Genomic DNA, 132,265 nt, shown 5'->3' on the forward strand with positions numbered 1-132,265 from the left:
GTCTAATACAAACTAACATATCAATCTTAATTTAATTTCAAATAGGTAAACATTATAATCTAATCTTATTCAAAAAAATATTATAACTGATATAATAGTGGGTCGAATCATCCTAAGAATCAGTCAATAGCATTTTGAGATATGAGAAAATGTGAAACATTGATGAAAGAAATAAAAAAAATTATCAATCAGAAAATAAGGAACTCAAAACGAGGATGTTTTCATGAGAATTCATCCAAAATAAAAATCATAGCTTCCCGTCCGCGGGAAACGGTTTCCTCACGTCGAAGGATACAACATTCCAAACTCGGCACGGCACGGAGTTCATATCAGACTAATACGTAACTCGTCAACCGACCCTATCAAACTAATATGTAACGCATCACAAATAGAAAATACTTTCTCCTAAAATAAATCTTGCTCCGAATATTTCATGCTTGTGGTAAAACCCTGGAATTGTATCGAATAGAATTGAAGGGAAGGGGAAGGGGGAAGGGGGAAGGGGGAAGGGGGGAGAGAAGAAGCCAACATAGGGGAGCGAGAGGATCTCTCGTCTCTCCTCCACTTTTCGCCAATTCTTGTCTCCTTCTTGCTATTTGAGGGCGGAGGAGGCGATGCACAGATCGGGCCCGGTGGTCATGGCGTGGAACGTGTTCAAGTTCTGCACGGCGCTTCGGGCTTTCGGCTCCCTCATGATCCTGCTCGTCCTTGGCATCGTCGGGGTCAGCTACTACGCCGTGGTCGTCGCTAATTACGGCCCTGCCCTCGGCGCCGGCGGGATCGATTCCCTCCTGGCCCTTGCTGTCTTGATCCTCTTCCATGTCCTGGTACTTGATTCGCCGCCTCGCTTCTTGCTTCTGACGCCCAAGTTTTCTTTTGGTTGGTGGAACTCTGATCCCCAATCCTCTGATTAGTGGTCAGGCGCCTTATTTTATGGATCTTCTTTCAAATCGAATCTCTCTATTGCTAGATTCGATTGCTCTGCTCTTAAATCAGCGTATCTAGCTGTCGAAATGTTATCTATGCACTGTTATTTTTCTTTTTCAAGATTGTCGTGAAATGCTTGCGATCTTCTTGGTTTTTTTAAATACGAAGTTCCTATGTGCTAAGATCAACTTTTAGCTTAAGGATCTGCTTTTAGGAAGTAAGAGAAATAAAGTTTTGTTAATCTGAAGGGTAAGTCAATCAACAATTTATGATTAAGAAAATTATGGAAAGAAGTCAAGAACAATAATACGCATGTATAATCTCTTGGGCCCAAGAAATTTGTAAAGCACATCTGCTGATTATACATATAGTAAGTACCTTAGAAATTTAATAATCTTCTACTGTTTCTTTTCCTTATGAGAAAATTGTACCTGCTCAGAACCAGTAAAAGAAAGCTGATGGGGGAGGCAGAGAAAATAGATAATTTTGATTTTTTCAGTTGTTGTTGCATTGTGTCCAACAGTCTATCTAATAAAAGTGGATGATTACACAGTTGGGTCTGCTTCTATGGAGCTATTTCTCCGTTGTCTTCACAGACCCTGGCAGTGTCCCACCAAATTGGAAGCCTACTATAGATGAGGAGATAGGAGAAAATGCTCCGTTAACCAACTTGGATTTCAGTAATCATATTCTAAATTTGCAACAAGGGCATCTTGCAGAAACAGGAAATCCAACGATAAGATACTGCAGGAAGTGCAACCAGTTGAAGCCACCACGCTGTCATCATTGTTCAGTTTGTAAGTCCATGCTTCTTGACTTATTTTTATTTAAACATGTATGCTGTGTGCTCTTGTGTCTGTATCTTTTATTGTATATTTAAATTCTTATCTTAGGTGGGAGATGTGTACTTAAGATGGATCATCATTGCGTGTGGGTAGTAAATTGTGTGGGGGCTCTAAATTATAAGTTCTTTCTTCTTTTTCTGGTAAGTGTCTAATCCAATTTTTTCTTGCTTTGTGATAACATGAACCTTCAATGTTTACTGAAAACTACTGCTGGATTTTATAGAGGTTACCTTTTCTTGTGATGCTTGATTACAATTTTTCACTTTTATTTTATTTGACCAAATTGAAATGTCCTAATGCAAATTAGATGATTCACATGCATGCACACATGCACACGTACACATGCCAAAAAAAAAAAGGAAGAAACAACAATACTATTGTGTATGTAATTGCTCACAAAGACTATGGCTTTCGTTGAAACATTACTTGATGGTGATACGTTTATGTTATTTAATAAACTTCCAAACAACTGTTACACTATATCAATTTTTTTATTATTCGATGACCTAGATTAATCTTTAATGCTCTGCAGTTGTTGGATTATGTCTTGCGATTGAGTAGTGACAAGGGAACATGAAGGCTTCTCATTTGCTCTCATAACTAATAATTGCAACATATCATAAGCAATAAAGAAATATAAGAGGGGACAAGCAATAGCCTTCTGTTGGATTATCCATAGCAAAGAATACAACATCATGCAATTGAAGAGAAAAATGAGAAGGTTCAAGAAAAAAGAGCAAAGAAGTACTGAACAGTGAGTTGTGGAACTTGTTTCATTTTATATTACATAAAAAAACCTATTTTTTCAATAAAAGGCACTATTTTGCTCAACTGGACTGTAATTGACACGACATACAGTTCCCATCACCCCAAAGAAAAGTTAACAAGCAATCTATTTGTAATCCCTCCAAATTAAACATACTTGAATTCTAGTTAAACCTCTTTGATTAGTGATTATGGGAACTACTTTATGGATGCCTACACTTTCCATCAGTGCTAGATGCCACACCGTATCTCCTGTTTCCAAGTTGACTGCTGTTCTAAGTTCTATGTTCTTTAAATAGTCCATTTTAAGTGACTAAATGCAATATCAATAGACTATTTTTTTTATATACTTCTAGCTCACAACATGTTGTGCTTCTAAGATAAAAATTTTGTTAAAACCTATAGTGCAGTTACGTTATAGGGGTTCCAAGTTTTAGAGTTCTGCCTATTTGGTGCCTTTAGTTGTGATTTATAAGTAACTGCATGAAATAACAACATACAATTTCCTACATGTTTGTAGTATGAAGCTTATTGTGTGTGCATTTTGTTGCTTGTTAAAACTTAAAACTTATATTATAAACAGTGGTTAGTTGTTGCATGTTGGGATTCTTGATTCAAAACTTTGTACTTGTGAGTGATGTATTGAAAATCATTAAGAAAGCTATCTACTTTTGTGGTTGCTGATCATGTCATTATATGTTCTATGGTCTTAGCCTACAAGCAGTGAATCTATAAATAGTGTTTATTAAAACAAAAAACTCATTGGATATATGTTTGATGTCTGACGAGCTTGTGACAATTAGAGGAATTTTTTTTGTAATAATAGAGAAAGGTAAAGAAAGAGAGGAAGGAAAAACGTATTTGTAGGATTTTGGTTGATGTGCCAAGTAAGTTGATTAATTCATGGTCAAGGCTTTTGGTAAACAACCTCTTTGCATTTGGTAAGCCTATGTTGAACCTTGATTTTGTTTTCTAAAACCCATTATAATGTGTCATATAAAAATTCCTTTATAGTTTTTTCATTAATTGCATCAATAAATAAATAGGTCAATTTTACAAATTGATTTGTAGAAATAGTTGCTTAAAATCTTATTCTTCCTTTAATATACAACAACAACAACTATATAACAATAATAAAGTCGTAAGTCCCAACTATTAAGGTCGTCTACATGGATCTTTTGTTGTCATTGAAATCTATAAAAAGTCATATTTGATTATGTTAAGAATTCTTAAAGCTTTATTTATAGTTTCTATTAAAGTCTTTTTAGGTCTTCCTCTATTTCTCTTCGTACCATTAATATTAATAATTTTATCTCTTTTGACTATCACATTTGGAGGGTTCCTCAACACATGCCCATACCATCTTAAACGTTTTTCTCTCATCTTATCCTTTATTAAAACGATACTTAGTTGTTCACGAATAAAAGTGTTTTTTTTCCTATCTTTCCTAGTAACTCCACACATCCATCTTAACAGTCTCATCTCGGCAATATAAACATTTTGTATATGTTTTTTTTTAATTGCCCAACATATAAATTTATAGAGTATTGTTAGTCTCACAACTGTCTTATAAAATTTTCTTTTTAATCTCAAACATATTCGATGATCACACAAGACACTGACATCTCGTGTTATATTAACTCTCCTATTTTTACACTATGAATAATATCTTCATCGATCTCTCCATCTTGTTGAATAATTGATCTAAAATACTTAAGACTTTTACTTAAAGGGATTTCTTGTCTATCTAATTTAACAATATTCAATTGTCTATTTCTAGAGTCATTAAAATTGTATTTATATATTCAGTTTTAATTCTACTTAATCTAAAAACTTTAGTTTCCAATGCTTGCCTCTATAGCTCAAGTTTATAATTAATTCCATTTAGGTCTCATTAACTAAAATAATATCATTAGTAAATAGCATACACTAGTAAGGTCTATTGTATAAATGACTAGTAAGTTTATCTATTATCAATGTGAAAAAGTAGGGACTTAATACGGATCGTTGGTGTAATCCTATGTTAATAGGAAACTCATTAGACAAACTCCCTATAGTTATAACACTAGTAGTTACATTATCATAAATATATTCAATAGCATCAATATAATTAGTAGATACATTTTTCTTTTCTAAAACCCACCATAATAAACCTTTAGGAACTCTATCATAGACTTTCTCTATACCAATAAAAACTATATGCAAATTTTTTTTTCCTATACTTTTGCATTAATTATCTTAATAAATAAATAGCTTCTATAGTTGATCTACCTTTCTAGTGAGAAAAAAGTCTATTTGACTAAAGTTGTGATCACTCTTATAAGTAATTAAATATTTATCTCTCTTCTTAAAGTGAGTAAATATAATTATAAAATCATACGAAGTTGCAAGATCCAAAATCATGCCACTATCTTCATTTCTCTCCTCATAATCGAAGCCCCCATGCACCCTTTTATATTCACCATATGTTTTCTCTATATGACTATTCAAATATCCTCCAATTATAAGTTTTTTGATTATAGGCATTCTTTAAATAATATTATCTAAGTTTTCTTGAAATTTTCTTTTTGTCTGATCATCCAATCCGAGTTGAGGAGTATAAGCAAAAATAACATTCAAAACATTTTATTCTTTCATAAATTTTAGAACTATAATTTTATCTTCAAATCTTTTACATCTATAACATTGTTCTTAAAATCCTTATCAACAACAATTCCTACACTATTTTTGTGTTTAACTTTTTTGGTATACCAAATTTAAATTTAGTATTATTAATCTCTCTAGATTTTTTTCCCTACCCACTTGGTCTCTTATAAGCAAATAATATTTATTTTTCTTTTGAATATGTTGTTTATCAATTCTAATTCCTTCCGTGAAAGTGTTCTTGTATTCCAAGTTACTAACCTAACTTTTTATTTTTGGACTAACTTCTTTACTCTCATTGGTCCAAGACAATTAGAGAACCCTTGCCTGCTTGGCATCACATCCGTGTGCTGATATGATGAGCCGCTTCCAAGCGACCTCTTAGCCCACCATTTGTATTTCGGGACACCTAGGTGGTGAAGGTGCCTCGCGTCACTTTCGGATGATGACCTAGCTCTATATTGAAATACATTAAAATCCATATTCATGAGATTTGACATAGTTTTATGTTGGTTGTTAGTGACCTAACGCAGCCCTCCACCTTTTTCATCCTAGCGTGGGACCGGCATTAGTGGTGTTATTCTTCCTTCAATATATTTCCCAAAATTTCGTAATATGAAATTCCTCTATAAGTATAACAGTTTTGAATCTCTCTCTTATTTCTATAAATTGGTCCTGGAAGGCTTTTCTTGCATTCATCATATATCTTTTTAATTTTCCAAGTTTTCTTAAATAAACAAGTCAATCAAATTACCCATTGATCTTTTAAACTCATTCAAATCTCGATAGGATGCCATCAAATCCTACATTCTTAGATAATTTCATCCTCTTAAAGCTTTTTTCATCTAATTTGCACTAATTTTAAAGCTATTATTTTCATACTTAACATTGTTTCTTTCTTTGTTTCTAATATTATAACCAACAGTGACTGGTCTTTTGTATAAATATTGTCCATCATCTACTAAGAAAAATTTACTGACCAGTGATGTCATTCAATGACTCAAAAGAGTGATAGATGGAAGTGGTGACTTTTTTGCAGTATTCTTCTATCGTATGAACACAGACAGTTAAAAAAGCATTGAGGGTACCGTTTCCCAGACATAGAATGTATCTTGAATAAATTTTATTTTCTTAGTACAATATTTTATATCAAGGGGATGAAAACATAATGTTTTCAGATAGTATGGTAGAGAGAATTATCAGTTACAAATAAAAAGGATAATTAATTATCAGGTGTGATTTGTGTGCCATTAAACTTGTCATGGTTGAGATATTTGTGAAAGATCGAAACACGCTTTTTTAAAGTATGCAATCTACTTTTCTGTATGATGGGTGGATCTTAAAAGATGTTCAACGGGAGGGTGGAAACATTTGTTTAGCTTCTCTTTTTTTCCCCTGCTACTTAGCTCACTTGAAGAAATATGCTTATTAGATTTCTACTTGTTGGTTGTAGAATTCTTTTGAAGCTTGAAATGATGGAATTTCCACTTATTCAGTTTTTTTATATCCAGTGTGATGATATCATTCCAATTAAAGTAATTTATTTAGAAGGTTTGATATAGTTTTACAGCCTGTTTTCTTCGCTTCATTGCAATTTTGGCCGATGATCTTGACACCATTCTTTTCTTGTGGATGTAGTTTTACACGTTTCTTGAGACAACTCTTGTCACTCTTTCTCTCTTTCCCCATTTTATTGCCTTCTTTAAAGATGTGGAGATTCCTGGAACACCTGGCACACTTGCAACTACTTTTCTCACATTCGGTATGCATATTCCTATTTTGTAATGCAGTAGCTTCTGTTTCTAAACAACTTTTTCTTTCTCTGTTGTTGTGAATGATAGTGATTTTTTTTGTTAATGTTCTAGTGTTGAATTTGGCTTTCGCATTAAGTGTGCTTGGATTTCTGATCATGCACGTATCTTTGGTGGCAAAGAATACCACAACTATTGAGGTAAGTATTGGCAGTAAAATACTGATGAATCCTGATAGTTACAAGGACAAACATATCCTTCTGTCTTCAGGCATACGAGAAGAAAACAACTCCAAGATGGAAGTATGATCTCGGCCGAAAGAAGAACTTTGAGCAGGTTAGTCATTATGCATCATCATCATTTTTTGTCCCTCCTATGTTCAATTACTTTGAAGGGTCAAAGACAACTCGATAGCAACATGATGGTACAGAGACTAGACCAGACATTTTGCAGAGTAATTGCTATATGAATGACGACAGACACCTAAAATAATAGGCGAGGTGTATACTTTTCTTATATACATTTATGATGACACTACGAGTTATTTGCTAGACTTAGCACAGCCTGTGAACTCAGTAGCTTGGATTAGGTATAAAAATGTGGGTTAAGCAAAAACAAGTTGGCATTAGAATGAGAAGAGATGGTAACACTTATTCTCTTGCAATCCTTGTAGTATGAATGCTATAGTTAAATTTTTTTTCGTGGATCAGGTGTTTGGAGCAGACAAGAGGTATTGGTTCATCCCTCTATATTCTGAAGAGGACCTGAGAAGAATGCCGGCTCTGCAAGGACTAGAATACCCCACAAAGCCAGATCTGGATGCACAGTAACTTTATACCGTGACAGGAAGAGTTGGTGGGTTCCTGCGTATTCCAAGGAGGATTCAGAAAGAATGCCAGCTCGCAAGGATTTGAAATGAATTCGCCACGCCAGATCTGGATGTACAGTAACAATAGAATGTCAATGTTTACGATGGACTTTTAAGCCTGAGGTTGTAGATCTGTAAATGTCGACCATTGGCATTGTGCTGTTGAGCAAGCATGTCTCTCGTAAGAATCGTTTCTCACTTCCGAGATTTAACACAGTGTGAAAGCAAGACAGGTTGGGTGAAAAAATTAAAACCATCAAGATAGTTTTTGAAATCTATTTTTGAAATCTGTATGGATGGCATTTGTCAATCTAAAATTTTATAATTTTATTGACATATTTTTAAATAAAGATTTAAATATTTTTATGAGTTTTTACAGATATTAATGGTAGTAAAAAAGATTTATGTAATCGACCTAAATTTTTTTTATTTTTTTGACCCTTTTACTGAGAAACATCACAGGTTTTTTCCTTTATTATTATTATTTTTGTCAGACAAGCCATCGGAATCTCATGCAAATCACTATTTAGGGTCCCCTTACTTGCCAAGAATATTATGCACATCATGTAGAACTAGATTTCCGAATCTTTTAGTCAGCCACGAATATTATAAGATTAAGTTTAAAAAGTGATTCTATTTTAATTACAAGCTGCGAAACTCGTGATTTTATTTCGGGGAAATTGCCTTTGCTTTAGCATATATAAGCCTTTCTTGTTGATGCTGAATCACAATGGAATAATCACCGGTACCAAAAACACATTCTTGACCAAAAGCGACATCTTCCATGAAGATTCAAGTAGGTTGAACCTATTTAATTTCACATTTTACTGAGCATCCAATGTTATCAACTGTAGTTAACAGCAATTCTGATGCATCACAGATTACAAGCTGCGTGTATTGTCTTTAGTAACTCATGTATGATCGTTATGAGACTCAGTTTCGGCTTCATCTGCATCCTCAAACCGCTGATCGTTGATTTGAAGCTGCAAGAAGACAAGAAAGAGAACAACCTGCAAGTTAGGATACCCAAGAAATAAGCATAGCATCATAAATATAGAAGAAAGTCTCATCCTTCACGTCCCTAGTTCTAAGCTGTAGACATATCTATGGTTGACATGTTTTGAATCATAAAATATTACGTGCCTACTGCTTGCAAGTGTTATACATATGAAAAAGCATGTTAGGTGGAAAACAATCAGTTTCTATTGGCAGTTCTAAAGAACAAATTAAGGAATTTATAGATGAGTTCAAATCCACCCGAATATCTTCAATCCACTTTGAAGGTTGATCTACAGGAGCACTTTGCCAAGGCTACAAGTGAACTAGGAAAATTATGATTTATGTCCTCGCCATATTTCACTCTGTGGAAGGGCTGTTTAACACACCATTCTTTACTATGGCAGCTCCGTAACACAGGAGAAAAGAAGACAAGGATTCCCTTTTTTTATGTAAAACAGAATCATGTTAAAAACATCGATTGGACTAGTATGTACCAACCAACATTTATTGATCATATATAGCTCAGTATTGGTACAATACTATTTCATTTATTATTATTTGATTTAATAATAACAGGTGACACATGGCATAGTTGCCGGCATACAGTGGCTACAGTACTAGCCATGGCTTGCCTAAGGCAATAACAGGACAAAAAACATTTTGTATCATGAAACCTTCCCTTGTCCTTTTCATTCCCTGCTGATGCTCACTACCTGTTCAAAGCAGATTCTAACGGCACGATCTATGCCACAAGTGGTGTCCAAATTATGGTCTGTGATCATCTCCAGAGGCCACTTAGAAAGAGGCCTTCCAAACTATCACAATTAGCCATGTACTGCTCTTCTCATTAAATAATGGTTGGCCTTGGATAGTGGAAGTAACTGGGTCTGAGAAAGCTTTGACTATTCAGACGCAAGTTGAATACGAGGTCGAAGGGATGCCATGGGGTAAAGGGTTGTGAGAACGTACATCATAATAAACTTTCCCTCTCAGACACACCTTGTCCACACGACCCCAACCCCAGTGAGAAGCATAGGGCGATACAGCACAAGAGCTAATCGCCCCTACTTCTTCTTCCCTTCCGCATCAAATTTTAAGCAAATCTAGTTCTTAAGTAAGCTCCTTAAAGGAATTTTCTTTATGTCTTATGATCTTATCTTCTTGGTCTAGAAAAATATACCACCTGTGTCAAATTTGGACATGTAAATTTTATATCTTAGCTGTGGTAGACAATATTACTTCCCCAGCCCACTGATTCTAGATCTTCAAAGTTGTTCACAAACCATGAAATACATGAACTTTCAAATGCTCATTGTGTTCATGTTCCTTCTGTCTATGCCAAATATTGACACCTATCAGATACTTCAGAACCCACATAAATATTGTCGAGATTTGGATTTGCTAATATATCATATAGAAGAAACTTTCTACAAAAGGCTCTTGGACATGTTGAGTAGCAATATGAATGAATTTTGGACCTTGAAATCGTAACAAATGTGATTCTCTTATATGTTGTTCATGCTTTTGGTCCTTTGGATGATAGTTGTTTATGAGAATGGATGTATGCTTCTTATGAGATGTACATAATGACAATAGATTGCAATATTGGATTAAATCCTACTTAATATAAAATAATAGCAGTTTCATAAATGTTATATTTACTAATTGCAGTGTTGAGACCATGTAGCCTTTTTCTAAGAACTGTCGTTCCATTATATCCATATCCGTTCATCTCTATAAGCTATGTTAAGATTATATGGCCATATGTAAGGAAATCTCATGCATTGTCTGAGCTAAGAAATATGCAGACAACTGACGCATTGAATGAGCTAAAACAAAAAAAATAATATTATATCATAGCATGGTGGACATACCTCATGCATTGCATGAGCTAAGTCATGATCTCCATAAGCATAACCAATGGGTTTGGCATGATTTTCTGAAAGCTGCCACTCTGAATCACTTCCTGTAATTGAAAAGAAAACTTGCTTCGGATTTTGTTACTTAATCAAACTATAGAATGAACATAAAGTGCAAAGTGTTCATATGGTATTTTGATTCAACTTACCATTATCAGCCGTTTCTTCATCGCCAAAAAACCAGCTATTTTCTTCCTCTCCTTCTGAAGAATTATCATTAAAGAAGAATGAATGTACATATGCGTACACATAGTGAAAAAGCAAATATTATGACGTTAGTACCTTGACAAGGCTCAGGGTTTAGTTCAGCACATTGACATAAAGCGTCAAAAAGAGTATCCACCATAAAGCTTAGTCAAGGATCCAACCAAAATAAATAAATAAATCACGAGTATAAAATGCAACAGCACATTAGCAGGCTAGCAGATGCTTCCAAGGGGCAAATAAGACAATCATCCTAAAAGATAAAATTTAACATAATAGGAACCCCGAAGAGTGTGTTTTCCATATACCATATCATGAGTGCCCACATGAAAACATTCAGCATATAGACATGACAATCTATAAAAACATATGTTTGACAAAAGAAAGTATGAAAAAGCAAACAAACAGCATAACTTTTAAAACTTGTATTCTTATCTTGAAGAAACAAATGTAGACATCAAGAAGCAAGGATACACTGCCCAGGACCAGATGGTACAAGTCTCATTTCAGTGACATTTGAAAGTTCTAAATTGTCATGACGCTCTGAATCTGAGCTTTCAGACACCTCACGGTCTTCGGTCTCGATCTGTATAAGAATTCAAAGCATTAGTGCTCAGCAGTAAAACAAGAACCACCACAACAGCCAGAAAAAGTTTAAATCCCAATGATGTAACTGACGAATGTACCATTTCTATATAGACTTTTACGAAGACGTTAAGAGAAATGGGGAACAACCAATAATAAAAGTGACACTTTTCCCGAAAGACACAAAGAAAACTCTTCCTTCAGGTCTCTATTCTATGTTCATGCGTAAGAAGGATTCTAGCTATCGAAAGTTGCTGCTTTTATATGCGACAGAAATAGCTCTGGTGAAAAACAAGCCTCCCGGTCAAAATTCCCAACCCTAACGAACCGGACTCAGCAGTAGGTCAAATACCAGAGCGTAGATGGAGGGCAACGGGAATGCCTCTGGATCCCTCGACACTGCGTGGAGGGAAACCGACAGGAAATCCACCGCATATCCTTTCACCTTGTCTACGTCGCTCAACCAAATCACCCTCCTACGAAACAAACAATCAAGAAGAAACTGTATGAAGGAGCGGAGGATGATTTGGGAAGGAGACGAGGAAGAGGGAGAAACTAGGGTGAAACCTGGTGGAGATATAGAGTGTTCCGGGGGATTCCAGAGGTCGGGAGCCGAGTGCGATGGCGACGCCCGGCTCGACGCGCAGCAGCTCCTCGCCGGATTCGGAGTCTAACCGGGGATGTCCGATCCCATCGCCAACGCGGTCATCGAAGTGTTGCAGACCTAAACCCATGACGGTGTCGTCCCGTTTTTTGTCACCCACTGCGAGCAGTATCACTGTCCCGCCGCTCTTCAAGCTTTTGGTTTCGCAAAGCCGCGAGTTTTGGGACCTCACCGCATCGACGGGCTAATTACATGTTAGGCTAATTATATATTCTTTTATATAATTAATTATCTTTAGACTCAAATGGTGAAATCAGTTTAATTCTTCAATCATACTATTTAAAAAATACTATAAGTTTATTCAAAAAATGATAATTGATTTTTTTATTTGTCTGTAAACTCCTAACGATACATATTTTAAGCTCCATTTGTTTTAATAAGCTAATTTCTAATGAGTTTTGAGTTTATTTACTTTAATTATAGTGTGTTTTATAATCCTATCAAAAAAATATTATAACTAACATGAAAGTCAATATCTTATTTTTTTTATATAAGATGGTTGTAATTAGGTTTTGAGTTTATTTGTCTTGGATATAATAATTTTAAATAAGCTAATGGTGTTTTGATGGAGGTACCAAAAATATTATAACTGATATGAAAGTCTTCCTATTTTATTATTATTATTCCCAATACGAATAGTTTTGAGTCAATTTGTATGGATTATAATATATATATATTTAAAAAAATTATAATATTTTGATGATCACCATAATCGATGATAGTGTTAAGTCTTTTACATGAGGGATTATGTTAGTTTATTGGACATTTGAACTAAAAAATTACACTATGTAACGTCGAGGATATTTGGAAGACCATGGAAAGGTGGGGCACCACTTCAAAAAAATTAAAAGAAATCACCCTTTTTACAGCAGCTTCAACTTTTCGAATCCATTTATCTTCCAAATATTGAAACAAATATTTGCATATGTATTGTCGACTTAATAAAATTTATATTTAGGCTAATTATTTCATTGCTTATATTAAAAAATATTAAATAACAATGTAAATGTGTGTAGATTTATCCAAAATAAAAAAGGAACATGAAAAGCCCAATTTGAATTATTTAAAGAAACATCGCAGTTACTTACGGTCATTTGGAACAAATTTATTGCCACCATTTTGAAGAAACAGAATAATATTCAAAATGATTATATTCGTCATTTATAGGAAAACATATTATCAAATATAAGGGTAAATAATACGTACATATATTTTTATTTTTGATACAGATGGATTTGGTATATGCTTTATTACAATTTATCCTAAAGAAACTGACAAATAACAACGGAATTATATATAAATTGTGAATAAATATTTTTTGCTCATATATCGCTTTTTTTTAATGGGATAAGTAAGGGCGATTTTGAAGCCCTCATCAGTCGGCGTAAAGAACCGATCGCAGTTTCGACCCCGGCGACGGGAAGAGCAAAGGGGAAAACGCCGTCGGAGATGTTTTCGGCGCTAAAGCCCCGCCGATGGGCTGCCTGTCTCTTCGTCTATCCTTCTCGCGCTTTCTCCGCTAGCAACAGCTTTTACGCCTCCTCGATGGCCGCCGCTGAAACGGCTGGCGCGGAGACGGGGCTTTATGGCTTCGATGTCCTCAAGACACCCAAAGGCTTCCGTAGGTTTGTCGACGAGGCCATCCAGAAGTAAGTCGAAGCCAAATGCTTAAGACGGAGACATTTCGTTCCCAGTCTGTCTCTAAACCGTCTATTTATGTCATCTTTAGATCTGGGGAGCTCGTTACGTATATCTCTCGGCTACCGCCGTCGATGGAGATCATCCGGGCCATGGACGAGATCTCTGATACTGTATGGTTCCATATAATTTCTTGTCCTTTTTGTTTCTGGTGGTAGTGAGAATTGTTAAAGAGTTCCGTCGATGCTTGTTTGTAGGTATGCTCGGTTATTGATTCTGCGGAGCTGTGCAGGAATACTCATCCTGACAGGTGATCGAGTAGTTAGGGCTGATTCTTACGTTACATATGGTTTTGATCTTATTTGTTTGTTTCTCAAGACAGTTTATTTCTTATGTGTTAATATTGACTTAATATTCTTGCAATTATGCATCTTTAGGGAATATGTGGAGGAAGCAAACAAGGCATCAATGAGGATAAATGAATATCTTCATGTGAGTTTTATCCTGTTGATGATCCCCTGTTTGGTTTAAATCACTGTGAAGGGTAATGTGGTTTATACTTTTAAAGCAACCTACAAAAGCAATTGTCATAATACATATGTTCTTTATTCTTCTATTTATTATGGAAGAGTTTAATGCTATATCACTGCATTTTTTAGCTCCCAATGGGCCAAAATCATACTCTTAAATCATGGTTATCCTAAAAGGATATGATTTATTTCCATAAAAGGACATTGTATCATTCTTGGCCCTACCGAGCAACAAACTTGTTAATGATTAAACAGAAATGCTATGTACCATGACTTGGTCCCAACTGAAGGCACAAGTTACGAATTTGGGTTGCACTTCCCACTACGCCACCATTAATGGGCTCTGGATGCCTGCTACTCTGGTTGGTCAAGACTTAAATTATGATTTGAGCTGCAACCTATTAGCATTGTTATTTTTAGACAACTTAGCCAACAGGAGTAGTGGTTCTTTTGGCCCATGCTAGCTTTTATGCTAAAATTTTTTTTGGTTTCACTTTGTTTTATTCACAACATATGGACTAAATTTGTTTGCTCCAAAAAAGCTCATGGTAGCTTGAAATGCTGTTCAAATGGTGAAGATGCTGTTTTTTGGTGTATTTAAGATCTTGGGACACTGAAATTTGGTGATCTGGCCACAGAGGGTAATGATTTGGACCTTGGGATTCTCCTTTGGATGACGCTTGGCATGCTAAACTCTATGAGGTATCATAAGTATTGGCAACACATACCAAGAAATGAGATGATTCTAGTGATGTTGGTGATGCTTGGATGGTTTTTGAATGCTCAGTGACTAGCAAGGCTGAGGCCTTGCTCAGTCGAACATTAGAGTCTGTCATGTCGATGACCCCGCTTGGCTGATATTAGCCATGAACAAGATTCCACAAAGACACATAAATCCACGAGACCCAAACATGGCCCTGAATTTGTCAGTTGGGTCCAGCTCTTGACCAACCTAGTTTAGGCTTAGTAGGGTTATGATTAGGTTTAATCCAACTCTCTTACAATGTTTCACCCATTAAGTTCACCTTGTCCTCAAGGTGTTGGACTGGGATCATGCTAGATGATGTCTACATCAAGCTTTTATGTCTTCTTTTCATCTTTTCATGAGAGAATGGTTTTTGATGTCAGAAAATAATTATGCTATGTTGGACTTCTTCATTCATACATCTTTAGCAATTAGGATTTGATCAACGTCTATGAGATCAGTATTCTTAATTTCAAATATGTTAGGAATGTGCTGCACAACAGTTTGTTTTTGATACCCTTGCTTATCATCAGTTGATGACATGTGACCAAATTTGATGCAATAGGGAGTACAAGGGCTCAGATTGAACTGGAAACTCCTCATAAACTTATTGACCTGTTGGGGAAGTTTCAACAACTAGTAGCTGCTGTTTTGTCGCAAATAAGACATATAGCTTTAATCCCAAAACTTTGCTTCATTTACTGCAAGCTGAAATTTTCATCTGACTGCTGAGACTTATCTTTTTCGATATGGAGTCTGTTAGAGCCTCTGAGAGAGACTTTAATACAAGAATGTGGCTGAGAAGGTGCTGGAGTTGTCAAGGATTCTGTTGCATTCACCAGTTTCTTTTTTTCAACAGATTTGACTTGTTATGGAGATGTTATGGTGATTGCCATGCATGACATGACCATGGTTGAGTGCATCTTTGGCCTGCTTGTCTTTACATGTATTGACTTGATTGTCAATGCTTTCGTACCTCCGTGGTTTTCTGTAATCTAGGATGTCCTGACCTTTTCCTGGATATAACTTTTTAAGTTGTCTCTGAAGCCATTCTGAAAATGTGTCAACTGACAACCAGAAGTTTGCAGAAGTAATTTCTTTTGCATTAAAAGCCATGAAGGAACTTATCATAATATAATCCAGAAACCCTAAAAGCCATTGATCTAGGCATATGTTCAAATATATTATTATTTTATGTCAAAGATTTCTTGTAACGACTTATTTTTTTTCAAGTAGCACTCATCTTTTTGTTCTATGTTAATCTTCACCTTTTACTTGTAGTTCCTAAACACAAATGGTAGTTTGTACACTGCAATAGTGAAAGCTGAGAGTGAGCGTGTCTTGCATACAGAAGAAGCTCAAAGAGCAGCACATGCTTTGCGTGTGGACTTTGAAAATGGTGGCATTCATCTTTCTGATGGTAATTAACTTTATGCTGGTGCTTTTTTCTTTATTATTATTATTTTATAATCTACAGTCATGTGTTTCATTTGTCGCAGATAAACTACAGAGAGTTAATCAATTGAATGTCGAGATCGCTAGACTGGGCAATAAGTACGTATCATCCACTACTAACTTATACTCTTGAACTTCAATCAATTTCCTATTGATACAAAGTATGTTTTTTGAAGCTTCTATAGTTGGTTTTTGGACTTCATGTGTCTTATGTATCAATCTCTCCTGTACAACTAAAACAAGATGCTCAATATGCAAAGAATCGAGTATCCATCTTGAAGTAGGTAATTGACAAGCCACAAAGTGCAAAAAGGAAGCAGATGTTCCTTAAGTGAACCCAAATGAGTGAGGACTAGCTGTCAAAATTCAAATTAGATATCTTGGTAAAATGAAATTTATCTTGTTGCCTGATAATCATACAGATATCCCTGCATCTAGGACCTTTATGCAAAGATATCTCAAATGATCGTTGGTAAGGGATCATTTGGTCGATCGGCCATTGGTGCGGCTCGTAGGCTCGCGAGGACTTGTTTGCTTTGGGCGATAGGCGTACCCGCACGGTTTTGTCCTTTCGGAGCATGTGAGCTCCAAAAGGCGCCTCTGAGGGTAAGGAAGACCTGGCGGACTTATGAGCCCTTGGTTCCCATACTCTTTAACCAATTGAGACTAAATGACCTTATCAGTGCTCCCACCCGTAGGGGAGCTAAGGGCTCATAGCCAAGGTACACGGCTCGGGAGCAAGTTCGGCCGAGGTGCAGGCCTCGGGCCCTCCTTCTAGTGCCAAAATGCTGGTGAACCTTTACGCCGTGGTCGAGGTGTTAGCACGGCTCGGTTCAGTCCCCGATGTACAAGGTCGCCCACGTGGGTGCTCGGGTAGTGAGGGCGAGCGTCATGTCGGGTCGGGTTCGAGCCTCGTCCTCCGAGCACGGTCTTCTCTCTTGGTGAGTGGCATGCTTTTTTGTCGTTGGGCTCCTGCACACAGGTCGAGGTCAGGAGGCGGATTTCTCGACTCGACCCCTCCGAAGCTAAAGTTAATAGTATGTATGAGAGAGTTGAGAGTTCGAAATGTCCCCCCTTCTTGATTAGGGAGGGTTAGCTTTTATACCTGTGAGGATGAGTTAGTCGTACGGGGTCAATTTATTGCGGCCAGCTCCTCAGGCGGTTGACTTAAGCTTCTGTACGAGCACCGACTGACCTGCACAGATCGGCGCCGCGCGGCGCCGCCCCGAGCTTTCCGGGGTGGCTATACTATGATGATGCCGTTCATACGGAGGGGGCGGCAAGTGGCTGCCCGCCACATGTGTGCTGTGCATCACATCGTACTTGAGGTTCCACGTCTACATCGTCGTGTCTGCTTGCTTAGATCCACGTGGGCGATGCCAAAATATGTCATATCAATTGTCATTGTAAAATGAACTATAATGAAAACTATGGTTCCAAATCAGTTGGTGGGATATAATGAGGGGTGAGATAGATAAAGACAGAGGTGGGATATAGTCCTAAATAAAAGAAGCCTGAACCAGCTAGATGGCCCAAAAAGGACTGGTCCTATGCCAGATCACCATCAGACCAGTTAATGCAATCTGGTACTGGGGGTATTTAGCAAGGTTCATAACTCTGGTCCTGTACCAGATAAGGCTTGGATTAGTACAGTATTGGTCCATACTGGTATACCAAGTGTTATATGTCTGTATGTATAGTCTTATAAGCGTACTGCTAGGTTTATCTTGATTTAGCACGTACTGCTTGGTTTACCTTGATTTTGCGGACTGCTCGGTTTATGTTGATTCTGTGCTGATTCTGTGCGTACTGCTTGGTTTATGTTGATTCCACACATACTGCTCAGTTTATGTTGATTCCGCATGTACTGCTCGGTTTATGTTGATTCTGCACGTACTGCTCGGTTTATGTTGATTCCATGCGTACTGCTCGGTTTATGTTGATCCCACACGTACTGCTCGGTTTATGTTGATTCCTTGTGTACTGCTCAGTTTATGTTGATTCCACACATACCGCTCGATTGATGTTGATTCTGCGTGTACCGCTCGGTTGATGTTGATTCTGTGTGTACTGCTCAGTTTATGTTGATTCTGTGCATACTGTTCAGTTTATGTTGATTCCACATGTACTGCTCGATTTATCTTGATTCCATGCGTACTACTCGCTTTATCTTCATTCCACGTTTACTGCTCGGTTTATGTTGATTACATATATCAACAAAATGTTGGACCAAAAAATATTGCCCTTGCAAACCTTGATATTAAAACTTTGCTTAAAACTAAAGAAGTTAAAATTTCTTTTTTTTGTAAATTTTGAGGCTTGAATTTATTTTTTTTTTCTTAAAGTAAAAGTTGCACCATGGTATGCTAAACTGACCAGTTCGTTTACCAATTGACTGCCAACTGATACATGGACCAGCCCTAACCACATGGTCCTGTCTCTATATGTAAATATAATATTTTTTTTTCTTTTAACTGGGGTTCAGCTCGCGATGTGATGCCTTGTAATGAGTCGTTAGGTGGTCTTCCGTTGCTGCCCACGCGGTCACTTCTTGCCACACGTGGCTTGCCACACGTGGTGTGCCACTGCTCGTGCGGCTGTCACTCCAATGCTCCTCCTCTTCTTCCTTTTTATTCTTCTTCGTCCACCACCCAGTGCGGTCATGTACTGGTATGGGCCCAATAGCCGAAGCAACAATCCTTGAGTCTCATTATAACTTGATGAATGGAAAAACATGTTTTTAGTGGCCAAAACTTAGGTGCTAGACTTGGTGTAAATGCTCAAATCAATCAATTAATTCTGATTGACTCTGTTAATGAGTGGAGTACGCAGGCAGCAGTTGGGGCCAACCATTGTCTGTTGCTGCATGTTGTCATTCCTCTTGTTGGAGAAGAAATAACAGAAATAATATTTTGAATTTTGATTTCTGTTTTTTTTTTTTTTTGGTTGGGGGGTCGGGGGGGGGGGGGGGGGGATGGGGGATGGGGGAGTAGGAGAAATAACGGAAGGAGTATTAGTGGCATTTAAAGGAATATTTTGCTTTAAATGCCACTAATGGATGCTGCCATCAGTTATTGACCCCTCTTTCACTATGATTTCTACTTCTTTGCTAATGTTGGGGCAGAAAAATGAAGGGGGACTGAGAGGGGAGTGGAAAATTGGAAGGTGAGAGTGCAAAGACTCTGGGAGGGGGAGGGGTTAAAGGGATAAGATATGTCAGCCCCATTATTTTATTATTGCAGTATTGATCTGGCATAACTTGGCCCTCCAAAACACATATCTTGTTAGTTGACTTGCCATTTAAGCAATGAGAGCTGGCCATAGAACAAGTTCTATGTAGTTATTGGAAAGAATTGGAAGAAAAGATGGCTGTAAGTTATGCATGAAAGGGTCAACAGTAATTTGTTTTTTTTATTGGCAAGTGACAGGCCTGTCCGGAATCATGTTTCTATTTGATGTGCTCTGCAACCAAATACAGTTTGTATAGTTGAAACACACGACCAAATGCTTAACAAAAGAAAATTGATTGTTTTGATTTTAATACTGCAGCCTCACATGGAATTAATTAATTTCCTAGAAAAGAATTTTGGGCTGATGACTTTTACTCCATGACGCCTTTTCTTTTTTTTTGTTTAAGTTGTTTAGATGAAACTTATCTTGAAAACCAAGGATCTTACATGGTGTCCTTAGTTTAATTGTATTATCATGTTTCAACTGTTCATAAGTTCTCATATTCTTTGTTGTGTTGATGGTGCCTAGCGTGTAAGTGATGCTCATGGGAAAGTTATATTTAGGCATTTCTGTTTTCCATTTTGTTTTTTTATGTATAAATTAGCAAATGTACTGCTTGTCACCGGGTACTAGCTTATTTTTTATGCTCTTATCAGGTTCAATGAGAATATTATGTTTGATCCAGGTTTTGTGGATATATTTCCAGCTTCACGCATACCAAAGAACATGCAATATCATTTTGATGCCATATATCGGCCAATCTCTACTGCATCAAATGAAATTTCTAAAGTAGGAGATACAAGAAGAGAAAAGGGTTATAAGATCCCTACAGATTCAAGTACTTTATCCTCAATTTTGAAATGGGTATCAGATGCTGAGGTATATTCCCATCTTGACTTGAAGCAATTGGATTGTAGTTTTTAACTTTTTATATTGTCATCTTTCCCCAAAAACCTACTGAGTAATATGGTTTCCTCTTTTTTGACAAGATCATAGAATCTTATGTTTATATGGTTTCCCAAAACCGTTACAATAGGTGTGGATAGAAGGGGATTGAATGACTATTATGAATATGGGGCGGAGGTCAGTAATGAAAAACAATAGGCAGAAATATGTAGAAGGGGAAGGACTGAAAAGATGAGGGTGAAAATAACAAAACAAAAACCCTGACCAGCTGCAGTGGTATGTTGTGTTCTGAAGCTGTTGCTATGGAACTTGTGTGCTGAAGTCCCTTGTGTTTGAGGGCCCAAACAGCCTTCGGCCAAACCCTTGCTCTTTTCATATGACTGTAGCCTACTTTTCTACTTCTTGCTCATGATTGCCTATTACCCTCATGCCAAAGGACACTGATGCCTAAAGCCTTATTGACAACTTTGCCACTACTTCTTGTCATAAGATGATGGAGACAAAGGGAAAAGGGAGATTTAAGGAAAAGGGAAGAGAAGGGAAAAAAATGGTTGGGGTTTGCAGATAAGTATACTTTATAGGTCCTCTAGCAGCATTCACATTTTTGTTATGCTATAGATAAACTTGAAAACTTTATGATATTGTGACTTCTTACCTCTTTGTGTAAATTTATTTAGTTCAAGGACTTCTTTGGTTAAAGTTTTTCTTTCTCGATTTTGTGAAAATTATCTCAAATGTTTTTTAGACACTAATATTCTTTGTAATATTTGGTTTTTTTTGTGGTTGCCACCCAAGAAAAATTTTATATTAGGCAAGTATTAAAAAATCCATTTTAGAAAATCACTTGTTAAGCCAGACAAGAAACACATTTTTTGAATCTTTGCAGGTCAGGAAGCAAGCATACATAAAGGGAAATTCTACTCCACGTGCAAATCTTATTGTTCTTGATAAGCTTATAGGTGCTCGTCATGAACTTGCACAGGTACTTTCATTATGAAGCTTCTAATTCTTTGTAACCAGTAACCATTTATATCAATTTGATTTTTAAATATTACCCACTTAAAAGCACAGACATGGGACACAAACAGACACAGACACGCCAGTTTTTAAAAAATTAGGACATCAACACAGTGAGGACATGTGCATATTTAACATATAATATTTGATTAACATGAGTTTTATTTTATTTATACTTAAATTTTACAAAACTTAATAATGTGAACATATAAATATTGTCATACATGTTCATCTAAATATAAGTATCCAAAATAAAGGTTGAGTACATCAAATAATATTTAAAAATCACTAGACTTACTCTACGCCATTATCATCTCCATCTGATGATTCATCAACATTATCGGTAAAACTAATTTTTTTCAGCTTTGGTTCATCAATTGGAATTTGATAAATTACATCATAGAATAATGAAGATTCATTAATTTTTTTCCTTCATCTCTATATATTTTTTCTTTCACCTTTTCAATCATACCGTTCCCATGTCATATACTTTGTGTCACAAAATCAAAGTCTATCATAAATAGGTCTAGTGAAATCAAGAATATAATCAATATTTCTCATATGTTAAATATGGTTGTGATTGATGGTAGAACTATGTTTCTGAAGGTAGTAGATTGCATAGGAGAAACAAAGAATAAATATTTTCTTTTAAATTTGATAAAAGAAGTTATCAATGAGGTTGGTCATTATAACACAGATTATTGAATCATAATTTTTAAATATTTTTTGGACTCCATGTGTTATTCATATTCTTTATCCAACATATTTGTGTAGCAAAGAATATTGAACAAAATCAGTTAACATGGATTATTGAGTTTGTTATGAGTCGTTCTATGAGATTGGTCATATTTAGTGAGTTTGTGTCATGGAAGTTACTCTTTGTAGTTGGTAAAGGGTTTACCTCAATAATTGTTATGTTTAAAATGTTTAAACTTATTAAAGGTGGGTTATTAGTAATCAGGGTTATTAGCGACCAATGGTCATGTTATGTACAAGATTTGTATAGTAAAAGGTGCTTGATGATATTTGGTAACACAATATTGATTGTATACTTGTTTTCACTGGACTTATTTATGATATGCTTAGGTTTTGTGACACGAATAAACCATGTGTTCATTTAGTATATGACATGTAGGACAATATGATTGAGAAAGTGAAGGAAAAAAAATTGTAGACATTAAGGAAAGAAATTAGACGATTCTTCATCTTTTTACGTTATTTATCAAATTCTTATTAATTGTTGGACGAAGAACAATACTTCACTTTATTGCTTGGCTCATTCTTTGAATCTCATGTATATATTAATTTTGATTTTTAGTTATATTTATTACATAATTAAGTATATTGATGATATTATTTATTTTTTTATTATAAATATTATAGTGATGAATGACCATAAGAGGATCCCATAAAGAGATCTAAAGGTCTCTCGAGAAAGACTAAAATAGATATTATTCAACCAAAGAAGAGAATATGTGTCACTGATGAATATGCTAACATCTCTAGTAGAGTTGGATACTGATTATGATTCTTTACACGATCATTACTTTATGAATCCTAAAAGTTGGCGGGTTACATTACTATATGATTATTATTTTGGATACTTACATTTGATGATTTTAATTGTTTCAACCTGTATGATGATATTTACTTATTCATATTGTTGAATTTATAAAATTGAAGTATAAATACTATAAAACTCGTGTTAATCAAATATTATATATAATTATATATATTAAAAAGATACACATGTCCTTGCTGTATCTATGTCCTAATTTTTCTAAAAATGGCATGTCACCGAGTTCGTGTCCATGCTTCTTATCTTTCCCCTTTGCAATAAGACCATTAGATCAATGTTGCTACTTGTTTTTCCCAAAAGAATTATGAATTATAATATGGAATACACTTTTACCTTTAGTTCATGAAAAAGCTGCAAATAATGGCATGTTCTTCAAGTCTATATATGACGGCCAAAATATGGTTGAGCAATTGACTTGTATTTCTCAGGAACATCCTATAGTCTTTATCAAAGGAGGTAGAGAGTGAAACATAGACCAATAAAGAAATTAGTATCTCGAGTTCCTAGATGAACAATACCTCTTATCCCTGCTAATATATTGAAATTCAAGAAAGCAACTTATTTAGTCTTCATTACATCTTGCATGTTTTTAGCTACCATCTAATAATGGTAGCTTATAGTTATTGCTAATAAATGAATAATTAGCTAGTCATTATTATCAAAAGGACAAAGATGTTCCAGAAATGTTTGTAAGATTAAAAACGTTTTGATTGAAATCATCATTTTTTTCTTTAATTAAACTCATTTACTAATTTTCTCTTTTATCTCTAATCCTTTATGTTCTTTCTTTTAAATTTGAAATGGTTCATGTAGATAATGGGATGCAAGTCTTATGCTGAGTTTGCAATTCGTCCAAACATGGCTGCATCACCTGATGTTGCCATGTCTTTCTTGCTTAACTTGAGCAAAAGTGTTAGATGTAAAGCTGATGAGGTACTAAAATGATACTTATCATCCTTTTGTTTCCTACATATAGTTGCAGACTCTCTTTCTGTGATTTTGTTTAATGTTACATGTTTATTTGCTGTATACTTGATCTTTTGTTGTTTAGGAGTTCAATATTATCCGAGAGTTCAAGAGGCAATATCTAAATCAAAGAGGTGCTGATTTAGAGCCATGGGATGAGACATTTTTTACGGGAATGATGAAATCTTCTGCATATGGCTTAGAATCATCAGTATGTTAAGTTCCATTGAGTACTAGCTTTTGCTAATTTATAATGATAACATTTACATGTTACTTTTTGCAGTAGCTTGTCGCATCATATACCTTTCATTTTACAAAGCATTAGCCATTTAACGAATATGTTTCTAGTCTTTTTGAACTGCAGAATGCCTTACTGACAATGTCCGATTTCGAACCATGATTTTACTTTCACTATAAGTTAGATACTGTCACATTTATGTGACTTTTTTCATGGATGCTTTGCCTTTTTGAGGCTTTGAACAATAAAATTCTGCACATTTGTATTTTTTTCAATAGTGTTCTGCTGTTGCTTTATCTGGAGCAGGTCCTTTCATCGTACTTCTCCTTATCTGGGTGCCTTGAGGGCTTAAAAGTACTAGTTCAGGCATTGTTTGGGGCAACATTTTATCAAGTTCCCATGTCTTCTGGTGAATCTTGGCATCCAGACGTAGTGAAGCTATCTCTTCATCATCGTCAGGAGGTATACTTGCATTAGATCATGACTGTTGCTCTATCTATGCTTGGTTGCATAACTTTTTGTGAAAAACAAATGACATGCCATCTCTAAAACCCACATAGTATATGTGCTGCATTTTTATTCTCTCATTTCTTCAATTATTACATATTCTACTCAATCTGATGTTTCAAATCAATGTTTTAGACCTAAACTAAATTTTTTGTGATAGGATCTTGTTTGAGCTACAGTTAATATGGTGATGTGGCATGATTATCATTCCAAGTCTGTATTAAGTATCATGGCTTGCATTAAGACCCACTCTGATGTGCAAACTGTGTTTGATACTTGAAGCTGTAGAGAGTCAAGAACCTATTGGCAAACTCATTAAAAGGTTGACTTTCTGAGGAACTTCTGTCCATTCTTTTCAAGCACTTTTATACCATTAGCAAAGGGCCTCACTATAGCATATTGGTCCATTTATTATCCTTTTCAAAGTGACACAAGACTTGCATTTTGTATTGAATAATGTGCATGCAGAAATTAATTGATACTTCTTTTAAGGCCGAGGATATGGAAAAAAGAATCCTACTTATTTTACAATGTAACAAGAGTGTTGCAAAATGAATAAAGACAAGAGTGAGCCTCGGTGACTGATCAGAGTCTTCTCATAAGTCTTATGACTTCTATTAAGGTTATTCACTGATTTTTGTTTGATTAGTGATGTTAAGTTCATTAGAGCTAAATGGTGGAAAAAAATCCATATAACCAACCCAAAATTTTTGTATGCTATGCTATGCTATGTTATTGTTGTGCTTAGATGAGGTTCTAAGCCAATCAATAAATTGTGTTGCAAATTGTCTAACTCTATGTTTCACCCGATTTAGATGATAAGGAGCACACATCCTTCCCAAATGTGAAACTACCTCTATACTTTGAACCCTAGCCATGGTTAGGCTTTTTGCTGTCCTCAAACCTTCCCTCTCCAACTTCAAAATTTTCCACTTCCTTTTGACTGATATCTTTTCCATTCAATTCTCTTTGTCTACTCTCATTCTGATGATTTGTATGACCACCATCCTTATCATCTTTTCCTACAGTCCTTTCTCTTCCTTTTTCAGATCCTTTCTTTTCTATGTCCAAGATTATTGCTTGATAATTTGACAGCAGCATAATTTGTCAGCTTTCGTGTCGACTTAGAACACATCCTTTAATGCTTAAAACATAATACAAAGGCAAGTCTCAATCTCTCTTAAATTTGATGTTTCAACCAAGGATTTTAATTTCGAATGATATCGCTTGTACCGGGCGGTACCGTCAATTGGGGTTGTTTCCGCCTTGTTACCGCCCGAAATCGATCGATAACAATTGATTTCGATCGTCACCGCTCGCTACCGGGCGGTATTAGCTCAAGAAGGGGGAGAAGAAAAGAGAGAACCTGGAGATCTGGTACGAAACTACGAACCTTGGTTTCAACTATGTTTCATCTTGTTATTGGAGCTATTGTTGTTGGTAGCATTGTCATTTGAGGCGAGTTTTATAGAATATGGTAAAGAGTAATATTTAAGCATGTCATTGAACTATCCTATCACTGCATGAATGTTCTAGTATGCTTCTTAACGAAGAATGGAGCTCGGGTAAATCCTATTAAGATATGTTGACATAATTATCAATCATGACATGGACTATATCAAGGTTTGCCAAACCGACCCGTACCGCCCGGTACGAGCGGTACGTACCGGTCCGATGGGATATCGGTACGCGGACCGCCCGTTACCGGGCGGAACGAATAATAATAATAAAATAATATATATATATATATATATATATATATATATATATATATATATTAATAATTTAAATAAAATCGAGGCGACGTCGCGTCGCCTCGGCGATGTCACCGAGGCGACACGACGTCTCCTTTCTCGGCGACGTCGCCGAGGCGACGCAGCGCCTTTCTCGGCGACGTCGCCGAGGCGACACGACGTCGCCTTTTTCGGCGACGTCGCCCCGTGTGGGGAAGGAAAAGGCGACGTCGCCGAGGCGATGCGACGTCGGCCAATAAAAAAAAATATATATATTATATATATATATACATATATCACTCGGTATACCGCTCGGTATACCGAGCGGTATACCGTTCCGTACCGTACCGAGAGATCATCGAAACTCCGGTACGGTACGAAATTTCAAACCTTGGACTATATATCCCTCTTCAATCTCATAAACTGTAATATCTATTAACCCTTTTATATTACCTTGCATCTAGTATTTAATTTGATGCATTACCGGACATGTGGTAGATGATCCTTCTGTTACAATGTACCATGAAATTGATGATGCTCATTTTATTGGGACCAGATCAGCTGTCATAGGCAAAGGTAACTTTGTAGAGATTTTGTTATTTTCTTGAGGACTTCGTTTATATGCAAATTTCCTTAATGATAGCTCCTCAGAATCTCACATGGCATAGAAAGATATATCTCACGGCCATGCTTCTAAAAGGTAGTTTTGTAGTAAGTGTCGAAGCTGTGTTAGGAGGGATGCATTAAAATTAAACCACTTTGCGGTTACTTGCTTATATCCCTTTTCTTCTTGTGCCTATAATAATCTTGGTCTAGATAGGATTGCCATGAGATTAATATCAACAAAATCAAGTTTTGACCTCTCCTGTTCAAAGAGCTAAAGAAGCCGCTAATGCCCCTATCCAGTTCATATGGGACTGAATATCTCACATTAGCACACTCCTTTCTATCTTATGAACACCGAATTCTGCACCATTGCCATTGGTCTGCCTCAGACTGTAGGACTTGCTGAATTGGGATGGACCAGCACCATTAGTGCTGCCACTACTGTTATCACTTCCACCATCTTGCTTGAACTAGGATATGCCAAATTGATATCTGTACCTCATGCTGTCCTTGTGAATGTGATAGTACTCCGACAGTGGATGAACCCCGGGAGCATGCTCAGGTCCTATGTCTACATTTATGGTCATAATGAAAGTTGTGCAGCCCACACCAGCTATATGGCTATGCAACATTACATATTTGTGTTGTGTATCAGTTGGCTGATGAGAATTTATCTAGATAAAGAAAGAGGAACATGTACATATTATTGTAACCCTGAATAATTACTGCCTGTGGTTACGTAAACAGAAGTAATACATAATGAGTCCCTTGATCTTCGATAATAGGAAACCTAAATCATTACAACCAGAACAAAGGTGTTCACTCATGTATATTTAATTTGTTACACAATCATTCTGTTCAACAGGTTCCTATGCAGGTTTAACAAAATTTCTTAAATTGAATCAAAATGCCAAATTAAGATCTCAGAGGTCTGTATAAAGAAGGGCCTTATTCAATCTAAATGCACTGCCATGAGCAAAATAAGAAGACGTGGAATGTTTAATATTCAGAATAATTATGTTTAAATTCTACAAGCCATAGATTATATGAAAAATGTCCCTTTTCATCATTGTGTTTTGGTCATTAAAATTTATCTCCACATCTTGTTATTTGTTACCTTGTTTCTCATTTTGCACGTGTCATGCTATTTCTTTTCTATTGTTTAAGTTTCAATAAGTCTGAAAAACACTAAAAAATGAAGCTTTATGTATCAGCTCTTCACTATGCTTGCTTTTAGTGGCACTATTCCTATTGTCTGTTATATTACATGGTAAAAAGTTAAATGCCTAATTTCACTTTCACATACATCACTATTCAAACAACCTGGCTATTGTCTCCTTTTTAGTTTTTTACTCATGAAATAGTTATGTTTATTTTGCATGTGTTTCATATATTGCTTCCATATGAAGAACTAAAGCATTTTTATATTGTACACAGGGTGATTTGGGCTTCCTGTATCTTGATCTTTATTCGAGAAAAGGCAAATATCCAGGCTGTGCTCATTTTGCAGTTAGAGGAGGGCGCCGGGCTTCTGAGACAGAATACCAGCTTCCTGTATGACCTGAATGTCTTTTTGCATCTTGGACAAACTTATATTAGTTTCACATTTGGCTAGTCTAGCTTTTATTGTAAGAAATCCTAGTGTTAGATCTCTTTCTCTAATGCTATTATCTTGATGAATTTTATGCATTGAACTTCCTTTCTCCAGTCTTAACTGATTTTTTCATTGTACTGGATAATGTATGTTTGCTTAGTAATGTCAGATGACTTGCTTCACTGAAATTCTCTCTGGTTATATCCTTTAATCATTCAGTGGTCTTATTTTTTTCTGTTCTCATTGATTTCACTATGTCTGGATATTATACTTAAATCATCCACAAGGTAGGTGCTCTATATATTGACATTTGACCATCGTTCATGAGAAAAAAGACCTAATTTAGTGCTAGTAATAATTTGCACTGGACCAACATATGTCTAAGAATTATATCTATTAGTATGCTAAATACAAATTGAATGCTTTTTGGGCTTTCCCGTCACACCTGATTTTTTTTAATATGTCTTTGTTAGGCTCAGTTTTTGGTACAGGAAAGCACCAGTAAGCTCATTGTGGAATTATTTAAAAGCTTCATACTGATCAATTGTTGATGTTTCAAGAATTTATTAACTAATATATTTTGTCTGTTAGTCAGCTATCCCGGAATCTTTAACTTTCAAATATTATTGTTACAGGTTGTTGCTTTAGTTTGCAATTTCGTTGGTTCACCTCTATCATCAACTTCAAGGCTCAACCATTTTGATGTTGAGACACTTTTTCATGAGTTTGGTCATGCTCTTCATTCTCTTCTTTCGAGAACGGTATTATATATTGGTTCAGTTTATACTTACCATTTATGTAGTTTCTTCATATGCATTAATCTATCTTGCTGTCTTCCTAGGATTATCAGCATTTCTCAGGTACCAGAGTAGTTCTTGATATAGCTGAAATACCTTCAAACCTTTTTGAGTAAGTACAAGTTAGTTCTGTTGTCATTTATGTTTTCTGCAATTTTTCACATTTAAAGGACTGATTCTGAAATAGTAATTTGCACATATAAATTATAGTCATCAATATTCAATTTCAGGCAACAAATCCAAGTAGACTTGAATATGTTACTACAGAGTGACTGATCTGTGCATTGTCTCAGCTTTTTTCAATTCTTCAAAGACACAGGATTCTACTTGTATACTCAATAAATATGAGAAGATTTAATTAATTTTGCTTTTTCTAATATGCTATGATAAACTACAATAGTTAAGATATGAGTTATAAATAATGTGTTGTAAATTTATTAGTCACTGTCTCGAAGCAATCATCATCTCAAAATCCTTAGTTTAAATTAATTGGTTTCAATTCAGTATTTTCTCTTTTTCTTTGCTTGAATATTTATTGGTTCTATGCCAATTCAGTATTTTATCTTTTTCTTTGCCTGAATATTTATTGGTTTTATGTAGTTAGCTGTTTAGGTTCACATCTAAGGAAGTATTCTTAAAGTTCTGAGTAACATAAGTTAGAACATTGTTTTCAAGGTCCTTGATCTATTCATTTGTTGCTTGATAGGACTTATCTTCTTTTTTTCCCAATAGGATAGCAACAAGAGAGAATAAAGGGGATGGAAAAAAGAGAATAGAGATAGTTAAGAATTATAGAGAAAATATATTAACAACTCAAATTATGATGCCTCTTGGGTTTACAATATATTTATTTAGAGAATGTCACCCTTATTCACTCTTATTTCTAAGCTATTTGGGAATAAATTAGAGTTTACATACAAGGAAAATTTATCTCTTATCCTTCACAAATCCCTCTTAAATAGGACACTAAAACCTTTTAAGATACTTGTCTAATTAGGAAAAATAGCTAGCCTTACCTATACTATAGTCATATTAATGTTTTTAGAAGCTAATTAAACTCTAAATTGGAGTCTAAAATTCTTCCAAGATTGCCTCAAGAACAATGATGAAAATGCGTCTAAATTTTCAATCCAAATAAGACTTGGGTATCTCTATGAAAGGAGGTCAGTCCTCTTAAAGAGTTGGTGTGGCTCGAATTGGATCTTGAGTCATGTTTGGTCTAGTCTCCAAGCTTGATCTAGATATGATTCAGTTCCATCCAATTAGAAAAGGTCATGCTAGCATCCACCTTGAATGGTGTCTGTTTACTATCAAATCAGAAACATAATTGGAAGGAGTGATGATAAGGTTTGTGGATATTATTAAAAGTGTCATTAGGAGGTGCTGCTTGGTCTGAGGATCCACTAATGAGCCCACTTAAGTGTTGTAGGGCCTAACGAGGATTGAGATAAACAATTTAGGCTCAGGTTTCTATTGAATACTCTTGATGATGTCTTGGTTTGGAAATAGTCTTATGCGCTAAGAAGTCGTATTTTGGGCACCTGGATTTTGTTTCAAAGCAAGTCTTCATCTCTCAAATCTATCTCGTCACTTTGGTGATAGTTCAGAACTCTAGGAAAGTAGTACTTTCTGGCATCCTACTTTCTTCACATGCCGGGATGGGAAGATGTCATAAAAATATAACAAATTATAAATATAAAATATATATTATAAAGATCCTAAAAAGTTGGTGTTAATGATGTTAGAAATTAATACTGAATCGGTGGAATAACAGGCAATGAATCTTGTATTGCTAGACGGTTGGCCACCCACTTGGCCTATTCCCCTCGTAAACAACCTCCACCAGGGCTGTTTCAATGGTTGATGGTGTTATCATGATGGACTTGGTGTACCTTCTGTTTTTAAGGATAAAGAGGTATAGTTGTCTGCTTTCTTTTGTTGGTTAAACCAACTGATATTTCAGGTACTATGCTTGGGATTACCGTGTTTTAAAGACATTTGCTAGACATGAAACAACTGGTGATGCAATACCAGAAAAGTTGGTGAAGGCAATGAATGATTCACGGAAAAGATTTTCTGCAACGGAGCTGCAGCGTCAGGTATTCACTTGTTTAACTTTTTTTTTTTCCTTTTTGTGTTTCTAGTATGCTTGCTACCAGGTTTGAAAAAAAAAAAAAGCAACCAAAAGCTTTTTTAAAAAACAAATACTAAGTTCTTATGTACCTTGTGTATGGTTTTTGTCATTCTGGTTTCTAGATGAGTACTAATTTTCTGCATCATCTTTCTATCTAGATATTTTATTCATTAATTGATCTAAAACTCTTTGGGGCACAAAACAATGATTCAATGGATACTGTATCGATGGTTGCTGACTTGAAACTACAGCACACCAGCTGGAACCATGTTGAGGGAACTCATTGGCACACCCGTTTTAGCCACCTTATAAATTATGGTGCTGGTAAGCATGTTGCATTATTTAATGTTTATATACAAGTGCAACTGCTGTCTAGATTTTTCATGCAGTAAACTATAGTTTGAATCTGTGGCCATAGGTTATTATAGCTACCTATATGCAAGGTGTTTTGCGGCAACAATATGGTGGGATACATGCCATGAGGACCCTTTGTCCCCCGACACTGGAACTGCCCTTAGAGAAAAATTCCTTAAGCATGGTGGAGCAAAAGATCCTGTAAACTTGTTGAAGGATTTCATTGGTGATGGCATTTTGAGTTGCAATGGTGGTAGCATCCCTGATGCAAGCAGCCTTTGTAGAGAAATGGATTTGTGAGATTTTCTACTCCATCAAGGCACCACGGATGGTGGCATAGGTATCTTGATATCTGCTTCTAATTCAACATTACAAGATTATAGCATTTTATGAGAGCTATGAACGAGCCTCTGCGGCCGCACCATATCTGCTAGTTTCAAATGCAGGCAGATACTAGTCTAAGTGTGTGGTGCTTGAGTAAACTGGTAGTTAGAACTTAATTTCGAGATTAATGGTCGAATCGGAACCAGCTTGCAACTGGGAAATCATTACTGCATGTGAAGTGGTATACAATGCTCAATGGCTAATTTCATCCTATATGAAGACTGAACCATATTTTTATTGTCAAAATAAACATGAGGTTTTTTAATATTTTGTACTTGGTTATATTTTGGTATGGTATGACTTTATTCCCAATTGGTGTTGAACTGTTTGTCCCTGATATTGTAGGAACATTTTTTCAGTATTATGGATTAGTAAATTTACAGTATTTCGTGCTCTTTTTCTAGACTGGACTTTCCAAGAGGGAAAGCAGATTGGATAAATCCTACTGGTACAAATCACCATGTCCTGTCGTGCTCTGAGCTACCTATAAATCGATAGTATCTAATTGGTAAAATAGATTTATGTAATCTGTAAAGATTTTTTGTATATATGTGAAGTTATTGGAGATGGTTCTTTTACATGGTAATTCGGGTGTTTTTGGCACATTTACGTCGTGCTCTGAGCTACACATAAATTGATAGTATCTAATTGGTCAAATAGATTCATGTAATATGTAAAGATTTTTTTGTATATATGTAAAGTTATTGGAGATGGTTCTTTTACATGTTTATTAGGGTGTTTTTGGCACATTTACAACCTAGTGAGACGTGCGGCACCCTACCAAGCACGTCGTAAGATATTTTATTTATTTAATCGTTGTATAAAAAAGACGATTCAACCAACTCACTTTATAATTAAACATGGTCGAAGATTTTTTTTGCATGACTATCTCACAAACACCCTACTGAACTCTTGAGTTAGCTCACTCAAGAATTTAAAATTATTATGCTTCATCACTTTTTCTTTATCATCAAAGTGGTGTTTTTTGTTGGAAATGCCTCAAGTGTATATTTTCCCTAATTGTTCTACACTGGATTTATGACAAGTTCATTGATGCTAAAAGGAAGGTCCAATATGTTGTAGGGAAATCGAGCCAAAATTTCTTGGGATTATCCACAGGACCCTAGTTTCAAGATTGCCAATGGGAACTCTTGCTTCTGGTCTATGAAATATTCAACACAACTGTAGTTGCAACATGTCTTTTTAATGATTTGGGATTTCATCCTCGTTCAATTAACCCTTTAATAGTTGTCTTGCGTTTGGAAGTCTTTACTAACTTAACTTAGCAGGTCGGCAAGAAATGGTGAAAACTATTGTATCTTTTTGACTCGCAGAGCTTGTGTGGCAAGAAACAACTCCCCAATCATGCCCCTCCCGAGGTTGTCCCTATCTCTGTTGTTGATTCCCAGTTAGTCTTGTTAGAAATCACTCAAAAAATATCTTCCCCTAACGTTTCCTCATAGAAGAAAACAAGCTTCCCCCCACGAGGGTTGGAAGTACACTCTGCAATAGAATTACCTCACTATAAGAGAGCAATTTTTTGAGATGGATCAATGCTTTGAAGATATGAGGTGATAAATCAAACAAGGGAAAGACAATGTCTAAATTCTCTGTGTGGCTCTCATTCCTACAAATTCCATTTAGACTTTCAACGAGAGCTTAACCGCGACTGAGCAAGTCATGACCTTCGTAGTGTACAAAATAATAGATGCACTCACTTGTCAATGTGTTGAGCTTTCTTGATAACGTTGCCATATACTACTAGCCCGAGAGTAATACATACACCTTCTTTCGAACTTAAATCAATTATTTAAACCATCATACCGAGAAGTTGGAGCTCAACTGTAAGTTGCAAAAGAGAACTATGACCTCTTCATGGAGGAAAATGAAACCCTTGACGAAGTGAATCACTAAAGGCATTGGGATGATATTGTAACCGCGCCCATGGGTCCTTGTCTACTTCTAGGCCTTCATCAACGATCTCCACCCTTCACATCGTTTTGGTCGGTTGTCAAAAATTTATGGACTATCTAGTCGACGAGTTGTTGCAAAAGGCCAAGTAGTATATTATCTAGTTGTAGGAAAGGAGAAGGCAGATGGGAAAACGCTAGTGAAGGATGAATGGCCTCAAAACTTTTCAAGAGAGTTTATACACTTGAAATTGTAAGTTTAGTGTTTCTATCGAGCAAGCATGAGGAAGATAATTATAAACCCTAAATGATTAAAAAAATAAAGTCAAAAATTTAAATCCTTAGGTTTTTGGGTATTGACGGTACTATCATTGTATAGAGCCTAGGAACCTAGGCTTTGACGGTACCATTACCTGCGTAGGTGGTACTACCACCTGATAGAGCTTGGGAACTTAGGCTCTAGCGGTATCACTATCTGCTTGGATGGTACTACCGTCGAGATTCTCGGAAATGCTTTCCGGCTCTCAAGCGATGCCACCGCCTGGGCTTGATGGTACAACCATCCAACCCAAACCCAGGTCACTTAATTGACCTTCCAATAGGCCCAATTTGACCCTAGTTCAGGCCTAATGGACTCCTAATCAAGTTGAAAAGATTATGATTCAAAACTAACTCAATTAGACTCTTAACGACTTCGATCAAGACTTAACAACTCTAATTACAATAATAAAACCTTCAACACATTGTCTGGTATATTATTTGTTCATCCGACACTTCGTCCGAACCTCCAGCACATCATCCTTTTCTTCAGCGTATTGCTTGATCTATTGGTATATTGACTTCCCACAATATCCGATCTTCTTGGTACAATACTCGATCTTTCCGATCCGATGTCCAATCTCTAACATAATGCTCTTCGACCCAACGTCTGATTCTCCTGCTTAAATGATTTGCTTTTCAATTGTTCAAGTATATGATCGAAGTTTCTCTTACATCACTTATCTCAAATGCTTATTGGTTCATAAACTCATCAATTGATTTTATCATCAAAATTCGGGATTCAACAGGTTGAGATGTTTAGCCTTAGTTTAATCATTAGGCCCATACGTATGCTTGATTTGGTTACAATTAAGTTAGTATTTGGGCTTAAAATAGGCCATTACGAGGCTAGGTTATTTAGTTAGTCTCTGAATTGTCTTGGGCCCTTATTGGGATTTGTAGCCCAGTATGAGCGATGGTACCACATGTAGGAAAATCTAGGGGTGACATCACATGCGCAGCAAAAGAACATAAAACAAAAATCTCAAATTTTTCAAAAGGTGTTTATCGTCATGTGAAGATTAATGCATAAAAAACTGCGAGATTGAAAACCACGTGTGAGATAGTTGTGTTATCTAGGGAGATCGTATATCCCTGAATCCCTATAGATCTATGGGAGAGGATGAAGGAGGTTAAGCATCATCCTCTCTAGCGGTGATCTACATGGTAGGGGTTACGAAAACACTCCTCAAATCGTTGTCTAAATCTCCATACCTACTATCTAAGGAGGAGAAGGGAAGAGGAGAATATGATATGACAACCAAGAAACCTAGCTTATGGTCATTTGGTTCTCTCCTATTTATAGAGGCCCCCTATCAATTTAACTCTAATGGATCATACCCTATTGGGTATTGGATCTCCATCCAACTACTCAAGCCTCTTAGATTAATAGATCTATATTTAATAGCTCATTGGCTATTATTGAATCTCTATGATCCAATAATTCAGTGGCTTATTGGATATCCAATAAGATAGGAGCTTCGACGGATATCTCATATCTGAACCTCTATTTGTCGCAACACCTACTATATACGTGTGATCCTCTAGGCCCAATATCAAGCTGGTCGTGAGTCATATATATCAAAACTCCTTATGACTCAGTAAATTATTATCTCCATAATAATTCACTCGACTTATCGACTACGGACGTACTATGTCACTATGTCGCAATCCCGAAACGATATAGGAGAATCTAATCCTTTGAATCTATTTATCCTCAATTACTGTGTACATATAGTCCATCATCCATATAATATCCCAGAGACCATATACTAGGCATATTGCTATCAAGCTCATACAGTTTCTCCTCGAGTCTCGCTTTAATTTGATTCTTTTGGAGAACTATTTCTCTCTCAATTCGAATGACTTTGGTCAAGGATTTTCTGAGCAAAAACACATGGGATATTCTTTTTATGATAGGATGATCCTCTATTGATACTCAATAGCCCTTGTAAGGTTGACTATCACTCCCGATAACTGATTGTACTATATCTGAAACTTTCAAACACATAAGTCTGGTATTAAAGAGTGAAGTGCTCATACATGACATCCTTAGTATCTCAAGTCTAAAGATCAGGTACACCAATGAGACGACGGAATCGTTGTCTGACAATGAGGTACCATTAACCATCCAGCATTCCATGAGCGGATCAATAAGTGAACTTATTCTTCAATGAGCACCTGCACTATAGCCATGGTGTCCCCATATAAGTAGTTATGAGACTAGCTGCCTCCATCATATAGATGAGTATACAACACATCAATCTATCCGGTTATCTCGATGTCCCTCTCGAGTAACCTATGACCATGATTATTTAGGGTCTGTGTTTAAAGGTGAATCGGTCTCATTATCGTGATCTCATCACGATCTAATTCTTATTTCATAGATACATGAAATCATAATATATTTATGCACTAAGCAATATAAAGTGAGAAAATACCATAATAATAATAAGCAAAAAAAATATGTCATATCACACGTGTTATCACTCACGTGATTAGCTTGTAGGGCACCTATGACTAGCACCACACATCCGTAGCTATGAAGCCCGAGCCATGTTGTTTCGACTATTTGGCAATACAACATGCATTCACATTTTTTGGTACTTTTTCTTGATTTACTCCATATTCGTGGGTGCTTGGGCCCTATTAGAAAATCTATGATAGCATCACATACATAGCAGACGAATAAAAAAATAAAATCATAGAATTTACTGTTAAAAAAGAAGGTTTCATCGCCGTGTGAAGATTGATGCGCAAAAACCCGCAAAATAAAAAAATTATGCATATAAGAAAGATATGTTAACTAAGGAGATTATATATCCTTGAAAACTTATAAATTTGTGGGGGAGGATGAATGAGATCAACTGTCCTCCTTTCTAGTGATGTTCCACACAACGAGAGATGCGGAAACGCTCGTCAAATTGCTACACAATTTTTCTTTCCACACGCACCACGTGAACAAGAAGGAGTCAGCCCTTCTTGTTGTCCACACACCCCAAATAGGGGTTGTTGGCTGAGGAGGAGAGGGAGAGAGGAGAATAAGAGGTGACAGCTAAAATGGATCTAACGTATAACACTTTGGTTTCCTCCTATTTATAGAGGTTCATTGTAAACTTAACCATAGTAGATCCTGCCCTATTGGGTATTGAATCTCCATCCAACTATCTAAGACTTTTGAATTAGTGGATCTCTACACAATAATCTCTTATTGGCTCTTATTAGATCTTATTCGTAAAATTCAATAATTTAGGGGCTTATTGAATATCCAATAAGATAGGGGCTCCAATGGATATCTCATATCCGAACCTCTACTCATCACAACACCTATCATATGTGTGTGACCCTTTAGGCCTAATATTGAGCTGCCCGTGAGTCATACCTATCAGAACTCCTAGCTCAGTGAATTGTTATCTCCATAATAATTCACTCGACTCATCGACTACGGACATATTAGGCCATTATGACGTAATCCTTATACGATACAAGATAATCCAAACCATTAGACCTGTTTGTTCTCAGTTACCATATATTTATAGTCTCTCATATATCTAATATCTTAGAGACCATATTCTGTGCATGGTGTTGTCAAGCTCATATGGTTTCTACTCGAGTCTCGCTCTAATCGGATTCTTCCGAAGTACTCTTTCTCTCTCAATCCGAATGACCTTGGCTAGGGATTTTGCTAGAGCAAGAACACATAGAATATTCCTCTCGTGACACCGAAAACAAATGATCCTTTATTGATACTCAATAGCCCTTGTAAAATTGATTGTCACTCCCGATGACCAACTATGCTAGATCTGGAACTTTCAGGCCTATAAGTCCGGTATGAAAGAGTGGAGTACTCATTCATGGCATCCTTGGTGTCTCAAGTCTAAGAACCAGATACATCATTGAAACGATGAAATTGTTATCTAATAAGGAGGTATTATCAACCATCTAGTATTCTATGAGCAAATTAATCAGTGAACTCATTCTCGAATGGGCACATACACTATATCCTAGTGTCTCCACATAAGCAGCTATTAGACTAGCCACTTCCATCATATAGATGGCTAACAATATATTACTCTGTTTGGTTATCTCGATGTCTCTCTCGAGTAACCTATGATTAAAATTATTTATGGTCTATGTTTAAAGATGAATCAGTCTCATTATCGTGATCTCATCACGATCTGATTCCTATTGCACAGATCCATTGATATTAGAATATATACAACATATATGATAAAGTGATAAAATATTAATAAATAATAATAAGTAAAAAGAATATATGTTGTATCACACGTGTCATCACTCACGTGATTAACTTATGGCTTACAAGGCACCTATGACTAGTAGACCTTTTATAAATACCTCATAATGTTGATGAACATAGTCAGTCAATTATTCACAAGAGTTCTTAAGAAATTTAGTTTGTGTGAAGTCACGTATAGTAAAGGTTTTTTCTTTATAAAGAAGATTATTTTAAATGTAAGGCTTATCTTAAGCCTTAAAACAAATGGTTATAAATAACCTATAAGTAACATATCAAATGGTGAAAGCTAATTACCCGACGAAAGTGAGATCGAGATAAGATATACTTAGGATGACCGAATCACTATTCGTACTTGTGCTTATTTGCTTGATTTAATTAGATTTTATTAAATTAGCTCTTTACTCGATCGAAATATTAAACTCGTTTAATATTTGTACAAGCACTAATTCAGCCCCTCTAAGTGTCATTACCAAATCTTAACAGTGACATGCTTAGCATCGACAAAGTTGTGGCCCAATATTATCTTAGCATCGATCCAAATCATCGCTTAATTTGTTAGAAACTAAAAACATATGTCATAGATCACTTATTGTAGAAGAAGTAGGTAAGTTATTAAGTGTTGACTTTATGTGCAGATTTTAATATCTTTAATGGCTAAGAATGTTGTACTTGTAAAAACAATAATGGCTCGAAAATCTCACGCATAGACTCAAAAGAGGTGGTCACACATCCTCTAAATCTACGTGGATGGGTGATATGATTCATTATCTAAGAGTCAGGTCTTTCCTAGTTGACTTGACAACAACTCGAAGGATCCGAAATCAACATTGGTACTCTCTCATCAATTGCCAACTGCACTACAGATCTTACACATCTGTATAACTCTACCACCTCGATATTGTTGACCATTGCATTCATTGGTCTCGGGCATTGCGGTAAGTTTGGCATTCAAAGCTTCTTTGGCTTCGGTGGGAACCCCTTCCTAAGGAATAATAATTAGAGCCTCCTCATTTCGAAGACAAAACGCCTTCCTGTCAGCTTCTTTGGCCCCTCTCACTCTCAATGCTCCTTCAACCTCCTCTATGGGCTCAAATACTTTGCCTCTTGCTGGAGCACCACCTTCTTACCAGTGGAGTTGATGACTCGTTAGGTGATCAAAGTTGTCGCATAGGATGACTTGACCACCCAACGAGCGCTAATCGCTTAGGTACTCGCGGACTGCTAGACTTGGGTGGTTGTGGAGCACTCAGAAGGTCGCTAGGTGGAACCCAACCTGGTGACTCTCCTTAGTGAACTCCATTGGTGCCTAGTACTTGGCAACCTCCTCTACTTTGCATCGGGGGTGAAGAGTTTCTTGTAGCCAAACCTGTCGAGTCAGCCTTTATTGTTGACTTAAAGCTTTATAGAGTCAGCCTTTAATTGTCATCGCTCCACCTCGAGTTGTTGCAATTTGAGAGCTTATTAGCATCAATCATTAACTTGCTTTGACTCCTCCAACTTGGCTTGAAGTCTGGTTATCTCTCCCGCATGGTAGTTCGTATCATCCAATTTATTGTGGATCTGTTCTCACTTTCTCAAAAGGACCAATTATCGTGGCCAAGGTGTCACGAGCTTGGTCGAGCACCATAGTCACAACGTGATGCCCCTGCAATATTAGAAAATAGAACACAAGTTAGAATCAACAGTGAAGTCCAATGTGATGAATCCAAGTGCTTGGAACCATAACATCACCATGTCCTTGTGGGTGTTACGAGAAGGGATTGCATGTCCCATGCATATAGCCCCTTCGCAAGTGACAGTGCATAACCCCTCGATTCCATTGGGAGCCCTTTTGTAGTCTTAAGCCATAAAGCATCTTTCGTCCATGATGTGAACAAATCCGATCATCACGAAGCATCCATCGAACATGATGCGGTTGAATTTGTATCATGCAGTATCCTCGATGTAGTTGAATCCAATCATAAAACATTCTCCAATTATGATTTAATCAAATTATGTTATGAAGCATGTTATAACTATGATGCAATCGAAGATGGTCATGAAGCATATTTCGACTATAACATGAGCAAGTGAATTATAAAGCATCCTTTGAGTTTGACGTGACTAAACCAATCATGAAACATCTTACGACTATGATGTAGTTAAATTTGATCACAAAGTATCCCCCAATCATGATATGATCGACTCCAACTATGAAATATTCTTTAAGTATAAAGCATTCTCCAACCATGTTTTAACTGTATTCGACTATAAAGTATTTTTTGAGCATGATGCAATCAGATCTCACCATGAAATATTCTTCAATTATGATATAGTTGAATCTAAATATAAAATATCCTCCGATTATAACACAATCAAGTTAACCATACACTATGACATGACTATCAAGTGACCAAGCTAATCATATACTATGACACAAGTAAATTGATCATGTAGCTCTCTATGACATAATCGAATTTAATTGTGAAATATTTCCCATTCATAAAATGATCGAATTTGAGTGTAAAACATCATCTTATTATGATGTGATTAAGTCTGACCATCAAGCATCTTTCAACCATCATGTAATCGAATCTAACAATGAAATATCTCATAATTTTTAATAAATTCAAAGCTAAAATAATAGTGCTTGTTATACTGATTATCCTTTAAAAAATAGATTGTGTCCCAATCCTTGCATATTCAAATATAATAAGGGCCGACGATGTTTCTAATATGTGGACAATTTGATGACACATCATTTAGTGTCTCTAATTCTGTTACACTAACATAGACTAGATACCACCCTTATTATAAGTCAGACAAATCCAATGAATGTCATGTGGGTCCTTATTGAAATTGTTATTGTTAAATTTTTTTAAAATTATTTTATAGTAAGAAAAATCTGTCGATGCGAATTGACTATGGTTTAATTTTCATCTCAAATAGATTACATAAAAAAAAGGAATATACTGCCTCCTCGCATGTCCGTTTCTACAAGTAATTCCTATTGCTTTATTTGCTACTTTACCTAATAAGGTTGTATTTTGCTTGCGTTATAATGCTTTGCACTTTACGTTTGAATGTACCTAATTAAGTTTGCTAAACCATATTTAATGGCTGTTTCTTTTACCAATTGATTTTAAGAGAATTGTACAATGATTTCGTTCATCACTTAAAATCATTCGAAATCATGCTAACTTTAGCATAAATCACATCATTATGTTATCAGATATATTCAAACGACTTATTGCACATTGTCTTATCGAATATTGTGTTCAAATGCCAACTTGCTTTCAGATGCTATTAACACAAAAAAATAAAGAAAAAAGAATTTCTTTTTCTTTTTCTTTGGAAATATCTCCTATTTTCATAATTCCCCAACAATGCACCCCCTTTTTTTTTACCTAATACCTAAAATACCATTCACTTGACAAACAATCAACTATCCATTTTTCTTTCTTTTATTATAAACTGATTTATAGGGTGAACCTGTCCCCAATACAGTGTTTTTTACATTATTTTATATTTTTTTAACAATACTAAGAAAACATTGTAACACAATACCAAATTTTTTACAAATTTTATAAAAATATTGTATTTATTATTTTTTATAGATTATATTTTTTTTTGTTATTATTCAAAATACTATATAAAAAAACCGTATCGATTTATCCTATGCATCGATCCATAGAAAAATTAGGAAAAAATAGATTAAGTTGCTAGGAGTATTCCATGTATTAGGAAAAAAATATGTTGTTAGTAAAATTTTAAAATAAGAGACACTTTTCAAGAAAAGTCAAAAAATAGGATTTTTTTTATAGAATTTGTCCAAACAACTAACTGTGTATCAATAGCAATGGGAAATAGCTTTTATTTTTGTTGTAGTTAACAATTAAATACAAATTACTCTAATTGTGAATCAATAATTCAATGAATATAATTAAATTTGAAAGATAATTTTATAAAAATTAGAAATTTTTTTTATTACATCATCAAATGATGTATATTAAATTTAAAAGATGATTAGTAAAAACATGTGTTATGAGATTTAATAGCGAGGTATATATAATAAGTGGTTTTACCAATTCAGAAGAAGAAGCTAACTCAGTTTAAATTTATTAACAGTCATTATTAAATAAATGTAATGCATAATAATTTATGATTATATTTAAATGAGAATTAGCGGTGATTGCTTGGTATAAAAGAAAACTCCATGAGCCCATTTGGTCTAATAATGTCCGCAAAAATTAACCGTACGCGGTCACATGGCGCCACGTTTTTCTTGCCTTTTTAAAAAGGGAAAAGAAAAACAAATTTTAATTTATTTTCTTTTTTTAAAAGTATTTTCGTATCCGAAATGACCGAAATACTTTATACTTCCACTCACTGCACCGCTTCGCGTCGTACCGCTTCACAAAACCCGCTTTCTCCATGGGAAGCTGATGTGGACATTGATTCCTCCAATCACAAGGCAGGTACGACGAAGAGTAGAAGTCGACGGCAGGAAGAGCATTCCGTGTCATTATTATTGACTAAAACAGACCAAAGCCATTTCGGCGACTGCTTTGATTACGGATTTGTTTCTTCACATCCACCCGCGGATCGATCGTTGAATAAATAGGAGACGGGTCGGAGGCGGATTTCGCATCGCTTCTCGTCCTCTCCCCTATTTTCTTCTTAAATCTTCGCGAACAACCTCCACCTCCCTCTTTCTTTTCTCGATTGCCTGTGATCTAGGGTTTCGTACGTCGCCCTTTTCGATACCTTGCTGCCGCTGGTCTTTGATTCGCCCTGACGTCTCCTTCGCGAACGTCTCGTCGGCTCCGACTGCGGTGGTCGTTTCTGTATTGTGGTATTCAACATGACGATTCCTAATTCGGAGGGTTTCTTTCCGTCGGATAGCTGCTTGCCTCGCGCTCCCGCGGAAGAGAAAGATATCATAATGGAACTGATCAGATCCTCCGAAGCCAGTATCAAGGAAGGCGATCTCTACTACCTTGTCTCGCATAGGTAACCAATCAAGTTCCTTTGCTTTCTTCTTCTCCTCCTCCTCTTGTGTTTGTAGGATCCCATTTTTAGCATTGATACGCTCGATGTTATTTGATTGAATTGGCCACGGCTGGCGGCATATGATGTCTTCTTTACCCGCCTGGCGAAGCAGGTTTATGGGTCTTTTGGTATAAGGGTGTACATTTTTATCTTGATTTTGCATCTTATAACTATGATCTTTGATTCACTTGTCAGATGAGTTGTGCTGGTGTTGTATTTTCCCGTACAGGTGCCGACTGCTTTATATAACATCCATAATTGCGAGATCATTTGGTGATTACTGAATGTAAATTTTATGATAGATTCTGAAAAAATATCAGAAAGTTGCCAATTGCATGTCAAAGGCTTGACAATTGATTATATGTGATCATGCATTATCATGGCACTTTTAGCTGGTGAAAAGATTTGCAAACATATCCAATGGTTTTATTTTGTCTGATGAAAACATAGGAGTAGGTACACGAGAAGAATAGTAGATACAGGGAATTAGGTATGTGGCATCTTCCCCTTTATGACTCGTTCTATTTTCATTAACGTAATAACAATCGGATGTAAGATGAAAAAAAAGGCAAAATTATATACATATTTATTTTCATTTCATTATATACTTATCCAAAAAAGTTTCTCTTTACTATGTGAGTGTTAATAAACTAAGGATGATCTTGAGTTTTATTAAGAAGTATATAAAACAATTAGGATCAAATACTTGCATCGATTGAATACAAACAAAAACAAGAATTTGTCCCATTGAAAATGTAGAAACTAATAGGTGGGTAGTGAGTGGCTGGGGTTTTTGAGAAACAAAGATATTAGAGTTTTTTCTTTTGTCATGCCATGTATCAGAATACAAGACCGCATCTTGTTAGTTGCAGAGAGATTCCATCTGACTAGTTGTCTTACAGAGGGGTGGGGGGCTGATGCATGAGGCTTCTGCCAATGCAATGCTTCAGAAGGGTCAATACAAGCAACCTTATTCTTGCCACCAAAGAGGCTATTTTCATATTCGAATCATGTATTAGTAACCTTATTGTGGTGCAAAGGCACCCTCCCAAAGAAATAATAGGCAGAGGCACAACAAGAAAGGGGATGGAAGGATTTTATTTGTTTGTGACACACACAAATTTCTATTGCGGAGAGCTTTGTGTCTCTTGTTGGGGCACAACTACTTCAATAGAAGTATTTGCCCTGGAGCTACTTTACTGCCATCATGAAGTCATATCTTATACCATTGATGCACTTCTTTGTTGGAAGAAATGTGAGGGGTAGCCTTTCTTCGATTTGTGAAAGAGAACTAGCACCTAAAGCTTCAATTTTCCAAAAGATAAATTAAGAGCTAGATTTTTCACTGGATGCTCGATTTCAACTTTCAGCTCTACATGCCTTGGAGACACCTTGGAACTATCATGGTTACTTGAACAGTAATAATCAAGGAAAAAAATTCCCAGGCTAATGTCAAAAAGATGGAACTTTCCAAAAGTTCCTTTGAGTTTCAGATTTGGTGCGATGGTGCATTAATGTGCTTGAAAAGGTTCATGGTGATAACAGTCATTATTAATGGGACTATAGTGTAGTGAATCTGTTGGCCATGTTGAATAGTTTGGGTTTATTTGGTATTATGTTTCTTAACAAGCATGTAAGATACTTGTAGCGATCTTGCTCCAAATTTTGCTTGATAAAAACGTACATCACTTTAGTAATTGTACTTGTTAGGTGATGTTTATGTAATTAATGCACCATGTATTTTTAAATGAGTCTTATACTTATTGCTTCTTATAAACTATTTTGATATCTTGCAATTGAATTGGATGTATCTTGTCATATATGTTTCTTTAAGATGAATGCTACTGTTAATTATGTTTCTTTTACATTCTTGTTTGAAGTTATGAGTCACTATAACAATTGTTTTTAAGGATGAACCAACATATGGGTTTTTTGCTTTTGCAGATGGTGGATGGAATGGCAAGAATATGTGGATTTAGACAAGTCTGATGACAATTCCAATGAGGGCATTTTTTGCATCCCTCGTAGGCCCGGAGAGATTGATAATTCTAATCTTTTATTGAATGAATCAGTTGTGGAAGGTAATGATTTGGATCTTAAAAGATCTTTGCAGGAAGGAGAAGACTACAGTTTGGTGCCGCAAGATGCTTGGAAGAAGCTTCTAGAATGGTATATTTGGTTGTTTCTTTTCATTTTCGTTGAATCTGTTTTGTCTACTGTCATCTGGGAAACTTTTATTTTCTTGGAAAACCATCATAAAAAATCATTTGATTGTGTAAGTTGATCCTTTTTAGATCCAGCATTGACGAGAGCCTTGTGCATTGGCCATGACATATTTCTTCTTAAATGTCCCTGAATAATTAAGCTTGTTGTTCATTACCAGAGTCTTTAAGTAAAAGATTAATATTATCTTCAAAGTATAGTCAGCAAGCCAAAGTTAGTGTAGTTTAGATGTTTATCTTTAGGTTATCATTAGATGTTTAAAATTGTTTGTTGGTGTTTGTTTTCGGAGTTTAAGGTTAACAACATATTAGTGTAGCTTGATAAATTCAAAGAGCATACACATATGTACATGGTAGGTGTTGGGAGACTTTGGTTGGATCAAGGAAAAGGTTACCACTTATCACATTGAGATGTACAAGTGGTTTATGAAGTTTTGGCCTTTTGGGTTAATCCAGTAGTCCTTAAATTGTCATATGAAGAGCTGGCTGTACTGGGAGGTCAAATGTGTTGCCACATTTCCACAAGGAAAAAGAACATGAGGTTCCTGCTATTGTGTGTTTCTGGAGAGGGTTAGATGTACATGCCTAAAACCCCATGTCAAAAGACTGTTTACATAATTTGTCTCGAAAATGCTCAATTCATCGCAATGGAGCAGTCATACTTTAGAGCCAAAGTCCCCTTGAATCTCAAAAAAATTTGATGATGAATGTCAGTTGATATTACCAACAGTTAACTGTGGCTTCAGCATGGCATATAAGTGTTCTTTGGAGGAAGCATTGCTGTGCACCATGGTAGTGGAGTTGTCTATGATATGCCTGAAATATTGATATACTTGGAGGCATGAATCTATCTTTTGTGGCCTCACGGCGTGGAACTGAGGCAGTCCACGACATATAATTTGTAGTACTAGGAGTCATGCTATAACCTGTCTAATGTCAATTCTACGATATTCATTGATTGCCGCCAGACTTTCTTATTTTACGAAGATCAACTATAACCTTCCATTTGGTAGTGTTTTGTTTCATGCTATAATGGTTATTGAATATACATTTTTTTCTGTTTAGTATTCTTCTTTGGTTTACTATTTGTAAATGGTGCTTGGACTTTATTTAACAGGTACCGAGGGGGACCAGAACTACCTAGAAAAGTAATTTCTGAGGGTTTTATTACCAAGAAGTTCAATGTAGAAGTTTATCCTCTTTGTTTGCAATTAGTTGATGGAAGAGACAAGTCCCAGAGAACTTTAAAGATTAGCAGAATGGTATTTCCTATTCCGGAGCAGTATCTCCTACTTTTTTTACTTTAGGTTAATCATTGCATTATTATGTTTTTTTATATCTTATTGTTAACTCACCGTGTTTGAGAACTTTTTTTCTTTGAATGTTGTCTTCTCTAAGATGTCTTTGTGGATGGGAAATTCTGCAATAAAGGTGCAAGTGTTTATGTTTGGATTACTGTAGAATATGTTTCTGAAGAGCTGTCTCCTTATTAGACTATTAGATGGCTGCTTTTATGATAATATTTTCATTTTACTTGTTCATATCTGCATAGATCTTTGTTAGACATTTAATTATGTAACTTGTGTACTCACTGTTTTTCTTGTTAGTTAATGTGCTAGTCCCTTGTTTACCTTTTCTATCAAATGATTTGCTTTTGCTACCGTTTGGCTGTTGATGTGATAACGCTGCTAATGGGATGTGATAATGCTGGTGTTGGCTAAAGGCAGATGTATAACTGTTTCATTACATGGAAAACCAAAAGCTCAGTCCTTCTCTATCTAGCAGAAACTAATAGCTAGGCTAACTTTATTGCAAGAAAACATATATATCCAAACAAGAGCTTTAAGAGCTTGCAAGCATCTCTATTTGTAGGAAGATGCGTGTTCTAAGCTTCGTATTTAATGGGGATTCTAAATTAAAATAAGTAGTTCATCAAATTTTATAAAATTAACTCTGATTTCTTTTAAAGACTTGCAATCATCAGCTTTGCTACAATGTTTTGGAAGGTTCCCAATGTTGCTATCGTCCATAAAGAGCTGAAAATCAGCCGACCTCCTGTATTGGTTAGGACTGTCCCTCTTTTGATAATGGTTCCCCAAAAACTCATCTTCAATTGATCTCTCCTATCTTGAATTGGGGACATGTTTATTAGCTGGTATTGTCTCTTGAAATTAGTCCTAGATGAATTAGCTAATTCACAGGTCTTTCTTTATGCTGTTTAAGCTATACTTTTGATGAATTGGTCTTGATAGCTTCCTTTGTGAAATGAGTGGCTAGCTTGCTCAAAGATCAAGTCACAATCGGGGTTGAATCCAGCTGTTTCATATTGGTCTTTGTTCTTTATGTTGATTAATATTTGCTTTCTAATTCTCTGAAACTTCAATTTCGGGGATACTAGCTAAATTTTATAGACATGACATGTGCATAAGAAAAGCTATTAACTTTATTATACTACAACATGAAAATTTTCTTTTACTATTCAAAAAAATTAATTCTTTTTTTCAAAATCTCTTTATGGACTTTTTAGTCTTTTTGCATAAATTTACTATTTTTTGTTGCCATGTTATTCATTGGTTAAATTTGATACACAAGTGATATTGTTTTTCCTTTTCTTAATGGTTATGGCAGTTTAATACTTGGAACGTATTCTTTCTGTTTAAAGACAAGATATTTAAAGGGGCTAAGGAAGAACATAATAGTTGTGTCCATGTGTCTTAATATCCAAACTGCCTAAGCTCAAGCCATCAACAATAGGCTAAATCATATATTCCTATCAATTTCCTTAGTAGTTCTGTACATGCAATCTTCATTATCAATGAAGATCCTGTCAGGGCACAATTTATATATCCTAAATTGGTTCTTTAGGTTTTCAATGTACCTGAACTTATACTGATAGCTGGTTGGATTAGTATGTACTGCCATACTGCAATTCACCAGGCGATACAAGCTGATACAGGTTTGGAAGTAGAAAGAAACAGGAAGCAGTTTAAAAGGATAGTTGAAAGAGAAACACCAACCTGTCGATTTGGAAGTAGAAAGAAACAGGAACCACTTGAAAAGAGTGGTCAGGAGAAATAGTAACCTGTAATTCTCATCTTCTTCGTCCTTCGCTGATGGTTGGAAACTTGCAGTCAAGCTACCCAGCCAAAGATGTTTGTGAACCCTAAGGAGATGGGGTGTTCTGGGGCAGGGTTGAGGTGGGTCAGCGGCCTGCTGGTTCTGGTCAGAGGGAATTAGAAGAATAAAAAGAGTGGTAGGAAAGCTTGAAGCCAACCTCTTTTGCGTGGTGCTGAAATATTTGTCAAAGTAGGAGTTAGTTAGAAATTAGAGTTCAAATTTGCAGAGAAACTTGTTGGAACAAGTCTCTTGTATGTTATACTTATGCTAGTATCTTTACTCTTATGAATTTCTTCATTTTGGATTATGGAAGGATTTTCTTATGGTTGAATGTAGCTTTTACAATATATGGAAGCAGCACTGAGGTAGATTCTTAATAGTATTTTTAAGTGGTGGTGATCATTATAAACTGTCACTAAGCTGTAAAATTGGCTGTTATACTCTAAAACATGGTTTTGCCGTACCGGTCCGATAGGCTTTTGGTACGCGGACCGCTTGTTACCGGTCCGTACTGTAGCAATGCTACAGTGCTCGGCACGCCTGAATATACCGCTCGGTACACCTGGGTGTACCGAGCGGTATACCGTACCGTACCGGTACCGAGCCCTGGTCGAAACTCTGGTACGGTACGGTATTGCGAACCTTGCTTTAAAACATGGTTATTATTGCTTTATTTATAATATAATGCATTTTATTTAGTCTCAGTCATACTTGACTTTTTGATTGTCCCTTTGCAATAAATGTTCTTATCTGTTTATTTTTAAACATTAAAATTTTCATTGTTGGCAATTTATACTTGGTTATTTATAATTTTATGTTATATGTAAAATCTTTTAAATTTACTGAAATGACAAAAAAATCATCTAAACCGAGGCTTTCTTGATTTGACTAAAACTTAAACTAAAGCAAACCAATTCTTGATTTGCAAAAGTTCTATAGGGGTTGATATGTAGAAGGTGATTTGTCAAGGAAAGAATTATAAATACCATTTGTTTTGATTGCAACAACAACAACAAAACCATAAGTCCCAATTATTTGGGGTCGGTTACATGAATCTTTTGTTGTCATTGAGATCTGTAAAAAATCATATGCTTGGTTAAGTCCCAAAAGTTCTATAGGGGTTGATATGTAGAAGGTGATTTGTCAAGGAAAGAATTATAAATACCATTTGTTTTGATTGCAACAACAACAACAAAACCATAAGTCCCAATTATTTGGGGTCGGTTACATGAATCTTTTGTTGTCATTGAGGTCTGTAAAAAATCATATGCTTGGTTAAGTTTAGAATACTTAGATATTTATTTATAATTTCTATTAAGATCTTTTTAGGTCCTTTTCTATATTTCTTCGGACAACTAACACACTTCCATGTCAGGTGCATAAAAAGTATAACGTATTATGCTATTCTACATATTAGAGCTATGTTATATACTTCCTTCGAATTGATTTTGGATAAAATACATATGCGTGTATCATATTTAGTGGTCTAGGCATGCCTCATGCTATAGGCTGTTTAGAAACTGTGCTAGATACCACGCCACTTTAGCTGCAGAACAAGAGGATAAGATATACTTATTTTTTTTTCCCTTTAATAAGAGAACATAAGTAGTGTAAATCTTGACGCAGAGGATTTGCGCCTCATTCTGTGTGCAGGCTGTACTTCCTATTGTAAGGCACAATCAGATGCCTGTATATAGACCTTTTTAGGCACCAAATGTCTGCATTTAGGCTTTTGTCCATATGTGTGCCTGTACAGTTCCTGGCATGAATTTTTCCAATTAAGTAAACTGTCTTCAGTTCATTGCTGTGGGTTGTTTTAGAAAGTCAGTGGAACTAGAACTTTATTTGGCCTCAATGGTAAGAATATAAATGACATTGTATTGGAGATAAACAACTCATAATCTTCTTTCTTATAGATTTATACTTTATTGGGACCACAAATATATTTTCAGGATGCTGACTTGCAATTGCTTATTATGTCAGGCATCAGTGCGTGAGCTTTACAACATGGTTTGCATGCTTTTTGAACTAGAGAAGGAGAAGGTATGCCCTCTGACTCTGGAATCACAAAATTTCTTCATCAATAATATCTATTTACTTATATCTCAAGTTTCTTTCTTTTCTCTTTCCTCATTTAAGGTTTCAATCTGGGATTATTACAACAAAACTAAGCATCAGTTTTTGAACAACTTTGATCAAACTCTTGAGGAAGCTCAGTTGCTTATGGACCAGGAGGTAAGGATGATGTATTTATTACTTTCTAGATCATGGCTAGCTAATGGATTTGTTCCATATATGGATGAGTATAGGTATCATTTTTTATATGCTTTATGCAGAATTTAATGGCAGGTAAAGATCCATGTAGTGCTGACTTCAAATAGTGAGGACATTATGGCACATGTTCTTAACCTTCAATCCTATATAACCTGTAAAATTGTGTTGTATGGACGTTTGATAGTGCATGCTAAATTGTCTATCTTTTAGTACTTTACAAAGTTCTGGTCTTTAGTTCACTATAATGTTCTGACTTCATATTTCATAAGCTAATTGTTTACAAATCAATAATATGATCATTTGTGAAATAATTATGGAAATCCTTATTCTATATTTCTTGAGGCAAACTCTGGTTTCTATGTTATTATTAATATGAAAAGAAGTTGCCACCTAAATTAATTTAAGAAAACTGAAATCAGCTGTAATTTTTATGCTTCCCATTGCTATTTTATTGACACTAAATTTAGACAGCACAGACATTTTTCTGCACCATCCAGTTGTCTTCAAATTTGAATCAGTTAGTCATTTTGTTAATTCCTATATTCACACAGGTTCTTTTGGAGGTCCAAGATGATAAGCTTTGGCCTTCCAATGTCAGTATGAGTTCAGCTGGAAATGAATTGGCTTTGGTTCCTTTAGAACCTTCAAGGTCTTCTGTGACAATTGCTGGAGGTCCTATGTTATCTAACAGTTATTCAACTGGATTTCGCTCCAATTTTCTAGAAGGGGGCAATTTTAGTTCTTCACAGAGGGACACAGAAGATAGGGATGATGTTTTGAATAATGGAATAAAGGTTGATGGTCAAGGACTGACAGGATTGCATAACCTGGGCAATACTTGTTTTATGAACAGTGCCTTACAGTGTTTAGTGCATACACCTCCCCTTGTTGATTATTTTCTTCAAGATTACAGTGAGGAGATAAACAAGGAAAATCCCTTGGGAATGCAAGTAGGTAACTTGTTGTTTAGCATATGATAATTTTTGTGTATTTTCCATTAAGGAGTTCTTAATGTTTATCAGAGGATATCAAATGGTTGCTGCCATATAGTTTTTAATTTCTGTTATGATCATACAGGGTGAACTTGCAATTGTTTTTGGAGAATTGCTAAGGAAGTTATGGTCATCAGGACGGACATCAGTAGCACCACGTGCATTTAAAGCAAAGCTTGCTCGGTTTGCTCCTCAGTTTAGTGGATATAATCAACATGATTCTCAGGTTGGTGCCACCATCTTCATGATCAATATACTATGTTCTTATATCAATTTTGAGTTTTTGCCTCAAATTTTGAATGTTTAGCTTCATTCACATTTGTTATCAAATTAAGTATTTCAAGAACAAATTTGAAATGGGACATGGAACTTGTATAGTGCCTCTGTTTCCTATTGGTTGCTGCATATGTAGTCTGAAATTTTATTCAGTGTCAAATTCAGCTTTTGGGTGTATAGATCATTTTCAACTGAAGAACATGATAATTGCGGTTATTTTGCTTGATAGACTGATTATTAGGTTACTCAACATTTGATAGTTTATTGTGATTATGGGTGGGTAGTTTGGATCAAGGAATATAATTTTGTCAGGACCAGAATGTAACATATTTACTGGTCCAGAAGAAGGATAGGATCAGACCACCTCTTTATGAGTGGTCTAGGGTTGGGGCAGCAGTTACTGCCCGGTAATCCTTGTGAACTAGGCTTACAGCTCGGCTTTGGCTACTAGGTGTAAACTAACCAGTAAGGCCACCACTCAGTTCATGGACCCAACTTTGGTCGCATTAAAAAGCACAAAACAACCATCTTTCTCACCTTTCCTATCTCTCTCTTTCTTGCAATTAGGTTTCAGAAACTTGTACCTTGCTTTCTGTAAATCATTAATTCAATGCAAATCACATATAGTTCTTAATCAAGGATTTTATGATTCTTAGCTTTTGTATGAATCATCAGCTTTGCATAGATAAGTGATTTATTTCAAATCTAAACTGACATTTTGCAAAAACCATATGCATGACAGTAGGCAAAAACTGTTGCTCAATTCTGGTCTACCAAGTTATTATGTTGATTGTTTTGTGAATTTTATTTAGAAACACCTGCTAGGCCTTTTTAGCATCATAGTGGTTCAACTTCCTCAGTCGCCTGGAAACCAATGATTTTGTTGTGCACAAATGTTGATATTGCCATTTGAACCTGTGAAATGAAATTATACTTTGTGAACATTTTGATGAAATATATAGCACTATGTGAATGTGTCTATTTTTCACTGTTTCACTTTTAGTTGCTTACTAGCAATGTTTATTTGCATTTGATCAGTGACACATAATAAGAAACTCTATTTCATGACCGAGTCCATAATACGAGAGACTTTATTTCAGTAACCTATTGTCGGAAATGGATCCGTGAATCTATAATTGCTTGTTGAAATGTCCTGTACATTTTTTATTTTTCTGATTGGAGACTGGAGACTATGACTGTTAACTGATTGTAATTCCTTTTTTTAGTTATTGTCTTAATATTATCACCAGAAGATATTATAGGTTCATTTTTTTATAATAATTATTTTCAAGGTTGATCGTACCATAGCATACCGCTCGGTACAGCGGAATGTACTGGTTTGACAGGGGACTGGTATGGGTGGTACATCGACATGCCTCCATGTACCATGTGTTGGTATTGCTCGTTTCAGTTCGGTACATATCATACCAATGGTTGGTCGGTACATTGGTACAGACCGGTAAGGTGAATCATGGTTATTTTGACATTACCATTTTGACTCAATCTTTTATCTGTAGGAACTTCTTGCCTTTCTATTGGATGGTCTGCATGAAGATTTAAACCGTGTAAGAAGCAAGCCTTACATAGAAGCAAAAGATGCAGATGGTCGTCCAGATGATGAATTTGCTGAGGAATGTTGGCAAAATCACAAGGCTCGAAATGACTCCATTATCGTTGATGTTTGCCAAGTGAGATATTTTAGTTTCAGTTTGTTCAAACCAAGTTTTCGTTAAAATTTGCATTGAGTATTGTCTTTAAATAAATTCAAATTCTCTAGTTAAACTATTCATAGATAACTTTTGAAGTTCTTTGTTGGCTATGGCATTTGGTCTAGTTGTTCTGCCTTCATACACAGTGGCTTTCATAATCAATTTTTGCCTTTCATCATCCTCATATAGACATTCCAAGTCCTATGCCTCAATTTTACAATTATAGCAGAAATCTTTTCTTCCAGCTTTTGAAATTTTATAATAGGCCTCTCCTTTATAGATATTATAGCAATAGTATGAATATGCTATGAGCTCTTGTTTGAAACTTCAAATGATTGTGAAAGGCATGGTTTTACAGTCAGTTTGTAGTTTGTACAAGTACTTTTCTCCTTGGGAATCTTAGTTTGGCATCATGAATTATTTGAAGATACAGCTGCAGCATGCTTGTTAATCCAGTTTCATTATTTTCCTTTTGAACTAATTGATGTTTGCTGATATCCTGTCCATCGACATTTACTCTCATGTTAACCATGAACACTATTAGAACTTGAGATTTCACAGTTAATATTTGGAAAAGACATTGACATTTATAGAAGCAACACTTGAATATAGAAGTTATTTCTGCTTATTAAGGGTCCATGATTTTCCATATTATGAATTTGCTGACAAATGTTGACAAAATGACATCTCGGACTGATTTTATTATTGTGGATGTATGCAAGCTTGGTACCTAAATATTTAAGGATTTTGTTTAAGAAATATGTTGGTTTTTATTCTAAAATTTGAATGACAGTTTAACTGCTCTCTAACAGTGAAGTTATTCTGCTTCACGTGTTATATAATCTGATGTGATCATGTAGCTTGAACCTTTTGTTGGGCAGCTATAAAGACAATTCTGTAGCTATTGTTTCTAAAAGTTGCTGAACAATCTGTGTCCAATCAATTTGTACTTCATGGTATTTGTGATGTACAAATGACCTGACAAAATTTTCCTTTTTTTCATTTGAGCTAATATTCTGATTGTGATTTAATTTTCACTGTCAAAGTAATTTATAGCCTCTTTCTTGTCGATGTTTTTGGTCATTATTGATATAACATGTTCTTTCTTTGTACTGGTAAAATTTATCCTGATAATAGATATAGTTAGTGTTTTATTCTTAAATGCTAAATTAGTGTCATTGTCGATGGTGGATTCAGGGCCAATATAAGTCAACATTGGTATGTCCTGTCTGCAGCAAAGTTTCTGTGACATTTGATCCTTTTATGTACTTGTCGCTGCCACTTCCTTCAACTGCCACCCGGACGATCACTGTGACTGTGTTTAGTGGTGATGGCAGCTCTCTTCCCATGCCTTTCACTGTGACAGTGCCAAAAAATGGTTGTTGCAAAGATCTAATTCAAGCACTGAGTACTGCTTCATGCCTAAAGCACACTGAGGCCTTGGTACTGGCAGAGGTAAGATGCTGTCCTTGGTTATTTTTCTCTATTTATTTTAAGTGTCGGATATAATCAACATTATTATGCATATCTTGCCAATTTCCAGGTTTATGGCAACCGTATATACCGCTACCTAGAGAATTCTTTTGAATCATTATCTAACATAAAAGATGAAGAGCATATTGTGGCTTACAGACTTCCTATACACCATGAGAAATTATTGAGACTAGAGATATTGCATAGGAGAGCAGAAGGGTAAGATTTTGTACTCCCTCATGTGCATGTATCTGCATATGTTATCTTACATCGTGCCCCTGCTTGCTTACTATTACTTTTCATGGTTTTGGTAATCTAAGGTGCTGCACTTTTATTTATAACTAATGAAATAGAATCATTATCTGAATTATTTGTCACTGAAAAGTTAAAAAATATGAATATTGATGATGCTGAGCCATATATTGAATAATTTGTATTCTTGTTGATTTCCGTGGTTACTGGTTAGTGCTATGTAATAATGATTTGGCTTTATTATTTGATTAAAATTTTACATCATTTTTTAATTAAACTTTACATCATGATAAAATGTCATTTTATGCTTGAAATTTCTTAACAAAAAAAAAGGGCACTATCTTACCTGATTATTTTACTTCCCAAAAGTGAAGAGTTTGTTGGAATTTTTTTAAAGTAACTTGAAATACTCAATCCAGCACGTTCTTTCTCCAGATTTTTATCAGAACCACGATATAGTGCCCATCTGAAGCTTCTTGGAACGCCACTAGTTACAACCTTGTCAGTGGATTCCAGAACTGGAGCAGATATCCATGCTGCTGTTCTTTCTGTGCTTGCTCCATTGCTGCGAGCAAATGCACTTACATGGTCACATGGGGACAAGAGTAGCAGAGACAGTGGCTCTGGGCCAAGCCTGGATTCTATTGTACTCTCGGATAATGGTATTCAGTGCTCAGAAGAGACTTTGTCAACATCAGACATGGAATTAGAAGAGGTCCATAACAGTATTCCTGACATTCAGCTTGCCTTGGCAGATGGGAAGGTCATCAGTAGAAGTACGGTTGATGTTGATTATACTGTTCCTGTATCTCGTCTAAAGGTGGTGATGAACTGGTCAGACAGAGAGCATGAAATTTATGACTTCAGTTTCCTTGAGGATCTTCCTGAAGTGTTCAAGTCTGGTTTCATGTCAAAGAAAACTCGGCAGGAGGCAATCACTTTATATTCATGCTTGGAAGCATTTATAAAAGAAGAACCTCTAGGGCCTGATGATATGTGGTTGGTTCTCTTTCTGCATTAGGATTTTTAAGTTATTTGATGTTTTCTGGATAATTATAATATTTTTCCCTTTTTTGTGTTAGGTACTGCCCTAGGTGCAAGGAACACAGGCAGGCAACTAAGAAGCTTGACTTATGGAGGTTGCCAGATATTTTGGTTGTTCACTTGAAACGATTTTCTTACAGCCGATTTATGAAAAACAAACTTGACACATTTGTGAACTTCCCTGTGCATAACCTTGATTTAAGCAAATATGTTGGGCACAGGGAAAGTGCTTCAAGTTCTCTTGTTTATGAACTCTATGCAATAAGCAACCACTATGGTGGCTTAGGTGGGGGTCACTACTCTGCTTTTGCAAAGGTAAGGTCCTTTCCCATTTTTCTTTCATTAGCATGATTGAATTCTGAGTTAGCTTCAGAGTAACGCATCATAATTAGTTGCATCTTTTTTTCTTAAGACATAGATGCTGAAAATAATAATCTCAATTCAAACTTTATCTGCTAAAATTGTGAATGCTGCCTATAGTTACTTTTTAATCAGGGTTCATCTTTTAACAGCTACTTGAAGAAGACAGCTGGTTTCATTTCGATGATAGTCATGTTTCCCCTGTAAACGAAAATGAAATCAAGAAATCAGCAGCCTATGTCCTGTTCTATCAGCGAGTTGGAGTTGAGTCCAAGATGGATGTCAGGGAAACAGGGATCAGCCCAGATTCCTCAAATTTTTAAGAGCAAATCTGAATTGGCAAGCAATTTGATTTTTGTTTCATGATTCTTTTAACCTTAAATAGTGGAAGGATAGCTGGGTTGCAGCTTTTAACTGATCATGCTGTTGGTTGACATGGCCGTAGAAGTTTGGTGGTGATCATTGATTCAAAATTGTTTGATCTGCCACTGAATACCCACCCACAAGCATAATCCAAGACTGGACTCACAGTGCAATTGATAGTTCAAGGAAGCTAAGGTCATTTATTACATTGTTTTAGAAATTATTGAGGTATGAAGCTGTTGAGTGTTGTATGAGTTAATTTTTCATCTTTTAGATTAGAGTTGGAAGTGAAGTTCACCATAATGTTTATTATTTGTTACTATTAGATTTGATAGATTATCCCGGAAGCAGTTGCCACTACATTTGGCAGATGAGGATTGGAATGTCCTTGAGCTTCTCAATGATCCATTCAAAGCTACCAATCTGGCCCTGGTGATATTCTCTTATTTTTGTAGAGAGATGTTTGAAGCTGTAATGCAAATGTTTTCTTTTGCAAACTGCACTTTCTGCAGTAAAATTGTAATGACAGGTTGAAAAAGTGGTTCAGTGTCTCATTTTTTCTTCATTTTCAGTTCAAAATCAAGGATCTTATGGCCTTTGCTTAATTATGCATTGGAAATAGCTTTTCGTTGCCAATGGTAGGATCATAATGTGACTTGGAATGCAAAGAATGAAGAGGTCTCTAATTCACTTGTGGTGCTGCTCAATTGGATGTAATTCACGTATGGTTCTACCAGTTTTGGATTAGCAGGGTGTGTACCGTTGGAACAACTTTGGTGGCTTTTTATTGTGCCTTGTCCCAAGGATTCGTCCCAGATTTTTATTTTTAGTGTGCAGAAATGGATGATGGTTTGTTTGAATGTGTTTTTTCAAACTATTAGTAACTAAAATGGGATTCCATCTGAGGATTTTGCAATGATATGTGAAATATTCATCAGCAATGTTAGCTCCTTTAAATGCGTAATGGTTGCTCTTTTGTTAGCAAGATGGGTTTTGATATTCAATTGTTAGCACCTTAAAATGCCTAATGGTTGTTCTTTTGTTACTCAAAGTGAGGAACATGCGTTGGTCGATATTGCAACAGGCTAATGTTAGTTTCAGTCATTATTCTTTTGTTGTTCTTTTGTTATTAAAATGGCTAATGTTCTGAACATCAACTTCGCAGTCCATTCGACAAAGGAAGATTACGATATTTAAAGTATAATAAACTTTAATGTAGTGAAACTTATACTAAATTAATGAAGTTCAATTTTATCAGTGCTGAGTCAAAACAGGGTGTTAAGATGAATGGATAAATTATTCTAAGCATTTAAACTCAATTGAATGAGGTATCCGTACAGCAAACTCAGGATGGTTGAAGTAGAGAGGACCCTAAGAATAATAATAATAAATTTGTTAGTTAATTGTAACATTAACCGTGCCTTATGGGTTAAAATGTTGTACTTTTAAGAAACGTTATATATAATAAACAATGAATACGAATAGTAAAATATTTCGAAATTTTCAAGAAACAGGAGGTATAAAATGAACTAAATTTCATAACTGTATATGTATGTGAACATGATTATCTAAATAAACCTCACATTTTAGATTTATCTCTTATATGACCTCCTTTATTTTTGAAAACATAGGTAGCATCACAGATCAGAAGCAATGTGGGTTGAATTAATGTGCAATAATGCTTTCAATCAACTGAAGAAGAGCGTGTTTGCATGGAGAAAAAGTTTTCTATTTTAGAAACACTGAAGTGCGTTGGTGTTGGAAATGGTCGTCGATCCATGTCACCGAGTCAATCTGATCTAGCTGACTTGCTAAAGGTCAACGTGTGTTAAGGGTTTGGATGCTCTTCTATTTAATCGCTCAAAGCCTTGCTCCTCACAATAAATAAACATTACATATAAAACTAGTTTCAGGGCATACGCCAAACAAAAGCTGCTCGAGTTAAAGATGAGGTTTGATATGAGCTTTGAAAGAAAATTTTGGATATCCAATCATGCAGAAGAGACTATGTTGACTTAGCAATTCTATGTGTGTCAAGTTGTGATTGGTTCCAAAATATTGATCTCAAAGTGCAACTTCAAATAAAATTTAAATAGTTTAGTGCACAAGGAAATTAAAGTTTGATTCATGCTATTCATCTATATGACTATCCCAATGCTTTTGTAGCATGCACATTAAAAGATTCCATGCACTAATGTGGAGAGTAGGCGTCTTGCTTGGGGTGGAAGGAGGACAGTGGTCCGATCGAATTCAATAGTTTATTGTTGAAGCCGGTTTTAAGAGGGAACTTCGAAAGGACTGCAAGATTAGGGATATCTTCACCACCTCTTTGATGTCTATAGCTTCGGCATCCTCCTCCTAGAGCTCCTCACCGAGAAAACTCCCTTCTAGGACCTAGTGGAGGAGCATGGTGCCAACACCCCCCGATGGGTCCACTTTGGGAGGAGAAGTGGAACGACTCCAGCAAGGACCCCGAGGCAATCGGGAATGAGGAATCCTAGGAGAGGCTGACAACATTGCTGAATATCGCGTTGGCACACGTAGCGGTTGAGGCAGAGAAGCAACCGTCAATGTGGGAAGTGCCACAAATGATTAGAGAGGCACGGGCGAAGGTGATGGTCTTGTCTAATAGTAGCGACCACTCATTGGGGAGGTGGTCGAATATGTTGCAAAGCTTGTTAAGGGAGCATGGATCGGAGGGCGGCGGTCGCTCGACATTGACATCGACGTTGACACGAATGCAAAGGGAGAGGGGTCGAGGTTGGGATCCGCCCAACGGGTTAGTAGTAAGGCGGCCACCATTTTTGCCGTAGACACCTTAGTGGTCACCACCCTTTTTATCGACACTTACATATTTGTCGTTTAGCAACTGTATCATTGTTGACGCATATGCATAACGGCATGGGGTAAGCAGCGATGAGATCGATGACGCACTCCTCATGGAGGCGAGTGATATCACAGTGAGAGTGGACCTTATCGTCGTTAGAGATGGCCAGGTAACTACGTCGGCGTTGACACTAATGGCGCTGTCATCCGCCACCATCGATGCCACTGACGTTGTCGTCAACCATCGAATATTAAGAGTACCTTTTTATTTTTTTTTTTATTTTTTTTTTATTTTTGTTAATAAATTTGATATTGTTAAGATAAATGAACCTAAATATTTAATCTTCTGGATGCTAATATAATATTTTAAATTATAAGGATCGAGACGTTAAAAGACAACTAGCCCTTGGATTTCTAATACCTAATGGATGCTTTCCTCCGTCGTTAAACCGGTAAATCTCCCAAACCCTATTATTTTGGAAAATGGATTTTCTTTTTGCAGTACTAGAGGACAAACTTGTGATTTTACTCGATTCCGCCCACGAAGGAAACCCTGCGTGACCCCACGAAGCGGTAGCCGTTCGCCCACCCCGTCCATCGCGGTTGCTACCTGAAGCCATTCCGAAGCCGCTTCCGCCGCCTTCATGGAAGGAGCCGCACCAGCCAAGGAGGGCTCAGAGAGTGTGGGAGCCCTCGAATCCGAGGGCGCCACCCGGCCGAGACCGGAGGATCTGGTAGCCAGAGCAATAGCCCCGGTTAAGGCCGAGTACCTCCGTCCTCCGCCTTCTAGGTCGGTTGCCGTCGATTCTGGAGTCGAGGATGGCTCCAACGAGAAGAAGAGAAGTTCCACCAACGTTGTCGTCAAGGAGAAGAAATCTCGGCGGCAGCTCAAGAGAGAACGGAAGCAGGTTGGTGTTTTTCTTTTTGGTGGTTTTGTTTGTTAGATCGGAAACTCGTTACGAGCTTATGGTGTATAATTTTTCTTTATTTTGTTATCACTTTTTTATGTTTAGTTGATGTATAAAGCTCGTTAACTGATCATGTATCTCTGTATACCATGTAGCAAACTATTTTTGTAAATGAAATTGAAAATGGATAATACTGTTAATTAGTTATGTAAAAATGCTCTTCCATGAATATAGATCTTCAACATGGCTTGAACTTTAGAGTAAGAATCATCTGCAAATTGTGCCCTAGTGTTTTATTAGTTATTAAGAGGAACATTACAAAGTTTTGGTGCATAGGCATAAATCCTATGTTTTTGTTTTTCAGGTTTCAATATCAAATGGTAATTATGACTTGGGTCTTGAAAACAGTTTTTCAAATGTGACATTGGCCATTATTGGTCATCTTAGTTTCCTCTGGTATTAGACTCTGTCGGTGGCCATTGAGAGTCCATCTTGTTATACTTAGTTTTCTTTCTATGAATATTTTTTGGTCAATTTCTTCTTTGTAATTTATATTTGCGGTCACAGTAATGAGCAACTGATGCTTTTGAAGTTACATGTATTCTGTTTTTGCTTCTTTTTTTGTATGAAAACCTAAGGTGGCCTTAGCAAGCTTATGCTAAGTTTTTACTATTCTATAGAATGCTGTCAAACTTGTTTCCTGCTCTTTTTGGTTATCTATATTTGAGTTTCAGTTAAGATTAAATATACACTACATCAATAGTTCACAATTTCTTATCCAGAAAACTCCAATTTATGTTTTATTACGGTGAATCTTTTGATCATTTTATGAGTTTTTGCAGATGATTATAAAATAGTTACAGAATCATCTTCATAATTTCACACATTTTATTCATGCAAATACTTGTAGGATTTATTTTATTCTTGTATTGTATGAATTTAGGTATAAGGTGCTAATAGCCTGGTACAACATGAGTGGGATACACCATTACACCAATTCTTGAAAAATAGAATGTAACACGATATGAATATGGCAGTAACATATATGACAACTATATATAATACAATCCTTGTAGTGTTAGCATATGTTGTTGCAAATCATGATAAATAATAACATGTAATAGACTAGATTCTCAAACCTACTCGAACAAAAAAAAGCCTCAATAACATAATACTTCGAGAATTTGAAGGAGATTTCAAACGAACATCATTGATCTAGTGCTTAATAAGAAAATCAAACAATATGATTGTATGTCCATCTTTTCTATAAACAATATGTCAACATTCAAAGTGAACAATTTTCTCCCGTGAAGTATGCCTGAAGTCTCCTAAAATCATGATTCGAAGGTTTGATATCACACCTCGTATCTATCATTGGTTGGATTGATATGGGTCAAGTACGCATCAACACTCCCAATGCATGGTACATCAGCGTATTATTGGTGGACGACAAGGGGGAGGAGAAGGACAAGAAGAGGAGGAGGAGATGAAGAGGAATATTCGGTGAGTGGGCTGCCAGTGGCGGATGATGCCAGGCTTGAGAGGGAGCTCTTTAACTTAAAAAAATGAACCAGATTGGACCAGGCAGGTTGGGTCCATGGCACCGGTTGAAACATGTACTGGTAAATATCCCTTGGCACATACCGGTCTGGGTGAAATTTGAAATCATGCTTAAAATCGTCCGATTTTCTAATAATTATTTGAAGTATCATAATTGACATATCCAAAGTTCCAAACATTGATACAAGCAAATAATTCAAAATATCAATATTCTAACAGGTTACATTTAGTTATGAATTTTGCTCCATTTGATGGAGTACCCTGTAGATTTGTCGAATTTTTATTTGTTGTTGGGTATCTTTTTGGGCTTCATATGTTTTACTTTCGAGAATCTTTGGTGAAGTCATTATATATCTAAAATTATAGATTAGTCTCTTTCTCAATTCCCTCCTATTAAAACCTTAGTTATCCAATCTCTTGTTCTTTAATGTTCTTGAGTCTATGCTTTGCTTTAATTAACTTCAACTTTTGTATACACATATTATAAATTTTTTACCGTTACATTGTTCATTCCTAGTTCTGCATATGCGTTGTATCTGAAAATCTATATTTATTATGAAAAATGTTTAGGAGCAAAAGTCCACAAGAAATATCTGTCCAGAAGTAGCTAAAAGTGGCAATGCTGATGCATGCCCTTATCGTGGTAATTGCCGCTTCAACCATGACATGGATGCCTATTTGGCAGAGGTATACTACTCGATGTTTTTTCTACTATCATATTCATTTTTACCATATCTTCTACCACTACTATGTACATACTGTGTCAGCAATGGATGTAATGCTGTTGCATACAGAAACCACCTGACCTAGAAGGGACATGTCCGTTCGTCAGCGCTGAAGAGTTCTGTCCTTATGGAATAACTTGTAGATATGCCAGTACACACAGACAACAAACATCCTTAAAGTTGGAGGTACCTGCTACTAAGAGCTCTGAAGTCAACAGCCTAAACAAAGATTTGCAGAAGCTTTTGTGGAAGAACAAAGTTAGTTTTCCAAATGCAGATCTTCAGCTCAAACTCCTTGGCCTTGAGGTAGGTAATATCATGGGAAAAAGCACTTCATTTTTGCAACATCATCACCATTATGTATAAACAAATTGTAAGATAATATCTTGTCTTAAAGCTCTTTGTTTTTCCTTATTTTTGGTCAAATTCGTATTTTATTTTCTTTTATGTTTCTTAGAAAGTATTATTGTCGCACTGGTACTTGGCTACATCTGAGTTTTTGGTTCTATCTCTGAGATCAAAACTGTTATTTTCCAGTTTTACGTAACTTGGTGAACCAATGTTGATCTTTCATTTCCTTATGAAGTAATATTAACGGGTTTGTCCCATCTTGCTGAATTAGAAAGAATATTTTTGCAATTGAGAATTCTATTTCTTTTAGGTGTATATTTATAGGGTTTAAATTATGTTATATGACCAATTTGGATACTCTTCTGTAAGTTATTACTAACTTGAATTTCAAATAGCATTTTCTTAAATTAACGATTCACATTTTGAGTCCATTGAATAATCATGATGCACATCCTGTGTCCCTAGAAAAATTGAATGTAGTGCTTGCAGCAAAGACAAGCCAGTTGGGAGAAATTCTTACCTATTTTAATCTTTTCTTGCAAAAGGTCTAAAAAATGTTGTGACTGTCATGTCTGATAGGTTGCTAGAACCGGGAAGAGTATACTAAAAGTTTAACTGTATTATATCTTTAATGTTTGTCTATTTCTGCATCATGGAGCCACTGAAAATATATGCTCCAGGATTGCAGCATGGGAACATCTAAGCTATTTATTTTGGTTCTACTTCTAGTTCCTGTTATATTGATGTTGACTTTGAACCAGAAGCTACTGAGACTGAACCACAACTTCTAGTATATCAGAAACATGAATTCATATCCTAAGTTGTTTATTATGTCACAGTTATTTCTGATAGCAAAAGAGTATTCTGTTTTTTCCCTATACCTTTCATTATTCCACTTTGCAGCGTGGTAATGGTGCACGTGCAAACTCAGGAGCGGATCACATGAAAAATCACCCAGAAAATAATATTCACTTGGATGACAACAAAGAGATGCTTTGCAGCCTTGGAGCCCCCACAACATGTCTAGAGAATGACTGTTTGGATAATGGGTCTATCTCTGATGATTCAAGACCTTTGAAGAAGACAAAGAGTCAAGCTGATAAAATTGACAGCTCTCCTAAAACTAGTAATGATATGCTTGACAACTTATTTTCCATGATTTTGAGCTTTGAAATATCAACTCCTGAGTAATGTGCCTGGTTTAACTAATAACGAGAATTTGGTCGGACACATGCCTTGCAGAAAACTTTGAAGAAAGTCAAGATAGCTGTTTGCAGAATGGGCTTGAAGATGTTTCACCCGATAATTTATATTCCTCCAAAGATGATTTGAGTCTGAAACCACATGCAAGGGAAATAAAGCTCATTGATTTTAGAGGGAAGCTATACCTTGCTCCCCTGACTACTGTTGGAAATCTTCCCTTCAGAAGGATCTGCAAAGCCTTAGGTGCTGATATTACTTGTGGAGAAATGGCTATGTGCACAAATCTCTTGCAGGTGAGCCTTCTAAGACTTTAATTTTTATTAGATGCTTAATATGATCTAATCTTTGTTGATTTTTTCTTGCTCTTGGAGGTGTATAATGCTAAATCATATTTTGCAAACCCATCAAAACACAAGGTTGGAGATGCATAGGACTCCGTGCCATTTTAAGAACTAGGAAAGCTGATGAAGTTTATGTCACAATCATTTTGCATTTTTTAAGAATACATATGGAATTTTTTTACAGATGTGTAGTTAGAAGAAGTTGAAACAATTACTAGTAATCGTACAAGGCGAGATAAATGGACACTTAAAAGACTTTATCAGATACTATAAATAATGATAAAGACTTTATCATATATCCCTCTAATTTGACAAATTCAATTTTCTCCCTGCTGGTTTTGATATCCCTCTAATTTTCAATTGTATCTCTTTATTCTCCATACTTGTAGCTAATATGATAGAAATCTGTATATTCGTTTTTCAGTCCTAATCATGGAAAATTCCTGGATATCTTCAATGTATTGTTGTTTTTTCTTTTATTGTTGTCTTATAACAATATGCCCCTAAACTGATGTTTTCCCATATAGCTCTCACTTGATTATGAGATCTGTATCCCTGGTGAGCAAATTGGGAAGTAAGACAAACATATGCATGTTCACTACAAGTAACATGTATTTGCCATGTGATAGCTGAACCCTTCCATCTTACATCTCCTATATCTATCCATTTTTCTGGGAAGCATATTAGATAGCTGAAACATATTTTTACATAGTATAATAGCATCTCCTTCACCTGAAGACCATATGTCTGTTCGCAAGTGGTATGTATACGTCAACTAAATCTAGCTAACATTTAGAACGAGCATGCCTTGGTGTAACAAGTAACTGGAGCATATTTTTCCCACTAGGGGAGTAGATATAGAATATACTCTCTAGAAAATTAAGTTCTCTTGCAACTAAGATATCTTGTGGTACTAGGGGCAAGCTTCAGAATGGGCATTGCTAAGGCGGCACTCGTCGGAGGACATATTTGGAGTACAAATTTGTGGAGCTTATCCTGATACGGTAGCACGTACAGTTGAGCTCATAGATCGTGAATGTGAAGTTGATTTTATTGACATCAATATGGGGTGTCCAATTGATATTGTTGTAAACAAGCAAGCTGGATCTGCTCTGCTCACGAAACCATTGCGGATGAAGAACATTATTCAAGCAGCTTCTTCTACACTTTCTAAACCTTTGACGGTTAAGGTGCACAAGTATCCAATCCTGCTTTTATGATGTGTTCCATCTGAAGTATGAAAGTTTTTAATCCCAGAATAAATTAATAACATGGATTGGTTTTTACCTTATTTTTTGTCTGACAATGTCACAGGTGCGAACAGGTTATTTTGAAGGGAGAAATCGCATTGATTCTCTAGTTTCAGATATATCTAACTGGGGAGCCGGTGCACTGACCATACATGGTCGATCACGACAGCAACGCTATAGCAAGCTTGCTGATTGGGATTATATCTATGAATGTGCAAAAAAAGCCCCAGAAAGTTTGCAAGTTCTAGGAAATGGTGATATTTTCTCATATACTGATTGGATTAAACACACATTGGACTGTCCCAAGCTTTCTACGTGCATGATTGCTCGAGGGGCTCTAATCAAGGTTTCTCTTCTTGTGCTAACTTTTCATTAACAATTGACATCTATATCTTTCTATTGTGGTTTCCACGTTAATGCCACTAATTTGTAGACATTTGTCATCACAGCCTTGGATATTTACTGAGATTAAGGAACAAAGACATTGGGATATTAGTTCCGGGGAGCGATTCAATATCCTCAAAGATTTTGTTCGATCTGGCCTACAGCATTGGGGCTCCGATACTAAAGGTATGCTTCTTCATGCACTAAAAGAAACCAATCTCATATGCAACACTCAAGAGAGTAGGGTAATAAGAACTTATAACTTTTCAAATTAATTCATTCTTTATAAGTAAATATTCTGATATGCAATTTTGAGATAGATTTTTATTGATTATGTTTTTTATGAAAGAGTCATATTGAACATTACTTGCTGCAGACCACCGCTCAATTATAGAGGTACCAAGCTGGCAATGTTGATTATACCACAAAGACTGGGACATTCTATACATATATTATCGTGCTGTTTCTCAGTTTTGAGAGACTGTATGTATGTTCACATATCCTACAACCTTTGTTTTCAATAAATGACAAACATGAGTCGTGAGATAAACAGAAATAATATTGCTTATTCAGTTTTAGTCCTACTTAATCTAAAATCATTAGTTTCTAAGGATTGTCTCTATAGTTCAAGTTTATAATTAATTTCATTTAGGTTTTTATTAACTAAGACAACATCATCAACAAATAACATATACTAGGGAAGTATATCATGTAAGTGATTAGTAAGTTCATCCATTATCAAAGTAAAAAATTAATGACTTAATGTTGATCCTTGATATAATCCTATGCTAATATGAAACTCACTAGACACACTCTCTATAGTTTTAACACTAGTAACTACATTAGCATACATATCTTTAATAACATCAATATAATTAGTAGATACACATTTTGTTTGTAAAACCCACCATAATAAATCTCTAGGAACATTATCATAGGCTTTCTCTAAGTCAATAAAAATCATATGCAATTTCTTTTTGCTTATACTTTTCTATTAATTATCTTAATAAATAAATAGTTTTTATAGTTGCTCTACGTATAAAACCAAATTGATTTTCAGATACATTTGTTTTAAGCCTTATCCTCCTTTCGATAACTCTTTCCCAAAGTTTCATAGTATAGCTTATGATTTTAATTCCTTTATAATTTGAATGATTTTGTATATCACTCATATTCTTGTAAATTAATACTAAAAAAATATTTCACTATTCATCAAACATCTTTCTGAATCTTATGATTTTGTTAAATAAACTAGTTAACCAAGCCACTCACTCGTCCCTTCAACTTTTTTGGAACTCAATAGGGATCTCATCAGGTCCTACACTTTTAACTATTTTCATCTTCTTTAATGTATCTTTTACTTCACTAACTTGAATTTTATAAACAAAATCTATGATTATTAAATCTATCATTATTATTTATCGTTAAATTTAATATCTATGTGGAATATTTATTAAATAATTTATAAAAATAAAATTTTCATCTTTCCTTAATCTATTATCATTAATACGTATATTTTGATTTTCATCTTTAATGCATCTAATATTGTATAAATCCTTACACTTTCTTTCCCCAGCTTTAGCAATTTGATATATATCTTTTTCATAATCTTTTTGGGCTCTTTTTTAGATTCTTTGTATCTTTTAAATTTTCTCTTTTTATAATTTTGTTTATATTTAAAACATGATATTTTAGTAAAACTTGCTTTTAAAACAACTGTTGCATGCATCTTTAACTAAGGGGTAATAATGTCATTTTACATGTCTAGTTAAGCTTAAGTATAAAATGATTAACAAAAGTAAATGGCGGTGTTATAATTTACTCAAAAGCAAATGATGTGGTCCGAATGAATGGCAGCAATTAAATCGGAAAATGATCAGTAAATATGCTAGAAAAGAATCTCTTGTTTAGACCTCTTTTGTACATGGGTCTAGGCATTGCTTGCCTAGATTTTCTGGGGCATATTTGCGGCTCTAGCCTAAGCGCTCGGGTAATCATGTGTGACAACTTTGACTTTTCTGCATGACTATGTTGTTTGTAGATGGTTCGTTGCCAAATTGTTATCATTTTGAGTTTGTGGTTGGCTTCATGCTACTGTAAACATGGTGCATTAAGCTGAAGTAAAAGAAAGATTCACTTAAATATTTTGGTTTAGACATCCTTTAATTCTTCTTTAATAAATTTGGACACTTACATGCTAGTAAACATGTATATCCATGTGTTTACATTGTATTTGTTTGCTTCAAATGATTATATCATGTTCATATTTGATGCGCTCCAGGTGTGGAGACAACGAGGCATTTCCTGTTGGAATGGTTGAGTTATACATACCGCTATATTCCACTGGGCCTATTAGATGTAGTTCCACAGCGTTTAAATTGGAGACCACCCAGCTACTATGGCCGAGATGACCTTGAGACCCTAATGGCTTCTGATTCAGCTGCTGACTGGGTATGTTCCCATTCTAACTTTTTGCAGATTGTTTGCTGTTCATTCTTTACTTGGTTTTGTGGAAAGTGCAGATTCGGATATCTGAGATGTTGCTTGGAAAGGTTCCAGAACGCTTTACTTTTACACCTAAACACAAATCTAATGCTTATGACAGTGCAGAAAACGGCTAATACCTGAGGTTGGTTCACTCACTTTTGTTCTCTCCAATCCAGCATCCAGGACTCCTAACCTGAATAAGAAATATGGTTTTATTTATGTTTTTACTTTTTAGAAAGTGCTTTCTTTGGGCTGATACGAGGAAAGCTGTACTTGTGAAGCTGAGATGCACACACCGAGACAATAAAAAAAAAAAGGTTACTCATAGCTGGATCAAAGAATCCTGATGTTGATACAGTAAGGACTTACTGTTAAAATCCTTCAATTTTCTCCGTGTTGAGACTGATGTAGAATATTACTAATTTGCTTATAGAACAGTGACATAATTGAAGGAATTAAGTTTATCTAATTTGCTTATGGTTCGTGTCTTATCTTTTAAGGTACTGTCAGTAACATCAAACTGTATTTATATGAAAAAGAAGATAAGACAATGCATTTGTTTGGTTGTGCATACTTGATCTTGGTGTTAGTAACATCAAAGTGTTAAAAGTACTGCTCCCGAGTGATCTAGCCATAAACCATATCCTTGATCTTGGTGTTGGCGCTTGATATGATACTTTGTGGGTGGCATTCCAACAGCAAAAGTTGCCCGCTGCGGCTTATGCCTTGATGCTATTCTTCATCTCTTTTTAGATAACTTTTTCACGGCTCAAGTTTGGCATACCTTTCACAGTTCTTTAGGCATCTCTTTATATGTTTAAGCTTGGCAGCATCCAAATATGTTCTTCCAATCCTTGTTGGTTTTTTGTCGTAAAAGCATTGTTCCATAAGCTAGCTTGGATAATGACCTAAGCTGGAAAAATACATTGGTGTCAATGATATCATATATAATATTATATTTAGTTGGGTCTTTACATGTTGTATAATGAGATCATGTAGATGGTGTCAGATCAAACTTAATTTCTATGAAATGTTCTAAATCTGCACTGCATTTTATGAGATTAAGAAATGATTTAAGTGGTCTTTCGGGGCTAAGCCGCATGTTTTTAACTAGCAGTGCAGTGATATTGATTGTAGCATACGGAACTACGAAATCGGATGTGATTTCCTCGTTTCTGAACTCTGACTACCTTGATGTTTCCTTGGGGGAATTGTGTATAATCTTAAATATTTGTTAAACAAATCATCTATGAACTTAATTGGGAGAATTGTGTATATCAGTTTTTTTTTTTTATGATAATAGTATTTAATAAATTTTTAAGTATTTACATATTGTGTGTTTCTAAATTCAAACAAACAATAGATAATTATTGGTAGAAATTGTTATTCCGATTTCTTGTATTATTATTAATAAAAAGAACAGAGGAGATCAATATTGTGGGAGATATTAAGAATTGGCAAATGAATTATCCGTTGGGAAGCATAAACAAAACCTTTTTATTTATTTATGTATTAAACACCATTGGTTCCAAGATTTGCACATCAAGATGCAAACTTAATTAGCTCTTAAGCAAAACAGGATCCCCTACACACACACACTTGGATTCACCTCTCTGCAGCGGCTTAATCCACCCTCCACAGTGGCCTAAACCACTGAGCGTGGAAGGAAGATTGGTAAGAGACCATCACCAGCAGCACCAGCACCAGCAGCAACACCCCCCACGGCGAGCTCCCCGCCGGATGTATAGACTCCCGCCGCGCCCGCGGCAGCCGGAACACGAACCAGCTATCCCTCACCACGTAGCGGGCGATAACGATGAGCGCGGCCGGGAGGAGGAAGAGGAGGAACCTGAAGCTGGTCTCGGTGCGCCGCACCTGCGTCTTGTAGTCCCCGTACCACGACACGGACAGGAAAAGGATGACGATGGCGAATATGGCGATGAGTTGAGGGGGAGGGAGGGAGAGGGAGGCAAGTGTTTGCTCTCTCCATCCATGCTTCCATTGGGGTCCTCTCCTCTCCGCGAAGAACCACGCCATGGTCGTTGCTTAGCTTGCTTGTTGTCGATGGCTCTGCAGGATGTTAGCTCTCTCTTTGGGGGTACAACACATGAAATATAACGCATAAAGTTCGGCATCAGTAAAGCCGCAGCATCCATCCATGGAGGGAATCGATGCCAAGCTTTTGCTTGGCATCTTAACTTGGAAGTGGATGGTTGATTACAGCATGAAGGAAGGAACCTTAACTTTTGAGTCTGCCGTAGATATGCTTTTCGATTACTCACGTCTTAAGTCCCTAATAACATTAATGATGCGTTAAATTAGTTCCGATAACTAATACGATTCATTGTTATTTTATATTTTATCATAAAATTTGTTATATATATTATTTATATTTATATTTATTTTATGATGTATTGTATTTTAGGAATTTTGATATTTACACAATTTTATCATCAAATTTGTTGATTTGTGTTTCTACTTTGCTGAGCAGCATCTAATGAAGAAAGAACAATGGCCCAAGAAGGGGTTATCTGCCAGCACATCATACGATCTTTCTCATCTTCAAATGTCTTCACTCCTTTAGCAATCGATCTAAGTTTATCTGCTCTTGGGTCACATCCGGACGAAGTACAACTCTGGATAATCTATGACCTAAAAGCTCCCGAAGTCCATCAATTTCACTAAAGTTGATATACCATTATCTTGATCTTGGGCCTTTGCCCCTCAGCACAATCTGCCCTGTACATCACTTTCTTCATAATAACTCGAATTGATAGCATTATAGCATATTCTTTAGGAGTACCCACCATTACGTCCTCTTACCTCATGCTAACACCTTCTGACCACAACATCACATCCATAAGTTGATTTATCTTAATTCTTTCATCAAATGCTTCATCGAGTTAAGGTACATATGCCTTGAAGCTCTCTTCAACTTTGGTACTATATAGGTTGAGTCTGTTCCATTATAATGAGGAACCCATGGAACGACGTGATGCTGCTCTAACCATTACAAGAGTTCATATCCTTGACTTATGTCCAATGGAAGATTCACACCTCTACTCTATATTTCATCTTCTATGTTGACTCTCTTCATGCAACTTAAGTACTTTATTAAGTTCTACCCAAGTTACTCTGCTCGTTGGTTTGCATTGAGTTGATAATGACTTTCGCGCCTACCATTCCATAGGTAAACTCTTTGTTGAGTCCAATCTCCACATCGACCCTAAGTGTGCCTTCATTTGGTGTCGTCTTACGTCGCTCTCCAACTTAATCTTGAAATTCATTATCAACGCATTATCTCATGCGAGATCATGCAATGACTCATCGTTGCTCACTCGATTTGTTGAGCTTTATAGAGTTATTATATTGAGGTACCCTTCCTCAACATGTGTGGTCCGTTACACATGATTCTCCCTTTGGAGAATTAGGATTATCCCTCTTGGATATCTGACTCATAGGAACAATTTGTCTCTAGAAGTTTTGGAGACTATCATCCCCTTGAACGTATTTATCTTTATGTAATAAATTTTACTATCATATTTAGGTCAATTATGCATGATTTACATACATTTTTCACCTATATGTCTCGTTTACAATGACCTATACCGATAAATAAGAATCATGATAATGCTAGTTTTAAAAATATAATTAAAAGTTTACGTATTTACTGCAATTTAATAACCACATTTTTAAGAAGTGAAATAGCTTTTGATGTTATTTACAAGATGACACTTATCATAATTAAAATACTTGTAGTATTTCATGTATTATTTAGCTTGATAACCACATAATTATTTTCTATATACCAGTAGGGATAAATAACTTCCCCTTGTAGTGGACGTCCATACCAAGTTCTCAGTTAAGAGGAATCCTTTCATGCCATCATGTGACTGTCTTCTCAGATTTGCATGTTTTCTAATCTCACTTCCTCTGCATGAATGTTTTCTTTGTTAAAGCTCAGGAAAGATAAATAGCAATGCAATTGATTTCAGTGGCCCGACATGTACACGTTATGCCATCTTCCCCGAGTAATCTCCTGTTGGAAGATAGTCTAATATATTGGTAGCTCAGCAGACAAACTCCGGCCATATGCATTATATATCTTGGGACCCAATTCAACATATTGCAAGGCATCTTTGGTGAGTCATAAATGCATTATATTCCTGTCTCTCTCTCTCTCTCTCTCTCTCTCGTCCTTCCTCCTTTGGAATTTCTTAACTGAGATCATATGATTGGGAGGACATCTTTGGATGCCGGTGGTTATGCATTAATTAGGAGGGAAACGCATGTGAGAATGTTTTTCTGTATAAGAAGTGCATGATCGATTATAACAAGTGATGTATCTGTTCTTAGTGCCCTCAAATTAAGCATGTCAGTTGGTAAACATGTTTTATGTACCGTAAGGGACAAGTTTCAGAAATCATGAGTCTCGTATGGAAAATGACTGCCATGAACAGTATCACATTGAGCTGAGAAGATGTTGTTTGGTTCTACCAGTGGTGGAACAGTTGGGTATTGGAGATGATGAGTGACGGGGACAGTTGGGTTGTAACACATCATAGATCAACATGGAACGGAGGACATGTTTTATGCAGTGGAGATGGAGAAATGTTGGATCTTTCTTTAGATCCACGATGCATGTATATATATATATATATATACTACCGCTGGTGAAAGGGCTCACAATCTTTGCACGATACATTCATATTATATGCATAAAATGGATATAATATGAATGACAAACTCAACTCAGCTGTCCCCAATTTATTCACGTAATCTCTCACATGCACTTCTTCGATTGACTTTATTTTCATCAGCAAACACATGTGAGTGTTGTCGTCTTCACGTGATACCACGTTAATGTTTGAAGCTAAGGGCTTCATGAGACTTCCATCTCATAAGCATATGACCCCTTTAAGCTTTCTCAAGTTGGCAACCTGCATATATTAATTAATATGAAGCCGCAAGATGTGGTAATAGACTGATGTATTTTAAGAACCAAGAAGTCAAACTAGCCATTTTGTTATGGTCTATTTGCATGAACTATGGGATCATATAATCCTGTCATCCCGTGATGTATGTTAATGGTTAATCCCAATTAGTCAGCCAATAGGGAGGTGGTTGATTTTTTCTGTGATTAAATGATAATGCAGGCAGCCACATCTTTTCTCTCTCTTCCCAAAAAATATTTTGTGTGCATACTTAAAAGAACTCATTTTCACCATATTATGAACATATACTACAGCATAATTGATTAAACTACTCTTATGTAGTAGAACAATATTAAATATTGACTATAAGCCTTTGCTTCAACATGAATTCTTTTTTGTCTCTGTTGAGACATTTGAAGCTTCATAAAAGTTATTTAATATAAGAAAAGTATTTTTTAATGAAAAATGAGTTCTCTTTTCGGAAAATTATTTGTTTGTGGGTATAGTTCAGTGAATGTTTCAAGTCCCTTGTGATCATTGATGTATTTCTAAACTCATCATGGATACATACTTATTGAAATTTATATTATTACCAAAATATAAAATGAAATTACGGCCTGAAATGGTCTTTTTCTTCTTTTTTTTAATTCATATTAACTCTAGAAATATTGCTTTATATCATAATTTAATATTAATTCTAGAAATAACTGAGTCTCGTTTTGGTCATCTTATTGAGGTGTGTCATAGTCAAAGTCTGATAGGCCTCCAAAAGAGCATAGTGAAAGTATCTCTTTATTGGGAATTTTTTTCGATGGAAAATGGTAGCAAATTAATTGTAGATTTTTAATGAAGTAGCTAACATATGACAAATCAATATACTCGATAAATCAAACAAGAGAATATTAAATCATTACTTCATGAATACTCAGAGCAAAGACTAGAGAGAAATTTGCTTAATCTTTTATGATTTCCACTCACACCATCAAATGGTGAAATTATAATTCAAATAAGATCTGTGATCAACATCACGATAAAAATATCTACTCGATCTGACGAAGATGTTAAAGCAAATAATAATAATATTAGGTGCGACTTATTTTAGTAACAATATCTTATCGAGATCATGCAAAAATAAAATGAAAATACATGTATGGAATCGAAACTAAATAATAAGATTTGTATTGCGATATGAGCATGACCGAAGAAGTTTTTTAACATAAAAATTTGATGTACAAATTTTAGAGTATTTAGAAAATACAACAAGTGATGACCATAATGGAGAACATGAGTTTTTCTTCTTTTTTTTCATATTATTATTTTTGTAAAGATTAATTTATGACATATGTTGAAATATAAATTTAATTTTGAGAAATCTCACGTATGAACAACCAAAGAATAAACCAAAAAATCTAGCATGATAATAATAAACACCAAGAATAACTCTCCCTCGAGTTAACCAGAAATCCTCTTATATGACTCCTAAGAATAGTTTTCTTAACCCTCTTTTGAGATCTACTAAGAAAAACCCTAAGAGCACACTAAGAAACAGATTGCTCACATGATGCCATTAATTATTACTGCAATGTGACAGTAATTAATCTTTATAGTAACAAAATTAGTAAGTACTACAGACTCAGATCAATATGAATGCCTGAGTTCGGCGTCGTGTCTATGTCGGCTGTGTCGGCCGTATGGTCAAACTATGTGGTCCTCATGCACCAACTCGATCCGTTGGATTTACTACAACCTACGTGAATCTTACATACGTCCACGTAAAAATAATACCACGTCTCGCCTTCCGTTCTCTGTTCTTTCTGACACTGTTATTATTATTACAATGCATCTGAGTACTTCCACTAGCTTGAGGTAGGATAGGGAATGCGCTGATGGAACTTAAGTTGCTTCTCTCTCGATCGATCGACCTTTTAAAGACCGCCCGAGTTGCTTAGTCTTCCGAAGTCTGTCTTCTTTCTTGATCGCCTTCACGAAATGGATCGAGAGGAGACGCTAAGCTTATTCCCGCCTGACTCTTATTCCGACCTCGACAGCAGCTTCACTAGCTCAACGACGTCTGCCTCCACTTTCAGCGCCCGCAGCAGCCTCAGCTTGGCGTCCTTCTCGTCCTCTACTTCCTCCTCTTCTTCGTTTGCTCCGAAGCCCCTCCCCCACAACTGCTCCGATCCCCACTGGTCTGCCCTCCGCGCTGCAGCGAACCTCTCTCCTGATGGCCTCCTGCACCTCCACCACCTCCGGCTCCTCCGCCCTCTCGGCTCCGGCCATCTCGCCCGCGTCTTCCACTGCCGGCTCCACGGCTTCGATGATGATCACTCGTCCTCCGAGTTCGCCCTGAAGGTGATCGACCTCGATGCTCTCTCCCGCTCCTCCGGCAACTACTCCAAGCCCGATGACGACGAGTATGAGGAGGAAAGCGGCGACGGCCGCGGCAGGGGGAAGATGTGGCACGTGCGGGCCGAGGCTCGAGCGCTGGCGGAGATGGACCACCCGTTCTTGCCGACTTTGTACGCCCGGCTCGACGCCTCACACTATGCGTGCTTCCTCATCGACTACTGCCCTGGTGGTGACCTGCACTTGCTCCTCCGTCGCTGCCGCGGGCACCGCCTACCGCCGGTGGCCGCCCGGTTCTACGCCGCTGAGGTCCTCCTCGCCCTCGAGTACCTCCACGCCCTCGGCTTCGTGTACCGCGACCTCAAGCCCGAGAACATCCTCCTCCGCACCGACGGCCACATCATGCTCTCCGACTTCGACCTCTCCTTCCGATCTCACGTCACGCCTGTCCTCCGCCGCCGCCGCCATCGCCGCCCTCGCCGCAGGAACCGCCTCTTCTGCTGCCTCCTTGGCTGCAGCGTATCCAGCGAGGACGAGGAGCACGAGTTTGTGGCCGAGCCATCGTCGGCCTTCTCGAGGGCGTGCGTCGGGACGCACGAGTACCTGGCCCCAGAGGTGGTCAACGGCCGCGGCCACGGCAACAGCGTCGACTGGTGGGCGTTCGGGGTGTTCCTCTACGAGCTCTTTTACGGTCGCACGCCCTTCAAGGGCGCCACCAAGGAGGCGACCCTGCGGAACATCCTGACTCGGGAGGTCAAGTTCCCGGAGACCAACGGCGGCAATGGGTCGGAAACCAAGGCGAGGGACCTGATCTCGCGGCTCCTGGTGAAGGACCCGGCGAGGCGGATGGGGTCGGCCCGGGGGGCGGCCGAGATCAAGCGGCACCCCTTCTTCGAGAGCGTTCAGTGGCAGCTGATTCGGTGCACGCGGCCACCAGTCGTGACAGGACCCGCCGGCAGCGCGCATGAGCGGGCGGCCAAAGTGAAGAGAGCGCAGTGGTGGAGTGGTTGGAGAAAGAGCGCCGGCAACAGTAGTAATTGTAGGAGCAATAACAATAAGACGAAAGGACTCAAACCGGGATTTGGGTTGGCTTTGTTGCGATCCAAGAAGGGGACGGCGGAGAGGAATGACAGCGGGAGATAGATGATGAGTTTGGTTTTGTTCTTGGAAGCCGTATGTACAAAGATGAGTTGAAGCAGCAGCAAACAATGGATGTCATCGTGTAACTTTGAATGTACAGAGTTGGCTTTTAGTACTACTACAGCTTTTACTTCGTATAAGCTAATCTGGTGCTAATTGTTAAGGAAGATTTGGATTTCATGCATGTCATGATAAGTACGTGCAGTCCAAGTAAAAAATCTTTCTTGTTATATCCTCCTTTGTGCCAAAATCAAGTAAGAGTTGAACTGTCTTTTTCTTTCCAACAAGAACTGTGAACGTAAACATGTTTCCTCCAACTATTTGATGTCCCAATCATGGCAGATTAAGATGACAGCTTCAAATGAAAGCAGCCTCGCATGAAGCCTCTGTACTCGTTAACTGTGACGTCGTCACAGAGTTACTTGCATTATTGTTGCGTTGATAAATATATTTTATAGTTTTAAATAAAAATATGTTTATTTGTAGGTAAATTTAGGGCACAAGTTATTTAGAGAGATTAGTTTAGTTGAAAGCAAATTCAAGTTTGAGAGTGGTTATGATCGAAGAAAAGACATTTTCGAAAATTAATGATTAGGCACTTTTGGTGAACTCACTGTGGAGGAGTGGCTTGATCCACTAGTCGATATCCGGAATCGTCGTGACTCGGGAACACATCCTTATGTTGGTCGGGTCGGATCTGAAGTCGGGTTGAGCTTGACGTTGGGCTGGACGTGCTTTTGCCGAGGGTTTAAGTTGACTCCAGAGTCATCGTGCCCCTGCACACAGGCTCGGGTCGAGGAGTTCCTGACTTTGACCCCTCGTAGATTAAATGAGTGGTCCGATGATTTGCCTCTCCAAAGTCCTCCTTGACCAAATGTTGTCCAAGGGCTTTTATATTGGTGCTCAAGGGTTGGTTGTATGCGACGATCAACTCCTTGAGCGATGAGTTTGTACCTGCATTCAACTACCGCTTCAATATGTGCGGAACAATGCCATGCGACGCCATCTCGAGTTTTCTGAAATGGGACTATCGAGAGGTTGCCTCCCTATATAGGCTTCAGCTCGACGAGGGAGGAAGACGGTTCTTGTGCTGAGTCTCAGGAGTATATCGGATGTGGCACCTGGTCTATGTCTCGAGGGCTTACGTTCATGCTGAAGGTGGATCATGACACGGAGGATCATGACACGATCGAGATCCGAAATACGTCTTATCAGGTACAATATATATGTTAAAATTTTGGTATGTTATACGCGGAGCCGATTTCCGCGTGACGTAAGCATCCGAATCCGAAGCTTACCGAAGAGACGAGAAATATGTCGAGACCGGTTGGGCCGCAAATTATTGCTCTCTACAGTACGAATCCGAAGCTTGCGGAAGAGTCTAGAAACATATAGAGACCGATTGGCACTGAATAACTAACTGCTCTCTACGATACCACGTTCTTCGGAGAGAGAGAGGAGAGAGAGGCGAAGATGATCGAGGTGGTGCTGAACGATCGGCTGGGGAAGAAGGTGCGAGTGAAGTGCAACGAGGACGACACGATCGGCGACCTGAAGAAGCTGGTGGCGGCGCAGACGGGCACCCGCGCCGACAAGATCCGCATCCAGAAGTGGTACACCGTCTATAAGGATCACATCACCCTTAAGGACTACGAGATCCATGACGGCATGGGCCTCGAGCTCTACTACAACTGAATCGAAAGGTTCCCTTTCCTTGTTGCTTCATTTTTAATTTGATCCTGCCATAGTTTTAGGTTTGGTTTTTAGAGGTTCCTGTTTTCTTGATAGATTACTTGATCTGAATTGAAGAACATCATGGTGGTTCATAGGTCTATATTGATTAATGATTAAACGCGGGATTTAGGGTTTCATTTTGGGCAAAAGTTCGATTGAAATTAAACGCGTGAAATTACTGTATCAATTTGGCATTTTTGCATTAATAAATTACAGGTTTTTGGGTAAGTCAGTGCATTGTAAGACGTCAATGAGCTTCGAATTGTTGAACTCGGTCAGCATCTTGCTAGAATCTTTCTTTGTTCCAAGTAGAATTTTGATCAAGTAATGGTGGAGAGGGAAAACAGTCGAGAGCAAGTCCTCGTGGAATATTTTACTTGTTTTGTGCTGAAAATTGTAGTGCTTATGCTAGTCAAACAGTACTAGATGTTTAAAATCAAAGGGAACTCATGGATAATCCTATCGATGGAATCATTCAAGAAGTTTCATGAAAAATTTATAGTCGGCGGGGATTTAAATGATTATATAAGAAGAAATCATGGAGAATATATAGGACGAGGAATATAATAGGGAGAAGAATTAATAGGGAATTGTTTATTATCTTAACCGTGAGGCCTAACTGATGGGAATTTGTTTCCCTTACATTGCCTTCTCTTTGAACCATGGCATTCTTCGTTTCTACCTTAATTGCTTCTTGGATGATTTGGGTCAATATACACAAGGCAAAAACCAAGCTATAATTCATGCATACATGTTCTTTAGGGTACTCCAGCTTTCTCTTTCCAAGTGTAAGCTACTATTGATCTTGATCCTATGGGCTGACAAATCTGCTGTAAGTGCAGGTTGGTTGATTGGCTGATCCACACATCAATAGCTGAATACAGTACGACTTGGTGAAATCACAATGTTTTCGGGTCGGTAACATCCATGATAATTGGCAGTTGTACATTATGGTGACTCTGGTGTGTTAATGATCAGCTTGGACATGCAAATGGTTCTTATTGTTGGAAAGAATAGAAGATAAAAAATAATTATTGAAAAAGCTTTATTGAAGATAAAAAATTTTAGTTTGAATATATTAATACATATTTTTTTTATTTATATAAATTATTATACAAATTAGGAGGAAGGATTTCCCTCAACAAAACAGAATAAAAATAGAAAATCTTATCTTGCAAGTTGCTGGTCGAAGATAAAGGAATAGAGGATTTTCCTTAACAGAATAAAAATATTTCTTCTAGGGTAATCTTATCTTCTATCACTTATAACTTATGAGGTAAAAAGATGATGAAGAAAACATGAAAGTCATTGTTCTGAAAATATAAATCTTGATGTCATTTAATATTTTTGTCAATAAGTTTATTGGGTAATAACATGCAAATCGTAGGATACTTTTGTGTACATGTATGCTTGAGGTAACATTTGTCACGGTATGATAGAAATTATAACTCTGATTTTTTCAATCATTCTTTCGATTTTTAAGTTGTTTAACTTCTTCTCACGCAAAATTTATTATTTGATTACATTTATAATATATTTGCATTATATAAACTTTTTTATAAGATTATATACATTCATTTTATTTAAGAAAGATAAAATTTTCATATAATAATTAGTAAATTTTTAGATATAATTTTATCAAACAACTCTTATGTCAATGTATATTATTTTTTATTTATTGTTTATTAAACACACAAATAATTTTACAACTAAAGACTCACTCATTTTTTTTTAATATATATTAAAATACAAATGTATTTCTAATTGCACTAGTACTATATTATATGCTATAGCTCTAATTTCAACTCTCTTTCTCTCTGTCGTATGCTTTGTGCCTTCATGTATTATAATAATGATGAAGGTCTTCACTAAATTAAAGTTTAGTTTCTCGTAACAAAAGAGAATTTATTTAATGAGTACAAAATTGTTTGCAACATATTTTTTTGAGCTTTTGAAATGGAAATGATTTATTGGTGTGTGTTCTTATTCTCTTTCCCTGCCTGCTTTCAATGGAAATGGTCTTTCTTTCCCTGTCATATTCCACATTCCTTAACCTTGCTTCTCCGATCTTGTTTGTGCAACAAATCTGTTTTAGGTAAAACATCACGACTTTGCCAAGATTGGACGTTTCGATTCCAATTCAGAACAGAGAAACTTGTTGTATATGTCAGGACCAAGAAGTTAGCATACAGGTAAGTAAAGAAGAAAGATGGAATACATGGAGAGGTAAGAGTGATGATACTCGAGCAAAAGGCGAGAAAAAGAAGAAAAGATGTATAGTCACCTGAATCCATTCTTCTCACAATTTGTTGGTCAATCTTTTCAGACATATATTAGTCTGTGATCAACGTGAATATTCTACAAACAAAGATGAGAAATGAAGGAGCAAATTCTACATGGCGGCCTAACAATCTCATTCATGACTCTGCATGCCTACCAAAAAGAATGTTCGTTCGTCCTTCAAGTCCACGCATGCTGTTCCTTTCATGCCTAAATCACCTGTACTATATACTTCCGAGATTTCTCAATCTTAAACCAATTCAATGTTTCAAAGACTCTACCCAACCAATATATATATATATATATATATATATATATATATATATATATATATATATATATATATATATATGAGATGTTGGAATGATCCAAATTGATCCGAAGCAGTTTGATCCAACACCGAGTGGGAGTCGAATAGTCGAGACAAAACCCTTGATCTGATACCTATAAAAGAAGATGAATATTGGATGTGCCCGACCTGATACAATGCCCCTAGTGAGCAATTTATGTGGCTCTTAGACAATTTAAAGAAGATTTAAGAAGAAATTTTTTAAAACTTCATACAGAGGTTTAATGTTATGAACATTAAACTCGAACATACTTGTCTGCAAGACTTCTCTTTTATAGCTGCAATCAGTGTTTTTTTGCGTGTGCAGAAGATGCTTGACACCGTAAGCTTTTCTTTTAGCAGTTGCTCTCAAAGTCTGAATTATTCCTTCAATATTTGCTAAGGACTTGTCCATTTCCTCTTCCAGACCCATTGCATGTTCATGTGTGTTAGCTGCTGCAAGAAAAATTGATTTAATTTATTGTATATCCCTTGTGTTGGAATAATACACCATCAAAAGATATATAAACATGAATAATTTACCATTTCCTTTCTTTTGTTGGTATTGTGCATTTCACTAATGTAGCCAACAAGGGGGGCCGCTGCTGGACCCAACAAGCTCAAGCTATTAGGTTATATGAAACCTTCTCCTATGTTTGAGCTGTGATCCTGACATTTTAACTCGGCATCTTTACAGCATATCAGATCTGTCATCCAGATTTCATACTCACAGCTGCGAGATCAACACCGACTCAATCATGAAGTATTATTAGCAAGGAAGAAAGGTGGTGGCCACATGACATGAATGCATACATACACATCCCCCCCCATGTCCTCGATCCAAGTATTAGTTGGTCGCAGCTTGCAGTAGTACCAAAGTGTAGGTTGGCACGTCACATGTCCTCTCCGTTCTGGTGGATTCCCATTTGCCCTGCCACAAGAATCTGAGTTGGATTTGGTCTTCTCTTACGAGGGTGGATCTACTTCTCACGGCAAAACAGGACCGTAACTTTTGTGTCTTTAATAGCCAACATCTATAGATCTGTGATGGTTAATTACTACAACCGACACACACAACACACATAAAGCAGCAAAGCAAAGCAGCTCTTTCTTCAACATAGACCACGAAGTACAGCTTCAAATCTTATTTGCTTGAATTATAACTACAGAAAAGAAAGAGTAAGAGTGAAGCAGTACAGATCACATTCCCACCATGGCTAGCAGAAGATTTCCGAGGGTTTCTCCTTGTCAAAGCGAACGCTTCTTACAGCACAAGCGCACAGCTTACAACCTCGTTTAATCCTCTCCCTCTCCCTCCAAGAAATTAAAACTAAAGAATAACAGCATGATAATAATAACGAAGCACTACACATCTTCAAACAGTAGTCTCTTTCTTATCATCATCATCACATATATATAGATATATACTTGTGGATGTAAGTAATCATGATAGCTCTTCTGGCTTCCCATCATCGAAGTTTTGTGCGTAGCCGACCGAGTCATACCTAAATCCCTGTGTGGTAGGGAGGGAGTTGGATCGCATGAGCTTCCTGATCTCCGAACGCACCCTGTGGAAGATGTGCCGCCAGCTCCCCTTGCTATGCCACCCGAGCATGGCCGTCTCCTCCTCGTTCATCTCGATGTCCTGAGCGAACACCGGCTTCCTCGACAGGATCCACCCCCACCACGAGCCCCACCACCTCCTCAGAGGCCCACCGGCGAACTCCCCGATGGACGGCATGGACTTGCACCGCCTGATGGCCCATTCGGTGGAGACCGAGGACAAGGGCTGGATCTTGACGGAGAAAGACGAGATCCGCTTCCTCAGGCCTATGAGGTGGGTGTCCTGCTGCTGCTGCTGCACTTGGAAGGTGGGGAGCTCGTCCTTGTAAGGCATGGTGGGGAAGAACCTTTTCTTCTGGACATTCTCGAACAAGGAGCCCATGGTTGCAGGAGAAGAGAGAAGAAGAAGAAGAAAAGGATTTGAGGTTGGCTTCTTCTCTTAGCTTTTGGTGGCACTTAAGGAAGGCTAAGGGTAGATAGAGAGAGAAAGAGAAGCCCAGCACTGTGGACAGGCTGGTTACATGGGAGAAGGGCGGGGGCCACGAAATGCTTTAGACTCTGCTGCTTTGCACCCCTCAAAACTAGAGAAGGTGGAATCATTTTGGCAATTTACCAAGCAATTATATTTTTTATTAAGTTAGACATCAGCATCTCACGTTGTTCATAATTTTTTGTCCCTGGTAAGAGAAGCAGTGTGTTGATGACTTTTGTAAACCTCTGAATGTGGGACCAGGAATTTGGTGTGGGTCCTTCGCTTAGTAAGGGTAGATCCAATCTCTCTTTCCGATTTGACACAATCATTAGTATTTGTGTGGCATTTTTCATACATGATGATGGTCTTTCTTATTCCGGATTTGCCAATTATTTCATTATTTTTCGAGAGTCGGATGTCTCGAAAAATAATCTTTTATATCATGATGATGATGATGATGATTAAGTATCGAACCCTCCTCAAAGATGAGACATCATTCAATAAATATTTACACCTAAAACATTTAAGATCTTTCTGATCTGTCTTGTTTTCAAAGTGTTTGTTGAATTTCTTAAGTACTATGTCTTTATTAAGGGCTTTATGTCGCTTACTTTCGAAACTAATCAATATTTTCTTTTAACACCTGAGTAAGATTGCACGTATATTGGCATCTCATCATTTAAGCAAATTCAATTACTTCAATACAAAATCAATGTTCTCAGTTATCACAGGGTAACTTTTGAAGGCGTTAACTATGTATGACAAACATGAATGAACGAAGGAAGCAGAGGTGCAACTCTATTATTTCACCCTCGTCAAAAGAAAATAGACATCCAGAGAAATGTACATTGCAAAATCTGGGAGCGAAAACACCCAGGAGAGGTGTCGGTGCTAATGTCCCAATCCTTCCACCACGTTTCCTTCTTGCTGCCGACGCTTCTTGTATTCATGGTCGGTAGGAGAGAGTTGCCCAAGGTTTAGGTGGTGAATCATGTCGCCTTTGGTGTGATGGAAGGTGACACACACCCCTCCGTTAGGTAGCAAGAATTATACAATCAGCGTGACTCAATCATCAAAATCTCATCCTTTTCTAGTGGAGAAGATGTATTCTGGAGCGAGCACCCATTTATGTTCTTTCTACATGTTCCCACATACAAAACCAGCAAGCTGTCTTCGCAACATGGATGAGGGTTTGAGATTTGAAGTCCAGTCACAAAGAGACAAGGTTTGTCTCGATCCTGGATCTCCAGGATGATGATACCTCAACACTCTTGTCATTGACAAGCTTGGAGATTCTTGGTGAATGAATACATTATATATATATATATATATATATATATATATATATATATATATATATATATATATATATATATATATATATATATTCCACCTAATCAATTTTGCATCATATCTTCAATAAAATGATAGGGAGCCGAGAGGATGGATGATAGTATCTGTAATCCTCCTCTCTGGTGTAAATAGCCAACTAAGCTAGAGGTTATCATGTTCCTCCTGATCACTATCCTAATTATGTTAATTATCAATTTACTTATACAGCAAAGTACAACAAGATTTAAATGGAAAATCCAGGCAATTATTTGGATTTATTCAGTTCTCCTAGAGTTCTGAAGAAAACAAAAATTTCCTTGATGATTGTTCTTATATGTGTATCTATAATGTGATGACAAGTTCTATAAAATTTAGCTTGGAAACCATCAGGCCTTGTCACATTTTTAATCACCCAGTTAAGCTCTATTACATGTAAAGAATAGTATTAGAAATTTCTGAGGTTTCTATATATCATAAATGTAACTTTCGATTTACATCTCCGAGCTTCATCTAATGGATTTGGACCTATGCTTAATAATAATTTCCTCAGCTGACAAGAAGTCATAATAACCTTCCTTTTGATGTTTTCTCTCATATGGAACTAATCCTGTGTTACATTTAATCTAGCATGGTCTTCTCCGCAATCATGACTAACACTATTAGTTACTCTATTGATATATATAGCAGCACCACTTGACATCAGCAAAAGACTTAATCGAAAGGCTTATGCCATTAACAAGATTCCTTACAGTCCAGAGCTACAAAGCCAACTAGTGATTTGATTAGAGTCCAGTTACACCAATACCTGTACAATTCAAAGAAATGTTTTATCTCATTGAGAACACAATTAGTCACCATAGCAGCATTGCCCGAGATCCATCTTAAAGACCACTCACTATATATGAAGTGGTATCTCATGCAGTGCTTCCGTATCCAACACAATGCATCACAACGCCCAAAGCGTTCCCTGATTAATGAAACAGCACAATGTTTTAAGGGGCTTACAATGGTGGCTGATCTATAAATGTAGAATAATTCAGTATCTTCTCTCTCTCTCTCTCTCTCTCTCTCTCTCTCCTCTGCACCTTATGTTGGAAGCGAACTCGGCTTTTAACCGTGTTATCTGATGAAAACTAGCGGGCGGGCATCATTGATTGGACGATGGAATAGTAGTACATTGATTGGAATGTGGGATGGATCTTAATATACCATTCCAAACAGTATATTACGGCCATTCGAATTGAGTATAGAGATTCCTGGTCTGGTCCCGTGGTGCTTGCACCAAAACACGGCCACCAAGATGGAAGCATGTTTGAAGGGAAGGGATAGAGCTTTACAGCTCATATTTTCTTAGGTGCATGCAGCTTGATCTGTTGCTTCTTTCTTTCTTTGGATTGGGTCCATCTGACAAGTCGTCTTACATGGATATCTGGCTATTTGGATTCCACAGGCATCAGAGCCAGCTGTAAGTCGACCTTATTGGTAGTACTAATAAGATCGAGGATGGCTCCATCCCCCTCCTGCTACAAGGGGCTTTAAGTGGCATCGGGTGATTCCATGGATTTGTGAATGCTTCAGGCGCACTGGTTGACATTGGAGTGTACGCCACATCTGATGCCACCAGCCGCTTCTTAAAGCCCTTCCAAACAAAAGATATAAGGTTTGGGTCAGACAACCTGCTGCTTTTGGCCTTTTATCTGTGCTTTCGAGGACGACTTAATTGACAGTGCCTACGATTCTCTATCCACCAATCTAGAAGACAACGTTACGGCGATTCAAGTGGTGTATTGAGTTGGCTGTTGCACTATTTCTTTTGCTTCGTTGGTGCAAAAGTAGAGAGCTGCTCTTGTCGCAACCTCCATTATTCGAATACACAAATTAAATATATGAACAAAAATAACTCACATTCTACTGAAATGAAATAATCTGATACAAATAGATATTATATTAAACCAAACAAGTATTAGATTAATACTATTATAATCTAATACAAATGGTACTAATCCCATAAGTACCTTGTCAGAAAAAGTACAAGACAAGGTTAGGTATTGATCAATCTAATCCCAAAAGTCGAATAATACTAGTTGAAACCTTTTTTAGGCTAATTTATTGAAAAAAACTCATATTGTTGTCCTTTTTGGGATATTATCCCATTTTTACTTGGGGCATCCTTATTTTTTTTATTTGTATGGAAATACCCTTAAGGCTCTTTGCCTCTTCATCCTCTTCCTCCCCCTCCACCTTGCGTCCTCAGTGTTCTCTCGTCCGTCCCCCTCTTCGCTCTCCCCTGCCTCAGCGTCCACCTGCTACTCCCTCTCATTTGCCTTCTCCTCCTCCTCCTCCCCTAAGCACACTAAGAGTGACTAATCAAACTTGATTCCATTAAATCACACTAAGAGTGGCTAATCAGATGCGACTGCCATATTTGATTCCATCAAATAAGTATACAGTGTATTCAATACTCTAAGCACTTCTTTTCCAGGAATCTCCCGAATGATGAGGGGCAGGAAACAAGCCACTGGAGGAGCCCAGTCATGAACATTTAACCACTCATCAACACAAATATTTTCATCACTAGCTAAAGTCAATATCTGAATTCTGAAGTAATAAATCAGATTATAGGACGAACACTTGCTACAAATTGATAGGTCAGGTCTTAAAACCCACAGTCGTTTCGTTTCAAGGTTTTGATGCTTTGTGTAGGCTAATATTCAGGTATGCACAAGTATTCTGGACTGAAGAAATCAGGTGAAACAAGAAGAAAGAGGAAGAGCCTGTTTTGGAGTTTGACTTTTCTTATGTTACAGGAAAAACTAACAAAACCTAGCTAAATGCACATAATAGTTTGTTCTACCTTTGTTTTTATTCAAAATTTTTATTCGTAATATAACACCTCAAAGAATTTACATCTACATACTGACCTTCTGTCACTCGAAATGAAGTTCGAGAAAATAGAGAAAGATGATTTTCATACCTCCCTCTCCTAAAATTTTACTGTGACTTCAAAAACTGAATTACCTTCGTCTTATAAATTCTTAATCATGAGTAATGTTAGTGTAATCGTGCTGTTGACCTCTGGAATATTATTGTGTATATCCATCTGCCTCAAGAATTTCACCACTAATCTATCCTGCAGAACTACCAAATGTTTTCCATAATCTTGACACCTAAAACAGATTCATTATTACCAGCCCATCCTGCACAACAATATTATGTATCATACCTCTGTTTACGATGTATCTAGGTGACTAGAATTTAAGTTAAAGGAACAGTCCTTTTGCTAACAAAAATAAAGTTCACATATCGATCCTCCCACAACCTATATTGGCAGGAGCCTAGTCACTATGTGACCCATTTTTTATCTTTGTTATTCAACTTTTCCTTCAACAATCCTCCCTAAGTATATAAGATTTCCACCATTTTTCTTTATTTTGTTCCCAACTGAATTTAGTCTCAAGCTAGAATGTAATGTCCAAATGTCTAGTTTCTTATTGTCGTGATATCAACAATTTGATATTATTTCCATCTTTAACAATATGCTTCAAGTAGTAAACCAAATCCTTACCTCCAAATACTAGCTTCTTTGCCCACTGAAGCGCTATTTGATGTAAACGATACAGGTCTAGTTATCAGGGAAGCCAGATGTTATGTATGCATCGTGACTTTTCTAATGGCACGATAAAACACATAACTAAACTCAAGCCTCTCCAGAATAAGAATAGACAAAATCCTAATCTGTGGCTGCAGAAAAATTCAACCGTCAGTTTCAGCTGAAACTAATGTGTTTTTCGGAAATTTTTCTGAATATTGTCACCCTTAATTTTATAGAAAATTGTAAAAGTTTTGCTGAAATCCGAAAGCCAACCTAAAACCATTGAAACCACAAGAAGTCTCTGAAATTTCTAATGACCTGGACAAATTGATAACAAAAGTTTAACAAGAAATCCTTCAGACGAAGTGGATGAAAGAAGCAACAATAAGTATTCTCAGAAACCACCTACAGCAAGTTTTTGTAGATAAATTATAGCTGCTACAGATGGAACCAAGTGCTTGCAAAGTAGCCAAACAAGCTTAACGGATGTAATTAACTACAAATCTATCAGAATGCTCCCCTAATAGCTAATTTGCAAAATCTAAAATACCCAAATCTGAGATAAATTTTGCCTATGTTCAGTGTTCGATAGATGATGAAAACCCATGAAGGCTTGTCTCTAATCTTTGGAGATAGCTCACAATTCCCAACACACAAAAGTAAAATGCACCCTACGAAGATCCATCAGTAAGCTGGCAGTACTTTCTTGCTTGATGCCTACATGGAGCCATCGACACTTGTACCGAAGAAGACAAATAATTTTGGTTATAGCAATGCTGGGATTTCCCAAGTCAAGAAATGCTTTAAACACAAACGATGTACATCTCTTAGCTCATCCCCAATTTCCAAATGCTACCCAAGCTTAACAACATATACAAAATGCCCAAATGATCGAATGCAATTCTCGCAAAAGACCAAGCGTACAACAAAATGCAAGAGCAGATAACCGGTTATCGAGCAAGCAAACTCACGGATTAATGGGCCTTGCTTCTCCGCTCCGGGCCAGCTTGCGGTTGCTTGTCGGTGGCTAATCTGTAGATCCAATAAACCTGAGAGGAACAAACACGTATGAAGGGCTGGAAAGGGGCAAATCGAAGAGGAGAGGGAGGAAGAGTGGCGGTTGATTACCAGGGCGAAGACATGGGCGGCGATGAGGAGGATGACGATGGCGGGGAGGAGAAAGTCGAGGATCCACGGCCGGGGGATCGGGTGCTGCTCGCCCGCCATCTAGGGGCAGTATTGTAGTGTCTGCCGCGACGGAAGAACCGAGGAGACCAAGAGAAACAGACGCCACTTCACTTTCCTCTCTTGTGCTGCTCCACAATATGTTTTTGGTTTTAGAAACAGAAGCCCGAAAACAAACTTGATTGACATTTTATCGGATATGATCAGAGTATATATATCTGATAAAATAAAGTTATATATATATATATATATATATATATATATATATATATATATATATAATAATAATAATAATAATAATTTAACTAAGTTAATTTGATTGTAACAGAAATGTTTTAATCCTAATTGACATGTTATCTGTAAAAAGATTTGTTGCGATATGTATACACTCAACCGAGTGGACTCAAACGTCATGAACTGATATATATATATATATATATATATATATATATATATATATATATATATATATATATATATATATATATATATATATATATATATATATATATATATATATATATATATATATATATATATATACATATTTTTAAAATTAATAAAACGTCTCATTAATAGTATTTATACTCAGAAAATATATTAATCAAGTTGAAAGCTCAATATCTAATATATTTACTTACCAAGGGTTAAGAATTTAAAACCTCATTCGATACATTTTTATACTTAAAATATTAATATATTAATAATATATCAGCACTATTAATCAAATCTTAATGATCGAGTTAAGTTGGTTAGCTTTAAAGATGTTTGTATATCATCATAAGATCTTGAGTTTGAATTTTATTTTTATTATTTATCTTTTGTTCAAAAAAAATTATCTTTATTATTTATGAAATGTTATACATCTCATTTCAAATTTTTTAAATTTAAAATAATGATATTTTAGTATATATTAATTAAGAATATGAAATCTCATCCGATAAATCGTTTTAGAAGTTTTTTTTTGTGTGAAAAACAAAAGATTTACAAAAGTTCCATTACTGATTTAAAATCTAAAAGTAAATAAAAGGCTGGTGAAGGGTTGACGATCAGTAGATCTACAGAGCCCTTAAGCATTCTGCGTTGGTTGCCCGACCTATGATTTAGGACGTGAGCATTAAATATCAATAGATGGTCTATTAATGGCTAATCATCAAGTCAATTGACCCTACACACCTTTAAATAGCCATTAATTTTCGGCACATTTTCTTGTGTGATGTACTTTTTACCATTAAAAGGACCCAAAATGTACAAAGATTTCAGGCAAACATTCCCAATATCATAATTCTAAATATCATCATCCAAATACCTATCTTACGTCTTGAATATTTCAATATAGTTTTATCCTTTCGAAGCTTATAAACTTGGATAAAGATGATCCGATAAATTCATAAGCTCTTGGTTTCATTCTCCTCAATCAACGTGGGACTAAATTTTTTTATCAAATTCACGTTAAAAGAAAAACTATGAGCCCTTGGCTCATCTTGGGGAGCATTGATAAAGACATTTAGTCTCACATTGATTGAGTAGGAGAATCAAGGGCTTATAAATCTGTCGGGTCACTCTTACCCTCAAATATATCTTTTGAGGCTCACGAGGTCAAAAAGGACAAAATCATACGAGTACACCCAAAACAAATAATTTCTCAAGAGCCTACGGGACTACGTTAATGACGATCAAATACCGACTTATTAGATTTGCGCTAGAAGGAGGGTTATGAGCTCTTAGCTCCCCTACGAAAGGAGTACTAATAAAGATATTTAGTTTCACATTCGTTGAGGAGTAGTAGAACCAAAGGGGTTTATAAGTCCATTGGATCACCGTTATCCTCAATGGTTTTTTTTTTGGACTCACAAGCCTTGAAATGATAAAATCGTATGAGTACACTCAAAACGAATAATTTTTCGTGAGCCTACGAGATCAATCTAATGATGACCAAATATTAACTTATCAAATTAGTGCTAGAAGGAGAGCCAGAAGCTCTTGCCTCTCCTAGGGGGAATACTACGTCGGTTCACCTTTACTCCTAGAGATATCTTTCGGGGCTTATAAGGTAAAATCATACAAATATACTCATAACGAATAATTCCTTACGAGCCTACGAGATCATACCAATAACAACCAAATACTTGACTTATCAAAATTCATAAATCATACATCTCATGCCTAAAATCCTCAACAAATACATGAGTTAGAATTTAAATGCCTACCTGGGTTTTTAAAAGACCATGAATTCCAATAAGCATAATATAGGCTTTTCACTAAAGAAACCTAGCATAATAATTTAGATTGGCAAGTGAAGTTAAAAAATTTCAAACTCGTGCATCCATTGGCAACAAATTTTCAAACCGTATATGAAATTAAGAACTAAAATAAAGCTTCCAATCTTCGTTGGTTTTATGTCCATGATGACGTTTTAGTAATATGACTATAAATTTAATTCATTTCTTATGAAAATGATTGTATGTAAGTTATAAGACATAAGCTATCATAAAAATGTGTGCTCTCTATCTATAAAGAATAGAATCGTCAATTCGAAGACGTGAAGTGATAGAAAAGAGATATTATAATTGAGATATTGAGAATCATTTATTATTTTAGGTTGACCTATTTTTCTTGTAGGACCTCCGTGTCAATCATTCCTCCTCCTATATTGCCAAAAATATGGAACCAAACCAAAAATATTGGCTAGTGCTTATGAAACTTCATTTTTGATTGGAAGAGACAAAAACAAATCTCTGAACTTGTTATATGTTATCCAATGTTTAAACACTAGAAATAGAATTGATTACATCAAAACAAGGTTGTCGCAGATGCATGTATCTTTACGCTTCTATTTTATATTTATTGTAATGATAAATAACTATTATAATTATAGTAACATTATATAAATAGTAAGTAATCTTAATAATAATTAATTAATTTATTTATAGTGGATTAGGTATAGGATAATATTTTATAACATGAATAGAATATTCCCTCATAGATATAATAATAATATTATAATGCTTATGTGGCTGTCATATAGCGTATTTAATTCCTATAAATTTCAATATATCATATATTTCCTCCAAATATTTAAATTTTCATACACACCCTTCTATTAATATATATATATATATAATAATTAAATCTCGTTGTGAAGGTTATTATTTTTAACTTTATGATTATATACAAAAAAAACATTACCAGTCTCTGCGGAGGACATATATATTAAATTAATATTCATAGGGACAAACATGAAAAATGCATCATTCAGAGGAATAGAATTTGCAATTTTCTGGTCTAGACGCTTAATTTAGCTTACGACGAGGGTGTAAATGAGAAAGTACTCTGAAGGATCAACAACATCGGAACGGATTCGGTACAAGCGATCACGATCCGTCCTCGACAGCAGCTCACTCGCTCTCGCGCTCACTTTCCGTTGCTCGTTTTCGATCATGGCCTACGATGGTGTTCTCTTGGGGATGGGGAATCCCCTCCTCGACATATCCGCCGTTGTCGATGAGGAATTCCTCAACAAGTATGTCCAGTCCTTCACCGATCCCGTTTCTCTTTCCCTGTTCTTGGTTTTCTGATGTTTAGATCTCACTTTCTGGCCTGTTCTTCGTCGCCGGCGTGTGGATTCGTGTCCTTGTTTTTTTTTCTGGTTCAGTGATCTGTTTTAGGCTCCGGGTTTCTGCTTGAGCGCGTTGAGGTCTTAAAAGTTGGCTTTTCTCTGGAGAAACGGTGAAGCTTAGATCGTTTTACTTGGATCAGTGGTTGATGATGAGATCGGATTTGGTTTCTTCTTTAGATCTGAGCTTGTGGAAATGAAGCTTGGGTCGCGGGATCAGAACAACTGCTTATATTTATACTGCTGCTGTTCCATGCTGACAGATCCTGTTTCTTACCGATTTTGAAAGCATATGCTTATTGATTGAAGTTAGTCGTTGTCTGAGGTCACATCTTATAGATTCGAATTTTTGGATTGCATTGGATGACTTTGAAGTAATCTGAGCTGATTATTTCCTGCATTTATTTTAGATTATTGTGGATCTGTTTGTCGCTTCCATGTCCAATATGTAAAGCATGCGAAACTAATGATACTTTTTCGTAATGCACGAATCATGACTGGTTGAAGTGTTTCTTGGACTGTAGATACTTTATGTAATGTATGCTTCTCTTTGTGGGATTAATCAAGTGTTGGTACATTGCTGTAGAACCAGTTACATTCCTATATTTTATCGTTTGGTTATGCATCAAAGGAGCATACAAGAATAACTGATGATGCTTTCTGACGCACCTCATTGTTGTGGCATACAATTCATCTTTGCTGTTAACATGTTTCGGAATAGTTTTTGGTGTTACTTGTAATTTTTCTACATTGTAGAACTATATATATATATATATTAACAGTTCCTTGTGCAACTACAGTCCCCTGCTATGTCAAAGTCAGAAAACTAAAACACAAATGCGATAGAGATTGTACATGCAACAACAAACATTTCTAGGAGCAACTCAGTATGTTCTGAAATAAATTGGATCAAATATCAATCAAGAATATTAGATGCATTAACGATAATGCATATGGCTTTCTTAAGGCAAACTCTTGTTCAGGATTGGTCAAAAATAAATTATTTGGATAGTATCAAGTTAGGCTGGGTAAAATAAATCAGATAAAAGTTTAAATAATTTAATCCGGCATAAAATAACCCATTTATAGAGCCGAGTGAAAATTGTTTTAGCAACTAAAAAGAAAAGAGCATTAAAGGTAATTGGTTGGGTTAGGATAGATTATAAGACTGATATTTCAACCCCAATTCATAGGATTTTATTTCTTTGGAATTGTAACTCTTTACTTTATGACAGTTCTTCTTGAACTCAGCTTTTTGAAAGATTTTATTCTTATGGTGGTTTGTGTCCTTTACTTTCCCTTTCGCTTAAAAGCTGAACTTGGCTAATGTATTTCTTAAATGTCATATCAATAGATGATAAAGATCAGACTATCGCTTTGGTTGTACATATTGCTTCAGAAGTGTTACTTACCTTTTTGTGTTTGCCAGATATGATCTCAAGCCAAACAATGCAATTCTTGCGGAGGAAAAGCATTTGTCATTGTAAGTTTTGTCATTGCTGTCTGGTAAGTCATATTACCCTGTGCAGCACAAGACAATTTCTCCTGCCTTTATTTTTTGGGTGGCTTTTGGACTTGCAGTGACATCAGCACTCAATTGTTTGGTTTATGTTATAGATATTATTTTTTCATTTGCTTTCCAACTTTGATCTTTTTCTTGTCTGAAATATTTGATAGCCAATTTATTCCTTATTTTACCAGGTATGATGAATTAGCTGCAAAATACAATGTCGAATACATTGCTGGAGGTAGCATTTGGGTTGGAGTTGACTAAGTTAAGTTAATTCAGTTAACTATTAGTGTATAATCTGATTTTGTGCTATTTTGATTTGGTCAGGGGCCACACAGAATACAATAAGGGTTGCGCAGGTACTCTTTGCTTTGTTTTCAGAAATTATCTTCTATCAATAGGTTGAATAACAATGGTATTTAGCTAATCACAAATTGATTCTGTAGTGGATGCTTCAAATTCCCGGTGCAACTAGCTATATGGGTTGCATTGGAAAGGATAAATTTGGAGAGGAAATGAAGAAGAATGCAGCCGTTGCAGGCGTTAATGTAGGTCTACTTTTTATATCCTTTTTTGTATAGCATTCTCTTTACACTGACATGGTTAAATATCTTTATAAAACCTCAGTGGAATGTGTATAATTAACTCACTTGTAACACTGTTCCCTAAAAAGGTGGAATTTGTCATTTAATGAATCAACTTTTCCTCTTGGATGTTTGACCTAGTGGGTACACGAAGCACTACTTCTTATTCTGAGTAAAGCTAACATTTTTTTCTTATAATTCCATGCCATGGATTTAAGTTGTGGTGGCCCAGACCTGGAAGTACTGGTTGGCCGCTGGAAAAATTGATGCTGATGTTTTAACATCTGTCAACAACACTAAAGGGAACAAATAAAGGGGGAAAGAAGGAAAGTGATATTTTCTGAGAAATTGAGAAATTAACCTTCTCATGACTGGATCTGATTTGGTCTACCAATTCCTTAATTTTTTTCAAAGAAATAGAGAATTAGAGAAATAAATTTTTGCTAAGCTTTTCTATGGCCAATGGTTGCATTATCTTGTTGAGCTTGTTGGGAGGAATTAAAGCAATAGCATCCATGAGCAGGAATTAAACTATCGTGTATCCATTAAGTTTGATACAGTTTGTGTCAGTTGAAGTTGGTCCATTTTGTTTCACAGCTTAGTATTGTTTATTCGAGAAATTTCTTAAACAAGGAAGTATTACAGAAAAATGTGCATCCTAAGTTTTGTATGTTGATTAAAATGATACACGATAGTTGATGAGTCGAACTCGCCAACACTTTAAACAATCTTAAATGCTATTTTTCCCTTGATCAAACAGGCTCATTATTATGAGGATGAAACAGCCCTGACTGGTACATGTGCTGTATGTGTTGTTGGTGGTGAAAGGTAAGTTTGCTGACGATCATTCTTTCCTTATTTTTGTTTAATTTTCTTGCTGATAAATAATTACTTCCAAATGTTTGTTATCAAATTTTACTGTATAAATACATAATTTCTTTGTATCTTAAGTTTTGGATTCAAAAAGTTTATAATCATAAAAGCGATGGATATAGCAATTGTTCCTGTAGACGCAATCTGAAATATAGTTTTTTGAATAAACTGAAATATAATTGTATGAGATCATTCAAGTAAACCTAGAGAATAAAGGTATGGTCCTGCAGACAGGGATACCAGCCTGCATTAAGGTGAATAAAGTTGGTTAAGTTGTGAAATAATAAAATCTGAGTGTGGATATCCATAGTCAAGCAACTTTGGTTATTTTCATAGTTCATTTTTTCTTTTCCTTTGAATTTTAGTATAAGAGGCAAGGAATATTTGTTATTCATTTATGATATGATGCAAGTGAAAATGAATTTCATGATCACTTATCTTAGTGAAACATGGGATCATTAACCCATTTGTGGTTTTCTGACCACTTTGAGACATTTGTTCATCTAGACAGTTTTTATAATCATTCCTGCCATATTTTATTGTGGTTAGCATTTAATTTTCTTGCTGTAAGTCCTAGAATCCCGCATTTCTGTCACAAACAAAGTGGTCGCAGATATGTCAGCTTTCTTGCAAAAAAGTGTTGTTGTCTATAACCAGACCCTGTTATGTAAGATATGTACATCTACACATTGGACTTCTTTTGAAATAAAAGAAATAATATTTGCAGCTTCTTTTGTCAAGTTCCATAACTAAATCTTTTGTAGATTAGTATCATGAAAATAAGCTTTCTTGTTACCTAACTGCAATTGCTAAATCTTTCTGTTTCTATTCTCCTCATCTGAGGCTGTTCATTGTAAGATCATCTTGATTTAGCAGGATATCCATCTGTTTCATTGAATTTGATCCATTTATTTCATTTTGTTGTATTGATCATTTGCCATATTTTTCTTTCATTTATGAGCAGGTCCCTAGTTGCTAACTTATCTGCAGCAAACTGCTATAAAATTGATCATCTGAAGAGACCAGAAAACTGGCAATTAGGTAACATAATTACATTGTCCTTCTTTGGTTCAATTTTTTATTCCGAGCATAAGTTCTTAATAAAAATGTAATAAGGGTGACAAGCTTGTTGTTATTGAGAAATTAGGCCTTGATATTGATATTCCTAGTTGTAATGTGGCTAAAGTATTTGGTCACTTTCTATTTTGTTATATTAGAGGGTATACTACCTAAAAACAAACTTGGCATTTATCTGATACATGATGTTTTCAAGGATGTGGCATTCTTGTTGCATCTAAAAGAAGCTATATCAAGAAGATTTTTGGTAAATGGTGACCGTCATTGTTGCATCAATTGTCCAAGAAGAGGAGACATTCCTGTAGGTCCTTGTACAGTTTCACATTTATGGACAAGTTTTGTGACAAAATGTTGGGGAGCTTTCTGGTTTGCAATCTATATGTTATTATGTTTTGAAGTTTCCAAGGAAGATAATGCTGATGGACTTTTCAGTTGCACAGATAAGTAGACGAAGAAAACAAAGTAATACGGTTGTGCCGATGAAAAAAGTGAAGGAATATGGATAGAATATAAATCCAATAGAAAATTGATGTAGAACAAGGTAGAGAAATAGAGAGAGTAAAAGAGGAATAAGATTAGAGATTAAAGAGGAGATAGAGAGAGGAATGAGATTAGAGAGGAGAGAGAGACTAGAAGAGAGAAGATGTAATTTTTTTTCATTTAAATTTAAACTCATCCATTGACAAACTCCAATATTTATAGGGGTTTAGAATCTTAGTATAAACAATGAAGACAATGATTCCTAAGAGTAATCTCCTAGAGAAAGAATTAGGATGCATTTAAGAAATCCAAATTGCGACTTTTAAGATAAATAGTAAATGAGTGCACTTAATATAAAAGAAGTCCCTAGAAAAACCAAAAAGACATTTCAATTTGCAAAACAACTCTTAGAATTTCTAGGCCAACTAATTGATAACTTCTTAGTTATTTCTTTACCTAAAATAATTTTTTTTGAAATTCTTTGTAAAGCTAATGGTTCTCTATCATTCTTCCTCAGTGGAAAACAATGCAACCCCGGAGAGTGATCTGTAAGGTATTGGTTCAATAAATTTGGTGCACAATCATAAAGTTCCTCCAAAGTAATCCAAGACTCCAAGTGACATCAAAAGTTGAAGAATCATGCTACTTGACAAGAAAGTGTTGAGTAATGCTAGTAACAGACATAACAAGGTGGTCATTAAGAATGACCTCTACGTCATCCTTGTATTGTGAGAGAATTGGTGTTTTGGAATGATTGTCACCTGTAGAAACACAAATGGACAGACAAGGAGGCTCGAAAGTACCATAATATAGAGTTAAATCCTTCACATTGAAAACTGGACTAATATTTAAGTCTGAAGGCAAATCGAGCATATATGTATTAGATCCCGGTTTTTGGATAATGGGGAAAAGATGAATGGCTCGAACATGCAAATTTTTGAATGATTTTTTAGAGAATTTCTTAGGGTGAACACGAACTAAGATATAATCGCCAACTTGAAACTTTTGACTTTTATGATGTGCATTAGCAACAAGTTTGTAACTTTCATTACTTAGGGCAATTTTACATCGAATTTCAGCATACAAATCATGAATATGTTTAGCGAAGGAGTGGGCTAGTTATGAGGCATGATAGTCAAGTGAAAGGGGTGCAAGGTCAATGAGGGTACGAGGAATATAGCTGAGGGCAGTTTAAAATGGGCTTTTTTTGATGGAGCGGTCGATTGAGTTATTATATATAAATTCTGCAACAGGTAAAGTTAAGACCTAGTTTCTAGGTTTCTCCCCAACTAAACATCTAAGAAGATTTTTTAAGAAATGATCAACAACCTCAGTTTGACCTTCAGTCTGGGGTGAAAAGTTGAAAAGAATTTCATTGTTGTGCCAAATAGTTTCCACAAAGTTTTACAAAAGTAGCTAACAAATTTCACATCCCTATTGGACACCATGATTAAGGGAAAATCATGTAATATAACTACTTCTCGAAAGAACAATTTAGCAATGTGCGAGGCATCATTGGTCTTGTTACATAGGATAAAGTGGGTCATTTTTGAAAATCGATCAACAAGAATCAAAATAGAGTCATGACCACAGGCTATTTTGGAAAGTCCAAGGATAAAATCTAAACTCACATCTTGTCATGGTGAATGCAGAATAGGCAATGTGGTGTATAGGCTAGTATCGTGGTTGCGAGTTTTGGCAATTTGACAGGTGCAACACTACGACACCACTCGAGCAACATCTCACTTTAAGGAAGGCTAGTAAAATCTATCCTTGACCAATACAATGGTCTTATCTCGACCTTAATGACTTGCTAAACCATCGGAGTGCATTTCCTAAACGAGGAAGTCTCAAAGGGGGGATTGAATAATACACAATTTAGTAGATCGAAAAAGGTAACCATCCCTAAGAATGAAGTTTGTATGTTTATGATGGTTTCCATCTTGGACTTTTTGATATATGTGACTAAAGTTTAGACATTGGGTATACTCTTCTTTTAATTGCTTAAATCCTATGACATTGACACTCGTGATAGATAGGAGTATAGAAATTCTATTGAGAGCATCAACAGCTTTGTTTTGAGTGCTAAAACAATGCTATAGTTTTAGCTAAAGGGGAGAGAGAGAGTGATAAATAGAAAAAAAAAAAGAAGGAGAAAACATGGGGAGAAGCGATGAAAACCATGATCTAATGAAATATACGAATTTTCTTTTCAACAAAAAAATTAGTAAAGATTTTGAAAATTTACCCGACACTAAGAGTTATGTGGTCCACCAATTTTGTAGGGACAATCACCCCAAAGTCCAACTGCACACACTAGGGATTGACATTTGAGGTGCAAGGATCCATGAGTGATGTCACTGAAAAACTCTTTTTTTTAAGTCTAGATTTTGTTTTCATCCTAGTCAATTTTTTTCATTTAGCTTAATTGAAATGAATGTTTCTTTTAACTAGTTACCTTTTAAAAAAAGAAAACAAGAAGAACATGATATTGAAATATAGAACATTACACCCCAAATTTGTCACATATTAGAAATGGGAGGATGTTATGAACTTATAAGATTAGATAATTCTACTACTATTTGGGGTTAAGTATTTTGGGTACATGATTTTATTTTATCAAATAGTTTTGGGTTCATTAACTCTCTCCAGACCTTGCATTGGCAAGACCCTTGTACTGAGTACGTCCATTTTTTTTTTTATTTTGGGTACATTACTTTAGACTCATTATGTTTTGACTTTTGATTGTATTAATTGGTATCAAAGTAAATGTATTACTAGATATCATGAGAGCTTACATAGAAAAGAATTATCCGTGTGCGGGATTAGAAGTACATCACAATATAGAGCTACGACTCTGTTCGGCATTACACATGTTGCTGGTGCTATGTGCTAAGCCTTTGAGTTTTGATGAGCATGCCAAATGATGGGAAAATTTGTCAAGAGTGGGAGGATGTTATGCCGGTTTATATGGCTAAATGAATCTACTATCGTTAAGTTGGGTTTAAGCATTTTTCTCATCAAGTGATTTTAGACATCAAATTAACAATTAGTTTTTATATTGGTCTAGATTGTAACATTTATCAAATGTGTGGATCTTCTCTCATAACAAAGATCAATTTCATAATGCATTGTCTTTTTCAAAGATGTAAATATGGTTCTAAAATTTGATACTAGTAGTTGGTCAGACTAGTATTAGTACTAAGATACTGAGCAATATACTGACCTATTTTCCCAAATTACTGAAAAATAAAAATTATAAAATAACAGTATCTGACTCATTGAGCTGTATGTTCTATTGGTGGTTCTCGATTGGACTGGTGAACATCGGTTGGTACGTACTAATCCTATTGGCTCTTTAAAATAAAGACTATTCATAGATTACAGTAAAATTGGATATGGTTGAAAAACTGCCACATTTTTGTCACAGATTATTTTTTTTACTGATTTCTGAAATTCAAATTGAGAATGCTGAAGTTATCAAACTGGGTTTTCTTTGGTCTAACTATTAAGTTGTATGCAATTTGACAGTTGAAAAGGCAAAGTACATTTACATAGCTGGCTTTTTCCTAACGGTGTCTCCTGATTCCATCCAACTTGTAGCTGAGCATGCTGCTGCAAAGAATAAGGTATAACTGTATGAGTTCTTCTTGACTTAAACCTTTTACTTTTTCCACTTGTGGGATTTTGTTCCAATTCTATGTAACTTGCAGGTCTTTATGATGAACCTCTCTGCTCCTTTTATCTGTGAATTCTTCCGAGATGCCCAGGACAAAGCTCTACAGTGAGTGTTCTATTTTCTTCTCCTTTGTACTCTCAAAAGGTATTTCTAAACCACATTGTTCACTGATAATAATTTTCTATTTCATCCTTTTACAAAATAGTGGCTTTTATCAACCTACAAGTCTTTCTGTTTAATTGTGGTCATGACAGGAATGGCTAAAGGCAACTACCCGCTTTTCTATTTTATTTGGCCTCACTTTATTAATATTCAACTTACATGAAAAATATTCGCAATCTCAGTTATGTGGATTTTGTCTTTGGTAATGAAACCGAAGCGAGGACCTTTGCAAGAGTCCATGGATGGGAGGTAATTGTCTTCCCTCCCTATTGTATGTAACAGCTTGTTGTATTAGACTTTCTGACCGGTTATTATGATGCTTAGACAGGAAATGTTGAGGAGATTGCAGTAAAGATCTCAGCTCTGCCCAAGGCATCAAAGACACATAACAGAATTACTGTCATCACACAGGGTTGTGATCCAGTTGTTGTTGCTGCTGATGGAAAGGTGAGTCTGGTTAGGTTTTTCTGTATGACCTTTCCATGAACTTCAAATGACTAAAGGATTTATATGATGAAACACCATGTTTGCATCTCTCATATACTATCGAGTTACAAATAAGTTAACAAGCTTCAGAATAGGCTCTGTTTCTCATGATGACACTTTTGGTATTACTGTAGACATCTTGATACACTTTGTAACAGACTTCCATCTATTTTCTATTTTAACCCTTAAAAGATTCCAGAACTTCTTCCGGGACTTCCTTGTATCTTACTGAGACATGTCCGTTTCATTCACTGGTTCTTTCTTGCTTGTTGCAACTTCCATGAATTTTTTCTGATATAGTCATCCCTTGGTTTATTCTTTTGACTGCTAGGAACAGACATCATTTTTATCTCTCACTTTGATGTTGATTTTTCTTTCTCATATCTCCCCATTGAGGACATATTGTGTCATCTAATTTTGTCTTACTGGTGTTGCAAAAAATATCTTTACAAATTACTCGACATACATAATATGAAGGGAAATTTAATTATGCTTAGCCTTATGGTATTTTGCCTGCAATTTGTAGTTTGAATCACAAATTACTGATAGACTTTTTTGATCATTGCTTTATCTGAGCAAACTGATGTGTATCTTTTTCATGGAACCTTGGCATCAGGTGAGATTGTTCCCTGTTATCTTGTTACCAAAAGAAAAGCTTGTCGATACCAATGGCGCAGGTACTTCAAAGCTATTGTTGTTGTTAACTAATGACAAATTTCTAATCGGTGTCCAACTTGAAGAGCTTATGGCACAACACCATTGGGATATTATTTAGGATTTATTAGCATAAGTTGTGCGTTAGAATTCTCGGTTCTTCTGTATCATTCTACATTGGTCCATTATTGCCACTGTTCGACTTATTGGCCATGCACTTCTTAATGAAGGTGATGCATTTGTTGGAGGATTTCTGTCTCAACTGGTCCAAGAGAAGAGCATAGATGACTGTGTAAAAGCTGGGTGTTATGCGGCAAATGTCATAATCCAAAGGTCAGGCTGCACCTACCCAGAGAAGCCAGATTTCCGGTAAAAAGAAAACCACGATGTCACGGTGAGGATTTGCCAAGATCAGGCCATCTTATCCTTCATATTAATTAGCCATTTGCTGCTACGTTGTCTCTTCAATGTTTTGGGGCTTTTCCACTTGAGAAAGTATTACTTTCAACATCGCATGGTGTAGGTGGATTTCTCCAAATGTTCACTCGTGAATTGTTGCTGTGAGAACTAATTTGCCACAAAGGATGCTGCTCATGTTACTGGCGTTGGAAAACATCCATCGGGACCTCAACATGTTATTGGAGATCTAATTTGCCCGTGCACCTTATTGGCATTGCATAAGAGACTTCCTCATCTATCATCTTGGTTGCATGTTGTTTGAGTAATCTATTATGCTAAACATTCCAATTGAAATCTAAACTGTCGTATATAAGGGTTAGTATAGCTTACCTTTTGATGATATTATTGAATCGTAAAACTTTTGTAGATCTGCACAAAATGATTAGTTCTTTCTTATCTTTCTTACCTTTTACAGTATAATGATAGTATTGGAGATTGATGACATAAGAGTCTTTCCTAATAATTTTTCAACATTGGCAGGGCATTAATTTTCCAAGGATCTAATTAAATCTCTAATTTTTTTTAATCTTAAGTTATAGGGTAACGAAATCTAATACATGTATCGTCCTCATGATCCATTGCATCTAACTTCTCATTTCCTTAAAGGTTTTTCTGTAGGAGTGATTGTTTTAAAATAGGTAGATATAGTTGAGAAACCTTGTGGCAGTATCAGAACCGATGTTTCGATTTCCTAAAACCCGAAACTGGCAGTTCCAATTTCGATTCCGGCTCTGTTGACTTCTGGTCTAGTTCGAATCATTATCTTTTTTATTAAAATTTTATTTAAAAATATTAAAATATTAATAAATTTTATTTCTAAATTTTGAAAATAAAAATGGATGTATAATTACAATAATTGTAGTGATATAAAAAAATTAATATAAAAATGAGTAAAATTATAAAAAAAAAAATCCATTGCTTTCCCTATCGGATGTTTCGATCATCCCTTCACAACCTGCTGCAAGTCCCTCTCCCTCTTGGTTCCTTTTTCACATAGCCAAGTCCCGCCGTTCCATCATAATATTATTATAAGAGCCATAAGTGTCATCTTTCTTTATAAATTTATATCAATCTATCATACGTATTAAATTGATTCTCTAATCAAGATTAAATATCTCTCCGCCACCTTTCTTCGCCTTTCGTCTCACTCCCTTGGCTTCTGGAGCATGCTTGGGGACAATGAGCAACCCCACCGCACAATCTTTTCTTCCGCTGGTCTTTCCATCGCTTTCTAACAGGGAACGCATGCATGTAAGCACGTAAGGGTTGTTGCTGACTCTCCAGAGAAGATGACTGGTGCAACAGTATGACAATATATTAATTATTACGATGAGTATCAAATAGTTGGAAAGAGAAGCAGAGTTCAGCGATAGGTTCCTGTAAAGTATCGAATTAAAAGGAGTTAACATTCAGACTCTTTTTTTGTCTACTTCCGATGTCGAGCTAATCGGGTCTCACAGACATCGTACATAAAACCTCCTCTTCCTGCTCCCTATCAGGCGCTAAGATAGTACAGGATGCAGAAAGCCAGAGTTTCTCGTGAAGAAACAATGAGCACCATCCGAGAGTCCTCACACGTCTTATGCGAACAACTCTCTCATCATTCCCACCTCCAATCCGAGTGCTATTACGTCCACCACCTCTATACTATGGCTTCGTCGTCGACTGTCATCACCACCACCACCACTACCACCATCACCACGGCCCGCTCCTGCCGACTTCGACGCGGCCGTAGTAGGAGATGGATCATAAATAAACTCCTGGAGTTCGCCCTTCAGTGCGGGCTCGCCCTCCTTGGCCCCTTCTTCATAAAAAATGCAGCTCATGAGGACTCGGCTACATCACCACCGCCATGGACTGTGGCTGTGCTCGGCATCTCTATCCTCGTGACGCTCTGCGCCGGCATCGGTAGCGTCGCTCTACGAGGTTTGCGTGGACCGCCGTCGTTCCTCCCTGATTTCCTCCACTTCGTCACGTACTTCTCGGCCATGTCGGCGTTCGCTTCTTTTGTTTCCACGGCGCTGGGGGGGCGATGCTGGTGGATCTCCTACGCGTTCGCTTGTTTCCCTTTGGCTTGGGGCTTCCGCCACCTGCTCCTACGATGGCGGCTTCGCCGAAGAAGTTGATGTAAAGAAGCGATCGTTCCACTGAAAACTGGTAGGCCAGTGCAGAATCTCCTCGTCAACCACGTATTAATAGGTTGTACCACAAACGGACGGCTGTTGTTAGTTCGGGCTGACTGAACCAACCCTCCAAGTACTACAGGACCGCGTGGTTCCTTTCCATTTGCGCTTAATGTCATAAAACATATGTACAACCCTACAAATTTACATAGCTTTGTCTTATTGGAGCAATACTTTTTGCTATGGGGGGAGAGAGCGAGAGAGAGAGAGACTCGACTAGGGTTTCCCTTTCCGGTTTCTGTGGCCGCCGGTTATCCCTCGCCGGCGGCAACGCCATCCTCACGGGCCTCCCTTGGCGCTGTGTTGCTGCCTCGTCCCTCCCCTGCGGGCCCCACGGGGCATGGTCTCCCTCGCCATGAAGCTATTGGCATCCGGCCGATGGCGTTTCGTGCTGCTGGCCCTGTCGTTGGCGCTGGGGTGCTGCGCGGCTCGGCTTCAAGGCTGCTCCCGTCCCACTCGCTGCCGAGGCGTTCTGGGCCGGCGGACACTCGCTCCCTTTCTAGTCTCCCGCGATTGGTCTGCCTCGGTCACGTCTCCGTTGGACGCCCCCTCGCCTGTGTTGGCCGGCGTCCGTCCTGCTCCGTCGGTGGCCGCCGATCCATTGCTGTCGGTTCTGATCCGGCGGCGTCTCTGGCCTTCGGATCCTTTCCGCTGGCATCTCCTTCCGGATCGCAGGTGGTCACGGCCTCCTCCGCTCCTGGCGCTACATGATGCAAATTCGAGCCTCCGTGGGGATGCGATGCTGTCGTGTCGGCTTCGGCGCCGATCGGTCTCCCCTTCCGGCAGTGTCTCCTTTCCAGCGGGGTTGTCTTCTCCCGTGGGACCAGCATCGGGGGACCCACTGCCACCGACTTCCCCGATTGCTCTGGCTCTCGAGAGATTGCTTCCTTCTCCGGCGAGCTTCGGATCTTCGCTCACCGTCGGCTCCTTCCCCTCGGTGGCTTGTGCCGGTGTCGCTTCTCCGGCTGTGGATCCTGAACCGCCGGAGTACGATTGGAGATCGATGATGTGCTCATTTTGTAATCTCTTTGGATATGCTACCAAGAAGTATGTATGAGAGACACACTTGTAGAGAAATCCCGAAACAGCTACTTTGTCGGTTGTAGATACCAGGGTCTATCGTACCGAGCCGTACCGTCCGGTATGGGCGGTACATATCGGCCCGATATATTGTCGGTACGCGGATCGATTGTTACCGGTCCAAGTGCACTGTAGCAATGCTACAGTATTCGGCATACCTGAATGTACCGCTCGGTATACCGTACCGTATCGGTACCGAGCCCAGATCAAAATACCGGTACGATACGGTATTACGAACCTTGGTAGATGCACACTTTGTCGAAGGCGATTCTCTTACTACCTGTGTGTCGGTTTTCTTATAGTACTCATTTCTGTGCCAATTGTGTCAAAGGTTGGAAGGAATAGAAGCTGATCCATCATTTCTGTCCATGTTACTGTAACGAATATGTTCCTTCGGGATTTGACGTTTCTTCGTCCAGTTGGTACAGTTATTTCAGCTATAAACAAGGCATCATGACGACCGAGGTGTCAATACGATTTAACTCGTTCCGAGTACGTAAGATCATTAATATGGTCTTTGAGTCGGAGGGTGTTAACCCGAGATTTGATTGAGGGGGTGTAGGCCTCGTTCTCCCAAGTGGAGGTTGAAGATGAATCATTTAGCTCTCCAACTCTCCGTTAAGTGCTTGAACATAAATCATAATCGAAAGGGGGATTCCTGATTTAGATCCCTTCGGTGCTTATGTTAGGTTGGCTTTTTTAATAGCATGTGGACCTTTTAAGACCCACATTGCTCTTGTGGGAGGAAAGAGGGGGCATAATAATGTCGGTCTTTGTCATTCTCACCCACAACCTTCACACAAATGGGAGAGTTCAATAAAATCGCCATAGTTGCCCATTGCATAGGAGAAGAGGTGATAGATTTGATGAGGCTAAAGATGGAGGCTACTATAGGTCCAATGAGATAGAGGAAAGGGAAGACGATGGCAAAGGTAGCAAGCACTAGGGTAATGTAGGATGATGCGGGTCCGATAGGAGCTAAGGGTAAATTGATCATTTTAAAAAATATTTTATGAGAATTTCTTAAAGATAAAGAGCTTCTTCAAAAACTTATCATATTTTATTTGATTAATTTTTTTATCAAAATAATTTATGATTTATATAGTTTTATTTTTATCGATGGTATACTTAATTGTTCATGAATAATTTTTTTTATTCTTTTTCATAATTCTTTATATTCATCTCAATATTCTCATCGTAACAATATAATTTTCTTATAATCCAACACTAAAATTTTATAAATTATGATTAGTTTTATAATCCTCTTATACGTTGTTTCTTTTAGATTAAAAGGATGACCATCACCCGTTAAAATTGACTGCAGCATTTTCACTTTTATTCAAAATTTCATCCAACAATGACACTAATAATATATTCAAGATAACTTTCTAGAACTTCACGTGTATCTAACATACTTATATCTTTGGTTATTCTTAGTGCCATTAAAATTACATTACTCGAAGGAAATCATTACTTATGAGGTTATTTAAAAAAAAATAGTATTTTTTTTAATTACAATTTTATTATATTAAAATAATATATATGATGCTCATATGTGATTAAATTTAAAATCTATCACTCGTATAACAAAATATAATAATTAATCGAATATCTCAATAAAGACTTAACGATTGTATTTAAGAATTTATTTAAAAAATTACTATAGTAGATTAATCTATTATTCATCAACTTATGCAAGCAACTTGAAAAAAAATAATTACTTGTATACTTCTATTTTTAACAGTAATACGATTTCTTTTTTATTCCCCAAAATTTACAGTGTCTTTTTTACCAATAAAGAAAAAAAAATTAGAAATTAGAAATTTTATGTTTAATTTTTAATCAAATATAATTAAATAAATGTATTAATTAAACGAACTCTTTTCATTGACTTAATCTCGTTTGATTAGTTCCCAACGAAACCCTCCGAGCTTATCGCTTCGCTCGATTGCGACACGAAGCATTCCGCAGCGCCAATGGCGGACTCCGACCCTCCGCGACTCGACCGTCGTCACCTCCTCCTCCACCACCACCACCGCACCGCCGGTCACGTCCTCCGTCACTCGCTTTCCTCCCTCCTCTCCTCCGGCGTCCTCCCCTGCCTCCTACTCGCCTCCCTCCTCCTCTTCGCCTTCCACTCCACCCTCCTCGTCGCGACCCTCCGCCTCTCCGCCCTCGTCGATCGCGACCCCGCCCTCCTCTCCCTCCTCCGCCGCCTCTCCTCCTCTCCCTCGGCTGCCCCCGCCCCCGCCCCCGCGCCTCCCGCCCGCCCGCGCTCCGCTCCCTTCCTCCGCCTCACCCGCGCCGGTGACTTCTTCTCGGAGTCCGACCCCCCCGCATCACTTCGCCTCTCCCTCAACGCCTCCCGCCTCCTTTTCCTCGATCCCGCCGTAGGCTTGCTCCCGCGACCCCCCAAGTCCTCCAAGAGTAGTGTACCCTTGTTCCCTTCCGCCGTTTCCCCTTTCCTTTTCTCGTTCCCCGACGCCGACGACCGCGGCGGCGGCGGTCGAGATCGGGCCGTCGGTCAGCAGGATTTGGGTCGGGGTTTCGACATCGACCGTCGAGATGCCACTGCGATGCTCTACGTACTCGTCCTCCTCTCCTCCACCCACTCCCTCGCAATCCTGGGGTTTGTCATCGCGTATACCTCTGCTCTCGGCATTGTCTTCTTCTCGATTGCTGCCTTCCACGTCCAGAGGCCCGCCACCGTCGTCGAGACCATCTTTTCTGGCGCTCGGGCGGGGATCCGACGGCTCACGGGGTTCGTGTTCTTGCGGTGGGCGGCGAGGGACATGCTGATCCAGTTCCTCAGCTTCTGGTTCTTCGCCAATGTCGAGGATCAGGCCGAGCTGTTCAAGCTCTTCGTCAAGGTCAAGCTTATGCCTTTTACATTGTCGCCATTCAACCCATGGTCTGGGCTGCAAGACGAGGCGCTCTCGGGGTTTTTCTTCGTGTGGGCTCTAGTCGACACAGTGGGGTCGGTGATGGTTGTCCTCATGCCCTGGGTGGTGATAATGGACAACAATTTGAGGCGGGGTGTGCTGGATGAGGTGAAAGAGGGGTTTTATTTCATAACTCTGATGCCGGCACAGGCAATCTGGATCAAGTTCTTGGAGATGATGATCTGTGGGAACCTGGGGACGTCAGCAGCCATGATGGTTGGTGGGAGATTGTTTGCCGGTCTGTTCCATGCGGTGGCGGAGGTATACTTCATGGCAGTTTGGTTGATTTTCTACTTTGCAGCAAGGGGCAAGGATGGAGAAATGACGGGGCGGAGGTTTGGGCCAAGAGACTTGCAGCGTTGCATCGATGAGCTCAGTTGAGATGTACCGTTCGTGCTGGTTGTGAGGATCATTCTGCTGGTAGCCGCATACTCATGAATTCGGTGAGGTTGCGCCCTTTTACTTTCTTTGTTGTGATAGAACTTTTAATAGTCCTCATTTATACTTTCCATTGGTTAAGGGGTTTTGGATTCACATGTACAGTTTTGGATGAAGAGATTTGTTGTATAGGTTGTAGACATCAATTTGTAGATCTCCTGTCTACTGCTGCTTAATCAAGTAATTGATAACTCACACCAATATATTTTCCTGGATGTATGTTTTGCATGATCTTTGTTATGCTGGCTGGTTCTGATATCCAATGCTGAAATTTTAGGAGTTTACACTTTGAAAGTTGACACAAATATTTTTCGACTATGTTATAGTGTTAGTTTGATGATATGTTAGCATAAAATGTTGCTTGATGAAAACTGTGAATTTTGATGATTATATTGAAATTTATGGAAACCCATTAAGAAGGATAAGAGGATGATGGGCAATTGGTAACAGAAGTGCTTGATCATCTCTTTTTCAGTAAGAGTTTGTATATGTGATACAAAAGTTTCAAATTAAGTGGGCATCTTCTACTGAGAAGGAAATGCCAACAAAGTAGAGTACAGATAGGTTCTTAAATTTGAATCCTTACCATATATATCCTCTATACCAACTCTTAGAGCCAACAAAGTACAAACAATCCATAGTCACCAAAAACACCACGTCCTATCTGTTTGTTTCAGTTATGTGTTTGTATGATTTTGATGTGCCAGAACTACAAAAATGTTTCTCTTTTTGTGTTGAAGAAACATACTTTAATATCATTTGAAATAGACAGCATCTATGAGTTTATGTCTATTTAGTTATACTCTTTTTAGATGAATTCTTATGATTATAGTATTGATAAGCAAGGTAGGCAATACCGAATGATACCGCCCGATACGGGCGGTACATACCGGTACGCGGACCACCCGCAACTGGACGGAACGTTTAAAAGCGCCCCGTATCAGACGATACGGGGTAATATCGAGCGGTAACGATCGAAATTTCGATCGTTACCGCTCGGCACAACTCGGTAACGGTCGAAATCGACTATTACCGCACTGTAACAGTGCTACAGTGCTCCAACGGTTAAATTGACCGTTGGAGCCCTTTCTCATAGTATTTAAACCCTTCTTCTTCCCTATTTCACTTCATTAGATTTTCATGCTCTCTTAAACTATCTCAAACTATTTTTTCTCTCCTAAACTCTACAAAATAATTATTTGTGAATTCAATCGATGCTAATTTGGGAAGATTAAGAGGAAAAACTTTCTAATTAAAAGGTATGTATTCTCTTTCTTTAATTAAAAAGTAATTAAGATCTTTAATATTATGATTAGTGTGTTTCATGCATATTAAATATTAAAAAATATTTATGATGCTGCGATTAGTAATTTTAATAATGATTTAATCGAAATTTGTTTGATTTTATATCAATTTATTGTGTTTAATACATATTAGGGTGTTTGTCATATTTATAGTGTTGAAAGAGAAGTAATTAGTGAAAAATTAACTATGTTAATCATGTAATTAGTGTATCGAATGATGATTTTATCATAATTTGAATCATATTGGATCAAAATTATATATTTAATGTTTCTTTTATATGTTTGACATATATTTCAATCACTGAAATACGAACCTTGAACAAGACTTCCTCAAAGCCCGAAAAAGATATGTGATACTATTCTTACATAATTTACATTGATTTTGTTAAACTTATACTATTACTATATTTATTTCTAACTTAAAAACTTTATCTTAACTTTTTTTTATTTTTAGGTATTTTCGGAGGGTTTTACACCCTAAATTAGGTGTACCGCTCGGTACATGGTATCGTACTGTACCGAGCCAGCCTCGAAACATCGGTACGGTACGGTATTGCATACCTTGCTGATAAGTACTAGATACACAAAAAACACTAAATAAAGGAGGTTAAGGCTTTTGTTATATCATTATGGGTTAGGATATCATGCTTGTTTAACTAAAGGAAAAAATTGCTTTCCTTCTAACTTCAATGAACCTAATACACTTTGACGAGAATTGAGCCAATTTATTGGCTTAGAATCAAGTATTGGTTGGCTAGAGTTACGAGACTTACTAAGATTTCAGCTAGGTGCAAGCTTGTGGATGTGGTAGTTAAGTATGAATGAGGTTTCAGATATTGAGCCTATGGCTAAACAAAGGTTTGTTTTGAGACAATGTTCTTAGAGTCATAAACAGTTAAATACCTGGTTGTTAAGCCCATATTCCAAACTGTATATGTCGACAAATTTAACTAAAATAATTTTATATTCATCATTTTTTTATAAGCAACTTTATTGGTATTTCTTGGTTTAATCTATTTTAAAAAACTTTCTTAGCTTCAATTTAATATGGAGCTTATTTTGATCTTTCCATTAAACAGAAAATTAGTCAATAAATTCCTGGGATCCTTTTATGTCATTTAAATTGGATATTTTGCTTAGTTTCAGAATGGAATAAGTCTCAGGATTGTGCTGAGGTCTATAACAAAGGTTTAAAGTGACTGACAAAATATGGAGAATCTTGTCTTTCCTTATTGCTAGTGTTTTTAAGAAGTATATATTCTACCTTTCTTCATTCTACACCTCGTATTCTTTTATATCCACAGGTTACATCACCTGAGAATCAAGTTTAGTATTTCATTTTGAATGTTAGTGTTTCATTTTGAATACTAGTGCTTTTAAGAAGTATATATTCTTCCTTTTTCATTCTACACCTCGTATTCTTTTATATCCACAGGTTACACCACCTGAGAATCAAGTTTAGTATTTCATTTTGAATGTTAGAAAAATAAGTTGAATAGTTTGAAGGAACAATAGGATGAATAACGACTGTGTACAAATTAATGATTGCTAGGACTGGTGATGTTTATTGTGCAGATGCTTCTTGCTAATTTGACAAATTCAGCAAGTGCTGGAAATTTTGCTTATAGGACTAGTGACTAATTAACTCTTCTTCTATTTACCACAGTGACAGTTTCATCACCTTCAACCTCGGATGAGCCTTGTATGATCTTGTAGACATGCTTTTGAGGCCATATGTATAACTATTGCTCTAGGTAGATATACCTAGAGGTATCCTAAAGTTCGTAAGCCAAATTGTAATATGGAATTATCTCAAAATGTGTTAGGGTATGCATATGACGAATATGAGTACTCCTTGAAGCCATAGTCATAACACCTGTTTGAGCGATCCAATTTTGAGATTGTGAGTGAAAACAGCGATGGTATTTATGAAGAAATTGTCCTTGAGCTGTTCCGGTATTATAATTGTTACTTCTTTTTTTTTAGTTTTGGATAGATAAACATCTTTTATTCATAAGACTTTGAATGGTTTAAGTTTGCAAAGGAATAAAGATTTTGGGTTTTGGTTGATCATGATTTACTTCTGAAAATGAGAAAGAAGCGAGAAAATCTTCTTTTTAACTCTGATTCTCCCACTAATCATTGATTTTCTTCAGGTTATTTTGAAAGTAACTGCTTCAGATTCAACCACACTGATTGTTTATATTACTATAAAACAACTCAAACAAATTAGCCCTTTGAGTTTCCCTTATAGAAGTTACCATATTTGGGGTTTTGACTACCCTTAGTTCAATATAAGATTGTTTTTTTTCTTGTACTAATTAGGCATCATCAAGGATATCAAATGTAATGTGCCCTATTGTGGTGCTTCATTTTAAGGTTAGAACAGAGATTTATTAGAAACTCATAAAATGAATAATGCAAACAAAGTTTTGTATACAGAGTGAACCGTTGACTTAGATTAACCAGCTGAATATTCTGAGAGTTTTGATTGATTAACTTCAATTTTCTTCCTGCTGCCTAATCATTTTGCTTGTATAACACAGTAAAGGATAAAATCTTGAGACATTGACTGTCCCCTTTAAGGAACTCTCACAAATACATATGGTTTTACAGCACTTTTGATTTTTTTACTTTCTTGTGTCTTTATGTTAAACATCCAATTGTTTATGTTTGAAAAGAATCAGCCTTCGTTAATGAATTCTAATTGAAATATGACACTCTAATAACCCTTTCTTAACAAACAAGAGAAACTGCTCGATTTTATCACTAAAATGACGAATAAGAAGAATAATAGTCATATGGTCTTCAGATGTTACAATCATGACCATAGAAACATGAAATTTAACTTATTGATAAACATAAATAATGCTGCCAGCTGAAAGAGGACTAGGAAATGAGAGAGTATATGGTTGGAAGAATGGATTATGGACCTAATAGCAATAAAAAAAATTAATTTAATAGGAGCTGGCTAGTTCGATAGACAATAAAATTGTAAAACCTTGTTTACAAGGTTTTCTTGATGGAACAATTTATTGGAGCAGCAGCATGTTTTTCTTGTACCATTCAATGATTTTGCATTATTTGTTGCCCTTTTTTTTATTTAGTAGAACAATTTTGACCTTTTTATGCTTCAATCATGAATTTTAGATTGTAGATATAGCTTGCTAGTTTTCACCTGCTTGAAGAAGTTGATACATTTAGATTGTTCAGATAGATATTTGTTGGACCATCTCCAATTTTACGTTGGTTAACTGTTCACAGAGTGGGACAATGACCTACAACTTGTTCTTTCATCATTTCTTCGTTATATGTTGTAGCTGAATGGCCATAAAAATTTTATAACAAGTTGGACACATCCATGTGTTTTTATATACATAGTTGAAAATTTTGGTTACCAAATCCATACTAATCTCGGGTGGATGGTTTGTACGGTGTGTCTTAGTTTATAAATAACAATGGTTTTATGGTACGTATATCAAGAATAATGTTGTGCCTTAAAATGTAATAAAATTTCTAACTATCGAATCCAACATTAGGTTCTTAACTGATATGATAAAATTAGAAGTGGGCTTGTGTATGATTCCAGAGTTTCTCATGAATTTATTCTCTCATTTCATTTAAATACAACATCAAAAGAAAACTAACTTGTTTGATTTCTCAGAACTAATTTTCTTTTATCTCCTCAAAACTCTCTGTATCTTTTATTCATGTTGATTGCTTGAATACTTCTCAGATTCAATTCAAATATCTGTCTGTGCAATAATACCATAATGTAGTCACTGTATCTCAAGATGTGTTTCTGGATTTCTTCTTTTTTTTTAACAATCCTTGTATTAGCTGGTTTAACATAAATGCAATTGTGAATTATCAGGAGACTGTAATAGCTTTTGGTAACTCACTGAAATTTTAAGGACCAATTTATAAGGATTAAATTGTGGGTCCTAAGCTGCTGTCCATGTTGGCTTGTCCTAGTGTGTCTACAGTAAATGGCCTTGGCTAATTTCTGATGATTTCATCATTCATTCACTTAGACACCAGGTTTCTACTTTCTTATCATGTATCCCAGTGATAGCAACAAGTGTTGTGAGGACTTGAAACACAATCAGATATTTCGTCAACCAAAATTACTTGCATGTTAATTAGTTGCAGTAGCAGGGTATTTCTCTGTTGTTGTTTGTTATTTGTTGTTAAAAGTTGTACTGATTAAATTGTGCCCATGCATCCCATATTTTATACATTGGATCCAACAGTAGAATATGTGCATTCTTGTTATCGGTATGGCTAAGAGTACGATTTTATCGGTTAAATCGATATTTGTTGATTGGTATTCTGTCCATCTGTCTAAAGATTGATGCCAGATCATAATATAATTCGGTAGTGATTGTTGTTTATTTTCTGGCTTTTTAATGATATCGACTGGGATATTAGAGAAGTTATATCAGTAGTATTTGATGAAGAAGGTTGTTTAAACAAAATATAGTTGTTTGAGATGTTGAGGAACCAACCTTGGTTTGATATTAGGAGATGAATGGGTTCGACAAAGTATTCTGTAAAATTTTTTTTATCGAATTTGTATAGAGGTTGTGTCGGACAAGGATCCTGCTAAAGTTAATAACTTGGAAGAACAACAATGATTTAGGATTTGAAAGGTTCAAAGAGTTGTAGTTGCAGAAGCGTATCTGAGCCTTCATATAGAATGATATAGTGATCATAAGGATTAAGTGGGGGAGTTGATCCATGGAAGTGGTTTTGTCACATTGTTGAGTGTTACCTAAAACGTCGAGCATTGCGATTGACAAGATTATGTATGGTGACCGTATGGGTCATTCATTCTACCTGTCGTGCCGACAAGGCATATAAGTGGGTGGCTGTCTAGCTGGCTACCAATGATGCGGTGTTCGAATATCTATCATATCCATCAGTAAAAATCTCTCTCGAATGTGATGCTTTGATGCATGGCGTACTTCCAATATAAGCGTCATGAGTCAGTGTAAAGATGTCATTGTTTCAGCACAGATGTTGTGACAATTTATCAAGGATGGATTGGGTTTTAGATGGAGGATGTGATTGTTGATATGCCAAGGAAGAAGAATCGATGTTTTCTTACAAATTTGAGATGGTACTGCTTTATGGGGGAATTAGTGAAGAGGATTCTCGCACCCCCATAAGAAATTGCATCTAGGAAGTATGGGATATTGGAAATGGAGAGGCAATTGTAGTGAGTGTGATGGGGAATTAATTAATGAAAGATAAATCTATTTTCTAAGGAGGTAAAAAAGTGAAGTTTGATCAGTAAAATTATTTTCTTATAAATAGATCAAAATGGGTTAATCATTAATAATAGCCTTAGGATGTAAAGACACTTTTCCTCCATAAAATTAATTATAGATTAATATTCATAATTAGTTATTTTTAACATCTCGATCTTTTTATATTTTTAAATGTTACGTTAGGATCCCTATATTTTCGAAATAAAATTATTTAATTTTTTTTTCTTATACTATCAACTATGAAAATATCGTACAATGAGATAGAGTTAATACAATAAAATGGAGTCAATATGTACCAAGTGATAAACCCTATAATATTTTTAGAAATAGAGTCAACATGTACTAAGTGATAAACCCTATGATATTTTTACTCTTAGAATCAATATGATGAAAAATAAGATTAAATATTTTACTTTCATAAATAAAAATCAATAGGAATTAAAGTGATAAAAATAATTAATTGTATAAAATATAATCTATATGTCGCACGGAAAACCACTCATCCCTATCCCAAAGAGATGATAGGTTATCATAGCAATAAACATGAGCTCTTTCCAACTCTGAAACATTTTTATCTAATTTTTTTTTATTCTAACTATACCATGAGTTTTAGTCAGTATCGGATACCCGTCCCATTTAAGGTGGAGTATAATAGGAGTTTTCATCATTGGCCTCAGTACAACACGAAATCTCTATTAAATGGAGAAGGAAAAGGATCGTACTAACGGAAAATGGACGTCCGTCGAAGGTTTGCACGCTTCAATGTACAACTCCGGTGTAGGAATCCCATCTCTCTCGTTGTCCCGTACATGGTTCAAGCTTAAAGGTCGGCGTACGGTGCGAGCTACGCGCATAGACGAAGCAGCGGGCCTTCGGGCCTCTCCGTGGCAAGCGATGGATCTCGGCTTGCTCCCTCAACCGTACTCAACCCTCCACTTGTGATCCAAGGATGCCCTTTCTCATGTTAAATACGTATTAATGCCGAGGAGGAAGAATTTGTAATAATTATTTCTAATTAAATAAGACATATTAGCAGAAACAAATAGGAAAAGGAAGGCAGCTTTTCTTCTGCCAAGGTTTAGATCATCAATGTAATCGACCAAAAACTTCCGCAATAATTCATGAAGGGAAGAAATAAATCAAAGAATGAGTTTAAAAATCCCCAAATCCAAAACGAGAAAACAAATCTTCTGCGGTTAACAACAACAAATCGTCTAACAGAAAACAAAACGATCAAGATGATGGGCGGAGTGAGATCAAAGTTGAGACGAAGGGTCTGTTGGTGCTTACTGAGGACTTGCTCGGCGGAGAACCTTCTCGAGACGTCCCTGCAGAGCATCCGCCGCAGCAGGTCCTTGGCTGCCGGCGATACCGAGCGGAAAACCCTCGATGGGAACCTCAGGTTGGCCCTGGCCACCAACTCGAAGGTCTCCGCCGCCGTATCCCCGTAGAACGGCGGCGCTCCACCGGAAAGCATCATGTACATCACCACCCCAGCGCTCCATACGTCCACCTTCTCCCCGTACTCCCGCCCCATCACAACCTCCGGCGCCACGTACCACGGGGTCCCAACCAGCCCCCTCATCGGCGCCCGTCCCCCATCCGCCCCCAGGAAGCACTCCGCCGACCCGAAGTCGGCCAGCTTGAGCTGCCCCAGCGCGTCGAAGAGAACGTTGTCCGGCTTCACGTCCCGATGCGCCACCCCCCGCAGGTGACACGCCGCCACGGCCTCCGCCAGCGCTTGCACTACTGCCGCCGCCTCCGGCTCCGGGAACGGCGCTCCCCCGCGAGCGGCGATCCGGTCGTAGAGATCCGGGCCCTCGAGAAGCTCCACCACCAGGTGAACCCAGTCGTCGTCCTCGTACGCGTCGTGAATCTGCGCTGCGTGGGGGTTCCCTGAAGCGGCCAGGCGATGGACCTTCGCCTCCCGCGCCGCGCACTCGCGATCGACGGCGTCCGCCAGGACCCGCTTCTCGACCGACTTTACGGCGAACTCCTCCCCGGTCGCCTCCGATCGGCACCGCCTCACCACCCCGAACCGCCCCCGCCCGATCTCCACGCCGATCTGGTAGCCCCTCCTCACCAATGCCTCGCTCATGCCTCTCCAATCCGATCTCCACACTATAGAATCACGCCTTCTCTTCTACCTCCCGTCCGTCTCCTGCGACTCTTCAGTCCACCGTTGCTCGGTATACTTATAGTCTAAGACGAATCCGAATCGGAGAAGGAATATGCCCTGGCATTTGACCACGTGGACGGTCGATTCCATCGGATCCCTATAATCGGACGGACGACGGACGGCCAAAGAACCCTCCACTCTATTAACTTCGAGCCGATGTCACTCTCACCCACAATTACCAAACTATCCCAGGAGACAAAGCAACGGCTTAACTAATGGACATATATAATGTAGCGTGATTAGTTTGGTCTGTTAGGAAAATCCTCCGACGTGTCATGTCGTTTTGCGTATACTTTTGAACCATCAGTTCGTGAATCAGGACCGTCCGATTCGATTTTGAGTGAACTTGCACCGTCCGATCGGTAATTCACCAACAATTAGCGGAAATAACGTGAAATGACTTGCGCGTTCCAATAAGTTATCGTGGTCGCGGCCATGATAAGCCGTTGTAAATTTGACGGCGAGGGAGCACGTGGCCCCACGTGGTTGGAGGAATAGGACGGCGCGCTCGGAGAATCCGCGAGGAAGTTGGACCAGTTTAAAACGTGTCCTTTACTTTTCTGTCTTTTTTTTTTTATTCCTCTGTGTTCTTTGTTTTTATTTTTTTATAGGTCGACATCAAAGACCGAGCGAAAATTCTCTGCTTTGACTCTCTAGACGATCGATAGCATGTCTCTTTGATACCTTGGAGATTCTATGTAAGATGTCAATGCTAGAATTAAACCTCCAATTCGAATCGAACTCGTGTAAGAGTTGAAAGCTAACCAAGGGGGCAGTTAGAATTATGAACCATGAGAACAAGGGCAGATGCATCTTCTTCCACTGCCCAGATTGCATGCATGGGCAAAGTCATTTCACCGTATCTTGCTACAGCATCCGCCATTTGAGCGGCTGAATCAAGATTCAATCCCTCGACGAGCACCGCCGCCCACTTCCGATCTCGTCGTAGTCCCTCCCTACCGCTCCGATCCCATCTCCACAGTCGAGAATCACGCACTCTCTTCTCCCTCTTCAGCCACTCGAGTCCATCGGCTCTCGGCTTGCCTAAGAACTGCGAATCGGGGGCGGAACGATTCTACTTTGTCCGGTCCACTCGTAACCCCACGCGGGTTAAATGATCGGCTAAAAGGCTCGTGTGGGACCGGACCCACACCTTTAATGTCCGGTGCTCGACGAACCGGCACCGTCGGATCGGATCAATCACGATAATGAATGCACGGAAACAGACAGAGATGAGATGAAACCTATGGATATGTTTTCTATTTGTTCAAAAGATTACGTTTTATCACATCATAAAGGTCGTATCTTATCTACGAGTTTAAACTTTTAGATGAAATGACATTAATTAAGGTTTAAGAGGTTAAATATTTGATAATCCCAAGATTAATCACGGAGGTCAGCGCGTCGTGGGGGTGTCCTGCAGCTGCAAGGCGGTGGCGCAATGGCGGCCGTTGGTTTCCGAGATCTAATCGGATTCTATATACGAACTACGCCCATATCCGAAATCTAATCCGATATCCGATCCCCTCGGGCATACGTCTCCCCATATATACGTACTATCTACGCACATCAGAACCGACTCTCCTCCGCCGTGACTCCGGCAGACGCCGCGGAGGGGGGCGAACGCGCGAAAAATCATGGAGAGACGAGGCCCCATCAGTCAGTTTCCGGCCGGCTTCCACTTCGTGCCCACCGACGGTGAACTCATCGGCCACTATCTCCGGGCCAAACTCGACGGCGAGGACTTGCAGTACAAAGCATTCAATGACGTAAAACTCTACGACTACCATCCTGCAGACCTCGTGGGTACGTGCGTCGTATACACCCATGTATTTCTGGAGTTGTATTCGTATCTGTAGCGAGTATTGTTCTATTGCCAGAAAAATACGAAGATTATGGAGAAGGGAGGTGGTTCTTCTTCACGTCCAGAGAGCGCAAGTACCCCAATGGAATTCGTCCGAACCGTACCACCTGCGACGGCGATGGATACTGGAAAGCCACAGGCACCGAGAAAATCATCTACTATAATCGAAAGCCTGTTGGAATCCGAAGGTCCCTCGTCTTCTACACTGGGAAGGCTGGCAATGGCCAAAAGACTGATTGGATCATGCAGGAGTACACCACCAAGTCCACCTCTAACAAGCCGCATCGTAATTCCGACGGCTCTCACCAGCCGCATCGTAATTCCGACGGCTCTATGCAGGTATCGATAATTTTTAAGATTTGCTTTCGACTTGATTGATCCATGATAAATGGGTGCAATGATATTTGGTGATTTTGTAGTTGGATCCGTGGGTTTTATGCTCCATTCAAAAGAAGCGAGGAGCGGATAAGAGGAAGAGAAGTGATTTGGATAGTGGTGGACGCAGCAGAAGCAGCAGCCCTCCGCCTTCGAAGATTTCTAGAACAGGCGGAGGCGGAGGCGGCGGCGGCGGCAGCGTTCCCAACGAAGAAGGGCTGAGTTATATGTTGGCTTCGACCGGTTGTCAAGTTGGAGTTCATCAGGGTGGGTGGGATGATCCCCCGAGCATCTGCAACAATCAATTCGACCATGAAAACAACGCACCGCTGTATGCTTTGCCCTTGGGGATGCAAGACTATCGTCGGTCTGCAACGGCTCGTCAAATGCTTTCGGCGGACTTCTCATCAGAAGCGGCGAGCTCATCATTGCAATTCTATTCAGCCGAGGCCATGAACTCAGGTAAGCAAGTGTACCCAATGGAAGCGGCGAACTCATCACTGCGATTCTTTTCAGCCGAAGGCATGAACTCAGGACTGCAAGTCTGTGCATCAGAAGAGACCAACTCATCGCTGCGATCCTATTCAGCAAAAGCCATGAACTCACGAGAGCAACTCTATCCATCAGAAGCGACCAACTCATCGCTGCGATTCTATTCAGCAGAAGCCATCAACTCCGCACAGCAAGTCTATCCATCAGAAGCGACGAACTCATCGATGCAATTCTATTCAGCAGAAGCAATGAATTCTGCACAGCAAGTCCACCCGACGATGAGATCAGAACAGAAATTCTACGCACCGGCGATCTCGGCCCAACAGTTCTTCCTACCACCACCGCCGATGAACTCAGCGCAGCAAGTCTATCCGTCATTCCCGCCGATGAACTCGGCGGAGCAACTCTATTCGTCATTAATGCCGGTGAACTCAGCAGAGCAAGTCTACTATTCAGGAACGTCGATGAACTCGGCGGAGCAAGTCTATCCGTCATTAATGCCGGTGAACTCAGCAGAGCAAGTCTACTATTCGGGAACGTCGATGAACTCGGCGGAGCAAGTCTATCCGTCATTAATGCCGGTGAACTCAGCAGAGCAAGTCTACTATTCAGGAACGTCGATGAACTCGGCAGAGCAGGTCTATCCGTCATTAATGCCGGTGAACTCAGCAGAGCAAGTCTACTATTCAGGAACGTCGATGAACTCGGCAGAGCAGGTCTATCCGTCATTACCGGCGATGACCTCCGGAGAGCAAGTCTACTCGTCATTACCGGCGATGACCTCCGCAGAGCAAGTGTACCCTTCGGGAACGTCGATGAACTCGGCAGAGCAGGTCTATCCGTCATTACCGGCGATGACCTCCGGAGAGCAAGTCTACTCGTCATTACCGGCGATGACCTCCGCAGAGCAAGTGTACCCTTCGGGAACGCCGATGAACTCCGCAGAGCATGTGTACCAATCAGCAACGCTGACGAACTCGGCACAGCAGGTCCTACCATTGGTCCACACGTCAGTGAACGACAACCAACTATCGGTCCACTCGTCGGTGCAAAACAATCCATCAGAATCAGCGTACTCGCAGGTAGAGCAGAACCCGCCGAACTCGGCGTTGCAAGGCAACTCATCAGAACTCACAAATACAGACTCGCCGTTAGAACTACTTGACTTTTCAGATTTGCTTATCCAAGACGAAAACTTATTTGGCCGTCTACACTTGGAATTATGTGATGATCAACCACAGTTCCCTAATCTCTCTGAACAAGACGGAGGCTCGCTACAAGCACTTCCTGGTCATGGCGGCTCTGGTCTTCCTCCTCCTACCTCAGACATGCCTCCAAATAATGATAGTAAGTTTCAAACAGGTCATCGTCATCTCTCTAAACAAGACGGAGTCTCGCAACAAGCTCTTCCCGGTCATGTCGGCACTGGTCTTCCTCCTACCTCAGACATGCCTCCATATTATGATAGTAAGCTTCAAGCAGCTCGTCAACATCATGCACAGTATAATCCACAAATAAGAACACTGGTAAAGTTGATTTAGTTAGTCTTTAGCATGAGTTCGACTAGTGTAGATACAACATATACAGTGTAGCATCAGCATGTATGGTCATATACAATGTAGTATCATCATATCTCTACATTATATATTAAACAAAATTCATATTTTTACAGTGTGTCAATCAGCATCTACTAGTGTAGATCAGGTATTTTGTTTCATATACAGTGTAGTATTTTGTGCAAATAATACATCTTGGGATGAACAGTATCTGTTGTCACCTTGCAAATCTTTACTACCTTCAAATTTAGATGACAACTATTTATGATTGATTTTATCTGTTTTTAGTTATAGTGAGGATACAATGAAAAGAAATACCACTACCAACTCATCTATCTTTGTCGATTCTGCAGTAGCTATTTACAGTCCTACAAAAATCCAATCTCTCATCTCTTTACTTTGATTCAAGATAACAAGTTCCTGTTAAGAGAAACAATCATATCTTTTATATGTTGCATTTGGATCATGAGATTCTTAAAGAAGTTTACTATTGATAATCCTCATTTTAATATTAAAATATATAATTTTACTATTTAGTGTATTATTCTCTTCATCTTTTCATCTCAAACACATTAATATATTTTTTTTATCATCTAAAAAATTATATTTAATTATCAACGTTAGAAGCATCCGATTGTCTACGTATATATGTATATTTATGATCTACTTGTATCTTTTCACCCCCAAGAAAGCACGAAGTGGATTAAGGTAGCTTAAACTAAACAATTAGTCAAACAAGTCTAATTTGGTTGGCTCCATTTGTACACGTACACATCCTTCAAATCCTACTCTGGCAGTTCTTTGTTGGCTGCGATGATTGACGACTGGTAATTTGAGATGGGAATAGACAAGGTTGACATCAACGTCTTGAATCCATTCATCGTATGGACCATCATAATTCATATCGATAGCTATGTTTGGTGCATTCGTGTACTTCGTAGAACAAACGATATCACATTGAGCATCAAAGAGGAAATTGGAATATCACAACTTTTAATTAAAGGTTTTCCTTTACTTTTTCTTTTGTTTTGCTCATCTCAATGCTCTCTCTCTCTCTTTTTTTTGGTCTTTGTTTTCCATCAAACTTATCATACTAATGTGACGATGGATTAATGAAGTCGGTAGGATTACTTTTATGTTAAGATCAACTTATTTTAAATCAATTAAACATGTGAAATTTAGCACCCAAAAAAGTAGATAATGTAGATTATATATATATATATATATATATATATATATATATATATATATATATATATATATATATATATATATATATATATATATATATATATATTAGTTTGAATGAATATTATCATAATTAGTTTTTCATCAATCAATCAGTAGAACAAAGATGTTGAAATTTTAATAACATTAACATCCTTCAAAAAAATAATATATATTTCTATAAATTGGCAGTTTCTGTATTTTTTTCCCTTTTAATTTAAGTTTTTCATGAAAGTATTAAAGCGTGATTTAGTAGTTATCTTAAATTATATTATTTTCTATATATAAGTCACTAGAAATCATAGTTTCATAATTAAAAATGACTAATCTGAAATTTTGGAACTGTACTAATATCTAAAGTGATATAAACATATGGAGTGTTATATGTATTAAATTCTAAAGGAACAATTATGATGTTATAAAAATATATGTATAAAGGTGAAGTAAAAGGAAAAAAGATTCTTAGCACTACAAGATCTAATGGTTTTTTTTCTAGTGTTGGAAGATACATGGTCACAAAGTCAAGTGCACGAGCACGGATGACCAATCAACTAATAAAGCTAAATCAAGGTGATTAAAATTTTTTTAATTTTACCCCAATTTTTTATATATATTCTCATAAATATAATATAATAATCTATGTTAAACATGACGCATATCTCTCATCATCATCAGCTCATCATAAGTTACCATATGTTAGTGTTCATGTATCACCTCGTATTTTATCTATGGTTACATCTCTACTGATTCTTCTTCGTATATAAATTCTAAAAGGGATGAGAAAAAATAGAGAAATATTCCTAAAAAATATATATGAGATTTGTTTGGAAGTTTAGATTAATTCAATATATCTACAGTTTATTATCACATCATTAGGAATTTAATTTTTTTTTCTATAAGGAAGAAGTATCAAATCATGTTTTTTTTTTCTTAAAAAATATTATTATTATTATTATTCATCTGAAATATTCCACTGACAACATAGTGATCAATGAATGCTTCATTCAGGTGAAAAGAAAAGAAGAAAAATATATATGCAAAGAGATTTATGCTCGAATTAAAGTATAAATATAAGTATGATATCATATCATATATTCAAATAAATTGCATTGACAACAATGAATATATTTGATTCACCAACGTGAAGAACGGTGCAAGCGAGTGAGAGAATATAGTATGTTTCCGACAACAAAGATCCGACACATTGACTTGCTTATTTCGTGGGGAGATGTGCTCCCACCACTGTCGAGAAGAGCCAACGCAGTAGTCTTCACGCACCTCCCCTTCGTTCCAAAAGTCAGTCGACAGACGATGTGAACGCGTCTGCAGCCTCTCTGGCAAAGCGGACGAGAGCTTATCCATGTCGTCGTCATTCTGATGGCTTAATCCCCACGTGGCTCAACGCATCACGTCACGTTTGTGTTGACCGCAGCGTTTGACTGCATCGCCTTGGGTTTCTGCTGCTCGAGGGGGTCAGACAGTGGAATGGGTGTTTACTAATAGACACTTTAAGTTGCAGTTGCTAACAGTGACACCATTTATTATTTTTACGACTCTGATTAGGTTCAAATCATTCGGATGATTAGATATCTATTTTTTCAGTATATTATATATATATTTAAAATACTTTGGATGGTAATAAGATTTTTCTCTCAAAAATCGAGAGAAAAAGCTCTTCGAAAATATATAAGAGTTTCGGACTGATTTTGATTAACTGAAGAGATTATTATTCTTTATTATATATATATATATAATGAAAAATCAGGTGTTTTCCATAAGTGTAGATTAGGGTTACAAAATCATGTAATTAATTTTATGTCGTATTTTTTGGTTTATTTCTTAATTATTGATCTAAGAATTTCTTCTTTTTTGGTAGCCCTTTTCCCTGTATGTCCTCATCCTTTCATTCTTTGTTCACGTTTGTACCTTTTCAATCTTGTCGAAATCAAACCGGATGAGTCTTTTGCAATCATTTTGGATGAGTACGCACGCCACCCTAAAATCCCCAAAAGGTGGTCAGATATCACTGCTGTCTATCTCTGAGAAGAGACATTCTCCATCATCACTAACCAGTCAACAATATAAGGCTTCTTCACATTTCTCCATCCACTCATCCCATTCGATTACTTCAATTAAATTTCTGTGATTTTGTTATATATTTCTATTGAAGATATTTCTAACAAAAGATTTTAGAGATCCATTATGTAAATATTTGTATCTAAAATAGATAATTTTTTATGAGCTTATGTGCTTTCACAGAAAATAATAAAAAATAAAAAAACTGACTTATCAAGTTTATACATCATATCGCTTTCATAAGACGCATTAACTAAAAGAAAATTCAACAAGATGCACTAAAACAGCACCTCACTATCCGACTCGGTGACTTGATCTCATCCGGCTCACCTACACACCATTAATGAGTGTGGGTGGGATTGGGTCGAATTCCTAGACCAGCATAATAGCATGACAAGACATTGACTGCCTCGGCCAATATCAACAGTGTAGAGTAACAGAGACGACATTCTCAGCTGAACCAAGTCTTCGGGTGCGACTACTTCCAGGAAGGTGCAGAAGTGGCATTACTCTTTTCAAGTCGGCATTGTGATTCCACGTATAAATGCTCCTGCGAAGCCTTTGAAAGTGGGCGTGTGTGTGTGTGAGAAAGAAAGAGAGAGAGAGAGAGAGGATAGGAGAGGAGGAGAAACAGGAAAGGAAGAGTGAGAAGAGGTGAATCTACCCAGCATGGTGAGATCTCCTTGCTGTGAGAAGATGGGTCTCAAGAAGGGGCCATGGACAACGGAGGAAGACCAGATCTTGGTAGCTTACATCAAGAGGTACGGCCATGCCAATTGGCGAGCGCTGCCCAGACAAGCTGGTGAGCAAATGATTCTCCTCGAGATTTATCATTCTTGGCTTGCTTTTGAGGAAATGATCGAGTCCTGACCATGGCGGCTTCTCCGCGGCGATGCTTCTTCTCAGGGCTTTTGAGGTGCGGGAAGAGTTGCAGACTCCGGTGGATGAACTACCTGCGGCCGGACATCAAACGAGGAAACCTCACCAAGGAAGAGGAGGAGACCATCATCAGATTGCATGAGAGGCTTGGGAACAGGTACGACACCTCCATCTCCAAAAGCAAACACGAATTCTGATTCGGACGTGCGAGTCTCTGATACGGTAGTTTTCTTCTTGTCGACAGGTGGTCCGCCATTGCTGCCAGGCTACCAGGGAGAACAGACAATGAGATCAAGAACGTGTGGCACACCCACTTGAAGAAGCTCGCCGGCCCCAACATGGCTTCCAAGGAATCACAGAGGAAGACGCCAGATCGTTCCATGGTGAAGAAGAAGAAGAAGGTATCCCTGGACACGGTTCGCGATACTGCAAGGCTTGTGTCGGTGTCACCAGAACAGTCAGACAGCGACTTCTCGTCCTGTGCCACTGATTCATCAACGGCATCAGCAGAGATCGGTGACAGTACTGTGGGCGTCAAAGAGGAAAGCTGTCCCGCGGAAGACTTGCAAGAGATCGATGAGAGGTTTTGGCTGGAGACGCTGTCGGTGGACGACTCCGCAGCGTCCATGGACATCACGAGCCTAGAAATCCCTCCTCCTCCTCCTCCTCCTGCAGTCACTGACCACTTCAACTTGCTCACCTCATCCAACGGTGACGACATGGATTTTTGGATGGAGGTCTTCATGAGATCTGGAGATTTGCAGGAACTGTCACAGATCTAATACAAACATGGTCCTTTAAGAATTCTTTTATAGAATATTTTTGTGGCCTTGAGTCGATCCATTCAAGATACAAGTACCACACCATCAAGCTTCAATTGTGGAAGACAGAGAGAGGACAAAGCAAAGCTTGATCCTTCGGTTCCAAGGTGGATGACAGCTTACTCTAACCATGTCAAGCATGATTTGATCAAGTAAAAACAGATTATTCGTGACATTTTTAATTACCACTTGCTGACTCATGCGTTAGCTATGGTGATAGTTTATTGGTTTCACTAAAAAAAAAAAGCTTCGAAGACCAAGTCTTGCAGAAGATTACCACCGGGCTTTCATTGAAATCCTGTAACCTGGTCACGGATGTGTGATTTCAGCCACATTTAAATAAGCATAAACTAAATCCACTACCGGCAACTTTCTCTCTCTCTCTCTCTCTCTCTCTATATATATATATATATATATATATATATATATATTGGTTTGGATTCCGAATGTGCTGCAACCCGGGAGATAGTTTACAGACGTCGTCAACAAAATGTGACCAATTCATTGATATCTAATTATTATTTTGTCTGAGAGTGGCATTCCACCATATCTATCCATAATAGGATTGGAAATAACTTATTTGCCCTTCAACAAATTCAGATGATTTGCATGAAGAAATTAACCATCAAAATTCATCTTAAAATTTTAAACTAATCATTATTAATATTAGTTAGTTCTGATTTAAAAGTTATAATATTGTAATGTTCGTAACATCATAAAGAGTTTTAGAAAGTATTCATGCAACTTAGAATTGCAAATACTCGATGGAGACATATGGTCATATACACATACTCTCAGACTCACAAATACATATGAATTCAAAATAAATAAGAAAGTCACTTTTGAGGTGTATATATATATACATGCAATTTTGCCCCCTTTTTTATTCAAGATATATTCAGACAAATAAATCTTAACCTGGATTACTTTCCCCGTGACTTGCTACGGTGTACAAGACAATAAATCTTAACCTCAAATAGCAGCATTTTTACCGATTCCTACTCAAAACATCAGTCGCCTTCCATATCCGAGAAACGAACAATTTAAAAATAATCGACAACAACAGTAACATTTTCCCTTAATGTATTTATTTTCTTGCTCTTATATTTTGCTCTTCCAATATCAATCTCAGAAACCCCATCTTCTTCGGGAACTGAGCTTATTGACCTTAACTGGTACATGAACATCTATTCTCATGTAGAATCTAACGTATTAAAAAGTCCAAATGCTACAAGATATGAAGTTGAAATCCAAATCTACTCCCCAAATATGTAAAACAACATCTATTGTAGATATTTGGTAAGAGGCAGCCGACCTGGACTTCCCTAAATTGAATTTGTCACGGTGTCCTTTAATATACGGCCTCAATTTTCTCTCTCTAAAAATATTTGCAATTATCAACTTCAGCAGTTTTCATCTAACGAAACAAACAAAATAAATACATAACACTAGAACTATGATGACCTATCCAGAAAGCCAGCGTTTGAAGTTTACACTACCAAAGAACAAATTAAAAATGAATGAACAACTACATAAAAAAAAAATGAAATGTCTAAGTAATGCAAGACTACAGGTCATAGAAGATCTCAAAGTTGCCCTACATTATTTTTATATACCATAAGCATTTCATTAAAAAGAAACTACAATCATAAAGAAAAAATATTAAGTCAAGAAAAACCTAATGCATCTTTTAGTGAAACATGCAAGCAAAGCATCTCGTTGTTGCATACCTCAGAGTGCTCAAGTCCTGCTGGAAGCAGTATTAGATAACACATAAGACAAAACATGTATTCTTGCCTTGGGACAACAACAGGCCTATCATTGTCTACAACATCTACATTATTCGAAGCTGAATGTTACAGCAAAAACTGTGTCAAAACAGCCAACTGTCATGAAAGCAAAAGTAAATTTATTCAAAACCTCCAAGAGCGTTTTTCATGGGCGGCAACAGAGTCAACCCACAAGTAAATGTGAGGAAAATTTTAAGACAAGCATGAATATGCAAGAGCCTTCTCCTCAGACAATTCCTCAGCAGTTGCATCCAATTTCTTCCTTGAGAATTCATCAATAGAAAGTCCTGATATGATGGAACCAGATACATAATGGCCAATCATTTCTATTCTTTCATAGTATATTATTTTACAGCAAATTCTTCAAAATGACAAATAAAAGCTTTCTAGAGAAATATGTTATATACTTAATTAACTGGTTACGAAATTAAAATATGACTGGAATATAACATACCTAAAGAAACTTGAATCCAGGGACTAATAGCAATGAACTTAAATACTATACTACTAAACTACAGGTCACAACTTTTTATATCTTTTTTTTTTAAATTTTGCCTAGTATATTTAAATCATACTTGTTTTCATTTAAATAGTATACAACAAGCAATATCAAAAGTTTATGCCTTGAGAGGTGCACTACCTCTTTTTTTTCTTTTTCCTACCTGCCTTGGAAGTCACAGGACAATCTACCATCGTCAACCCACTTAAGTAGCCCTGCCAACTCACTCACTGCCGGATCGAAGTGATTGGCAAAAGTATTTGGTAGTCATTCCTTTCTATCCCTTCCGGTACATCTTTCTTCCAATTGAGTTATTCCAGATTACTTTTGAAGAGGCATAAACAATCCACGGTCCAACTCTTAGTCCCTCCCAGTTTTTTTTATCCATTCACTTCTTTTTGTGTGAATTCCATTTTGAATTTATGCTACAGTTATGGCCGGACTTCTACACCTCAAACTTTTGCCACCTTAACATAGTACTAGATCATTTTGCATCAACTCCAAAAATAATATGAAGAAAAATTCAAACATTTTTATGTTAAAAAATCCTAAAACTATTAACTTATATTACATGAGCAAC

General features: G+C 37.1%; 14 protein-coding genes and 1 long non-coding RNA gene across 17 annotated transcripts in view; 9 read left to right on the forward strand and 6 right to left on the reverse strand.

The window, feature by feature from the left end:
- Nucleotides 1–490: 490 nt before the first annotated feature.
- On the forward strand, nucleotides 491–8,075 carry LOC135662877 (probable protein S-acyltransferase 14). Its single transcript, XM_065176708.1, has 7 exons — nucleotides 491–827; nucleotides 1,481–1,724; nucleotides 1,821–1,912; nucleotides 6,819–6,942; nucleotides 7,046–7,131; nucleotides 7,202–7,267; nucleotides 7,642–8,075. The coding sequence occupies exons 1-7, from the start codon at nucleotides 615–617 to the stop codon at nucleotides 7,759–7,761; spliced, it is 945 nt and encodes a 314-aa protein (XP_065032780.1). The 5' UTR covers nucleotides 491–614; the 3' UTR covers nucleotides 7,762–8,075.
- Nucleotides 8,076–8,498: 423 nt separating this feature from the next.
- LOC103983049 (chloride conductance regulatory protein ICln-like) lies at nucleotides 8,499–12,328 on the reverse strand. Its single transcript, XM_009400188.3, has 7 exons — nucleotides 12,074–12,328; nucleotides 11,859–11,982; nucleotides 11,396–11,507; nucleotides 11,000–11,059; nucleotides 10,867–10,920; nucleotides 10,673–10,764; nucleotides 8,499–8,782 (listed from the first exon to the last, which is right to left on the reverse strand). Exons 1-7 carry the CDS (start codon nucleotides 12,238–12,240, stop codon nucleotides 8,711–8,713), a joined length of 681 nt encoding a protein of 226 aa, XP_009398463.2. The 5' UTR covers nucleotides 12,241–12,328; the 3' UTR covers nucleotides 8,499–8,710.
- A 1,193-nt stretch (nucleotides 12,329–13,521) lies between these two features.
- On the forward strand, nucleotides 13,522–32,896 carry LOC135662892 (mitochondrial intermediate peptidase, mitochondrial-like). Its single transcript, XM_065176712.1, has 17 exons — nucleotides 13,522–13,819; nucleotides 13,900–13,981; nucleotides 14,066–14,118; nucleotides 14,246–14,300; nucleotides 16,365–16,503; nucleotides 16,583–16,637; nucleotides 20,426–20,648; nucleotides 21,562–21,657; nucleotides 24,085–24,204; nucleotides 24,323–24,448; nucleotides 24,782–24,937; nucleotides 28,759–28,875; nucleotides 29,551–29,676; nucleotides 29,757–29,824; nucleotides 31,676–31,811; nucleotides 32,005–32,170; nucleotides 32,265–32,896. Exons 1-17 carry the CDS (start codon nucleotides 13,620–13,622, stop codon nucleotides 32,498–32,500), a joined length of 2,154 nt encoding a protein of 717 aa, XP_065032784.1. The 5' UTR covers nucleotides 13,522–13,619; the 3' UTR covers nucleotides 32,501–32,896.
- A 10,754-nt stretch (nucleotides 32,897–43,650) lies between these two features.
- On the forward strand, nucleotides 43,651–58,751 carry LOC135584931 (ubiquitin carboxyl-terminal hydrolase 9-like). The gene is made up of 13 exons (XM_065176718.1): nucleotides 43,651–44,065; nucleotides 46,049–46,273; nucleotides 47,444–47,588; nucleotides 51,427–51,486; nucleotides 51,583–51,678; nucleotides 52,269–52,667; nucleotides 52,795–52,935; nucleotides 54,503–54,673; nucleotides 55,892–56,149; nucleotides 56,238–56,386; nucleotides 56,855–57,418; nucleotides 57,502–57,778; nucleotides 57,976–58,751. The coding sequence occupies exons 1-13, from the start codon at nucleotides 43,917–43,919 to the stop codon at nucleotides 58,144–58,146; spliced, it is 2,805 nt and encodes a 934-aa protein (XP_065032790.1). The 5' UTR covers nucleotides 43,651–43,916; the 3' UTR covers nucleotides 58,147–58,751.
- Nucleotides 58,752–61,548: 2,797 nt separating this feature from the next.
- Nucleotides 61,549–70,698, forward strand: LOC103983045 (tRNA-dihydrouridine(47) synthase [NAD(P)(+)]-like). Its single transcript, XM_009400183.3, has 11 exons — nucleotides 61,549–61,920; nucleotides 64,051–64,167; nucleotides 64,275–64,511; nucleotides 65,460–65,682; nucleotides 65,799–66,052; nucleotides 67,018–67,290; nucleotides 67,415–67,696; nucleotides 67,800–67,920; nucleotides 70,016–70,185; nucleotides 70,257–70,363; nucleotides 70,457–70,698. The coding sequence occupies exons 1-10, from the start codon at nucleotides 61,657–61,659 to the stop codon at nucleotides 70,353–70,355; spliced, it is 2,040 nt and encodes a 679-aa protein (XP_009398458.2). The 5' UTR covers nucleotides 61,549–61,656; the 3' UTR covers nucleotides 70,356–70,363; nucleotides 70,457–70,698.
- A 996-nt stretch (nucleotides 70,699–71,694) lies between these two features.
- On the reverse strand, nucleotides 71,695–72,316 carry LOC135672581 (uncharacterized). The gene has a single exon (XM_065181075.1). It carries the CDS (start codon nucleotides 72,256–72,258, stop codon nucleotides 71,845–71,847), a length of 414 nt encoding a protein of 137 aa, XP_065037147.1. The 5' UTR covers nucleotides 72,259–72,316; the 3' UTR covers nucleotides 71,695–71,844.
- A 4,676-nt stretch (nucleotides 72,317–76,992) lies between these two features.
- LOC103983487 (serine/threonine-protein kinase WAG1-like) lies at nucleotides 76,993–78,891 on the forward strand. Its single transcript, XM_018824972.2, has one exon. It carries the CDS (start codon nucleotides 77,145–77,147, stop codon nucleotides 78,642–78,644), a length of 1,500 nt encoding a protein of 499 aa, XP_018680517.2. The 5' UTR covers nucleotides 76,993–77,144; the 3' UTR covers nucleotides 78,645–78,891.
- A 1,164-nt stretch (nucleotides 78,892–80,055) lies between these two features.
- Nucleotides 80,056–81,361, forward strand: LOC135662932 (ubiquitin-like protein 5). The gene is made up of 2 exons (XM_065176723.1): nucleotides 80,056–80,344; nucleotides 81,218–81,361. The coding sequence occupies exon 1, from the start codon at nucleotides 80,115–80,117 to the stop codon at nucleotides 80,334–80,336; it is 222 nt and encodes a 73-aa protein (XP_065032795.1). The 5' UTR covers nucleotides 80,056–80,114; the 3' UTR covers nucleotides 80,337–80,344; nucleotides 81,218–81,361.
- A 2,705-nt stretch (nucleotides 81,362–84,066) lies between these two features.
- On the reverse strand, nucleotides 84,067–85,066 carry LOC103983042 (uncharacterized). Its single transcript, XM_009400180.3, has one exon. The coding sequence runs from the start codon at nucleotides 84,926–84,928 to the stop codon at nucleotides 84,428–84,430; it is 501 nt and encodes a 166-aa protein (XP_009398455.1). The 5' UTR covers nucleotides 84,929–85,066; the 3' UTR covers nucleotides 84,067–84,427.
- Nucleotides 85,067–90,686: 5,620 nt separating this feature from the next.
- On the reverse strand, nucleotides 90,687–91,277 carry LOC103983486 (uncharacterized). Its single transcript, XR_010508086.1, has 2 exons — nucleotides 91,071–91,277; nucleotides 90,687–90,991 (listed from the first exon to the last, which is right to left on the reverse strand). It is a non-coding gene; the product is annotated as an uncharacterized LOC103983486 (long non-coding RNA).
- A 3,192-nt stretch (nucleotides 91,278–94,469) lies between these two features.
- Nucleotides 94,470–105,119, forward strand: LOC135662974 (adenosine kinase 2-like). Of its 3 annotated transcripts, XM_065176725.1 has the most exons (14): nucleotides 94,472–94,650; nucleotides 96,173–96,226; nucleotides 96,445–96,491; nucleotides 96,581–96,612; nucleotides 96,700–96,801; nucleotides 97,598–97,665; nucleotides 98,675–98,751; nucleotides 102,799–102,896; nucleotides 102,981–103,051; nucleotides 103,291–103,357; nucleotides 103,433–103,555; nucleotides 104,211–104,271; nucleotides 104,479–104,642; nucleotides 104,772–105,119. In XM_065176725.1, exons 1-13 carry the CDS (start codon nucleotides 94,568–94,570, stop codon nucleotides 104,619–104,621), a joined length of 1,026 nt encoding a protein of 341 aa, XP_065032797.1. In that variant the 5' UTR covers nucleotides 94,472–94,567; the 3' UTR covers nucleotides 104,622–104,642; nucleotides 104,772–105,119. The 3 variants fall into 3 exon arrangements, 2 of the variants coding, with proteins under 2 accessions (XP_065032805.1, XP_065032797.1); XR_010508088.1 differs by lacking the exon at nucleotides 104,211–104,271 and having other exon boundaries at nucleotides 94,470–94,650; XM_065176733.1 differs by lacking the exon at nucleotides 104,211–104,271 and having other exon boundaries at nucleotides 94,470–94,650; nucleotides 104,479–105,119.
- Nucleotides 105,120–109,894: 4,775 nt separating this feature from the next.
- On the forward strand, nucleotides 109,895–114,613 carry LOC135662998 (uncharacterized). Its single transcript, XM_065176738.1, has 2 exons — nucleotides 109,895–111,355; nucleotides 114,321–114,613. The coding sequence occupies exon 1, from the start codon at nucleotides 109,947–109,949 to the stop codon at nucleotides 111,291–111,293; it is 1,347 nt and encodes a 448-aa protein (XP_065032810.1). The 5' UTR covers nucleotides 109,895–109,946; the 3' UTR covers nucleotides 111,294–111,355; nucleotides 114,321–114,613.
- A 4,046-nt stretch (nucleotides 114,614–118,659) lies between these two features.
- LOC135672582 (phosphoenolpyruvate carboxylase kinase 2-like) lies at nucleotides 118,660–120,076 on the reverse strand. Its single transcript, XM_065181076.1, has 2 exons — nucleotides 119,218–120,076; nucleotides 118,660–118,881 (listed from the first exon to the last, which is right to left on the reverse strand). The coding sequence occupies exons 1-2, from the start codon at nucleotides 120,023–120,025 to the stop codon at nucleotides 118,772–118,774; spliced, it is 918 nt and encodes a 305-aa protein (XP_065037148.1). The 5' UTR covers nucleotides 120,026–120,076; the 3' UTR covers nucleotides 118,660–118,771.
- Nucleotides 120,077–128,171: 8,095 nt separating this feature from the next.
- Nucleotides 128,172–129,578, forward strand: LOC135672583 (transcription factor MYB30-like). Its single transcript, XM_065181078.1, has 3 exons — nucleotides 128,172–128,498; nucleotides 128,603–128,732; nucleotides 128,820–129,578. The coding sequence occupies exons 1-3, from the start codon at nucleotides 128,366–128,368 to the stop codon at nucleotides 129,355–129,357; spliced, it is 801 nt and encodes a 266-aa protein (XP_065037150.1). The 5' UTR covers nucleotides 128,172–128,365; the 3' UTR covers nucleotides 129,358–129,578.
- A 1,592-nt stretch (nucleotides 129,579–131,170) lies between these two features.
- LOC103983038 (malate dehydrogenase) overlaps nucleotides 131,171–132,265 on the reverse strand; it is a 5,334-nt gene continuing 4,239 nt past the window's right edge. Inside the window, exon 7 of the mRNA XM_009400174.3 lies at nucleotides 131,171–131,473. Within this exon, the coding sequence (XP_009398449.2) occupies nucleotides 131,379–131,473 (95 nt within the window). The 3' untranslated portion in view covers nucleotides 131,171–131,378. The remainder of the gene's footprint in view (nucleotides 131,474–132,265) is intronic.

Source organism: Musa acuminata, chromosome BXJ1-4 (genome assembly GCF_036884655.1).
Source record: "Musa acuminata AAA Group cultivar baxijiao chromosome BXJ1-4, Cavendish_Baxijiao_AAA, whole genome shotgun sequence".
In the NCBI taxonomy this organism is placed as follows: Eukaryota; Viridiplantae; Streptophyta; class Magnoliopsida; order Zingiberales; family Musaceae; genus Musa; species Musa acuminata.

Bases quoted from the DNA above. Each gene is read 5' to 3' on its own strand.
- LOC135662932 (XM_065176723.1), top strand. From the start codon at position 80,115: ATGATCGAGGTGGTGCTGAACGATCGGCTGGGGAAGAAGGTGCGAGTG.
- LOC135584931 (XM_065176718.1), top strand. From the start codon at position 43,917: ATGACGATTCCTAATTCGGAGGGTTTCTTTCCGTCGGATAGCTGCTTG. The intron at 52,936-54,502 runs GTTGGTGCCACC...TTTTATCTGTAG, and splicing joins ATAATCAACATGATTCTCAG to GAACTTCTTGCCTTTCTATT. The intron at 56,387-56,854 runs GTAAGATTTTGT...TTCTTTCTCCAG, and splicing joins TTGCATAGGAGAGCAGAAGG to ATTTTTATCAGAACCACGAT.
- LOC103983049 (XM_009400188.3), bottom strand. From the start codon at position 12,240: ATGGGTTTAGGTCTGCAACACTTCGATGACCGCGTTGGCGATGGGATC. The intron at 11,983-12,073 runs GTTTCACCCTAG...TTTGTTTCGTAG, and splicing joins ACACTCTATATCTCCACCAG to GAGGGTGATTTGGTTGAGCG. The intron at 10,765-10,866 runs GTAAGTTGAATC...TTTCAATTACAG, and splicing joins TGAAGAAACGGCTGATAATG to GAAGTGATTCAGAGTGGCAG.
- LOC103983042 (XM_009400180.3), bottom strand. From the start codon at position 84,928: ATGGGCTCCTTGTTCGAGAATGTCCAGAAGAAAAGGTTCTTCCCCACC.
- LOC135672583 (XM_065181078.1), top strand. From the start codon at position 128,366: ATGGTGAGATCTCCTTGCTGTGAGAAGATGGGTCTCAAGAAGGGGCCA. The intron at 128,499-128,602 runs GTGAGCAAATGA...GCTTCTTCTCAG, and splicing joins AGCGCTGCCCAGACAAGCTG to GGCTTTTGAGGTGCGGGAAG. The intron at 128,733-128,819 runs GTACGACACCTC...TCTTGTCGACAG, and splicing joins CATGAGAGGCTTGGGAACAG to GTGGTCCGCCATTGCTGCCA.
- LOC135662892 (XM_065176712.1), top strand. From the start codon at position 13,620: ATGTTTTCGGCGCTAAAGCCCCGCCGATGGGCTGCCTGTCTCTTCGTC. The intron at 24,449-24,781 runs GTATGTTAAGTT...TATCTGGAGCAG, and splicing joins CATATGGCTTAGAATCATCA to GTCCTTTCATCGTACTTCTC. The intron at 32,171-32,264 runs GTAAGCATGTTG...CTGTGGCCATAG, and splicing joins CCTTATAAATTATGGTGCTG to GTTATTATAGCTACCTATAT.
- LOC135662998 (XM_065176738.1), top strand. From the start codon at position 109,947: ATGGCGGACTCCGACCCTCCGCGACTCGACCGTCGTCACCTCCTCCTC.
- LOC135672582 (XM_065181076.1), bottom strand. From the start codon at position 120,025: ATGAGCGAGGCATTGGTGAGGAGGGGCTACCAGATCGGCGTGGAGATC. The intron at 118,882-119,217 runs GTAAGCACCAAC...AACATGAGAAAG, and splicing joins CTCCGCCGAGCAAGTCCTCA to GGCATCCTTGGATCACAAGT.
- LOC135662974 (XM_065176725.1), top strand. From the start codon at position 94,568: ATGGCCTACGATGGTGTTCTCTTGGGGATGGGGAATCCCCTCCTCGAC. The intron at 103,358-103,432 runs GTAATTGTCTTC...TATGATGCTTAG, and splicing joins CAAGAGTCCATGGATGGGAG to ACAGGAAATGTTGAGGAGAT. The intron at 103,556-104,210 runs GTGAGTCTGGTT...CCTTGGCATCAG, and splicing joins TTGTTGCTGCTGATGGAAAG to GTGAGATTGTTCCCTGTTAT.
- LOC103983487 (XM_018824972.2), top strand. From the start codon at position 77,145: ATGGATCGAGAGGAGACGCTAAGCTTATTCCCGCCTGACTCTTATTCC.
- LOC135672581 (XM_065181075.1), bottom strand. From the start codon at position 72,258: ATGGCGTGGTTCTTCGCGGAGAGGAGAGGACCCCAATGGAAGCATGGA.
- LOC135662877 (XM_065176708.1), top strand. From the start codon at position 615: ATGCACAGATCGGGCCCGGTGGTCATGGCGTGGAACGTGTTCAAGTTC. The intron at 6,943-7,045 runs GTATGCATATTC...TTAATGTTCTAG, and splicing joins AACTACTTTTCTCACATTCG to TGTTGAATTTGGCTTTCGCA. The intron at 7,268-7,641 runs GTTAGTCATTAT...TTCGTGGATCAG, and splicing joins GAAAGAAGAACTTTGAGCAG to GTGTTTGGAGCAGACAAGAG.
- LOC103983045 (XM_009400183.3), top strand. From the start codon at position 61,657: ATGGAAGGAGCCGCACCAGCCAAGGAGGGCTCAGAGAGTGTGGGAGCC. The intron at 61,921-64,050 runs GTTGGTGTTTTT...AAAAATGTTTAG, and splicing joins TCAAGAGAGAACGGAAGCAG to GAGCAAAAGTCCACAAGAAA. The intron at 64,512-65,459 runs GTAGGTAATATC...TCCACTTTGCAG, and splicing joins TCAAACTCCTTGGCCTTGAG to CGTGGTAATGGTGCACGTGC.